General features: G+C 34.7%; 6 protein-coding genes and 2 long non-coding RNA genes across 9 annotated transcripts; 3 read left to right on the top strand and 5 right to left on the bottom strand.

Annotated features, from left to right (window-relative positions):
• The first annotated feature begins 1,675 nt into the window (after nucleotides 1–1,675).
• LOC133851123 (uncharacterized) lies at nucleotides 1,676–6,596 on the top strand. The gene is made up of 3 exons (XR_009895743.1): nucleotides 1,676–2,059; nucleotides 5,673–5,773; nucleotides 6,343–6,596. It is a non-coding gene; the product is annotated as an uncharacterized LOC133851123 (long non-coding RNA).
• Nucleotides 6,597–8,970: 2,374 nt separating this feature from the next.
• Nucleotides 8,971–13,541, bottom strand: LOC133851394 (uncharacterized). 2 transcript variants are annotated; one of them, XM_062287799.1, is made up of 7 exons: nucleotides 13,130–13,529; nucleotides 12,773–12,849; nucleotides 11,945–12,053; nucleotides 11,471–11,553; nucleotides 11,055–11,213; nucleotides 9,686–9,787; nucleotides 8,971–9,375 (listed from the first exon to the last, which is right to left on the bottom strand). In XM_062287799.1, the coding sequence occupies exons 1-7, from the start codon at nucleotides 13,200–13,202 to the stop codon at nucleotides 9,223–9,225; spliced, it is 756 nt and encodes a 251-aa protein (XP_062143783.1). In that variant the 5' UTR covers nucleotides 13,203–13,529; the 3' UTR covers nucleotides 8,971–9,222. The 2 variants fall into 2 exon arrangements, with proteins under 2 accessions (XP_062143783.1, XP_062143784.1); XM_062287800.1 differs by lacking the exon at nucleotides 8,971–9,375 and adding an exon at nucleotides 9,434–9,586 and having other exon boundaries at nucleotides 13,130–13,541.
• Nucleotides 13,542–28,292: 14,751 nt separating this feature from the next.
• LOC133883077 (transcription factor LRL1-like) lies at nucleotides 28,293–32,318 on the top strand. The gene is made up of 8 exons (XM_062322276.1): nucleotides 28,293–28,430; nucleotides 29,140–29,602; nucleotides 30,003–30,089; nucleotides 30,190–30,345; nucleotides 30,536–30,601; nucleotides 31,571–31,636; nucleotides 31,736–31,795; nucleotides 31,964–32,318. Exons 2-8 carry the CDS (start codon nucleotides 29,198–29,200, stop codon nucleotides 32,126–32,128), a joined length of 1,005 nt encoding a protein of 334 aa, XP_062178260.1. The 5' UTR covers nucleotides 28,293–28,430; nucleotides 29,140–29,197; the 3' UTR covers nucleotides 32,129–32,318.
• Nucleotides 32,319–34,384: 2,066 nt separating this feature from the next.
• LOC133852448 (uncharacterized) lies at nucleotides 34,385–43,736 on the bottom strand. Its single transcript, XM_062289208.1, has 9 exons — nucleotides 43,317–43,736; nucleotides 42,837–42,898; nucleotides 42,554–42,608; nucleotides 41,961–42,059; nucleotides 41,570–41,656; nucleotides 40,066–40,182; nucleotides 36,161–36,253; nucleotides 35,175–35,205; nucleotides 34,385–34,803 (listed from the first exon to the last, which is right to left on the bottom strand). The coding sequence occupies exons 1-9, from the start codon at nucleotides 43,422–43,424 to the stop codon at nucleotides 34,607–34,609; spliced, it is 849 nt and encodes a 282-aa protein (XP_062145192.1). The 5' UTR covers nucleotides 43,425–43,736; the 3' UTR covers nucleotides 34,385–34,606.
• Nucleotides 43,737–61,208: 17,472 nt separating this feature from the next.
• Nucleotides 61,209–62,521, top strand: LOC133852048 (adenylate isopentenyltransferase 3, chloroplastic). The gene is made up of 2 exons (XM_062288719.1): nucleotides 61,209–61,288; nucleotides 61,398–62,521. The coding sequence occupies exon 2, from the start codon at nucleotides 61,413–61,415 to the stop codon at nucleotides 62,400–62,402; it is 990 nt and encodes a 329-aa protein (XP_062144703.1). The 5' UTR covers nucleotides 61,209–61,288; nucleotides 61,398–61,412; the 3' UTR covers nucleotides 62,403–62,521.
• Nucleotides 62,522–70,165: 7,644 nt separating this feature from the next.
• Nucleotides 70,166–72,696, bottom strand: LOC133851429 (uncharacterized). The gene is made up of 2 exons (XM_062287857.1): nucleotides 72,564–72,696; nucleotides 70,166–71,229 (listed from the first exon to the last, which is right to left on the bottom strand). Exon 2 carries the CDS (start codon nucleotides 70,814–70,816, stop codon nucleotides 70,358–70,360), a length of 459 nt encoding a protein of 152 aa, XP_062143841.1. The 5' UTR covers nucleotides 70,817–71,229; nucleotides 72,564–72,696; the 3' UTR covers nucleotides 70,166–70,357.
• An 82-nt stretch (nucleotides 72,697–72,778) lies between these two features.
• On the bottom strand, nucleotides 72,779–74,564 carry LOC133851428 (protein WHAT'S THIS FACTOR 1 homolog, chloroplastic). Its single transcript, XM_062287856.1, has one exon. It carries the CDS (start codon nucleotides 74,337–74,339, stop codon nucleotides 73,113–73,115), a length of 1,227 nt encoding a protein of 408 aa, XP_062143840.1. The 5' UTR covers nucleotides 74,340–74,564; the 3' UTR covers nucleotides 72,779–73,112.
• Nucleotides 74,565–97,680: 23,116 nt separating this feature from the next.
• LOC133851119 (uncharacterized) lies at nucleotides 97,681–98,327 on the bottom strand. The gene is made up of 3 exons (XR_009895741.1): nucleotides 98,061–98,327; nucleotides 97,905–97,972; nucleotides 97,681–97,765 (listed from the first exon to the last, which is right to left on the bottom strand). It is a non-coding gene; the product is annotated as an uncharacterized LOC133851119 (long non-coding RNA).
• Nucleotides 98,328–105,292: the final 6,965 nt, after the last annotated feature.

Here is a 105,292-nt window from a genome sequence, read left to right as displayed (position 1 = left end):
ACCTGAGTTGGGATTGGTAGAGGCTGTAATAGCCCTGCTGGATGAATGTTTTCCACCTTATTCCTTTGGCATATATCACATTCTCGGATGAAAGTGCGAATATCAGTCTTCATTCCAGGCCAGTAAAACTCCCTTTTTATCTTTGAGTATGTCTTTTGATTTCCCATGTGACCTGCTAACGGGCTGCTGTGGAACTGATGTAGGATTTGCTGCTGGATTGCTGTCAAATTACCCAGGTGCAGTCGACCTTTGTTGAATATGAGTCCATTTTGGAAGTTGAACTTGGTGGTGTTGAGAGTACCCTCCTGAAACTGCTGAGTTAATGCCTTGAGCAAGGGATCCTCCAGATAAGTTTTCTTCAACTCTTCAACCCAATTTGCTCTGATTGTGCTTACTGCCTGCAATTGGATTTGTTGTACATCTTCTTCTGACACTGACCCACTCTCAGTTATGTCTTCTATATTTGCATCTGTATCACCTGCATTGGCATTTGTTTGGGATTCTGATTCCTTATCTCCTGCTTCTGCTTCAATTACTGCACCTGGAGTTGTTTCTTCTTCATTGATCAGCACCCTTGAAAGAGCATCTGCAACCCTGTTCTCTCGTCCTCTTTTGTACTCAACAGAAAAATCATAACCCAGCAACTTAGAGATCCATTTTTGTTGTGCAGGTGTACCTATTTTTTGCTCCAATAAATATTTTAAGGCTTGTTGATCAGTCCTAATCACAAATGTATGCCCTAATAAATAATGTCTCCACTTCATCACAGCCATCACAAGAGCTAAGAGTTCCTTTTCATAGGTAGATAGGTATAGGCTTTTACCTTTTAGCCCTTGGCTAAGGTAAGCTAGAGGTCTTCCTTCTTGCATTAACACTGCTCCTATGCCTGCCCCTATAAGTTCAACTCAACTCATTCGGCTCGAATTGTTAGCTTGCTCGCGTGTGTGTATATATATATATATTGTAAAGACCAAGAAATTAAATGGGGAATTTAACAATTCATAAATTGTGTTTATTAAATAGATGGGACAAATAATTATATTCAATGTGGTAATATTTATACTATGGAGATATAATATAATGGAGCTAAAATAGAATAATAATAACAATGGGTTTATATGGATTAAATATAAAATAAGTTTTTTTAGTGTGAGAAACTAAAACAAAATGTTTTATTTTTATTTTATGAACTTGTAAATGGTAGCTATAAAAAGAAAATGTATGAGAATATTTTAAGTCTAAAGAAAAAAAAAATTATAAAAAATAAGATAGAAAAGAATAAAAAAAAAAAAAAAAAAAAAAAAAAAAAAAAAGGTAAATAATATATATGTGGGGCGACTTGCGCCCCATGTGAGAAACAAATCAAGGGCCAAATGGCCTTTCAATTTAAAAAAAATAAATAAATAAAGAAAGAAAAAAAAATGAATAACACAAGGCGCCGTGCACCTTGTTGAAAAAAAAAAAAAAAAAAAAAAAAAAAAAGAAGAAGAAAATGAACAAAGAAAAAAAGGTGCCAATGACCTTTTCTTTCTTTTTCTCCCGAAGAGGCCAGGCAGTCGCCTCTTGTTTTATTATTTTTGGAAAAATTTTACAAAAAGGTATCAAATTATCGCGTTTTTTCAATTAAAGGTATTAATGTAGCAAAATGATCGATTGAGTGTATGCATTTATCAAAACCGTTCAATATCAGATATTCTGTCGGCCTTTGTTGTAAATTGATGATGAAACCCCAAAACGTGTTTCACGTGATTTATTTAAGCATTTCTTCCTTTTATGCCCCTCAGAACGTTCAAAAACACTAAAAACAAAAACCATGCCACCTTCGACCTCTTAACTTGTATTAGAGGACATCAATCTTCGAGGACTCCAACCCCATCAGATTTGCCCACCGGCATAGTCAGCCCAGTTAAAGATCAAGACCAATGTGGATCTTGCTGGACATTCAGCACCACTGGAGATCTTTTGGCTGCCTACTCTCAGGCATTTGGGAAGGGAATCTCTCTCTCATAGCAGCAGCTTGTGGACTGTGCTAGAGCTTTCAATAACTTTTGCTGCAGAGGTTAATCCTCTAATAACTTGGACCTGCTCCATCACGTCGACGTCATCCTTTGACTTTGTTGTATCCAAATTAGCATTGTGTTTTCTGATTATTAATTGTTTCAGCACAAATTTCATCAACATACACATATTAATGCTCTTTGCCTCAATTCCATGCATTTTATTTCTATATTGTTTGACATATATATCTACTGAAATGCTTTTTCTTGTTAAACAGTCACTAAGAAATTAATAAGAAGATAGTCTTACATCACTGCAAAAACTTTTAAGTAGTAATAAAAGAATAAATGACAAATAAAAGAGGCTAGCTGGTCAAATTCTCTGCACCAGTTTGGTCGGCACTGGCATTCTTATTTTGCTCAGCATCTACGCTACTCAGCTTCAAGTGCTTTTCTCTAGCCTCATTCTCCTTGTTTTGCCTCCAATTCTCAAAAGTTTCTGCAATCTGTCTTTCAACCTCGTCATAGCCAAGCCGCCTAGATTCGGCCATTACTATCCATTGGCTCAGTTCGCTTAGTGGAACGCCAGTTTCACTTCACCCAGAAAGGAACAAAAAGTTTACACACACATCTAGAAAAAGTTTCAAATAGCAAGTATGAAGGACTTACACTATGTTAGTATTCTCGTTTGCTGATCAGCTTTTGGTGGGAAATAATTGCGGTAAAGGTCTTCTACAGCCAATTGGTAATCTTCCATATCCAAATCATGAACGTCCATTTTTTAAGCCAAAACCTAACGGTGCTTTTCTACAGCCAAATCAAGAAGATGCTTTTGTATAGCCTCACCCTCATTCCCTTTTTCCTTTCGCAACTCGAACAGTCTTTGCAGCTCCCCATACTCACTCCTCTGTTGACTTTGTTTACAACCCAATATAATCTCCGACAGTCGCGTTCTCGCTTTCTCTTTCTGGATGGAAGAGGCCGCCGGGTCCGCGGGATTCCAGATCAGCAACGCCTGCGCGCGCTGGCATTGTTGGATTATTGCCTCGTAGCGTGAAGGAATGTCATCGGTGTCACATTGGGAAAAGGCAGCCTCTACTAGTTCAACGGCTTTGTTGTAGTCCCCATCGAGGAGGGCGTGATAGTATTCTTGGGCGATCATGAGAGAAGAATCGGGCGGTGGGGGATTGGTAGAGCGCGAGGGCGAAGGTACAGGGGGTGGAGAAGCAGAGGATGCAGATTTGTTGTGGTCCATTGATTTTTTCTAAAATATTGTTTTATGTCACTGCTTGCAATCCACAGAGCAGCAGCTTTGTATTAATATTTAATAACGTGTAGAAGATGATGATTTTCAGTTTGTGTTGAAATCATGTTTTGTTAGGAAATCCTTATGGCTCTATTCACCTCTGTTTTAGTCACCTTTGTTTTTAGAACATGAAAACAGAGGTGAACAGAGGAGCTTCTCCTTGGAGGCATTTTCCTTCACGTCCGTATTTGAGAACCAAACCGGGAAAGCCATGATGAACACTGCTAATATTAGAAATTTACTTATGTACGTATATAGTACCATGACACATGAAGATTGAAGAGAGGAACAAAAAGTTAGGCCTACATGCGTATTTTGCTTTAACGTGAAGACAGAAGGCCTGTGGAAGAGCTTATGAGAGGGAAGACCATGGATCATGCTGTTGGTTGTGTCTGATGGAGCAGTTTGAGTTTGCAATCAAGAAACAGGATAGTTTTCCTATATGTCGTGGTCTGGTTTCGTTGTGAGTCAGGTACATAAACAAAGGAGGAGAGAGAAAACGAAGGGAAGAAGACGACGACGACGTAGAGTGTGATTTTTTATTCAAACGGGGCATTTTGAAGGTGGCATGGTTTTTGTTTTTAGTTTTTTTGAGAGCTCTGATGGGCATAAAGGGAAGAAATGCTTAAGCAAATCACGTGAAAGGCACGTGTTTTGGGTTTCATCATCGATTTACAACGGAGGCTGACGGAATACCCGACATTGAAGGATTCTGATAAATGCATACACTCAATCGAACGCTTTGCTACATTAGTACCCTAAATTGAAAAAGCACGATAGTTTGATACCCTTTTGTGAAGTTTTCCCTCTCTTTTTTTTCTTAAGGTTTTTCATAGAAAAACTTTGATCTACGAAGATCTAACCGTCCAAACTTAAATCCGACTTTGGAAACGTGATCTAAGAAGCTCGATCTATGTTCCTACCGATTAGTTTGAGGTAAATCGTTAAACTTGTATTTTTGAGATTTTTAGTTAAATCTTGTAAAATATGAGTTTAATCTTGATTATTCTTTACGCTTTGTGTTATGTGGGGCTTGCAAAGATTCCCCAAACACCGGGTATTATTTGGGTAAATTTTTGGGTAAGTTCCTTTAATTCCTAATTTATGGATATTTAATTTAATTGATATTTTGTGGATTTAACCTGAAGATTTTCTTATGGGTTAATGTTATTTTAAAAATGTTAGTGTTTATGTTTGGGAGTTAATGTTATGGTGGCTTGATAACATTATTATGTTATGGGTTAGTGGGAAGTGTTTTATGCTAGGGGTATATGTTAGAATGTGATTTTTGTAGAGAACCCATGTGTGTCCACACTTAAGAAAAAGAGAGTGATTTTGATGGGATAATTATGTTAGTTTATGTTTATTTATTAAGGGTTAAGTTTATTTAGGTTCTAGAGTTGATGTTAACTGAATTGGAGATGAATTTTGAGGGTTTGGTGTGGAAATACCGAATTGGTATTCTTGGAGTTTGGTTTTAGGCTTTTAATAATTGTTGATGTCTTGGCCATTGATTGAGGTTGGTTTTAGAACTCTTGTATGTGGTGGCCTTGTAAGTGAGTTGAAATAAGAGATGTGTGGTGTTGTGTTTATGGGCTTAATATGGTGGTGGACTAATAGTAAATTGAGCCTAATTATAATGCTTGGCTTTGAGGTTTATGTATATACCTCAAGCTTTAATAAATAAATAGGCAAAGTATAATAAAGGAATGTATATTACAATATGTGATTATAAGTTAGTTTAACAAGAGTTATTAGATTAATATGTTATATAAGATTAAGGTCCTATAGTTTAAATTACCTAGATGGTTAGTAGTTAATAAAGATTAAGTACTAAGTATATTAGTAGTTGTAAATCTAGAGCCTAAGGTTAATATCAAAGGGAGACAACAATCTAATAAGCATGTCAAACAGTTATAGATTACCCAAATAACCCTAAGTTGGTAAAAATAAGTTAGTAGGCTTATAAAAACACCTAAATGTAATGAATCCATTATGTGATAACCTAATAGTTAATTCACCTATCCATGTGCACATAGTGTTTTAGTGTATCATAGATTAGGTTTAAGTGTTGTATGTATGTGTGTGTGTCTATATATATATTGTTGACTTAGTAAATGAATGACAAACTATAAAAAGGGTTAACGATAATAATGTGATACAACAATAATGTATAAGCTAATGAAAATAATAAATACATCATTGTATTAATAAACAAGATATAATACAAACCTAAACCTCAATATTAACCTAATAATAGCATAAGTATTTAGCGAGCTTTAGGTGATGCGACGTGCGAGCACGTGGGTAGTTTATGTGTCATGGAGTGTAGGTTCAATAGCGTAGTCTAATGTTATCAATGTTTACAGGAATGTATCATTATTGGAGGCTTCCATTGACTCTCCAATATTGAGTTCAAGTAACTAGAACACAGGAGAAGTATTCGAGTCATGAGTCTTATACAGCCAAGGTGAGTATTCTACTCACTGAGAAACTACTATTTTCATATATTATAGAATTGCAAAATATATATGTTTTATAAATCCGAACCGACTGTATGTTGACAATATGTTTTGGATATTTTAAGTAATTTCAATGGTGTTGAAGTATCAATGATGTTTATGAGAAATGATGTGTGACTGAAAAGTGTGATTTGAACAAATTTGAATGATTTGATTGTGAGATGTTGTTGGGATTTAAATTATGGAAATATTGATTGAAGAATTGATGTGTTAAATTGTTTATGGATTTATATTGAAAGCATGTGTTAAAGGAATAATTCAAGAAATGAAATGTATTGTTTCAAGGCATGGGGCATAAGCATATGAACACTAAATGTGCATCGAAGTGAGGTTTATAGCCCATAGGAAACTATACTTGGGGTTAGTCCCATGAGTTCTTGGATTAATTTCCATGAAGTACTTAGGTTAAATCCCATGAGGCTTGGATTAATTTCCATGAGGTACTTGAGTTAAATCCCATGAAGCTTGGATTAATTTCTATGAGGAAACTTGCATGAGCATGTTCCTTTGGCTGCAGGTACTCTAGTTGTAGATGATGGTGTTGTAGAGGTGCGCTTGGGATATTATGACCGAAGCTCACCGCGACGGTCGTAATTGCGGGACCATGGTCGTCCTCTGTTTTATGGGTTTTGTATATAGCTTGTAACGCCTGTGTCACTTGTTATTATATAAAGTCATTTATGTTATGTATTTAATTCGAAGAAAAGCTTAAATAGATAGATGTAATATTGGCTCTTGATTATGATTAATTTATGATAGATGTTTAAGATATGATTTTCGCTATTAGGTTTATGTTTTTCGCTACATAGTAGATAGATGTTATACTCTGATTAGTTGGCTTTGCGACACATCGTCATACCACTATGAAGATCCGTTTATATTTTAAGAGATTAATGTTTATACAAATGTTCTGTATAAAAAAATAAAAAACGGGTCGTCATATATATATATATATATAAATATAAGATTCTATAATTATAGTGTATAAATATTAACCTTGTAAACATAATTTACGTAATACTATAAACGTTTCATTTAGAATGTGAAATATAGATCAAAGTTAAAATCTCGAACTCGATTGGAGGCTCGGCTTATTAAGCTAGCCTTGAACTCGGCTAGGCTCTTAACAAGCCAAATTCGAACAACCCATTCAAACTAGGCTCGAGCTCAAGCCCCTATTCTATGTATTAGATCAAAATCCCGCAGCTTCAAGCTTGATTCAGCTCGACTCGACTCGAATATAACCCTAACTACTTCCATAGTGTATAGCTTTAGTTTTAGTTTGTGTGTAGTTTAAAAAAATTAGTGATTTAATAATGTTGTTAATAAAAATACAATTTAGCTTTTAAAACTATTCATTATTAAAAATGCACCTTCTTATTTGTAATTTAAAAAAATTGTCACTTTTTTTTAAAAATAAAAAATAAAAAAATACACTCTCAAACGGAATAATTTTTACAATTCTGTTTAAAAACATGTTTGGCTTGCAACATTACATGGCCAAAGGAACTCTTAGTGCACTAAAATGAAAAATGAAAAATATCAAAATTGCTTTTTATGCATTAATTCGTTATCTAAAAGTTTATTATGTTTCTAATTTTATCAAAGAGATTTTGCAATTTGAGCCTTACAAAATAAATTATTCCATCTAATTTTGTGATTTTTTTTTTTAACAAAATGTTTATGAAATACCAATCATACTCTCGAAAAATATCAAAAGTTTGATGTTGTTTTAGAAAAGTTTGATGTTATTTTAAAAAGTTGCAATTGAATTTCGTTCACATCAAAACTTTAAGTTTTAAACCTTTCCCACATTTAGAGATCAAGGATTCAAACGACAAGATATTATTTTAGAAACTTAAAATCGAATTCTATTCATATCAGAAACGACAATATATGTGTTTTTTTTTTTCCCTAAGCCAAAGGTGAAGGATTTAAAAGAAGAAATATTCAACCATTTGAATAATTAAAAAAAGAAAAAAAAAAGTTACTAAATCTCTTCTTCTCGATATTCTTTTTTTCTTTCAAATAAAAAGGCAGTTACCGGAACGGTAGCAGCTACGAATAGATAATGATGATCTATCAAAAATAATTGGTCTTAGCAATAAGGATCATCTCAAAGCAGGAAGGTCGATTGTTTGTCAACTTAAAGTAATGAATCTATTATTCAATATTCCAAATTATGACAAAGAAGAATTAGTGTGTGGAATAATTAATGATGCTTGAGCAATTGCTGAAAATCAGCTATTTTTAGTTTGCATTTATGTTTAATTTTTTTTTTTAATTAAAAACCGGTGCTATACCATTTTTGGATGGTTAAGACGTTTGGTGAGTTATAAGTGATTTTGTGATTTTTTTTTAAAAAAAATTATTGAATATTATGAGACAATTTGGTGATGTGCATTAACAGCAACTTTATTTTAATTGAGATGATTTTCCTTCATTATTATGACACATTCCTACAAAATGATGTCAAATTAGTTGATGTGATTTTCGTAAAAAAATGATGGTGAAAAAATTATGATTATGTGCTTTTCATTTTTTATTTTCATACATCATTTTGTAGTGTAATTGTTTATTAAAAAAAAAAAGTCATAGTATAACTGTTTATATTTCAAAAATAAAGAAAAAATATCCTTAGAAATGTAAATTGTATTTGTAGTATAAAGGTGTTTTAGAATATTTGATTACAATATGATTTTATTCAGTATTATACTATACCAAATAAATGAATACAAATTCAATTTTCTATTTCAACGTCACAACCAAACCAAGAAATATGAATAGCTATTCTATTTCACATTCTATTTTCAACAATAGCTATTTCTTTTTTTAATGAAATGGCATTTCCATGAACCAAACTATACCTAAGTATGACATCTAATCTAATATTGGCTTAGTCTTTTTCTTTTTTCTTTTTTTATGGGATACATTATTGGCTTAGAGTCGGCTCAAGTATTGTTTCAAAGGGAAATTTGATTAGAAATTAATAGCAAAGGCATCCACAAATAACACGAGAAATCCAAACGGACACTTTTCACGATTTTGTTTAAAAACGTATGAGATAATAGGTCATTATATAAATCTATTTACAAGAAACCACTGAATTAAAATTTCCAACTACCCAATAAAAACAATATCTTCTAAAAAAAAATAACATTGAAAAGTAAATTTGTCCTTATTGATCCCTAAACACCTAGCTACAATAATCAACTTATTTTGTTGATTGATGGAAATGAAACAAACATTCACACACTAGCTTTTTCAAATCTACATGTAAATTAACTACTTTTGCAGATAATTAGGGGCTTGAATATGATACATTCACGTACACAAAGCTAAACCATGCACGCTTTTATTATATTGACATGAATCTGAGCTGCCCCGCCCAATGGAATCACCAAACTCCTTCCTTGGACATCCTCAGAAAATGTGTCATGGTGATATTTGGGAGCTCAGCAGCTCCCTTCTTCTTCTTCGTTATCCTAGTCATCTTCGCCGCCTTTGCATCCTTCGACTCTGTAACCGTCACCGAGACCAAGTTGTAGAACTGTTCAAGGACAGAACTCGCATATATGAGATGCTAAGAACCTCCATCACAAATCATAGTTTCAACAAATCTTTTAAGGGAGATTGATGATGTTCGTTTTAAATATAATGTTGTCTGAACTCAAACTAATTGACTTGATCTTAGATGTTCTTTCACACAAATTATTATTCCTTGATGTTGTAGACAAAAGATACGGGTACCCAGTTAGGATCTGTTTGACATATTTTGTCAGAAGTAAGTACAGCTCCCAAACTCCAACATTAATCAAAGCATCATAAAATCCAGAATAATATAGAATTTGGAAAAGTACCTCACAGACTCCATGTAGCAACAATCTATGAAAAGGGTCATGAACGCGAAGCACAAGAACATCCCCGTCTCCACTGTCTGTGATGAAGGCTCGTATGCACTCCTAGAAAAGAAAAGAAAATAAATTAGTTATCAATAACAACAAACAATCTTAGCTAATTGGCAAAGGATTAAGTGACAGATACTTCAATATGTAACCTGGCACCGAAACATATAAAAATGCAGTTAATCCTGCTGTGAAAAAAGCTATTATTGCAAAAGTCGGTGAATACAACCATCATTTTACTTTAGAATTTCTTCTTTGGACCAAAAACAGGCAATGGGTGGAAAGACAAGGATCCTTTCTATTTCAAGTAAAATAGAGATGAGTCATTTCATGATTAAAATTTTATTTTATTGCATCTAACGGTATAGATGATACCACGTCATTTAAAACTTTAAATGATGTGACAACACATTCAGCACGTGGCATCATGTACACCCTTAGATCTGTGAAATAAAATCTTGACCATAAAATGGCTCCTCTCCTATTTCGGGGTGGAATACCACAAAGGGAAAGTACACCTAATAAAAAAGCACTTTTTTGTAAAAGGCACATGTTTTTGTTTGAGATGTGATAAGATTAAATAGCTCAGACAAAGAAGGAAAACAAGCATGGGACCATTAATATCTAATAAAAGGATAAGAGAAGCAACTTGTGGGACTTATGGAAAGAAAACTGAACCGCTAAAGCCTATCTCAAGAGCCTAGTGGGGCATGATGGGGCAGAAAGAGGGTGGGCGGAAAAGGAGGGGGTGGGGGCTAGCGAGCTGCTCCAAAATCAGCCCCTTTGTTTTTCTTTTAAACAAAATATTGTCGTACGTAAATTGCAATTATTTTGTTTAAAAGAAAAACAAGCAAAAAACTCTTTTCCCACCTGATAAACAAGTTTATTCTACACTCTCAAAGTTTAGGTAGATGAGCTGGCAAAAACTTAAAAAGTTTCAAATGGAAAGCTCTCAGTCTATGCCTTCTTAGTATACATACTCTAGTATCATAAAGAACCACAAAATACACAAAGTCAAGCAACCCAGCCCTCTCGCTACCTAATATGAAGGTCTGAATCTAGGCTTAGTGACAGCATGGAGATTGGGCTGTCTTATTACAGCACAGGCAGGCAGCGCAGCCCGAGCCAATCCTACTTTCCCATTTAAGAAAAAAGAAAAAATTGGTATAAAACAAAATATTTCTTTATAGATAAGAGGCAAACATCCAAAGAGTAGACACTGACGACATTAGTCTTTCCTTTAAAAACACACCAGGCAAGGATATTTATACAAGAAATCATACTATTATAAAAAGGAGGTTTGCATTTCATTAGTAAGATATACCTCATAGCCCTCAATAAGTTCCAAAAGAAAGCTACGGCGAAGTGCCTCCCTTGTTCGACAATTAACTCTGTGCCATGCATTCAAGACAGCCATCTTATCAGCATCAACACGACCAGTCCTTTTTGAGGCTGATGCTTTTGAGGCGTCAATAATATTAGCCTACCAAGGAAAAGAAAAGAAAAAAGCTGGAGTTGAAGCATGTTGTCACATTTTACATTATCAAAAGCGTTTTAAACAGTCATTTGAACAAAGCAATAACATGCAAAGCATTATGGTTTCCAGGGTGCAGCTCAAAATCCATATGTAATATTAGCAATAACTTGATGAAATATGGGAATTATAAAGAACGACTATATTTCACAGAAAATTCTCAAAACATTGAAATGTGCATTGGTGAACAAGAGAAGCAAAAAGACCTCTTTATCCATGTCTATATTCCTAAATTTGTCCCACTCTCCATTATTAGTCATGCAAAATGGTGACAGCGGTACGTCATCACCTGTAAAATGAATTCCAGATCAATACTAGTATGAGACTTGATAATACAGTAATGGCCATAAAGACAGCACTGCAAAGTGGGTGTTCATGAGTTCAATCCCACTTGAGAGTACCAAAGCCTTAAGTGGTTTACCAATAAAATTACAAGATTCGATACTTCGATTGGTAAGTTAATAAAGTAGTTTTCCATCTAGTACTTCCTATGCTAATTAACGATATTTCTAGCTTGCTTCTTACCTTAGGGAAAATTTTAGAAGATACAAAATATAAACGCATAATAGCGTCATGGTCAGAACATGATGAGGCTTAATCATTTATCTCACGATCGCACAGATTGAACATAACATTAAAGAATAGTTAGATGAGGTGATGTCTTTCAGATATATAATTACCCCAAGGTGGGGGTGCAAACAAGCCTTTAATTTCTTCTGCATTTAAACGAGGAACAAGCTCCATAAGAAGACGATCATTTAACCATCTGCGAGACCGTCGGTTGCGAACCTGCAATAAGTAAAGAAAAAAAAAAAAAGCAACATCGTGATTTGCAAACTTCCAACGGAATCAGAGAACAATTTTCCAAGCATTATCAACAACATGATACTCCAGAATTTTTATTTTTTTTATTTTTTTGTAAGTGATACTGCAGAAGTTTTTAGTAGTTAGAGAATGGTGTTAAATTTCATTTCAGCAATTCTCAAAAGAACGAAAACAAAGAAATCCAAATTTAAAATGAATAAAGCCAAATAAGATATGGATTAAGGGAACAAGCAGTTGGAACAGTTGGAGAAGTTCCAGCAAGCAGCACAAACCCTTTATTCTCAATGAATTTAAAGAAACAAGATACGTTTCCAGAACTTCTTAACCTACATCATTACTCAAGTAGCCATTTTGATCTGTAACATTAAAGAACTGTAATATAAACTGTGGGATACACGCAATGCCTCGATTGGGATGTGCATAAGCTAATGAAAGTAAAATAACAATTGCACCATCCACAAGTAAACCAATCAAGAAGACTAATTTCATCTAATCGTGAGATTCCATGTTGGAAGAGAGCCTACAAATTTTGACACATAATGGTATTAGACAATCATTCCTATCATAAGGAAAGGCAGAAATCTTTATTTGAACGAACTAGAACAAGTTATAGCGCAATCCAAAATCATTTCCGACAAAAATTTGGTAAAAAAAAAAAAAAAAAAAGGACTCTAGAAAATTACCGTTCCAGTCAAGCTCTCGAGAAACTCGATCTTCTTCTCAATTGACATCCCATGGGACTTTGCACTATCTCCTGCCCCTAAAAAACCAATAAAATATTAAAATTTCTAAAAGGAAATCCAAATAATTTAGAAACAAATCAATAAAAGTAACAGTAAAGATCTGGGTACTAAACAAACTACGAAAAACAAGCATATCGAACACATACAACGAAACCCAAAGCTCCCCAGACAGCAATTCATAAGTCACAGCACACCCAAAAGGCAAAATTGTACAACTTTACACATCCTATCCTGTACAATCAGCTACATTTCAACTGCATATACAATAAACACAGATAGAGAAACAGAGAGAGGTACCTTTTCGGGGGTCAAAGAGAGGGGATGAACGGAGAAGGTCATCTTCTCGCTGAAGAACCTGAGGGGCCGCCATGATTGATTGCTTATGAAACAGATCCGGGAGCTCTGGGTTACTGGGTGTTCCTTTGGATTCTGGGTGTTTCTTGGTTTTCTAATAGGTGGACGTTTGTGTTGGTTTGGGTGGTTGAGAAGCAAAGGACAAGAGAACAAGGCAACAAAAGGTTGAAACTTGCAAGTCTTGAGCACCAAACAGAGCCTTGGATTATGTATAAAGGAGGAACACAGAGGAATATATATTGAATATGCTTTATGTCTGATGATTATACCAGTCTATGTATATATTGTATTCGTGTTGGAAGGGCTCTACGTCTACGCAACGCGGTTGTCCAACATGTGTACCTTACCGATTTCTTTTGGGGGTGACAGGTGAGTGGTGAGGACTGGCAAACCCTTCTGGTGGATAACTAGGACCAAAATTGTTCATGCTGCAAAGAAGCAAGCGGCCCAACCCAATGGCCAGCATAGATCACAAACAGTAGCACAGTGATCAACGTTCTAGAAAAATGTTAGACCTATAACTAATGGTGTAAACGAGTTGGGCTACTCGTGAGCTTACTCGAAATCGGCTTAAATAAACTTGACTCATGCTCGAATTGATTATTAAATGAGCTACTCGTGAACATAAAATTAGGCTCGATTATTAAACGATGAAAACTAATATAAACTCAGGTCGACTCAATTAAAGCTCGTAAACCCGCTTGTATAAAGATCGACTCATTTATTAAAGCTCTACTCATATATATATATAAAATAAAAATAATTTATATATTAATTTGTTAATATATAACTTATTTTTATAATATAGTATATTAATAAACAATATACTATATGTAAGCATAAATTAAGTAACAAATTACGATGGTCATTAGTCAATATATATTAATTGGTTATAATTTATTGGTTATATGTATATAAAATAGTAAAAGTAAATAATATCAATACTTCATTATTAGTCATATGATATAATAACAATCCAGATACTTAATCATATAATTCATGCAATATAATAAGATTATAGGACTATATAATCATATAATAATATAACATTGTAGCATATGACATGTACACATGCAAATTAAGTACAAGTATAAATTATAGTCACATAATGCCATATAAGTATAAAAATTCTTTTGTCCTACAAGCTCCTAGAGCTTTGGAGATTTTGTCCCTCCCTGGCTTTACCAGTGGAGGATGGCTTTTCTTCCTACCACTAGGGTAAGGAGCTTTAGTCCTCCCGGACCAGATCTGGTGGTGGTTTTTGTCTCATAACTCTTTGGGGTTGTGGAGTTTTTTATTGTGTTTTTCTTTGGTTTCTTCTTTGTTTTTTCCGGCAGGAAATTTCTAATGAATTTGTTGGCTTGGATCTGGTTGTTTCCTTGAGTCCTCGATGTTTATCATCTCCTTTGGCAGTGCATGTAAAATCTTTATTTGAGAGCCATATTTGTGCGTTTTCACCAAAGATCTCCTATCACGCGCCCCCTAGTTGCTTTCAATGTTGTCTTCCAGTCCGACCGTCTCAAGCTATGGTCACATCGTTATTCCCTGACCGGCGCGTGGCCTACACGCACCGGGGAACTAGTTTCCCCGATCGGCGCATGAGGGCTACGCATTTTTACTCAGGCCTGGTTTGTGGCAGTTAGTGGTGGTTCGTGGTGGTTGGGTGCTACTAGGGGTCTTGGGAGATGGCACGTGCCTTGCACGTGCCGACTCAGACAATGGCCGGCTCTTTTCCAGCGTGGGCAGTGGATGTATTTTTTCTGTTTGGATTTGAATATTCTTGTCTTTTCACAGTGCATCTTTGCAACAGGCTGATATTATATGGGCTTTTAGGTGGCTTTTAACTAGACCAGGCATCTTATCATTAGTTGGGTTGTGCTTTATTGTATTGAGATGCCAAAATGTATGTTCATGTAATGTTAGTCTGTTATATTTGATAACTGCTTTAAGTCAAGTTTTATCCTGACTTAGCGGATGGAGATTCTTTATCTCTGGTCACTGCGTTGGCCTACGGGCAAAGCTTTCGCCTTCGGGCGGTAGAATCGCCTTCTATTTTACTCTTGTAATTGTGTTGACCTGTGGTCACTTGTAATCCCCTTTTGGAGCTCTTATTAGTAATGAAGGTGATGTTCAAAAAAAAAAAGTATAAAAACTTTTACTAATACAATTATTAAGTATCTAGATGCTTAGAAATAATAGTTAAGTATGATTTAAGATTCTAAGTATTTAACAATTTTTAATCATACTTAGATACAATCATTAGATATATATATTACATAGGTAAGTATGAATTCACATTAATCATATGTTATAATAAAAATTTCAAAAATTAATCATATTCATATACATTGACAATGTGACCCATATAATCTCAAATTAAGTGATTATGATTGAGATCACCAATGTGTTAATTATAATCACAAATTAAATATTATCATTAGAATTTAGATCATATGATCAAACGATCTAACATTGTGTCATATAATCATTATATCATATAATCTAAGTATTATCATTAGACACATAGGACCATACGATTATATAATAATAATTATTATTAATGTTATTAACTTAATATATGTTAGTTAATATTTATATTAAATATTATTACAATTTTTTTATCATTAAATACTTAGAAATTGTTAAATCAAATGATTTAAGATTAAAAATAAAATAAAATCAAATGATAAAACTTTTTTGTTCGAAATCATATGATACTATCATTAAATCTATATTAAGTGTATATATATATTAAGTATCTAAATATATAGATTATGGATTTTTGTATCATAATTCATAAATACATAATTAGAGAAAAAGTTATAAATAATCACATTAAATAAGTATGTATTCACATAATTACAAAATAAGCTATGAATATTAAACAATTAATTATGTGTTCAAATCAACATAATCAAATACAGCTCAGCCAATTGGATCACCTGGAAAGGAAAATAAATATTAATATAAATGTATTTTAGAACTAATAGTCTAAGTTCATAAAAGGATCATATACAAATTGAATGTATTATTGATTCAAAATATTATTTGATATTAAATCAAAAATTAGAATTATAACTGATCTTGGCAAATGCAGATATGGAAATGAGATTAATCAAATCTATCTAATAAACTAAAGATTTACTTCTTTCAAATAAAATTTCAAAATTTTAATTAAAGGTTTTATAATCATTTCCTTAATTATCCGAAATAGTTTTTTTTTTTGTAAATTCAATTTATCCAAGTTATGTGATCTCCCTCATATTTTTTAAATCTCTCTCAAAATTCCCTATAATAGGCTAGTATTTAGTTTTGCAAAAATCTTCTCTCCAAAAGTCACGGGAATAGGATCCTCTCCATTTCAAGTGAAATGGATACTATCAATTTTATGGTCAGGATTTAAAGTTGATACATTTAGTGGTGTACATGATTTCATATTATTTAAAATTTTAAAAGACATGTCAATGTTGACTTCATATACACCATTAAATGTATCAACTTTAAATCCCGACCTTTCATTTAAAATGGATAGTATTCATTTCATTAAATGAAATGGAGATGATCATATTCCCAATTTCTTTCTTTCTTTTAAAAATTTCCAAAAAATTTCCAAAACTTATTCTCAATTTCTTTTAAAAATCACATTAATTAAATACCTAAACCTAAAAACTCTATTATTTAATTGCATTCATCACATTCCCTTAAAATCGCATTTACCAAAATAAAAGTACAATTTTATTGTATTATTGATTTCAAAAATATTATTTGATATTAAATTTGAATCTTATAATTATAAAGTAAAGTATCTTGGCAAATGCAAATATAGGATAGATTGACCAAATCAACAAATCAACCTAATAAACTAAGACTTCCATCTTTCAAATAAAACTTGAAATTTTTAATTAAAGATTTTACAATCAAACTTTCATTAATCATCCTAAAGAGATTTTTTAAAAAAATAAATAAAAATATTTCTCCTAATTACATGATCTCTCTTACTCTTGAATTTTTTAAATCTCAAGACAAAACCAAAAGGGTTCCTTTAATAAAACAATTAAAGATTAATTTTCAAAATTTAAACTTTATATTAAATTTCACTCAAATCTCTATCAAATTTTCAACATTATCTCTAATTTCTATAAAATATCGCATTAATGACCTAAACATAAAACCCTATTATTTAATTGCACTAAATCCATCCCCTAAAATCGCATTAACCTAAGTAAATACAAATTGAATGTATTTTTTTATTTCAAATATTATTTGATATTAAATTAAAATCTTAGAATTATAAAAAAAAAATGCAAATATACTAAAATTTAATACTTTCAAATAAAATTTGAATTTGTAATTGAAGATTCTAACTTTCCTTAATTATCCTGTCGTAATAGTTGCTTTAATTAACTTAATTTATCATTCTTTTTGTTAAAGAATAATTAATGACCGTTGGTTTCTTCATGATAGTTATATAGTGTTTCGCATTTCCATGAGCTCATGATCATTGAAAAGATCCAAAGACTTGCATTTAATCATCGAATGGTGTTTCACATTGCCATGAGCTCACTCTCAGAAATCTGATCTAAGGAATTGAATTACATAGTCAAACAAGTAATTGTAATTAACGGCTAGGATTATACATGGGGCCGATTTCATCTACACATGTGTAGAGGGGAAAAAATTTCAAATCTCTTCTTTTAAAATCCTTTGTAAATAAATACAAATAAAATAAATAAATAAAAACTTCCTATCTCGATTTATTCGATGCATGTTCTCATTTTCTTATGTATCTTCTCAAATTCTCCCTCTTTCTACCACCATCACCCCTAATCATCTCACCCCACCAAATCAGACCACATATGACCAGATCGAACCAGACTCCATTTAGATGGCCAATGGTTCATTTGTCTCTATCTCCTGCTTCTTCTTCTCTAAAGGTGCTTCTTTTGCATCTTGAAGCTTTTTTCTACTTGGTATTGCAGTAAGTGTAAGTTTATACACTAGTTACAATCAACTCAAGATGCTATCATGGTCCCCTTTTTTCCCTGCTCTTTCGTTTATTTGATTGTATTTGTATCAATTTTATTTGTAATAGTATTTCATTTATATTTGTTTAAATTTGATTATATTTGGTAAAATTACCATTAATAAAATTTGTTGAATTTGTTTATTTTTTATTTTTTAACTTAATCATTAAATTTAATAAACATACTCGAGCTAAGTACTCGAGCTCAAACTCGGCCAATATGTGCGAGCTCGAGCTCGAGCACAAAAATGGGACTAGTCATGAGCTTGAGCTCGAGCTCAATCAAATCTCAAACGAGCCGAGCTCGAGCAAGCACTACTCGCCCAATATGTACGAGCTCGAGCTCGGCTCGTTTACACCCCTACCTATAACTCGTTTAAAACATATTAACACATGTCAACATATAATTTGAAAATGTTAAAAAAAAAAAAAAAAAAAAAAAAAAAAAAAAAATAGTGACTGATATGGCTCCAATCACATGCTATCATCAATAAATTGTAAAAGAATTGTAGAGGATGATTTACTATGGGCCTATGGCATTTTTCTGGGTGATAATATGCCTTTATAATCTAACATGCTTCCTACCCATTTTTCCACTCAATCAAATGACCTTTGGTATAAAATCAAAGCAGTTAACTCATAAATTCATTTTGCTCATTTTTTGGATTTTTTGAATTTTATATCATTTTTTTTTTCTTGAATTGAAGCTTTTAATATTGTGAGAATATTAATTAAATTATTAAATTCATCATTTTCTATCATTCAATTTTTTAGATAATTGGTGATTTAATATTATATAAAAACCGTGCTTTTGAATTCGAACCTTTTCTCAATAATTTTCATCCCATTTCGATGAAAAATTGTTAAAATTCACATTACATCAAGAGGGTTCAAATTTAGGGCTTGTTTTGAAAGCATTTAAGAATTAAATGTTTTGTTCAAACATTTGCCCCAAACAAACTCTGAATAAGTGAGTGAACTTCTTTAGACTTAAAAAACTTCCTCTTGACGAAAGCTCCGTTCTCTCTCCTCTCTGTAAGTCGCCATGGGAGGGAAGCCAAAAGCTTCCCCCCACCCCACTCTCCCTGTAACACCCCTCTTCTCCCCACTTCCTCCTATTTCCGTCCAAACAACCAATTACCAACAAAAAACTTGAGAGTTTTCTCTTGAACCAACCAACCAACAAGCTTTCTGCTCCAGCTAGAGGTTTCTCTAGCTTAAGAGAATCTATCCACCAGGTACATCACCGGTGACGGCTTCTCTCTTGTCGGATCGGTTTCTCCCTCCTCCTCTTGCTCTTAGCCATGGTTCTTCCGGTATCTTGAAGTTTTTAGATCTAAGTTTTTCTAATTCAGATCTACTAACTTCAAGAGGCCTTTCCATCCAAACCTTTACTCTACTAGGTTCCATGGTCCTCCAGATTTGATCCACCGGCAGGGGCTTCATCATCGGACCTTCCTTCGCTGGAGCGTGCTCCTCACGCGTCAATGCTAGGTCACGTTGTTGCTGCTTTTGCTGCTCTCCACCAACCTCCTCTGCTTTTACCGATCTCCAACTGAGGTTTGGCTACCATCGATGGTGTATTTTGGATTTATTTTCTGCTTCTTTGTCTTTTATTTATGTGTTTATTTTTTAGCTTTTCTGTTACATCTTCTCTTTGTTTTCTCATGTTTTGGTGTTTGGGTCATTGGGACTCAATATATATCACATATCACCTTCACTAGTGACCTCGATTTTGTGGCATCCGTGCCTCAAACCATTGGGTCCGCATCTCCAGAAGCATTGCCCCCGCGTACTTTCATTCTTAGTTTTAATTTTGGGTTGCTCAGCCCTTGTTGTGTATTTTCTTTCCTGTTGTAATTTTTGTTCATGTATCAATAAAAAAAATTAATTTAAAAAAAAAAAAAAAAAAAACTTTGAATAATTCATGGGAACAATTGAGCTAGACAACTCTTGATTAGGGTTGTATACCACTCCTTATAGGCAGAGAACAGCCCCAAACTACCACCAAAATCGCTCCCAATGGAGGGAGGTTTTAAACAACCATCCTCTCGTCTAGTGGCGTCTTCTCGAAACCAGTTGTCTCGCCCAACAATCAATGTCAACTTGTTTCTCGATGTGACTTTATACTGCCCGATACACATGCTTTCACTTTCCCAAGCTTCTCTGGAATCAAACCTTGCACTTTTTGTAACACCCCAGTCTCATATTCGGAAGAAATACATAGAGTAAGTGGTTTATAAGAGATAGTCATGAATGTTAAGTCTCACTTTACCATGAATGTTAAGTCTCACTTTACCTAGTTACTAGGTGAAACTGTGCTTTATAAGGGATTCTAAGAAAACTTAAAATTGACTAGTCCTTTTAGGTGATAGCGCAGATCTGGCTTAGCGGTTTTTCCTGGGTCGTTACAAATGGTATCAAAGCCACCTAGTAACCTCAGGTCATGTGGTACTGGAGCACCGCATGACGTGGCATTGACGAGGACTTTAAGGGTTTAAGGGGGGAGTTTGTAACACCTTAGTCTCATATTGGGAAGAGATGAATAGCTCACATAAAGTGAGTGATGTATAAAGATACTCATGGGTGTTAAGTCACATATTTCCTAGTTACTAGGTAAAACTATGCTTTATAAGAGATTCTAGGAAAGCTCCAAATTGATTAGTCTTTTTAGGGTAATAGCGCAGATCTGGCTAGCGCTTTTTCCTGAGTCGTTACAAATGATATCAAAGCCATCTAGTAATGTTAGATCATGTGGTACTAGAGCACCGCATGACGATGTCGTCAGGGGTTTAAGGAAGGGAGTTTGTAACACCCTAGTCCCATATTGAGAAGAGATATATAGAGTGAGTGGATTATAAGAGATAATCATGAGTGCTAAGTCCCACATTGCATAGTTACTAGGTGAAACTGGGCTTTATAAAGGATTCTAAGGAAACTCCAAATTGACTAATCCTTTTGGGGTGATAGCGCAGATCTGGCCAGGGCTTTTCCCTGGGTCGTTACACTTTCACTTTCCTAAGCTCCTCTGGAATCAAACCCTGCAATGCCTCCTTCACGCCTTTGCTTTCAATGGATCCTTTTTTAAATAATTCTGATTTCCTCTTCCTCATACCTATGCCACTACCCCATTCGTTTAGAACACCTTGCCCATAAGGTGTGAGTAGGTAAACTTCAGACGATGAAAACCCTCCCATGATGCTTCCTTCTTTTTTCTGGCCATTCCATTGAACAAGGACTTCAACAATGGTGCAGTTGTTCACCTTGTGGGAACGTAGATCTAAAATGTCTTCCGATTCCGGTTGCACAACACCATGGACATCTACTGAAGGTAGATGGGAAATGGCGGTGGACGTGCGACCCAACTTCTGTTTCAACTGAGAAACATGAAAAACAAGGTGGATGAGGGATCTCTTTGGTAAATCGAGTTTGCACGCGACCTCTCCGATTTTTTGTGAAATCCGAAAAGGGCCATAAAAACGAGGAGAGAGCTTAAGATTTCTTCTAAAAGCCATCGATAGCTGTCAGTAAGGTTGTAAGCGTAAGTAAACCCAAGCCCCTTCTTCAAAACTTCTTTCAATATGTTTTAGATCTGTGTATTTTTTTCGTTCTATTATTACTTCTTTGTAGGTTCTCTCTTAATAGCTTTAACACTTCATTTATGTGCTTCAACTGATCTTCCACAGCTGCTATTTGAGCAATCCCCGGCATGTAAGTAAGTATCCAAACATTGCTTCAAAATTAGTCACTTTGGTAGAGTGATGAAATGATGTATTATAGCAATATTCTGCTAGAGGTAGCCAATGAACCTACTCTTTAGGTTTGTCACCTATCATGCAACTAAGACAGTTTTGCACATACTTATTCACTGCTTCTGATTGGTCGTCTGTTTGAGGGTGATATGACATGCTGAATGCCAAAAACTACTTGTGCTTTAAAAATTTATGTCCAGAATTTACTTGTGAATGTTGAATCTCTATCTGATATGATAGATGTAAGCATGCAAGAAGTTTGAATAATTGACTAATGAATAGCTAAGCCAATTTTTCTGTTGTATATGGATGCTTCAAAGGTAAAAAGTGTGCATATTTTGTTAATCTGTCTACCACCACCCAAATGACACTGTATCCTGAACAAAATGGCAAGCCTTCTATAATTAAAGTCCATAGAAATGCTTAGCCATGGTCTAGCTAAAATGGGTAAGGGTTGTAGCAACCCTGCTAGAGATACATTTTCATATTTCACCCTCAGACAAGTATCACATTCCCGAATGAATTGCTTAATGTTTGATTTCATCCTTGGTCAAAAGAAATATTTTCTAACTCTATTGATGGTTTTATCTTAACCTGCATGGCCTGCTACAGAACTAGCATGCACAAAGTGCAATACTTTTTCTTAAGGGTCGTACCTATGTACAGTCTTTGTTTGTACAATAGGATGTCATCCCTTAAGGTAAATTTTTTGTTTTGGAGACTACCATCTCGAGCTCTCTTAAATATTTCTTGCATATGAGGGTCAGACATGTAATTGTTCTTCAATTTTGTCAACCATTCTAAAGTCGGGTAAGATATTATTGATAGTGTTATCTCCTGCCCTCTTCTTCATTTCTTCTTGAATGTACTCCACCAAAAAATTATAGCCAAGTAATTTAGAAACCCACATCTACTGCATAGGTGTTCATATCTTCTGTTCCAAAAGAAACTTCAGACTTTGATGGTCATTTTTTATTTTAAAGGGGTGACCTAGTAGATAAGGTCGCTACTTCTTCACAGCTGACACTAAAGCCACAAGTTCCTTTTCAAATGTTGACATTAAAAAAAACCTCCCCTTTAAGGCTTGGCTAAAAAAAACAATATGTCTCTACTTTTGCATCAATATTGCTCCAATTTCTCTTCCTGAAGCATCGTACTCAATGATGAATGGATGAGAGAAATCCAATAAGATTAAAACTGGCAGATTGGTGATTGCTTTCTTCAACTCTTCAACAACTCTCTCAACTTTTTCACTCCAAGGAAAAGAATGTTTCTTTAATAGTTGAATTAGGAGTGCTACAATGTTGTCATAACCTCTCACAAACTTCCTATAATAGCATATTAGCCCTAGGAACCCCCTTAAGGCCTTTAATGATTTAGGTTTAGGCCATTTCACTATGACTTTCAATTTTTTTGAATCTGTTTTCACTCCTGCTGAAATTATATGGCCTAAGTAATCAGTTTCAGAGCACCTAAATCTGCACTTGCTCTTCTTAGCATAAAGTTGATTATGCCTTAAGATCTACAAAGTCAACCTTAGGTGTTGCTAATAGTCTTCTACAGTTTGACTATAAACTAGAATGTCATCAGGGAACACTAATATGAATTTTCTTAAGTAATGTCGAAAAATATCATTGATCAAACTCTGGATAGTTGTTGGAGCATTAATCAATCCAAAGGGCATGACTAGAAACTCATAATGTCATTCGTGGGTCCTAAATGCAATTTTAGGTACATCTTTTGGTTTAACACGAACTTGATTGTATCCCGACCTCAAATCTAGCTAAGAGAAAATTTTAGAGCCATGTAACTCATCCAAAAGCTCATCTATAACCAGTATTGAGAATTTGTCTTTGATTGTTTCATTATTCAATGCTTTATAGTCCATACAGATCCTCCACAACCCATCAGCTTTCCAGACCAACAACACAGGAGATGAGAAGGGGCTTTGAGAAGGTTTAATGATTCTTGTCTCCAGTAACTCCCTAACAATCTTCTTTATCTCTTCTTTTTTAAAATACGGATACTGATAGGGTCTAATACATATTGGTTTTGCATCTTGTTTGAGCAAAATGGCATGATCATGGGATCTACTAGGTGGTAAACCTGTTGATTCCTGAAAAACATCCCTAAAATCTCTCACTACTTTTGTTATAGTCGTGACTTCCTCATGCCTCAAGGAATCTTCAACATTTTCTAATAACTGCAAGAAAACTCATTTTTTGTCCTCATTACTCCCTGAAAAAATTTATGTTTCCACCAAGAGATTAGGTAAGGCGAGCCCTTGTAAAAGAATAGTTTTCTTAGCAATAGTAAACTCCATAGTCAAATCTCTAAAATTCCATATAATAGAACCTAGAGTGACTAACCATTGAATGCCAAGAGTCATGTCACATTCTGATAAAACAATGACAAAAGCTTCAGTAATAAACAAAATTCCTGCATTTTAACCCTCACACCAGCGCACATGCCTTTATTGAGCAATTGTTTACCATTAGCTACTTGCACTTTAACTCTTGTCTCTTTATGTAGCAGCAACTAAGTATTCTTCACAATGGATGAATCCAACAAATTGTGAGTACTTCCACTATCAATTAGAATCACTACTCTTTGATTTTCCACCTTACCAACAATTCTCATAATTTAGGATGATTGCTTCCCATTATAGCATGTAATGAAATTTTCAAATTGACATCATTGTAGGTAAATTCCATTAAATTAGTCTCTTGGTTTATAGTTTCCAGTAACTGGCCAGTATTCTCTTCCTCCCAAATTTCTACACTTTTAATTGCAAAAACCCTAGGATTTGGACATTTATGCCCAACATGCCACTTAAAATCACAATTGTAGCATAACAATTTTTTTCTTCTTTCCTCCATTTGGGCATGAGAGATTTTCTTAACAAGAACAGTGACTTTTAAGGCTCCCCTAGTCATCTGGTTGGCACTTGAAATTCCCATTTTTTATACACCCGGGTTTGGAACATTCCAATTAGAGTATCTATAACTCATCCTTCCATTCAAAACATGTTCTTCCTGTATTTTTGCTATACTATAAGTAGATAACAATGTTTTTTGGGGGTGAATTAGACTACTTAGGAAAAAACTTATGGCACGTTTAGGTGTTCGTTTTTTTAAATTTGAATTCAACTATTCTTTGGTGCGCAAATTCCGAGGCAAACAAAAATGTTTGAGTGATTGATAGAGTTTAAATTGTATTTGAAATTATGTTTGAGTGATAGTTGTATGAGAGTATTTTTATCACAAAAAACAATGGTAGGAAATAATTGGAGGTATGAAAAGTTGTATAAAATGATTGAAGTTATGAAAATTAGTGTGGAATAATGATTGAAATAATTATTGTTTAATATAAATAAATATGAATGTATTATAAATAAATAAATATGTTTTTTTAATCTAAGAAAAATGCGGATTTTTTTTAAATCCAAGAAAAATCGAACACCAACACCAACTTCCAGCATGTTCTCCAAGCTTCACTCTCTCGCTCTCTCCCATATCTCTCTCTCTCTCTCTCTACATTTTCTCTTTCACACACTCAACCTTACCTGAGTTGAGCGACAATGGAGGAAGCATAGGAGCTGGCGAGTGCGAAGGACACAAAGGAGCAGATGGCGAGTGTCGAGCGTCTACACGAGGTGTTGGAGGGCTCGCGGAAGAGCCTGAGCGTGGCGGAGACGACGTTGCTGGTGGATTACTGTTTGGATCTCCTCAAGGACAATAACTTCAGGGTCTCGCAGGGGGCTCTTCGGTGACCACCTCAAGCTCCATTTCAACACACTCGTCCCCGCCGTCGTCGACCGCCTTGGAGACATCAAGTAGCCCATCCGCGTGAGGGGAATAGCGGTGATGTGATTGTCCCACACACGCTCGGTGACCTGACGGATGGGTTGCTTTCTCAGCTCGTCTGCCACCGAGGACTACCATAGCCAAAACCTCGCCAGAAACCACACCTACCGTCACCTGAGCTCTGAGCATCCTGTTTGCGACGACTTAGAAGTCTTAATAGCGAGGGAGGAGGCCTTGGACAAAACAAAACGAGTCTGACGCCTTGGAATTGAAGAAGTCACTGGCTGACTTGCGTTGGAATTGAAGAAGTGACTTGGAATTTGGGGTGAATTCGGGTTAAATTGGATTGTATTATATATCCGACCTTATATGCAAAACCCAAAAATTCTATTTGCATCAAAACATGCCATTAGTTTGTAGTTTTTAGACAAATTTCTCAATCTATTGGATAATACTTCAAACTTACACTTACGCTCCTCCACACTAGATTGTTGTTTCAATCTAGTTAAAGCTTCCATTGGGTCATCATAATCACTAGGGTAAAATATATCTAATAATGCTTAAGTTAATATCTCTCAATTAGGTAAAGAACCTAATTTGTTCATATCATGGAACCACACTAAGGCTTTTCCTTCCATATGAAAAGAAGCAAATCAATTCTTGTAGTCACATAGAGTTTAATGGACAAAGAAATACTGGTTTGCATTATATATCTAATCGGAAGGTTCAATACCCTCAAATTTAGGAAAGTTCATTTTAACTAACCTTGGAAAGATGCTATTGTGATCTTCTTGTTGGTAATGCCTTGTATTTCTATCATTAAAATTATGCATCCTTGCATTTCCTTCTCCCTGATGATGTATCCATGTACTGCTATCTTCTTGGTGATGCCTCATCCATTGTTGACTTCTTGATACTGTTGTTCTGCATACTTGTTTTCTTGATTGTACCTCTATACATATTGTCTTCTTGATGGAATATTCTAGCATCATGATTATCTATATGTTGGAATTCAATTTCTTTATGTTTGGAATTACTCCCTTCACCCTACTGACATCTTCCTTTGTTATACCCTGATTGTTCCCCCCTTTGATGGATTTTCTCTACATCTTTGTTGATATGAATAGGCTCTATTGGAGTTGGACTTCTCTCTTTGAATACAACAAGATTTTGCATCTGAGCCAATATTATATCAAACTTCTTGTCCAATCGAAAATCCAATGCATCCAAGTCCTGATTATGCTGAGCAGTCACTGCAACAAATTTTGCTCATGTGGTTCTGCTGTTTTCTCCAAGGTGGCCAAACTTTTTGCCAAGTGATTCAGTCTGGTGCCGCTTGCCATAAAAGCTCCAATATGATACTCTGATACCATTTGTAACAAGTCCGTTACTTTTCTCTTAATTTTTGAACTATAAACGTATGAATTTGTACAGATGATGATAACAATTTGGTAATCTAGATCGTGGATTGTGAATGATGAAAGATTGTATTATATTTGAGAACAGATTGGATTACAATGAAAGGATCAATTTGAGGTTGATCAGCCTCCTTCTACATATCTATGCCACGACTACAAGCGGGCACATACTATAGGTGGGCCCGTTTTTAACTGGATTCTCCCTCCAAAACCATAACACAATTTTGACCTATATTAACAATAGAATAAAATGTTACACGGTTTGTAATCCAATCGATATCAAAATTTAGTTGAATCAATTTAACTTAATACAATTACTGCAAATAAGATAATAATTTAGTGGGGAAACTACACTTATCTTTTTTAACTATCAATTAATTTGCAATGTTGTACGAAACTTTTAAAAGTCGCAAGAGCCATTTTAGACTATCAAACACTTTTATTTGCCTTTTTCATCAGCATTTTCTCTTAACTTGGATGAAAAATTTATTGTGTGGCCGACATGTTATGTAAAAATGTCCATTATACACCCTATTATATGCGTTAAAATAGAATTATATCCTTGGGTTAAAAAAAAAAAAAAAAAAACTATGGATACTCACTCCTCCCCATGGAATGTTTTTTTTTTCTTTCTTTTATATGGTGAAAGGGGTCTAATGGACATTTTGAGTCACGTGTATCGCACGACATTTTCCATCGGATTTAACAAAAATTCTAAACGGGGGATGTTAAGTGAAAGAGCTAGGTAGTTAAAGGAGGTCTATTACAACTTCATAAAGTTTAGAGAAATATTACAATTTAGGTAGAAGGTGAAAGATAGTAAGTGTAGTTTCTTCTAATTTAATTTATTTATTAATAAATAAAACAACAATTTTATCAATTAATAATTTGCTTTACCGTGTACATAACATAAGTATACATCTTAATTGTTCAAAAAAGTATACATCTTAATTGGAGAATATTTTATTTATGCTTTATGTTGCTGGTCCATTCATTCTCCGACAGCTATAAGGGTAAAATTGGTTTTTTCTGACATCCTCTGTCTCTCCCTCGACCAGCCCATTGACATGGTACGTACCAGTAGTACAGCAACAGAGGAAGCGTGATCAAAAAGGCAGGGGCGCACTTCACCGCCATTTTCTTTTCTTCCCATTACATTTTGGTTTCTTCTTTCTCTGTTTCATACACAAACAGCCTCAAAGCTCACACACAGGCCACATCTTCAGGCTGAGTAGTACCCACTAGGTATTTCTCTTTTACACTACTCAAAGTACTCAAATCTTAATCAAAGTTTTCTTTTTTCCTTAAATAACCGAAGGAAATCCTTCATAATCTTTGTTTTTTGAACGATTTGTTGCTATTATTATGGAAGATTTGGTTCTGTTTATCTGTTATGATTGCATTGTGGGTGAGCATGACTCGTTTGCACTTGTTAGTTATGATGCCATGAAGCTTTTGGATGGAGTATGGCCATTGGTAGGTTCTTTGTTTTTTTTAATGAGTGAGTTCTTGACCCAGTAAAGAAATGGACCAAACTAATGGGGTTTCTTACAAATACTTGTATTACAGCTTTGTTGGTATTATTTGTTGGGTAAACTTTGCATTTTAGTGGGTTAGAAGTAGCACAAAGATGGGTAGTCTGTGTTATCTTTTCTTTTCTCAAACCCATTAATAAGTAAATGAAAAGGCCCAGGCTCTACCACTAGACTAGGTGGCATCTTTTGTTCATGACTAGTTACAAAATAGTGTTTTTTTTTTTTTTTTCTATGAACTTTTAGCTTTGAATTGTTGTAGCACAATTGTTGAATTGTTGTGCAAGTATTATTAACATAAAAAGGAGAACCATGCCACTATCGTTGGTTGTTTGTTGATGGATATGGTATTCAGAAGCTTATTATTCTTAATTTGCACTTGGCGTGGCCATTTTATGATGATTTGACTATTTGGATCGTAGTTCATGCCATTTCCTTGCTAGTAAAGGCTCAAGAAATCTATGCCCTGAGAAGAGAAATATGGAAGAACAAAGTGGCAATGACAACCTTCTGCATTTGATGTCTATGAACTTTGGTGGAAAAGCCAATGAAGTCTCTCATCTACCTGAAGATGTTCCAGCCCACCACTTGGCTTTTGCGGATGGAAAAAGTGGGGGACAGATTAATGCTCTGCCTTTACCTTATGAGTGGATTCAGACCCCGAAATTGTCTCACAATTATGTCGAGTATCTCGCCGAAAGTTCTACATTTCTCCCAAAGGTCACTACTGAAGATATGTTAGAGAGCACTCCTTCCAATGTTGGTGGAATACATACTGTTGTTGGTGGGGTCTCTGAAATTCAAGGTGACATATCATACAACAGCTTGGGAAAGGCTCCTGCTTCTAAACCTGCTGGTTCTTTCTTTGGCATGGATGCCTCTAAGGTAAAGCCATATCTATCTTCAACTTTCAGTATTTTCTTGTTGTGGTCTTTAGTGAAAGAAAACATAAGGATATGGTAATCAAATCTTACCATACTTATCTACCCCAATTCTCTTATAAATAGGAGTCTCTTGTATTGTAACATAATCAAGTGAATAAGAGCAAAATGTAGCCTTAGCGCTTTATCTTATGAATGTAGGTCATATACCTAACCATGTAAAATCTTTGTATCTATTTTATTATTCTGCTGTTTTTCCTTTAATTTCCATAGCGTTATGTTTTCTTTCATAGAAGATAATAAATTGGTTAAGAAGTTCTGCCCCTAGAATTGAGTTTTGCTGCACAGATAGTCATCTTCAAGATATAGTTTTCTTTACTGAATTCCTTCTCTAATGATTCCAGATTCAACAGGTATGGTTTCCTAGGCAACATAATGAAGGAGAACCTGTGAACAAATCCACTATTCCACAATATCCCATCCATGCTGAGGTGTACCTACTTACCTTCTTTCTTTACTTTCACTTTCAATTCCACAATTTCATTTTAAGGATTCTTCACTTCTTAATAGTTTAGCACCATAATATTACAGAGTTCTCGCAAGAATCATAATTCATGGACACAAGATTTGATTGGAGAAAATTATAATGTTTCTCAACTTGATCATGGAATAACAGTTGCTGCACCTGGCTTCCTGTCCAAAGCACGTCAGAGTGCATCAAGAAAGAGATCTCTGACAACTGATCGTGTAAGCAAAAGATCTCTACTATACCAACCACTTGATGTACTAATTGCTTTGCTTAAGACCTTAATTGGCTCTCAGTTCAAAGTGAATCTGCAATCATTATTTATCATCTTCATCTTGATTAATGTTTTTGAATATTACATATATTTCTTGGATTTTTGTAGCTTTTCTGATTCAGTGTTTCTTAATTCAGGATCGCAGGATACGAATTGGGGAGAGGGTCAATGCATTGCGAGAACTGCTTCCACAATCTGGAGAGGTAATCTATTTGTGTATGCTAGAACATGCAGACAATTCTGCATGTGTGATTGCTTCCTGAACAGTTTTTTTCAAATGACTTGTATTCTAACAACCTCTAGTTTATATTGAAATAGGCATTTTCACATCATCTTCTCTTTGCACCATCTTGCTCTGATGCTTTTCATCTGTAATTAATTTCCATAAGCCACATTTAGAACTAGCGTATATGGTGAATTAATGTATACTTGTGCCCCCATCAAATGTGACTGGCTGTCAAGAAGAGAAGCTACCTGAATTTCTGTACTGCAGGCCATATAAAATAGAAAATACTTTTACCATTTGGTGATTCCAAATATAGAGCATTCCAATTATCATTTTCTCAATTTAGATTGGGTCATTTTTTTTTTAAATAGGCATTCTGTTATGCTACCCAGCGTTCTCACTTTTAAGAGAGCTGAACATGGGCCAAATGCATCACATTCAGGGTGCGTTTGGCATTAGGATTTTATAGACAAAATGCGATTTTAAACCAAATTACAGATAATGGATCGTTTGGAATTGCGTTTTTAAAAAATTGCAATTTAAAATGTTTATATCACACTTTTTGAAATTTCAAACCCAAGCATATCCTCGTTAGTAAGATCTGCTTAATGATGCAAAATACTTGGAATGAACAGTATGTAAGAAGACTCCACTGCACCCACTTTTACAATGCGCGATGTTGGAATGCCTTTTCCTGTTGGGATTTCAATCTTAATTTTGAAGGTCCTGAATTTCATGATACTAATTCTGCTAAATATAACTAGCATTAGTGTCATTCATTTTAACATGATACTCTACAGAACTGGGACTACATAATATGTATGCTGCCTCAAAATTTGTATTTTTTTCCTTTTGTGTGTGTAGGCATAATGTAATTTTATGGCCTATTAATTACTTTTAAAAATGTTATCAGAACTACATCAATGATGTTAATTATGGTTTCTAGGGTGATCAACCTTCTGTACTGGATGATATCATTGACTATATCAAGTATTTGCAGCTTCAAATAAAGGTAGTTTCCCGCCCCCCCTCCATTTTTTAGAACCAAAAGCGCAGGTACATATATTTGGATGTATGAGACTACTGATCACTGGGAAACTTTTATGTGCAGGATTTGAGTCAAAACAGATTGGGAGGTGAATCAAGTACTGAACCTTTCATTTTCCTTGAGGTATTAGTCGTCTAAGCTTAATCGAATAAAATTTTATCCAAAATTGTCTTGAAAACATAGGAAAAACACAGGACTGAGCCAGATTAAACCCCCATGCAAATTAAATCTTTCATATTTGTGTCTCAAATTATGTGTGGAATTTTCACACATTTTTATGATTACCTGCAGGGATATGGCCACTTCATTAGCCAGCAGATGCTGAATGAACCTCTCGAAGAAATGATGGGAAAATTGCTGGAGGAAAACCCATCAGCAGCAGCCTCGCTTTTGGAAAGTAAGGGTCTTTTCGTGATGCCAATGGATTTGGCTGAAGGAGTACGCCAAGCCATATAGAGAATATACACTTTGCATGCTCATATATGCATGAGACTTACACTTTTGTTTATGTTACTCTCTTTCCCTTCCTTTTCGTAGTTCTGATCCAGATAATTGCTTAAACAAAAATGTTCTTTTACTCTCAGTGTTCTTGTCATTCCTCTGCATAACAAGACTCAAAAAGTGGGAGAAATTTAACCGTATTAGTTGTGTAATTCCCAGTTAATGCCCTGTGGTTTTCAAAAGATGAATGCTATCATGGTTCCATATTACTCACTTTTTTACATGAACAAGTGAGTGAGCATTTGGCTTTCCCTCCTGTTAAACTTCTTAAGCTCCACAAGAAGATATTATTCCACTCTGGTTGTTTCTCAAGGAAGATAGTCTCACACTAGCACATTATTGAAATTTTGTTTACAACTATATAGAAAGAGTGAAGTCGTTTGTTTGTGGTGCAATAGGCTGTGCAGTTATTTTCTAATCCTTAAAAAGTTGTAAGAGATAATATTTATAGTTGGAGGCTTTTGTTGTCTTTTCATGGTTATTATTATTATTATTATTTTTTATTTTTTATTTTTTGCAATTATATTTACCCTTAAAAGAGAAATGGGAATAAAATGTTGTACTCTATATTTACCCTTAGATGTGGCCTCCACTACTAACACACTTTTCAAAACAAAGTATCGAATTTTTCTCAAAACTCAAAACACTTTTAAAAAATAAAACACAATAAAAATAGTATTTTTTTAAAAAAATAAAAATAAAAAATCTGTAGTACAAATTTAAAATAGTACGGTGGTGCTGTTGTTCCAGGTCACCATAGGCCGACCCTTGTTTGGTGGCCACCACAATGGCATTCTCCTTTTTACAGATTTTTTTTATTATTATTATTTTTTTACAATTTTTTCTATTATTTTTTTAAAAAATTTACCCTTTTTTGTTTACGAACTACACTCCAAAATTTTACAAAACAACTTTTCTGTTGAGGACCCTACATGCAACTCATTTTTCAAACGTCAGCATCACCAAATCAATTTTTAATTTTTACACTCTGTCAAAACTTAAAACACTTTTTAAAACTTCAAAACTTTACCAAAAACACTTTTTGAAGTTTTTGGGAGGAACGTTGGTAGTTATTTTTGTACCCAAATTCCTCCTTCCCTACCTTCCCAAATTCATTCACTAGCTATTACATGCATTAAAGTTTGGTGGTAAAGTATTACTTAAATATCGAATCATTTTCTAATAGTTTATATGAAAAAATGTCTTATCAGTTTATTTGGTTGGTCTAATTTACAAATTGTTTTCTAAAGTCAAATTTCGCTAAAAAATTTGACAAATTCAATTAGATGCCATGTCAGCACCAATAAGATAGTGACACGTGTCACTCTTAATAAATAAATATAAATATAAATATATAAAACTAAAAATATTATTTAAAAAAATTACAAAAAAAAAAATGGGTGGATGGCGGTTGGGCAGTCACCCCTTTGGGGAGTGGCCGCGCGCCTCCCCCAGGGGTGGTCGGTGGTGGCTCGCGGCCACCCCCAACCTACAGCCATCCCTTTCCTTTTTTTTATTTTTTTTTAAAACAAAATTAATATTTATATTTTTTATTAAAAGTGACACATGTCACTATCTTATTGGCGTTGACGTGGCATCTAATAAAATCTGACAAGTTTTTGAATGAAATTTGATCCAATGAGTGATTTGTAAATTAAGTTAACCACAAAGACCATTGAATTTACTTTAATACCACAAAGAGCTATTTGTAAATTAGGCCAACCACAGGACTGATGATGCATTTTTTCCTAATTTATATTTTTAATATATCTTTGACTTAACATTATATCATAGCAGACTTGACTATACAATTTACCCATATCAGGTAAATATTTCATACAAAGAAGAGTAGTTCAATTGACTGAACCATCGGTGCAATCATCTATTGACAGTTAATTATGTGCTTGAAATATTATTAAACCACTCGGTTGTCTGTTGCTAATTGCTTCAATTATTTTGCTTTCGTTGTTTCTTGCACTAGAACACAACCATCAGAACATATTCTGAATTCTCTGTTTGTGTGAGTAAACTCCTACTAAAATTTCATTGGAGATATTTGTCTTCAAAATAGTATTTGCATGAAAATTAGGTGTCAAAGGCCCTGACCTAGATATCACTAGTAAACGAAAAATATATTGAGAAAATGTTTTCTTTATAATGGGGAGAGAGAAAGAGAGAGAGAGAGAGAGAGAGAGAGAGAGAGTCAATATGTGCTAAAATTCAAAGTACATTTCTGAAAATGATTATTTCTCTGTAATAATTAAAATGTGACAGTGAAGAGCTACAAATTTGGTGTGGGGGGGGGAGAGAAGGGAGAGTACTGAGTTCTATACATGAACTATAACGGCATAAGCTTTCTTCTTTTTCTGTTCCTTGATATTCTTCATTCCTAACAAGTCACATCTAACCAATTAATGAAGGAAAGAATTTACATTAAACAAGCATTTGTTTCTCATCATCCTCTCTCAATGAGTCTATCTTTATTATGAGAGGCTTCTGGATATCCAGGGGTGATTCTGCTACGATAGGTAGCATTGGTGAGGTCCAGATGCCCTCTATTTCAGCATTTTCGGCCAGTGCTTTGTCCAGAGAAGCCTTGGCAACTTTAGTGATGCAAATCAACAGAATCACTGAGCACAAGCAAGAAAAAGTTTCAGTAAATCTTTAAATACTATCATAATTTGAAGTAATTTTTCTGAATCTTCAACCTTATGCCTAGGTTTAATGTAATCAGTCTTAATTCTTAAAGCGCTTGTTGAAGCTAAAAATGTGGAGTTCAAAACAAACAGTCTCACTCAAATGTGACTTAAGTAAGGTATCAAGTTTATTAAAATATAACTATGTCCTCAGATTTCTTTCTCAACTTCTGGGAGTTTATTATAAGATTTCTCATTCTTCTTCTTCCACCCTTTTTTTTGACGCATGCACCAAATGATAGAACAAATCTTCTTTGAGCTTAGAAAAGAAAAGAAAAGAGAAACAAAAGAGAGAACAAACTCACCAGATATACCAAATCCAAGAACCATAAGTACCTGCATCCACAAACTAATATAAGTATAAAAGAAGAAGAAGAAGAAGGAGGAGGTAAGGACGATATGCAACAATCAACATCCTACTGGAATTTGAAAGTGATGCATGCTTTACGATCTAAACATAACTAATACCATCCTTCTATGAAATCTATAGCAGATAAAACAGAAGCAATAGAGTACATGAAACAATACATGAGATCCTATCAAATTAAGAGGCATGAAGTAAAGAAGGCACGTGTTTTGGTCTCTTTCAAAAAAAAAAAAATGATGAAAAGGGTACTCTCCACCTAGGGAGGATGTAGGAGGAAAAAAAAAAGCACCTACTAGAAAATATGGAAATTGCTAATGAAACAATACATAAAAAGTAGAAAGAGTTTTGTACACTCAAATGTGAATGGAATCCTACCAGTAATGACAAAGAAATTATTTCCTATTAAGTTTGATAAGCCTCTGAGGATTAGGTCGGGGAAAGGAAAGGAAAAAAAAAAAGAAAAAGAAAAAAAAAGAGAGGCATAAATCCAGTAATGACACCAAGGAGTCAGAATCTGCAAGATACAAATGTAGTTCCTGATCAAACTAAATTAATAACACTACCTGCATCCCTAAAATATCTCTCTCTTCTCAAACGTGATAGAAAAGAACTAAATATGGCAACCATATCATCAAGACTTGATAAATGGCAAAATGAGTTAAAAAGAATGCGCTACTTGTGCTAGCAATCAACATTGGCTTGAACGCGTGAAGGTAAAACAATCAGCATCTGGCAATGGTCAATGATAACATCAAGCAAAGGGATTGCACGCATAAATAGAGTAAGGCCTCCCATCTGCCTGAAAGACTACATGTATTTCGGTCAACATAATGTGGAATTTGAGAATTCCAAACTCAAGGGATATTTCATATTGTAACTAAGCACAATAGAGCTAAACAAAATAAAAGGCGGCATAGCACTTACCCAACGAGCTGTTGAAACCTCATGCCATCCATGTGTAACATCAGAAAGATCCTTCAACGTTGTTCCAACATATACTAGAGCAAATGTGATTGGCTGTAATAAGAAGCAAAGAAGGAGCTTGGTATCATAACAAACCACATCATTTAAGAAAGTAGAAAGAGACAGCCAACCCTGACTAATCAAGTGAGGAGTTTAAATTCTATCTAGTTAAATGGTTGACCATTCGCTCCCGTGCAATATGGTGGTTTGGGTGTAAGAAATTTGATTTAAGTTTAATCAAGCATTGTTGGATAAATGGTTCTGGCATTATGCTGCAGAGAGGGAGGTGTTATGGCGGTTGGTTGTGGAAGCAAAATATGATAGTCTGAGTGGTGGGTGGTGTTCTAAGGAAGTAACGGGGCATTTTGGTGTTGGATTGTGAAAACATATTAGGAGGGGGTGGGGCGTTTTCTCGAGATATATTAGATATGAATTGGGCGATGGATCTCAAATTCGTTTCTGGCATGATGCTTGGTGTGGGGATCAGCCATTGAAGGAAGCTTTTTCGAAGTTGCTTGGTATTGCTCGTTGTAAGAAGGCGTGGGTTGTGGACAACATGATGTCTTCCAATGGAGTTATTCAGTGGAATGTGTCTTTTGTTAGATCTGTACAAGATTGAGAGGTAGATTTGGTGCTTGCATTTTTTGGTGTGTTATATTCACTCAAATGGAGACAATGTAGTGACGATTGTATTCGGTGGATTTCTTCAAAGAGGAAGAAATTTGATATGAGGTTGTTTTTTCATGAGTTACCTACTTTTGGGGATTCTTTTCCTTGGAGGAGTATTTGAAAAGTGAAAGTCCCTTTAAAGGTGAGCTTTTTTGTGGACAACAACATGTGGGAAGATTTTGACATTGGATAATCTGAGAAAGAGAAGAGTCATAGTAGTGGAATGGTGTTTGCATGTGTAGGAGCGGAGAATCTATTGATCATCTTTTACTACATTGCGAAATGGAAAGAGAATTATGGAGAGTGTGATCTTTACCCTATTCGGAGTCCATTTGGTTATGCCTGCAAGGGTGGTACAGGTGTTAGAATGTTGGTGAGGTCAAGGGGGTAGACGCTCATTTCTAGATGTGTGGAGAGTAGCCAAGTTGTGCTTTATGTGGAGTATATGGACAGAGCGGAATGCTAGATGTTTTGAAGATCGGGAGAAGACAAGATAAGGGCTCAAGAACACCCTGATCAAATTGCTTTTTAGTTGGACTGTGGCGTATAATATCTCTCAATTTTCTAACTTTTCTGAATTTGTGAATTTTTGTTCTTATTTTAGCATATGGGGACTTTCTTTGTATACATCCTGTATACTAGGGTTACACCCTTCTATGCTCAACAATGAAATGAGTCATTTATCAAAAAAATAGAAAGAGATATTCTTATTAGAAGAAAAATAATTTGATGATTGCCAATTACTAAATAATTTTGTTGACAAAGAACTTTGGTGAGGGATATGTAGATTATTTAAAATACAAGTAAATATAGATCAATAATATTGATGATTGAAAAATAATTGAAGAAATAAAATACCAATGCAGGCTTTAGGCTTGGCATTTGGTGGACAAGATACTCTGTGATCAAGTAGTAGAGGCTCAACTTCCAAGTCAACTTACCATTGGAATTTAAACTGTAATAGCCATTAGTGCTGTCCATCAGTTTTTAACATGCCCTGCCCTAGTATCTCTCATTAATCACATTTAGGGGCACATATTGTGTATGTGCATTTCCAATTCATTCTCATCTTTCTACTCTTTCTGATCATCAGTCTCAACTAACACATTTATTGTAGATTAGATGATCTTAAAAACATGCTAACATAGTTGCGCAACAATATTCTTCTCAGGTGGTAGCTGTTGTCAAATGCTTTCAGTCAGGCACAACAAACATGTTATATTATATTGTAAAGTATGAAATTAACCTTCAGGTAAAAGACATTAAGACTTTGCATCGTCAAGAGTTAGGGCTGCTAAAGTAGACATTTAATACAAGATTTCTACTCATTCTAACAGTAAAAATGGACAAGGAATACGTAAGAGAAATCAATATGACATGATAACAAAATATAGACCAAAATGAGAATAGTAAAGTTGAACAGCATAGATAAAAATGTGAAGAGCTCGCAAAGAGATTTGATTACATGGGCTTGCCAGTAACAAGAGTGAGTTGTTGAAACAAATAGTTGGGATCAACAGTAAAGATAATTAATAGGGGAAACTTCACTTAACCCCCATAAACTTCCATCACATTTGCAATTACCCACTAACCTTCAAAAACTTTCAATTTAGTGGTTGTGGTGTTATGCGCACGAGAGAGAGGCTTTGTGGAGATCAATTGCGGATGCAAAGTATAGTTCTTCGTGGGCTGGTTGGTGTTCCTTAGACCCCCATGGGTCTCACGGAGTGGGGTTATGGAAGAACATTTGGAAGGGGTGGAGTCTATTTAGTAGCCATACCAAATTTATTTTGGGAAATAGATCCAAGATCAGATTCTGGGATGATGTGTGGTGCGAAGAGATGCCCCTCAAGGAAGCTTTCCCAAGTTTGTATGACATAGCTTGCGACAAGAATTCGTTCGTGGCAGCTCATTTGATTCTGGAGAACGGATCTTTTCAGTGGGATGTCAGATTTATTCGAGCGGCACACGATTGGGAGGTGGACGTCTTGACTTCTTTCTTTACCTTATTGTATTCCATTAGTCTAGATCGTGATGGGTAAGATTAACTTTGGTGGTCTCCTTCTCGTAAAGGGAAGTTTGATGTTAGATCTTTCTATAAGACTCTTGCCTATAAGGAGACAATTCATTTCCCCTGGAAAAGTATTTGGCGTACCAAGGTTCCCTTGAAAGTGTCCTTTTTCGCTTGGGCGGCAGCGCTAGGGAAGATCCTTAGTTTGGACAATCTCAGAATGAGGCGTGTCATTTTGATTGATAGATATAGTATGTGCAAAAAGAATGGGGAGTCTGTGAATCATCTTCTTCTCCATTGTGATGTCGCTTGCATTCTATGGAATGTCATCTTTAGCCGCTTCAGTCTATCTTGGGTTATGCCTCGTCGGGTGGTTGATCTTTTCGCTTGCTGGTGGACAGGTGGTCGCTCTTGGAGTGCGGTTGTGCGGAAGATGGTTCCTTATTGCCTTTTATGGTGCTTGTGGAGGGAACGCAACGATAGACTGTTCAAGGACAAAGAAAGAACCATTGAGGAGCTCATTTCTTTTTTCTTTGATTTTTTGTACTCTTAGACGGCTACGTTCCTTGCCCCTTTAGTGATTAGCTTTAATGATTTTCTTGTACTGTTTTCTTCTTCTTCTTAGTTGCCGTTATTGTATACTACATGTGTACTTGATCGCTTTTTGCGCTTTTAATGAAATTTCTTACTTATCAAAAAAAAAATTTCAATTTCACCATTCCTTTAGGATTTTCTGTTATACCCTAACGGAGGGGTGTCAATTTCCAAAATACCCCTCCTTTTTTTTTAGGAAAAAAAAAAATTGCAAGGATTTATGCGTTGATCAGGATTTAACGAAATTTGCCAAAATACGGACATTAAAAAAAGGGTATTTTTGGAATTTTGACAAGATTTAACAAAAAATCTTAACGGAGAGATGAAATTAAAAAAAATTGAAAGATAAATACACTAAATTGAGAATTTTTTAAGTTTATGGGAGGTAATTGCAAAAGATACGACAATTCAGGGGGGTTAAGTGAAGTTTCTCCTAATTAATATTTTTATGTATAATTTGTATTTTCTGATAAGTCTGTATAATTTGTATAATTTGTACAATTTGTACTTTACTTTGCAAATTATGATCAATGCATCAAAATGATCTTCATAGCCAATCAATAAAACAAGGATAGCTAGAAGGAGTGATTACCATCATTCCCAACCAAGTTGCCAGCATATATTCCCCAATGTGTACAGGAGTGACGGACAGGAGATAATTCAAGATGTTGAATGGAAGTAGAGGAACAAACCGAAGAAGCAGAACTATCTGTTGAAAACACCAAAAAGAAAGAAATTAGGAATAATTGGTAAAGAGGTGCCTATAAAGTACAATAAAGCAAAAGAAGAGTAACTAGAGCAGTGAGTCCTTGAAGAATAATTTCAGATTCATGATATACAAATCCAGAGTTGGAGTATAAGATCAGATAAATATTTGGGATGCTTTTAAATATAGAAAGATAATCTTAGTTACAAGAATCATTTAAATTAAGTCATGCATCAACCTTGAAACTGCAGATCTGCCAATCCCCATATTCAAGCCAATGAAACTAACTATTTTGTATATTCAGATTTGTGATTATCATAACTGGACCCTGATCTCACCAAAGAGGAATTTAAACTTTCAAACTGAAACCCCATTAGTTACTCAAACATTGGCAAGACTTTGAGGTAAAGGTAGTGCTATATTGTGAAACTCCAAATCTTATCTTATATAAAAGTTAACTATCTCATATAAGACACAAAAAGGCTATAATAGTTTCTAATGTACAAAAAGAAATACAAAAATGAAAAATGGGTCCTGATATAAAATAAATAAATGTGTATGTGCTTTCTCCCCAGTTACAGGTGTCCAGAAAGAGCTGTCAACTACATAACATTATTGCAAAATATTCACTTCTCAAAATTCTTCATCATCTCTATCTCAAAAGCTCATAGACATGCTTTATGGGCTACCTAGACCCAAGAGCACCCTAATTCTCATTTTTTATTCCCTAAAATTGCTACTAGATTGATGAGCTTTCCGGTTCAACTCTAAAATCCAACCTAAGATCCAATCCTAACCCAACCCCTCCCAGCTCTTTTGCCTATGGTTAAATAATGTCTTTAAACAAACCAGACACCACTACCATCTGCATTATCTTTAGCCAATCCCATTATGGGAAAACACCGCTTCTTAAAACGACTACTGTAAAGTTATCTATGCAGTGATTTTTCGAGAATTTTTCATCCTTGATGATACCAAAAGTGCAATAGAAGAAAGACATGTCTTTGACGATCTACCTCAACCTAATAAAGTTAATAAGTTTGCAAAAGAGAACCAAATATTCAAGTTCTCACTCAGTAAAACATTTGGTAATTTTATCATGCATTCTATCAATAAATGTTCAGTAATGCTACACACACTTTCACTATCACACTCCCTGGGTAGCTTTTAAAATCACCATTGGTTTGTGATTGATTATTATTAGATTTTGATCTAATGGTAATTTTAAAAGTCATGTCAAGGAGTGTGGGAGTAGGAGGTGCGTGTAGCATTACTCATAAATGTTTTGTGAAAGAAAATAAATATAAATATAACCAAGATCGATATGGTTGATAACTATTTGACCAAATGGGAAATTACACAGGTATAGAAAGAGCAGAAAAACTTATGCCTTAAATCCAGATCTCTGAATTGCAATAGCAACAGCCTGAAACTTCGGATAATTCTTTAGCTTTGAAATAACATATGATCTTCCAATCTGCAAAAAGTAGCAATACTAAGATATGTAATACAAAAAGAAAATACGTATAAGATCCACAAGAAACTGCACAAAGCGAAGTATCTAATTTGCTCAAAAACTAACAAGTTCAAACAATTTCTTTTTCTTTTCTTTGATAAGTAAACAAGATAAGGAGAAGTTCAAACAAAAATATATTCATCCATCCATGTTCGAATATCTCTTTAAGGAAAAAAAAAATTATTAGGTTTAAGAGGAAGAAAGCATGCATGTCTGCACACCCATGCAAAAGAAACCATAGAATCACAGTGTTTAGGCGACTCACTGTTCTACCAAGAATGAATGCTGCTGTTGCACCTATTGTAGCACCAATAGAGTCGGCTACAAATCCCACAGGCAGCCCAAAGAGATAACCACCACCAAGCTGGAAAAGGAAGGGGGGGAAAAAGTAAAAATCTCACATTCAATCCATGGAAATCAGTTGCCAGAGAAAAAGTGTAACTCATCCAGAATACTACATCCAGAACTTTTAGTGTCTTTCCAGTCACAGATGGGGGCGTCGGGTGGGGGAATTCTTTGGAAGTTCCAAGTATCATAACCAAATAAGCTCTAGAAAATTTTTTCCAGCAACCCCATATCATATCCAAATTTGCAGGGACCAAAACTTCAAAAGGAATTAAGTAAATAGAAATCGAGAACACGATTTTGAAGTATCAGATGTAAATTAGTTAAAATATAATCTTGATTGTGAAGTACATACAAGTAAGAATTGATAACCTTATAGTTATAGTTCAGTATAAGTAGCTTCATTAATGCCATGAAGCACAGCCAATAACTACAAGTTTACTGCTTTGCAAACAACTTAAATGCACAACATTCCCATGAAAAAAATAAAATAAATTTAGTGCGAAAGCGTACCGAAAGTACTGAAGCTGGCACCGCGAGGACTGTAAGAGGAATGTATGCAATGGCCCTGCAAATCCCCAGAAAGATGAGTCAACGCTTTGAACGTGAACAAAATTCAGGCAACCAACTGCAATGCTATAATCATACACAACATAATAAAAACCCCTTCGTCAGTTAAGAAGGCATTATTCATCCAAAAAAAAGTTAATAAGGCATCCTCACATTTAGACTACAAAACATAACAAAGCAACATGAACATCATTATCAGAACTTTGGCCAATAGCGAATGACTTACAAAACAAGAGGGCCCCAAGGTCCAAGGTCCTGCTTTACCCATAACAAGAAATCCTTCAATATCTGCAAAATGCAAAGCCTTTTAGAACACAAGGATTCAGATAAGGAATTAGGAAAAACAAAAACAAACAAATATGATTAACACAGAGTGAAAATTCAGGTTGCAACTAGACCCATTTGAAGCCTCATCAACAAACCCAAGTGCAATCTACCAACGTATGTATAAAAAATAAAAAATAAAAAAATCCAACCCAGACTTAATATGTAACAGTACCGAAACTGTTTAAGGAAATTTGTAATGGAAATGGAAGAATATGATGATTTGATGAAAGAAATGGAAGATCTGTAGAAACCAAAAAAGAAGCGAATTTCCCAAAAGCAGCATTAACCCGCCAACATACATATCAAGAAATGCCATTTCCAACACATATAAACATGTATGCATTCAAAGATGTATACACAGAGAGAGGTAGGGTTGAACCTTTTCAACGGGGAGAGAAATGCAGGCGGTGGCAATGGCGGCGAGGAGGAGGAGAAAGAGGGCGATCCTAAAGGCGGAGGCGCACGTGACGTTGAGCTTGAGCGCCATGAGCAATCTGCGGCGCCACGTGACCCTGAATGCGTCGTCTTCCTCGTCTCCCTCGCCGCCCCTCCCGCTCCCACCTTGCCTCCCCGACGATCTCGCCCTCAACCCCTCTATCTTTGCCAGATTTAATTTATCCCCCTCCCAATTTTAGGCAATTCAAATGCGAAAATTCTAAATTTAGATTTTTATTTTTATTTCCATTTTTTTGTTTAATAAAAATGGTGCTGACAGCTGACTGCTGAGGTTTCCGGCGAGTTTAACGCTGTCGTACAAGTCTCAATAGATCTGTTTTCGCGAGTATCAGTTTCACTGGTTTTCCGAGGTTGAACTTTGTGGGTCTTCAAACCAATGAGTATGCGCCACGTTCGAAGCGAGACTTCCCACTATGAATCCCGCGGGATGTGCTTGGATAAAAAAATAAATAAACAAATAAATAAAAGAAGAAGAAGAATTAAATCGTGGATAATCCCTTCAAAAAAAAAAAAAAAAAAATCCTGTTAAAAATGAGTAATTTTAAATATTCAATCACACCATTGTGTCCGTTTGAGTTTGCAATTTTAAATGTGTAATTTGAAAATGTAATTTTTAAAAACGTAAGTAAGTTAGACATTAAAATTCTACTTTTTCAAAAAAATACAGTCACTTTATTGCCTGCGATTTGAAAAAGTATAAATTTTTTAAAAAAATAAAACAATTCTCAAACGGTTCATTTTCTGCGATTTAGTTTAAAATTGCACTTTTTGTCTACGAAATCGCAATCTCAAACACACCTTTATTTAATTGGGATGATATAGCACGTCATTAATTTTTTTTTTTTTTTTTAATAAAGACCGATTTAAGGATTGTTGAGGACTACCACATGATTCACATCTGCCCAATAATATAAAAAAGGAAAAATTTTGTTTGCCACCTCTAATCTTTCATCGTTTTTGCAATTATACCCATAAATTTTAAAATGTATCAATTTAATATATTCATCATTCATTCTTTTTTTTTTTTTAATTTCACCTATTTATTAGGATTTAACAAAAAATTCTAACTGATGAGTGTAAAAATTCCTAATACCTCTATTTTTTTTAGGAAAAAAAATCAATGATTTAAGCGTTGGTCAGGATTTAACGAAATTTGTAAAAATATTCATGCTTGAATCTTTGGAAAAAAAAAATTGTATTTTGAGAATTTTGACCGAACTAACAAAAATTCCTAACGAATTGGTGAAATGAACAAAATTGAAAGATAAATACACTAAATTGACACTTTTTAAAATTTAAATGTATGATTGCAAAAATAATAATAAAAAAAAAAAAAAATCAATGGTAGTAAGTGAAATTTTGTCTAAAAATAAAATAAGAGCTCAGAATGTAGCATTATTCATTAAAATGTACAAAAATCACATGTTTTAAAAATAAATATCAATTTAAAAGATAATATATATATATATATATATATATATATATATATATATATATATATATATATATATAAAACCAAATTCATTTGCTCCGGAGTCATGGAGTGCATCAAATAATTTCAGCAAAGGCTGTTCTTGTAATTTTGTGTTTATTGTTAAGGCGTTTTTGGGCTTGCTTATTGGGCTTGGGTTGAAAGTTATTACACAATGGAAAATAAGATGCACGCAAGGAGAGTAGTACTGGGGACTGATCATAGCCCAATTCAATTTGCCCAAGCTGTGTAGCTCATTTATTGAAAGGTTTGGGGGACCTTATCTAGTACATTGTCATCTTATTTAAAGGTAGCAATTTATGTTTGTGGGTCGGGTTCAGATTGTGTTGAGGTCTAGGCATGAGACTATATAGATCAATTATAACCCGACCCATTTAATTAAATGAAAAATACTCATCAACCCTAACTAGTTAATTTCGTGTTGGGTCCGTATCAGATTCGTTGGTCGTATAAAAAATTACCAGCCCTTATATCACGTGTTGGATTCAATTCGTGTCGAGGTACGAGTATAAGACAATATAGGTCAATCTTAACCCAAGCCATTTAATTAAACGAATTCGATCTTTCAACTATAACCGATAATTTTGTGTTGAGTTCGTGTCGAGTTCATAAATAATGTCAAAAATTGTTAGCCTTAATTCCACTCACATCTTGCTGGACTGATGTGATAGTGTTTATCCATCTTTAGATCAAAATATGTTTGGTAATTCGCTTCACCTAATAGTTCATGTCGTTGGATGTTGTAACATGGTATGACCTATAAGGTTTCTAATTTGTTTTGTCTTTTATTTTGACTTGGGCAATCTGTCATGGTTTTTAATTTCTATTGTCACTACAAAAAATTGGCTTTTTTGAGCTGTTTTTGTTAGAGCCATTTTAACAAAACAACTCTAATTGAAGCTGTTTTTAACTAAAACGGCTCCAATTAGAGCCATTTTAACAAAAAGGGCTCTAATACGGCTCCAAATAATTTAGAGCCGTTTTAGTTAAAACGGCTCTAATTGGAGCCGTTTTTAATAAAAATGGCTCTAATTAGAGCCACTTTTCTAAACCGGCTCTAATTGGAGTCGTTTAAAGAAAGAAAAAAAAAAAAAAAAAAAAAAAAAAAAAAAAAAAAAAAAAAAAAAAAAAACTGACTCCATTTATAATAACTCTAACCCTATATATATATATATATATATATATATATATATATATATATATATATATATATATAGTACTACATAAGTTGTATTTAGGGTTGTAATTAAGACGAGACGAGCTTTAAGATATCAAGACTGGCTCATTTATGATTTAAGCTTAATTAAATAATTGATCTTGAACTAGAGCCGATCATAACAGGATCATAGGATCAATAGAAGATGTGATACGAATGTTTAATCAATCAAACTTGACACAGCGAATGTTCAATTTAACGTGCGATTGATCCTATTTAATCGATCCAAGTGTATTACTCTGATCGATTGAACATTTAATCAATCTTAGTGCATTAGTCTGATCAATCCTAAGTACTAGTCAGATCTATCATGATAGGATCAGATGATCAATAGAAGATCTGATCGATCCAAGTGTATTACTTTGATCGATTGAACATCCAATCAATCCTAGTGCATTAGTCTGATCGATCATGATAGAATTCGATCAATCAAACTTGATACAGTGAATGTTCAATCTAAGTGTATTACTCTGATCGATCAATCAAACCTGACATAGTAAATGTTCAATCTAATTGTATTACTCTACAAGATCATAGGATTGATAAAAGATCTGATCGATCCAAGTGTATTACTAATTTGATCGATCAATCATCCGATCGAATCTATTGCATTAGTCTAATTAATCATGATAGGGTTCGATCGATCCTGGTGTAGTAGTCTGATCGATCATGATAGAATAATATGATCGATTGACCATTCAATCGTTCCTAGTGCATTAGTCTGATCAATCGTGATTAAGTTCAATCAATCAAACTAGACACAGTTAATATTCGATCTAACGTGCGATTGATCCTAAGTACTAGTCCGATCGATCATGACATGATCATAGGATCGATAGAAGATCCGATCTATCAAAGTGTATTACTCTAATCGATCAATCATCCGATCGAATCTATTGCATTAGTCTAATTAATAATGATAGAGTTCGATCAATCAGACTTGACAAGGTGAAGTTTCGATCGATCTTAGTGTAGTAGTCTGATTGATCATGATAGAATAATATGATCGATTGACCATCCGATCAATCCTAGTGCATTAGTTTGATCGATCGAACATCCAATCAATCATAGTGCATTAATCTGATCGATCCTAAGTACTAGTCCGATCGATCATGATAGGATCATAGGATCGCTAGACGATTTAATCGATCCAAGTGTATTACTCTGATCGATCGAACATCCAATCAATCCTAGTGCATTAGTTCGATCGATAGAACATCCAATCAATCCTAGTGCATTAGTCTGATCGATCCTAAGTACAAGTCTAATCGATCATGATAGGATCATAGGATCCCTAGACGATTTGATCGATCCAAGTGTATGACTCTTATCGATCGAACATACAATCAATCCTAGTGCATCAGTCTGATCGATCATGATAGGGTTCTATCAATCTAACTTGACACAGTGAAAGTTCGATCTAACGTGCGATTGATCTTAAATACTAGTCTGATCGATCACGATAGGATCATACGATCGATAGAAGATCTATGAAATATGTGTTCAAGCTCGGCTTGTTTACTTAGTATATGTTAATTAACTAAATAATATATTAGTTTATGAGCTAAGTAGTTTTTTGTTTTTTTTTGTTTTTTATGATTCAGAGCTAAGTAGTTGGTATATATGTTAACTAATACACACACTTATAAAATATTAAGTAACACATGTAACATATATTAATAAATTGAGTAGAAAATGTATTAATGAATTTATTAAAAATAAAAAAAACTATTAGAGCTGTATACTATATTTAATTAGTTAGTATACTATAAGCTTATTTAGTGTGTGTGTGTGTGTGTGTGTGTGTGTATATATATATATATATATATATATATATATATATATATATATTCGGTAGTTCGGAGAATCGGAGCTTTGGGAGATTTGGAAATGGCGGTTTTACGCCTAAACATGCGTGGGCTGGATTTATGCCTGAAATCTCAAGCCTTTCTGCTGTAATATCTTTTGGTTATTTTGGGCTTAAATAGCCTTTTGTAAAACTTGTTTTGGATTCATTGAGAGTTTTAGCCTTTTCTGTTCTCTGTGACTTTGCTGTTTGGTTGCAGGATGTGGTCTTTTGGTGAGTGTTTTTGCTGTTTGTTGTCTCTATGCCAGTTTGGTGTTGCTATGTTTTGTGTTTTTTCGGGCTGTATTTGATGTTGGCCTTGTAGCTTTGTTCATGTTGACCTCTGCTACATTTACATTGAGGTTGCAGTTGTTTTAGGCTTATATTTCTAGCCTCTAAGTTGGCTTTCTTTGTCTTTGAGATTGTGTTCCAGTCTGATTTTCATTATGGAGTGATGGAGTTTTGGTAATGGCAGAATGCCCGGATCACGATGCAATGGTAGGGGGTCCATTTTAGCTGAATAGCTGGATGTTCTTTTGTTTTGTAAAGGTTTTGGTGGAGTTTACTCTAGTTTAGGGTTTGATTGGATCGTTTTAGTTCGATAGCGTTTTAGATTTTTTTTGTTAATCTTGCTATATATATATATATATTATTTAGAGTCTTTTTAGAGTTTCTAAAACGACTCAAAAAAATGTTTATTATTATTATTATATAATTTAGAGTCATTTTAGGGACCCTAAAACGGCTCTAAAAACATAATGGTTTTTTTTTTTTTTTTTTTTGAAATAATAATAATAATTTAGAGCAATTTTAAGGTCCTTAAAACGGTTTCAATTAGTTAAAGCTGTTTTGGTCCAAAACGACTCTAATCGGTTTGAACCAGTTTTACTGAAGCGGCTCAAATCGGTCTTAGCCGTTTTTTCCAAAACGACTCCAACCGATTTGAGCTAATTTTACTAAAATTGCTCAAACCGGTTTGAACCGTTTTGCTAAAACGGCTCAAAATTCAAACCGGTTGGAACTGTTTTTATTAAAACGGCTAAAATTATAGCCGTTTTGAACTAAAATGGCTCAAACCGAGACTTTAATATTGGATATGTGGAGCCGTTTTGAAAACGGCTAAAAAAAAACGTCTCAAACCGTTTTGAGCCATTTTAAGGCCTTAAAACGGCTCCAATAAAATGGCTCAAAACACCTATTTTTTTGTAGTGTGTTAAGGAAAAGTTAGTTTCAGTTTGCCTTAACGATTTAAATAAAATTGTTAAAAATGTGTTACTAAAAAATTTGGGTTTAAAAACTTTGAAAAATCTGTATTTTCAAATTGCTGACATTTAAAAGCGTACTAGTTTAAAGACTAAATCATAATTTTAAAGGTCAAATTGCGATTTTACCAATTATTTAACTGTATTTTCAAATTGTATTTTTTAAAATCACTATTTTTTAAATTGTACATTTTTAAACTGCAAATCTAAACAGAACGAAGTCTATATCAATTTAATGTATGCTTAATATTATATGAGTATATGTACTTATTGGGTTGCTTCACCTAATAAGGGTGTGTTTGGAATTGTAATTTTGTAAACAAAAAGTGTGTTTTTAAACCAAATCACAGAAAATAAACTATTTGGGAATTATGTTCTTAAAAAATTGCGATTTGAAAACACAAAAAACTGCTTTTTCAAATCGCAGGCAATTAGGTGTTTGTTTTTTAAAATGCAGAATTTTAAAGGCTAACCTGCAATTTTCCTAAACGCTTAATTGCGTTTTTAAAAATCACTTTTTCAAACTGCACATTTTAAAATTGCACTTTTTTAAATCGCAAACCTAAATGGATCATAAATTAAGCTTTTTAAGTTGAATTTTCTAGCAATAATGATTCAAAATCTACACCCTTCCTGTGATGCAAAAAGTTGAATTTTCTAGTAATAATGATTAAAAATCTAGATTTATCTTCCTTTCAAAGTTAGAACACTTTGAAAGTGTCTAGATGTGCCAAGTATCGTGCACATGTTTTAGCTAAATGGATCATGTTAAATTATCACTTATCTCAAAAGTTTAAATTAATAGAAAGAGATAAATTTAATCATTTAATATACTTTAACAAACCGCTCATTATCTTATTTTTAAAAGCATTTTCATAAATCTTCTCATTTCTATCTTCCATTCGAATTAGGGAGTGGAAAATATCCTCCTTTTGACCCTTTTTTCCCTATTCAATTAAAGAAAAAAACTTGTCTTTCCTGTTCAATTAAAGAAAAAAACAAAGTTCATTGGGTAGAAATAACAACGGTGGGTTTTTCATCATGAGATTAAGACCCAAAAGGTGTTACATTTTCTGCCTTACAAAGTTGATACCAATCTAATTTAACTTTAATCCAATTACTTACCTGTCAAGTCGATGCACAAAGCTAAAAAGAGACGCCTTCTTCTTGTTATGAGCGACAGTCAGCAGTTTAGTCCTAATTAACACTGAATTGACCCTTACAACAATGATGGCCTCATCAATACTTTGACTTCTACTTTCTTTCATTTTTTTTTTTGAATTACTTTTTTTTGTCCTAAGTGATTTAAAAACTTATTTTCTACTCATTCAGTTTATTTTTTTTTTTTTTTTTTTTTTTTTTTTATGTGATACTTGTGGTATAAAAAAAGACAGAAATAGTATCTCCGTCAATTTTTCCATCCAAAACTAACGAATTTTTACGTTAGCAACACGTGAGACCATTAAAATTGCGACACATAGCTGCACAATTTTTTTTAAAATAAAAAATAAAAATTGTAGGGGTGGCTCAAGGCTATATATATAAAACTAATTTTATAATATAGTATATTAATAAATAATATATTATATGTAAGCATAAATTAAGTAACAAATAACAATAGTTATTAGTTAGTATGTATTAATTGGATATAATTTATTGGTTATATGTATATAAAATAGTAAAAGTGAATAATATCAATAATTAATTATTAGTCATATGATATAATGACAATCTAGATACTTAATCATATTATTCATGTAATATAATAGGATTATACGATTATACGATCATATAATAATATAACATTGTGCCATATAACATGTAAATATAAAATATGCAATCACTTTATTATATGTTATGAGAATTATCATTAAATATTTAATAATCATTACATCACGTGATCTAAAATCTAAGAATCGGCTTGTTTACACCCCTATTCACAACATATTTAATAATCCTTACATCACGTGATCTAAGATCAAGACATGAAGACTTAAGGTAATGTATGATTTATTATTTAATGATTTATGCACATTAACTTGTGATATTATTTAACCACTCTTGATAATTTTACCAAGTATATAGAATTTGTGTAAGTAATGCAATAGAGTTAAACTTAACTTTTTTTAGTGTGTTGCAATCTACATATTTTATTTAGGAGCAGATTTAAGGTAATGTATGATTTTCTATTTAATGATTTATGCACATTAACTTGTGTTATTATTTAGCCTCTCTTGACATTTTTACCAAGTACATAGAACTTGTGTAACTAATGCAAGAGAGTTAAAATTAACTTAATTTTTTTTAGTGTGTTACAACAAATTTTATTTTGGAGCATACAAAGGAATTAGACATTATTATTATACATTTCCAATCACACTTGTCTTAAGAATTGTAACTGTAATTGTAATTATAATTTCTTTTATTTCTGTTTGTATTTGTTTAAATGTAATTTTATTTTATTTCTTTAGTTGTAAACTTGTAATTGTAATTTCCTATGATTTGGTTTAAAGTCGTATTTTTTGTCTACAAAATCGCAATCTCAAACACACATTTATTTGATTGGGATGATATAGCACGTCATTAATTTGTTTTTTTTTTATATATTTTTTTAATAAAAACCGATTTAAGGATTGTTGAGCACTATCACATGATTCACATAAGCCCAATTATATAAAAATAAGGGAAAAATTTGTTTACCACCCCTAATCTTTTATTGTTTTTGCAATCATACTTATAAATTTTAAAATGTGTAAATTTAGTATATCCAGCATTCATTCTTTTCTTCTTTTTTTTTTTAATTTCACCCATCCGTTAGGATTTAACGAAAAATTCTAACGGATGAGTGTAAAAATTCCTAATACCCCTATTTTTTTTAGGAAAAAAAAATCAATGATTTAAAAGTTGGTCAGGATTTAATGGAATTTGTAAAAATACCTATGCCTGAATCTTTTAAAAAAATTAACATTTTTTTAAAGTTTAAGAATATAATTACAAAAATAATAAAAAAAGTCAAAAGTAGTAAATTAAGTTTTCTCTAAAAATAAAATAAGAGCCTAGTATGTATGTGGCATTATTCATTAAAATGTACAAAAATCACATGGTTTAAAAATAAATATCAATTTAAGAGATAATATATATATATATATATATATATATATATATATATATATATATATATATATATATATATATATATATATATATAAAACCAAATTCATTTGCTTTGGAGTCATGTGTTTGTTGTTGAGGCGCTTTGGACTTATTTATTGGGCTTGGGTTGAAAAGTTATTACATAATGGAAAAGAAGATGCACGCAAGGAGAGTAGTACTTGGGACTGATCATAGCCCAATTCAATTTGCCCAAGTTGCGTAGCTCATTTATAGGAAGATTTTTTTTTTTTTTTGATGAAATTTATAGGAAGATTCGGGCGACCTTATCTACTACATACTCATCTTATTTAGAGGTAACAATTTATGTTTGTGGGTCTGGTTTAGTTTGTGTCGAGGCCTAAGTATGAGACTATGTAGATTAACCATAATCTGATCCATTTAATCAAACAAAAAATACTCATCAACCTAACTAGTTAATTTCATATTGAGTTCGTATCGTGTTTGCGAGTCGTATAAAAAATTGTTAGCCCTTATATCACGTGTCAAATTCCAATCGTGTCGAGGCATCAGTAAGACAATAGAGGTTAATCTTAATCCAACCTATTTAATTAAACGAATCAGATCTTTCAACCATAACCGTTAATTTTGTGTTGAGTTCGTATCGAGTTCTTAAGTTGTGTAAAAAATTGTTAGCCTTAATCTCACCCACATTGTGCTGGACTGATATAATAGTGTTTATCCATCCTTATACCGAAATATCTTTGGTAATTCGCTTCACCTAATAGTTCAAGTCGTTGGATGTTGTAACATGGTATGACTTATGAGGCTTCTAATTTGTTTTGTCTTTATTTTGACTTGGGCAATCTGTCGTGGTTTTTGATTTCTATTGTCAAGGAAAAGTTGGTTTGGTTTCGGTTTGCCTTCTATTTAAACAAGATTGCGAAAAATGTGTTATTAAAAAATTCGGGTTTAAAAATATAGAAAAATTCGTATTTTCAAATCGTTCACATTTAAAAACGCACTAGTTTAAAAACTAAATCATAATTTTAAATGTCAAATTGTGATTTTACCAATCATTTAATTGTGTTTTCAAATTGTACGTTTTAAAATCACTATTTTTTAAATCATAAATTTTAAAACTGCAAATCTAAACCAACCGAAGTCTATATCAATTTAATGTATGCTTAATATTATATGAGTATATGTACTTGTTGTCTTCAAAGGGTAACTCAATCGGCTGGGGACTACGCCTTATGAAGTAGAGGTCACTAGTTCAAATCCCCCTCTTGTGTGGACATGTCAAAAAAAAAAAAAAGAGTATATGTACTTGTTGCGTTGGTTCATCTAATAATGATGCGTTTGAGATTGGGATTTCGTAGACAAAAAATGCGATTTTAAACCAAATCGCAAAAAATAAACTGTTTGGAAATTGCGTTTTGAAAACGCAAAAAGCTGTTTTTTCAATTCGCAGGTAATTGGGTGCTTTTTTTAAAACGCATAATTTTAAAGGCTAACCTGCGATTTTGTCAAATGCTTAACTGCGTTTTTAAATTACTTTTTAAAATTGCAAACCCAAACGGATTATAAATTAAACTTTTTAAGTTCAATTTTCTAGCAATAATGATTCAAAATCTACACCCTTCCTGTGATTCAAAAAGTTGAATTTTCTAGTAATAATGATTCAAAATTTAGATTTATCTTCCTTTCAAAGTTAGAACACTTTGAAAGTGTTTCAATGTGTCAAGTATTGTGCATATGTTTTAGCTAAATGGATCGTATTAAATTACCACTTATCCCAAATATTTAAACTAATAAAAAGAGATAGATTTAATTATTTAATATACTTTAACAAACCACTCATTATCTTATTTTTAAAAGCATTTCCATAAATCTTCTCATTCTATCTTCCATTCGGATTGATGGTGGAAAATATCCTCCTTTTAACTTTTTTTCCCTATTCAATTAAAGAAAACAACTTGTCTTTCCTGTTTAATTAAAGAAAAAACAAAGTTCATTGGGTAGAAATAACAACGGTGGGTTTTTCATCATGAGATTAAGACCCGAAAGGTGTTACAATTTCTGCCTTACAAGGTTGATACCAATCTAATTTAACTTTAATCCAATTACTTACCTGTCAAGTCGATGCACGAAGCTAAAAAGAGACGCCTTCTTATTGTTATGAGACGACAGTCAGCAGTTTAGTCCTAATTAACACTGAATTGACCCTTACAACATGATGGCCTCATCAATACTTTGACTTCTACTTTCTTTCATTTTTTTTTTTGAATTACTTTTTTTTTTTTGTCTTATGTGATTTAAAAACTTATTTTCTGCTCATTTCGTTTTCAATTTTTTTTTTTTTTTTTTTATAGGTGATACTTATAGTATAAGAAAATACAGGAATGGTATCTCCGTCAATTTTTTCGTCTAAAACTAACGGATTTTTACGTTAACAACATGTAAGACCATTAAAATTGTGACACGTAGCTGCACAAATTTTTTTTTTTTAAATAAAAAATAAAAATTGTAGGGGTGGCTCAAGGCTACACGGGGGTGACCGAACCACCCTTATGACCCTTGGGGGTGCCCAAGGGCAAAAACCTTTTTTTTTTTTTTTTTTTTACTTTGGCCCTTATGGGTGGTCGAACCACAACATGACCTGTCAAGGGGTGGCTGAACCACCTCCATGCCAAATGGAGGTGGTTTCGACCACCCCTAAAACTAAGCCACCCCCTTGGCCAAAATGGTGGTAGCCGGCCATCCCTACAAATTTTTTATTTTTTATTTTTTAAAAAAATATAAAAAAATATATGGGGGCAACGTGTCACAATTTTAATGATGACACGTGTCATTGACATGGAAATCCGTCAGTTTTAAATGGAAAAATAGACGAAAGTACCATTTCTGTCTTTTTCCATAGCACAAATACCACTTATGAAAAAAATGAAAACTGAGGGAGCAAAAAATAAAATTTTTAAACCACCGGGGGTGTAAGGTATTTAACCCTTTTTTTTTTAATAAAAATAAACTCTTATTAATAATGTAAAATACGCTGAGGTCAACACAAATTAGGTACAGAAGACTCCCTAAACAGACCTTGAGGTCAAAAAATTAGGGACAGAAGACTCCCTAAACACAATATTAGAGACATTAGGTAAAGTTTTCTCCAAGAATCCATTACATGAATCACGGCCGCTTTAGCTAAAACATGAGCAGCTGAATTTGAAGCTAATTGTACAAACCAGTTTGTAACTAATTTTTGTCCCTCTATAAAAGTTATTCTCATTACAATATATATATATATGCATACCAGTAGAAGTGAAAATGCGGATGGTTAATAACAGCCCGCATCCGCTATATATATATATATATATATATATATATATATATATATATATATATATATATATATATATAATTCACTAAACACGTCATTTTGGATTTGGTAAGTGTAGGATCTTTAAGTTATGTTAAGTTTTTTTTCACTATTATCTTAAAGTCATACCTCATTGCATTTATTTTTTATTTTTTTGGTAATCCAAATCTCAATTACGAGACAATAACCCTCTATGACTAATAATCGTGAATTGTGTAATAAGTGAAATCTTAATTTATTTAAGCTTGCATTTAGTAATAACTGCATTATTTAATCTTGTATAAAGATATAGATTTATATAGTAATTCAAGAAAAAATAGATTTAAGATATGCTCCATCCTCCTCTCACTATCTCTTTCTACTACCCGCTTCTACACTCCTCATCCCATTCTGGTTTTTTATTTTGTTTGTATGTGTTCTCTGACTAGATCAGTAATTTTGGCCTCTCCGCTATGCATCTGTCCATCTACTTCCGTGTTGTGCCGCTCATCTCCTCCCTGGTCGCTGCTACTGTTTGCTGGTTGTGTTTTTGCTTTGAATAAGAGTTTTATTATCTTTAGATCTGTCCTCATGGGCGATCCATGGGATGGAGGTTAATCAAGTGCGATGGGTTATCTCTTACAGCCGGTTTAAATAAATTTTTAAAATATTTGGCTACCTTTGTCTTAGATTAAGTCTACTCAGAACAAATCTGCTCTTTAACTATTTTTGTATATGGATTAGCGGAAGATAAAATTCATAAATAGTATTTTATTATAAGAATTTTGTTTGTATCTATGATTATATAACCTTATAGTATGTGGCTATAATTTTACAAATCTTTATACTTTGTGATGTAAAAACTTTTTGCTTGTGATGTTTGATCAATAAAATATTTTGATTTTTCGTTAAAAAAACAATCAAAGGATAAGATTGGAAGATTGAATATATATATATATATATATATAATGATTTAGGTATTACGTCGAAATCGGGATTGGACGATGTAGTCATTGAATATGTCGCATCAATCACATTTTTTTAAGTGATTGATGGCAACGCGTGCTACTAAGTTGTGCTTAAATAGGAAAACTTTTTTGGGTCCGTGAGATGTGATGATTGAATTCTGACCTTTTTGGGTTGCATTCATGATTCATGGCCAATACAAAAAAGTTAGGCATATATCTCATAATTAGTCGTTGATGACAATTCCCATTGATATGATGCTGTAATGCTGTAATGGAAAGCCCCTTGATTTGATCCCACTTATTTTTTTTTTTTTAGTTTTTAACTGAATATCTCTTCATTAATAATAATCTCAAATCATTCCAGCATAACATTGAGATAAGAAGATAGGGATTGGAACTTCCCTATTTAAAAAAATATCGCAAATGAATAGAAGAATTTTTTTCACTTGAACAAAATTTATGACATGATTGACCACTTCTCTAACAAGTCAATGAGCAGCTAAGTTAGCATCCCTCTTCACATGAACCTCTTGATAAGATTGAAAGGATTGCAAAATAAATTTAATGCTCACTACAAATAATTCAATTTCCTCTTGCACACGTCTAACCAATAGCTCTTGATTCAAATTCCTCTTCACATGGAACCACTATATTCAAAAATCCACTTGTTTTGAATATTGCTTGTTGGTATTCCGGAGGAGTGAATATTGCTTGCTTCTTCATCAAAAGATAACACTTCTGTTGCCTTGTGAAGAAACCGAAAATCCCATTGATTGATTCCTAGCGTTAGCAAATCTCCTTCCCTAATCTCACTATCACCTATTACTCCTGGAGCCTGCGAAATCATAGCTCCAATAGTCCCATGATTTTCGGCACAATTGACGGTCGTTCCATTCGTTACAAACGTTTCTGTTTCAAGATTCCACAAATCCCTCTGTTAGTTGCCCGGAGGAGAAGAGGCGGCTCTGTCACCCTCAGCGTCGGTACCATCTCCTTCATCCTTATGGTCTCCACCTGACTGGTGGTTTGCATCCAACGGCGCCAAGGATTTTGTTGTGGATGAGAATGGGTTTTGACCTCCACCTGGTTCAAACCGCCGTGAAAGAGTGCTAACTCGAACCTAGATAACTGCGTAATTAGATTTCATTTCGGTTCGAGGAGTAAATCCGTCAGATCCTACTAGCAATATCAAAAAATACCTCAAACTCCCAACCCTCAGATTGGTTAGAGACTAAACACTTTCACTTAAAGTAGCTCCCGCATTTGAACCTTGCAGACACCTACACCTCTGCCCGGCTGCCGAGGAGGAGGGGGTGCACCTCCTCCCCCCCCCCCCCCCCCCCCCCCCCCCTTAATCCCCTCCTCTTCCTTTCCCCTCCCTTTCTCACCCTTCTGGGGCTCCACCAGCTTGGATCTGCCATTTTCAAGGAATTTTTCCGGTTCTAATTTTCAAATTTCAACATCAAATCTGTCCCCAAACATAGCCAGAGCCTGGGGCTACTTCCTTTTCTTCTCTCTTGGCTTCACCCATTGAAACCAAGAGGTGAAAGTGTTCAGTCTCTAACCAATCTGAGGGTTGGGAGTTTGAGATTTTTTTTGGTATTGCTAGCAGATTCCGATGGATTTACTCCTCCAACCCAAATGAAATTTCATTAAGCAGTTATCTGGGTTCGAGTCAGCACTCATTCACTATGGTTTTTTCAGGGAATTTTTCTAGTTCTAATTTTCAACATCAGATCTATCCCCAAACATAGCCAGAGCCTTGATCTGCTTCCTTTTCTTCTCTCTCGATTTGATCCCACTTATTACTCACACCTTTTACACAAATTTTTGATTCATTTCATTTCATTTCAGCGACATACGTAACACATTTGCAGCCATGCATTGAAAATTTGCAATGAAATAAATAAGGAGGAAACTCGATATAGGAGGTGAATCATGTTCCAATAGGATAGAATTCATTTTATGGTCGTGATTTAAAGTTTGTATATCTAACAGTATATATGAAAGTCAATGGTGACAATTTTTTTTTTTTAAAGAAATTAAATAATGAGAATTTTATACACCGTTAAATACATTAACTTTAAATTCCGACCGTAAAATAATTATTATTCATTTATTTTAAAATGGAGAGGATCCTTGTCCGTGTTAAAGTATTGATTAAGTAATTAAATTTACATTTTTCTATAAGTTTAATCTTTTAGGATGAATGGTGATTTAACATATATGGTATCAAAGCCAAAGGTCTTGAGTTAGAACTTTGACTCCGTTATTTATCCATATTTTAATTAAATATTCCACGTGTTGGGCCTCACCTATTAAAAATGTAGTTTGAACTCACACGTGACACGTGAGGGAGAGTGTTAAAGTATTAATTAAGTAATTAAATTTACCTCTTTCTATTAACTTAAGCTTTTGGAATAAGTGATCATCATTTTAACCTCGTTCTAACCTTTGTATAGCTTTTTTCTCCTTTCTAATGATCCAGTCATTTACTTCTCATCATTACAATTGCTTTAAAACATCGATCTCTCTAAACTTTTAAAGCAATTGTAATGATGAGGTTCAGCTTTTAAAGTAGCACTTTTTTGTCTTAAAGATACTTGCGATACTTGGAATTAAGCTTCATTATGAACATAACTTGTTAAGGATACAAGAAATTAATGATAAGGTACTAAATCTTTTACTAAGAGATTGATATTAAAATGATGTGGTATTTAACGTTTATTTTGATAATCTCCACTGAATAAGCTCTACGTTATTTTAATATCCATTTCTTGGTAAAATATTTGATACCCCTATCATTTCTGTAAGGATATTGGATAAAGATATAGTGTAATAATTTTATTGCACTTGCTCATGTGAGTTCTATTTGTTCATATATATATATTCGAGCAATTCGAATAGGTAAGGCTGAAACTGTCTAAGATACTTGTCCGAACAGGTAGAAGCTGCTCATGCACTCACATAGATATATTTTTTAAATCCTAAAAGGCAAAAGGCAAAGGATCATTTTTTTTTTTTTTTTTTTTTTGTGTAAAGAACTTGTAGTGGCAATGAAATAAAAAATTGTAATTATTCTATGAATTGTGAAACTGATAAATATTAAATAGCAATGAAATAAAAATGTTTGGAAATGAATCTTGGTACTATTTTTTTTAGACTCATCTCGATACAATTTCTAACAATTGTTTTTGAGAAATATTAGAGTTCATTTTAATGTTTTTTTGGATGATATGCATTTAATTAAAAAAAGAAAATTATCTCAAAAAGTAACCTACGAAAAATAATTTTTTAAGCAAAAGAGTTAAATCCACGTCACCTAAAAAAAAAAATTTAAAAATACTAAAAAGAGTTCTAACATTTCACATTAGTTTATAGTCGGCAAACACGGAGAATCAAGATAATGAAATGTCCGATGGATTTGGATGCCAAAACTATACTCAAAGTACTTGATTTTGTCAATTCCACTTGGACGAGGGAATCGGACATTTGGTAGAAAAAGTTGGCGCCTTTTATTGCTGAGTGCAACTAAAAATTCGGCTTTCAATTTCGTTATAAGAATATTTATATTCTTTTTTCTTCTTTTTAAGGCTGTAGTACGGAATTTACAATCATCAGGGTACGATTAATACTGGTTTTAAAAATTATTTTTAATTGGGTTTTGATTTGAAAAAAATGTTTTAATGTAATGTAAAAGTTTTTTTTTTTTTTTTTTGTTTTTAACTCCTATACATATAACTGCCATATAATTAAATAATGTGATAGTAAAAATTAATTTTTAAACTAATTTTAATATCACATCAATTATACAAGAGTCTATTATATAAATAGAATTACTCTTCATTGATACAGGACAAGCTTGAACTTAGTACAATATATCCAATTTGTATTTATATTTGTGTTCACCTCTAGCTACTATATATATATATATATAATAATTAAAAAAAAAAGTTTCGCTTGTTAAGACTTTTTCCTTCTTCCTTTTTTTTTTTTTTTTTTGTTTTCTGTTTTTGTAAAAAAACTTTAATAAACAATCTAAAATACAAAACACTTAAAATTGTTTCCATTTTATATCATATAGAACATTTTTTTTAAAAATCAAAAAAACACATTAACAAACATATATAGTTGTTTAATTTAAAAAACTCCCTATACTAATTTTTATCTTATCTTGAGCAATAGCCTGCGTGGCAAGGCATCTCACCACTGAGGATGCCAAAAAATATTATGGACGAAAGACAAAATTTTGAAGGCAAATGGATATACTAAATTAAGAGAAAGAAACCAATATTCTTGTGCAATTTGCATGTACAAACATCAAACGTACCCACTAAAGAAAAAGAACTTTTTTGCCCATTGCTTTCATGTTTTAATTTTCCCTACCCTCCTTGTTTTTGGAGAGTCAATATAAATTCTTAAAAACACTATTTAACTATACTAGAGAAAAAAAAAAAAAAAGAAAAAAAAAGAGTGGAATTTATTATCAAGACGACCTATCATTTTCTTTGCTCCCCATCTATAAATTTGAACATTCTTCCATTGCCTTTGTCATGCTACATTCTCTGTTCCTATCCTTGATCCTAGTTTTCATGGATAAGCTTTAATTCAAGCTTCCCCGTCTGTCTCGTATACTTAGAAGGTGATGTTTTTGTGATCGGCTCGTTCGGTGTTCAAAACAATTTGTTATTTGTTTATGGTTTTTTCATGTTTGGTAAAATTATTTATTAATTTTGATTTTCTTGTAATAGGTTGGTTTGTTCATCATGGGATTTTCCATGCTCATGTGCATGAAGACACAAGTGCCATTGCTAGATTTTCCATCCGGTAAGCTGAACATGAATAATGTTGTCTTCAATCCACGTAGACACAAAGAAAAGGTTGTCATTTTAATGGGGGCAACAGGAACCGGGAAGTCAAGGCTGTCCATTGATCTGGCCGCCAGTTTTCCGGCAGAAATCATAAACTCCGACAAAATGCAAGCGTACGAGGGACTTCCCATAGTCACCAACAAAGTCACCGAGGAAGAGCAACGCGGCGTGCCGCACCATTTGCTCGGGATACTAAATCCAAATGCAGATTTCACGGCGACGAACTTCTGCGACGCGGCGTTGCTTGCCGTCGAGTCAATCATCGGACGAGACCGCCTCCCGCTCATCGTCGGCGGCTCCAATTCGTACATTGAGGCCTTGATCGACGACGACGATTACATGTTCCGGTCGAAGTATGAATGTTGCTTTATTTGGGTGGACGTATCAATGCCTGTGCTCCGCTCATTTGTGTCGAACCGGGTCGATCAAATGGTTGAAAATGGGTTGGTGGAGGAGGTGAGAAAAACGTTCGATCCTGACGCCGATTATTCACGGGGGATCAGAAGAGCAATTGGGGTTCCAGAATTCGATAAATACTTCCGACAGGAACCATATTTAGACAAACATCAACGTTTGATTCTTCTCCACGAAGCAATAGCTCAGATGAAGGAAAATACATGCAAATTAGCAAGACGGCAGCTGGGGAAAATTCTCCGGCTTAGAAATAAAAAGGGGTGGAATATGCACCGGCTTGACGCCACCGAAGTGTTTCTAAAGCACGGCAGCAAAGAAGCCGACGAGGCATGGAAGGAGCTTGTCGCCAGAACGAGCACAAGAATCGTCGACCAATTTCCGTACAATTTTGCCTCCAAAATCCCTGCAAAAGTAGCAGCTGGGATTAAGGTGAGGAGGGTAGGAACTGCAATTGCAGCCGGAACTTTCTAGAAATAATTAATCTCGCTAATAAATAAATAAATTACCTATATTTTGTAAACATCATATTCTGATTGTAATTCCAACAAATATTTGAAATATTATTTGAATTAATGAATTATAAGTATTAATTTGGCTAATTAATTCTGGGATATGAAAAATAAATAATCATTGAGCTTCAGGGTAACGTATATTCCTGCCCCCACTTGATCATCCAAGTGTATATAATTGTCTAGTCATCCAGCTGGTGATCAAAATAATGTAGAAACACCTTTACATCCCATCATGCATACCTTTCAAATTGGACAAAATCCAATCAATACAAAAGAAAAAGGAATGCCTAACTTTGACATGCAGAAATTGTTGATGATGAATACCTAATTGGACAATTTTTTCCAATATAATATTGGACGGGCCGGAGTAAATTCTTCAATTCAGTTTATTAAATTGATATCTGTTATTTAGAGTATGTGATTCTCGCTCACGTGTATTTTAAAAATGCATGTGAGAATTACGTATTTTAAGAATAGATGTCAACCTAATAGTTTGGGTATCCCTCCGATGAGAAAAACTTAATTTGTTCGATCTTCTTAATTTATGAAAAGAAATTTCCTCAAAACAATGATTTCAATTTAGTCTCTAAGAGTGTTATGTACCCTTAGTATGACGATTTTAAGGACTGAATTTGAAAAATTTATCTAACTTAGTGAAGGAAATTCCTCCAAATTAAATTTATATTATTAACTAGGAGTCTGGATTAGTTTCGGGAAAAAGAAGCTTAGCATTAAAGCAGCTCATAGGAACCACTTATTCTTTAGCTTTCATCCAATCTAATTAATCATGGTGTGGATCCGTCAAATCAAATAAAAAATAATTATCGAAGATTATCCGATATATGGTTGGTTGAGTAAGCAGTTATTTTGTAACGACCGAAGAAAAAATACTAGTCACATTTGCGCTATCAACCTTAAAAAGACTAGCCAATTTAGAACTTTCTTAGAATCCTTTATAAAGTACGGTTTTACTTAGTAACTAGGTAATGCTGGACTTAGTACCCATGAGTATCTTTATAAATCATTCACTCTATGTGAGCTATTCATCTCTTCCCAATATGGGATCATCGGGGTGTTACAAACTCCCCCCTTAAACCCCTGACGTCATTGTCAGGACTACGTCATGCAGTATTCTAGTACCACATGACCTGGCGTTACTAGGTGGCTCTGATGCCATTTGTAACAACCCAAGGAAAAGCGCTAGCCACATCTGCGCTATCACCCCAAAAGGATTAGTCAATTTGAAACTTTTGTAGAACCCATTAGTAACTAGGTAATGTGGAACTTAGCACCCATGAGTATTTTTATAAACCACTAACTTTATGTGATCTATTTATTTCTTCTCAATATGAGACCGATGTGTTACATATTTAGTCCTAATGTCTTATGATGCATTAAACAATTCTTTGATGGACCACGTTCGCAAGTGAAAGTCCGAATTTTACCTGACCCACATGGAATGAATGCTTTAAACAATATCCTGAATATCTAGTCGGGGCAAAGATACTCTCGGTTATTTTAAAAAAATAATAATAAAAAAAAATAAAAAAAAATTTATTTATCTTTATTTCACTTAAAATACATAGGGAAGATTCTGCTTTTTTTAAAAAAAAAAATAAAAAAAAAAAAAAAAAAAGCTGGGTCAGGACAAAAGGGTGGCTTTTGATAGAGTAGGAAAGCAACTGGCAAAGATGCATGGTGGCGGCGATAATCTACCGCACGCATGCGCATCTTCCGTACGCTGAGTCAGAGTGTATTGACTTCCGTAGTATAGGCATTTATTTTCAACCTTGCTTTTCTTTTCAGCAAAGACTAATTTTATTTATTTATTTATTTTTATTTATTTATTATTTTTTAGCTTTATAAGGGCAATCGTTGTCTGAGTGAGAGGTCTGCACATCGACAACCGCTTTCTTTTCACCAAGATTATCATGAGGCTATTCCATCTCTATTGATGTAGAGTTTTGCATTCATGCATATATCAATTCATTCATATATTAGTTGATTTTCCTTAATTACTTAATAGTTCAATCATTTACCACTATCATAAATCACTTATTTGGTTAAGGGCAATAGCTGCTCTCACTATATGCGATACAAGCAAATTCATTGCACTTCATTCCCTTTCAAAATATGGTTTTGAAAATCCTTTCATACAGTTAAAGTGGTGCCTTTATGCGCTAGTTATACGAACACAATATTTTTTAACGTAGAGGGGCGTACGCCCACATAGGCGGCCGGCGAGTACTTTTCTCTGCATATTTTGAGGAAAACATGCGTTCAAACCAGACCTAACCGCCTTGCTTGTAAGTTTATTTTACTTTCGTTTGCTAGATTTTATGCCGGTTTGATTGATTGTTTTCAGGATTAACTATATAGCCTTCTCATTGGTTGGGTTGAGATATCAAAAGATACATAACTCTTTCTCAATGTTTTATTTAGTTTTCTTAGACTTAGATTTTGTGAATTTTACTCCAGAAATTTTTGGTAGCGTATTCGATCCACCACCATGAGAAAGAAAAAATTCACTGGACAATCACGTAGAACAATACTTGATCGCAGTGTAAGTGAGGTACGTACTGTCCTATTCCACTGTGCATATTACAATTATTTAACAAATACGATATTGAAATTTCTAAAATCGAGTTGTACCTAAGTACCAAAATTTATTTTGTTTATGCTTCAATTGAGAGGTCACTTACATATATGGGCATAGAATTTGTTGAATGTTGTAGTGAATGTCTAGTGGGTCATAGAGCTTCCTCTTCCTTTGCTAAAACAATGAAAAGAATGGTATATATTCCTGATCAGTTTAATTGGTTTCTTTTTTCTTTTCTTTTTTAGATGTTTAATTGGTTTCTTGATCATATGATAATATTAATATGAGATATGCTAAAATAACTTTCGGCAGTTCAAAAAATAAAAATAAAAAAATAAATAAAATAATGATGGAATCTATTCCAAAATATGGAAAAGAGACTGAGGATACGAATATTAATATATTGGTTTGTCCCACTTTCGGAAAGCGTTGTCGTTTTGAAGCCCAATTATTTTAATTACAATATTTTAATAAAATATCCCCCCTTGTTACATAAACTGCCCAATGGGAATTCTTGTGGATCCACAAGATTAAAAGGCCAAATCAAATTTTCTACACTTTCGAATGCCTTTTTAGTCAAATGATTATCTTGCACGCGCACCCTTAATTTATTCAAAAAACAATATGTTTATCAATGATTTTCAAATTTTTATTTTATTTTCTTTTAATCAATTTACGCTTGTTAGTATAGTTTTTGGTATGATATTGATAATACGTTCTTCGATGTTCTTCACGTCTCCTCCTGATCGTTGCGAAACAAACAATACTAAGAGAACACATTGGGGATGACCGACATTCTTTTCTTCGATGTCTAAATTAGTACTTTAGTAAAAAGTACGTTTAAGCACAATAACTAAGTCTTTTTTTCTTTTTTCTTTTTTTACCTGAGGTATAAGCCTATTTATAAGTTGAATGATGAGAACCCTTACTGCATTAGGGTTTCATATTCTTTCTATTGTGATCTAGAAGTGCCGTCAGAGTTTTTTCTTGATCCAAAATTATTTACCTACTAGATCAAGATTCTTTATTTCTTTAACGATCTCAAAGTGAGGCTGGAAACTTCTAAAATGGACCGGGCGAAGCGGAATTATCCCTGACAATGCTTTTTATAAGGAAATATCTTTTTTGGGTTTTTTTTTTTTTTTTTTTTTTTTCTTCTTTTTTGCTATGAAATTGTTATTATAATTATTATTATAATCTTATACTAGAAGACAAGAAAGTTAGGAGCGGTGAGTTGGAATGAATTTGTAGCGACTTGACACCGAATAATAGTATAAGTTTATAGCCAAGTTGTATTTTTTTATAGATAAAATTAGTCAATCAATACTGTTTCTTCTCTGCATATAAAAGTTGGTATCGAATAATCCAAAATCTGACACAAATTACTTCTTATCTTTAACTTTCGAACATATATATATATATTTGGGAATGCTACTTGCATTTGCATGGGGAGAGTTTCACGAAGTATCTTGTGCGTTGATTTGTGACCCTTGCAAAAGGTTTCTATGTAGGTGGAGACCGGAGTGCGAATATTGGTGCGGTGGTCACAAAAAGCAATTAAGACGGGGAAGGATGTATACGCGGATGCAGTTATTTATAATATTTATATTTGTAACATGTAAATATTAATTTTAGATATTCGAATTAGATTTTTATAAACTGCATCTGTGTAATTATTGTAGTTAATATCCGTTTTTTTTTTTTGGGGGAGGGGGTGCTACTTGCATTTGCATGGGGAGAGTCCCATGAGGAATCTTGTATGTTGATTTGTGACCCTTGCAAAAGGTTTCTCTGTAGGTGGAGATTGAAGTGCGAATAATGGTGTGGTGGTCACAAAAAGCAACGAAGTTGGGGGAAGGATGTATACGCGGATGCAATTATTTATAATATTTGTATTTGTAAAATGCAATTAATAGTTTTAGATATTCGAATTAAATTTTTGTTAATTGCATCCGCGTGGTTATTGTAGTTAATATCCGTTATCTGCATATTAGATAATGAGTCTTTTATATATATTGTTGACAACTTAAGTGTGTAAACCCAAGTGCAGGTTGTCTCGAAGTAATAAATTTTAGATAAATACGAGGTCGATCCACAGAGAATGGTAGATATTTAGTAAAATTCCTATTATTGTACAGAAAAGTAAATTGAGTCGTTTTTCCACTAAAAAGTGGAGCAAGAACGAGATTATAAACTAAAATTAAATCAACTAAACTAAATTAATAAAAAGTAAATAGGAGAAAATTAATGAAAACACTAAGGTTCAGAGATCCACCTAGTTTTATATTACGTATTCCTGAGACAAATTTTTAATTCAACTTGATAAAAAATCAACTCTCCTAATCGAGAAATAAAATAATTAAGCACAAAGTAAATATAAAATAAATTAAACATGGATTGATTGAGAATTTGATTTCAAAAACATGTTACAATAAATTAAGCATTCAATATATTTTCGAATCATAACAAATCAAACAAAGTAAGTATTTGATATAAACAAAAATCATAATGAATCAAAATAAACTTGTCTCATTAAATTACTTTCAAATAAAAATCATTCCCAACATTTAATCATTAATCTATGAAGAACAAATAAAATAGTCTCAAGAACACATAATAAAAATACTAAGTTTCACCCCTAACTTTAGCTAGAGATTTAAGTACTAAAAATCATAAATAGAAAATAAATAGAAAGAACGGCTGCCGAAAATTCTTCTCTTGTGTCGTGCATCGTTTTTTCTATATTTTTTCAGCTTTTTTGTTTGTTGTCGTGTTGCTTCTCTTATAGAGATATGAGTCATTCCTCTTTTGGAATTTGTACAAGTATAAGAATCCAAGTCTTCTATTTGTTCCATGTCTCTCTCTTACACTTGAAATAAAAACTCTGCTTCTTTTTATAAAAGCCGAAGACATCTTTTTCTTCTTGGTTTTGTCATGTAGTAGTATTAGAATGTTTCTCCAATTCGTGAGTCCAGCAGTTTGGTTTCACCTCTTCTTGTATTACACATTGGACTCTATCTTGGGCATAAGATAGACTTCTTCTTTTGACCTACCTCTTGGCTTTTACTCTTTGATTTCTTTTGTAATTCCTACATAACATAATTTCTTGCATTAATATATCATTTAATCTTAATATTAATATTTGATCAATATTCCACAATTAAATATAAAATGCAATAATTAAATTATAATAAAGTATGATAATACTTATTTTAATAGGAAAAATAAGCACTTTTAAGCTATTATCATATAAATATATATATTTTTTGAGGGGTGGGGGGGCACTACTTGCATTTGCATGGGGAGCGTCCCATGAGGAATCTTGTGTGTTGATTTGTGACCCTTGCAAAAGGTTTCTCTATAGGTAGAAATTGGAGTGCGAATACTGGTGTGGTGGTCACAAAAAGCAATCAAGTCGGGGGAAGGATGTATACGCAGATGTAGTTATTTATAATATTTGTATTTGTAAAATGTAGATATTCCTTTTAGATATTCGCATTATATTTTTATTAACTTCATCCGCGTGGTTATTGTTGTTAATATCTGTTATCTGCATATTAAATAATAAGTCTTATATATATATTTGTTTGGGGGGGGGGGTGGTGCTACTTGCATTTGCATGGGGAGAGTCCCATGAGGAATCTTGTGTGTTGATTTGTGACCCTTGCAAAAGGTTTCTCTTTAGGTGGAGATTGGAGTGCGAATACTGGTGTGGTGGTCACAAAAAAAATCAAGTCGGAGGGAGGTTGTATACGCAGATGCAGTTATTTATAATATTTGTATTTGTAAAATGTAGATATTAGTTTTAGATATTCGTATTAGATTTAATTAACTGCATCCGCGTGGTTATTCTGGTTAATATCTGTTATCTGCATATTAGATAATGAGTCTTTTATATATATATATATATATATATATATATATATATATATATTGGGGGGGGTGGGGGTGTGCTACTTGCATTTGCTTGGGGAGAGTCCCATGAGGAATCTTGTGTGTTGATTTGTGACCCTTGCAAATGGTTTCTCTATAGGTGGAAATTGGAGTGCAAACACCGGTGTGGTGGTCACAGAAAGCAATCAAGTCGGGGGAAGGATGTATACGCAGATGTAGTTATTTATAATATTTGTATTTGTAAAATGTAGATATTAGTTTTAGATTTTTATTAACTGCATCCGCATGATTATTCTGGTTAATATCCGTTATCTGCATATTAGATAATGAGTCTTTTATTTATTTATATATATATATATATATATATTTTTTTTTTTTTTTGGGGGGCGGGAGGGTGCTACTTGCATTTGCATGGAGAGAGTCCCATGAGGAATCTTGTGTGTTGATTTGTGACCCTTGCAAAAGGTTTCTCTGTAGGTGGAGATTGGAGTGCGAATACTGGTGTGGTGGTCACAAAAAGCAATCCAGTCTGGGAATGATGTATACGCAGATGCAGTTATTTATAATATTTGGATTTGTAAAATGTAGATATTAGTTTTAGATATTCGCATTAGATTTTTATTAATTGCATCCGCGTGGTTATTGTGATTAATATCCGTTATCTGCATAATAGATAATGAGTCTTTTGAGCTTATTTTAGTCTTTTGAGTCTTTATTAGGAAATATTTTAAATGATTCTGAAAATAATTTAGGCCGATTTTTAATGTTTTTGACTTTTTTTTTTCTAAAGCCCTAACATTTTGAAAATATATTGATTTCTCATTGTTTTTGCCTTTTTGCTTTAAGTGTTACATGAGAAAGCAACATATCCGACCAAACCAAGGTAAATATAACCTATATCTAATCCAAAAATACGACATCTTGGTGAATCATATATATATATATATGATTCATCGTATTTGTATACTTTAAAATCGCTATACGCATCCATATATGCGGATAATGGTTTTTACGAACTGCATCCACATGCGTGGATAGTTGCGGATGACGGATGTTGGCGGTTATATCCGCCCACATGTACACCCCTAGTAATTCCCATGGAAAAATAACACCCATTTCTTTTTTTCTTACTCAAGAAAAGAATGCTTCAAAGAAAATAAGAACTCTCAAGGCATGAACACTGCTGAAGATGGATAGGAAGTAGAAGATTTGAGTATATTAATCCCATGGAAACAACTTCAATTTATTATCAATGCCAAAATTACAAGTACAGACAGAAAACAGCTAAATAATTAAACTTGTATGAAGAGTAAGACTAAGTAGAAGAAGCAGATTACTTTTTTTTTTAAAAAAAGTATAATTTAAACCAACACAACAAACATAGTAGACCAATATATTGCATCACAATGTAAATGCATTGCTCAAGCTCTTAGAATTGTGCCCCCGCATGTGTAGGTAACGTTGCAAGCGTCACTGATTTCGAGGGAGATCTGGTGCACGGGCCTCATGAGGAAGTTTGCGAAGCTGGGCAAGAGATATAGCACCTCACAGATACACTGGCTGTCCACCTGGCTCGCCCAACGGCAGCAGTTGTCTTCCTCAGGTGTGTCGTGGTGCCTATGCCGGCGCTTGTGCCCATGTTGCCTGTGATGGTGCCCCTCTCCTTCGTCGTCGGGAGGGGAAGGAGGAGAGGGTGGTGCAGGAGGAGGTACAGGCCTCAAGGGGAGCCGTGCGCATGCATAGTTGGCGAGCGAAAATTGTGAAGCACAAAGCGGGCGGGGTGGCAGTACTGGTGCTCCCCTTAGCTGGCAATCCGACCTGGGCACCAGTAACACGAGTGCTGCAAAGAGTGTTAATGTAACAATCTTGACTTTCTCCATCGAGCTATCTCAGCCTGTCTTTACTATTACATAAGGAGGAAAAGGGAAGAGAATGGTTTCAGGTGCTTCAGACTGGTCCTTGCCTCTGTTATATACTTGTGCATTCATGGGGCTGCTTCTCTGGTGGGATAACAGTAAAGAATAGGATTACCAAGAGAATGAGGCTTTTGTTTGCTGGTTAGGTTCTGAATGGTTTGAGTATGCCTCATTCATTTTGTGTGATGATTTGTTAGGTGACATACAAGCATGCTATAATAGGTATTTGCACCACCTACGCTCTTTCTACCTCAAGAATATTGAACTTTTCATAAACTATTCCTATGGAGGAAGGCAACGATATAAACCATTTTCTCTCCTAAAATGATCCTAACCTCATCAAGAATCACAACTTGCCAAGAGCTGAAACTCTAGACCTGCAAATTAAGGCAAAATAAATATCATTACTGAAATAGCTCAAAAATAATCATCTTGAAATAGAATTGGAGAACACAGACCAAATTATCAGTGCTCTAAAGAAGAGACATTTTACTGCAACAATTTGAAGATCTACTCCAGGGTACCACCACATTCAGCTCAATTACACAATAGTTTCAGTTGCTACTATGAGCAAAATGAAATTTCATTAAGAATACCATTTACCATCTATCTAAGCAATCAAAACATTTTTCCTTTCACCTTAACATATGCTATGTCGCTAAAATGCATTTTGTGTGCCGCTTCACTTCTAAACATTACAAAAAAAATCCAACTCCTACAGAATTCACAAAGGATTTCACATAAATCAAAAGGCATGAATAGAAAATGTCTCATGGGATTCTTTATTATTAAAAATTTCATTAGAAACCTATGAGACAGGCATAGGACTAGAAAGAGTGACATGCTTTGGGCCTTCTCAAATTGTGCATGAGATCAACACCTGAAAGAGATGGCTGCAAATGCGTTTATAGAATTAAAAATTTATGATTATTGCAAATCCTGCACTTCTGGCATTGGGATCTCATAATTATTAAAGCAATAAACATACAGATCAAAGTTTTACAAGGTAACGTAACGGTGATTCAACCAATACCTTTAACTAACATGCCTAACCAGACCAACCTTCCTTGAAAGTTGACTTTGGAAATGAAAAGACCAAGAAAATCCTTGCCCCCCCCACCACCCCCGCCCCCCCCAAAAAAAAAAAGGAAAAGAAAGTATTTGATCTATCCATTCCAAAATGTTCTCTTATTCAGGTCCTTTAAAATTGCTTCATAGAAAACAATCACAGTAAAATGTCAGAACTTATCTCAATCTGAGAGTATGGAAAATGTCAATTTCATCTCTCATCACACCTTCCTAAGCATGGCAAACACAAGCAAGGCTTCCATATTTCTTTACAAATGTAAAGTGGTGTATTTAATGTAATGCATCAAAACTTTCTAAGTTTCTTAATATTATGATATTATTCTCTGCAGAAACCTGGCAAATTCAAGACATTAGAAATCGGAAAGTTCTTATACAGAATGTCAGAACATGATAAGAAGATAAAGATAAAAGTTGAAACTCACACCTAAGTTGATTTGCAACAGCATTAGTTGCAAAGCAATTTCATTATAATGTTGTAACTCACTATTCAGTCCAGCTAGTTAATCTAAAACAAGTTCCGAAGCTGAAATACATAATGAGAAAGCTAGGTAAATATAGTGGTTTCACTTTCATGTGAACTTTCCCCCATAAAAACAAAAATGGATAAAAGTAGAAAAAGAACCTGCAATAGCCATTACTTTTATGATGCTTGGTCGTGCAATCCATGATTGTACCAACACAACAAACATTTGTCCACTCTTGAAGTGCATTCTGTTTTGCATGAAATCTGCAACATACATACAACTAACAATCTCCGATAAATGTAAAATTACAACTCCACAGATATGTTAGGAGGTCAGTTGAAACAAATTTTGACATCCGTGCCTGAGTAAAAAGTTTGGTAGAATTCCTTTGTTGCTGAGAAACTATAAAGCATTACTAAATGCTGTTAATAGGTATCCTGTGGAAAGCAACTCTCTACCACAATATTTGAGAGAAGAACACAACTCCACCCCCATCCATAAATTCAGTGACATGGACAATCTCCAATTAACTTGGATGAAAATTTGGCTTTTACACATGCAGGATACTACAATTCCTCACAATTGTGCAATTTCTCAACAGAATATGCAGTTTAATCTCAACAATCATCCTAATATTGCATCAAGTCCCCTTTACCTGCAATTGCCGATCTCGTTACCATCAGAGAAATTCTCCAAGCCTGACTTATTCATTCATCACACGCATGCCCATCATACTCCCCACTCCTTGTTGCCATCATTTCCACGTCCTTCTTAACTACTTCCCTTTGCAAACTCAACTGCTCTGCTCTCTCTCCCCATCCCTCCTCCAACAAAGCAACAAATTTATCTCTGATCTCGAGCAGAGGATCCCGATCAATCAGTGCATCACCCTTATATGCTTCTCTCAGCATTGCCGTCTTTATCCCTCCTTTCAACGACATATAGAATATCCCCGAATGCCTTGTGAACGCACTCGAGAACGCATTTGAGAACCTATACTCATCACTAAACTTCCCCAATGTTGGTACTGGAACCCTCTTATGTAATGAAAGTGAAAGCAACTCGTGCAGAACTCCCACCGTCCTCTTCTCCATTTCCCTCGACGCCTGATCCAAATGCAACACATCCTCATACGGGGACACATAATTGAGCTCCATCCAATCCCTAATCCACTCCCTCATTTCCTTCCTCAGGAAAAACCCCGGCGGAAGCTTAACATTAAAATTGGGCCTAACCCCAATCCCCGTCAACTTCGACTCTTCCTCCGCCCTTCTCTCAATAACCGATTCTGCAAACTCGTTGTTCCACGAAACCAGTTCCAAAAACGATTTCCCTTCGCCGGGACACCCGGATAGCCTAAAGTACTGTGGATACTTGGGCACCAAGTTAACCAGAAAATCATTCGGAAACCCAAATTCCCTCTTCCCATGTACTAATTTCTCCACACTAAGAACCTTATCCTTAGACATCATCAACAGTTTACACAATTTCGATACTATCCAAGGTTCATGTTCAACATGAATCCTTCTCTCTTCTTCGAGAAACTCTTTGAGCCGGTCCGAAACTCGGAGGAACGGGACCGGTTGGGTTTTGGGTTTGATTCGGTCATAATAAGCGTCGAATAGACCCGGGTTTCTGGCGAGGAAAGTTTTGATATTGACATTGAGCCGCATTCGCTCGCGGCGTTTCTGGAGGTAACGGAGTGGGATCACTTGGCCCGGCTCGTTAAGGACCTCTTTGACGACTCGGGAACAGATCTTGTAACGCTTGTCGTTGTCTATGGCTCGGTCCAGTTCCCTGTCTTTCCGCCACACTACTTTGAGGCTTGAAATGGGTTTGATTTGGAGGTCGATAAAAGGGTTTGTGTGGGATGTGAATGAGGGTTTGAGGGTGTGATTTAAGTAGAAAGAGATGGTTTGAGCTTTCGAGAGCATACCTGCGAATTGAAGGACCAAGCAAAGCCACGCACAGAGTGAGCCACTGAGGAAGTTTCAGAGAAGAAAACGAAAGAGAGTGAAAATCGGGCTCAATCTGTATCTCCCTCTCTCTCTATCTCTCTCTCTCTCTCTCTGTGGGTGTGTCGGCGAGGGGTGGACGGCACTGGCGCGGTGGGGCTCCGTTGGTGGTGTGGCTTTCAGAGAGAGAGAGAGAGAGAGGGACATGGAGATTGGAAGAGGGTTTTGTGTGGAGGGTGACTAGCCAAAAGACATCTGTGCCGTTGATCTTAAAATCTGACCATTTCATTTAAGGGCAATTTTGTAAAAGAGACTAATTTTAGTCCAACAACTAACAAAAATACCATTCATTTGGCCAAAGGACTTCTTGGTCTTTTTTTTTTTTTTTTGAATTTATAAGAATATTTATATCTTATTAAAAAAAAAAGTTATAACCGTTTTTATCTTTTCATTAGCCTCACGAGACATTATCAATAAAATGATAGTTTAAAAAAAAAGTGTCATTTTCTAAAAAAAATTCATGAAATACCTTCTTCATATTCTCGAATTAATGATAACCATAATCCTTGTTCATTTTTAAGAAAGTATTCTTAACCCAATTATCAATTTATTAAAGAAACGGGATATACATCTTTTCCTAATTTTTCTCTCATTTTCTTACGTTTCGGGACACATGAACCCCGCAGATTCAATGATAATTTTAAAATAAATGTGATGATAATAAAAAAATATAGAAAAAAATGAATCATTTCTCTTTATTAAAATCAAAACATCTACTTTGAAATTTGTAAATTAAAACATTCGTTAGTAGTTTCTATCAAATAGATAACATAAACAAAATAAAACTAAAAATTATACCCATCTAATAAAAAAAAAAGAAAAAAAAAAAAGAAAAAAAAAGCGTGATTGTGGCCATGGTCGGATCATCATCCAACCATGTAGCCAAGGATTGGGTGACTGGACCCAGCCATGGCTTGTTAGGAAACCCAATATTTCTTAACATTTCGCATTTACGTCTTGATTTTATTATGATATTACTACACTCACTATTGGCATAATATTTTGATATTATTTTCATTAATAACATAATGTTTCATTATCATAAAAAGTACGTTTTAGTCCTTTCTATTTAAGCTTGCAAATGTCGTATGACCAATTCAAAAGGAATTTAAAACTTGATTCCCTCATACGCGATTATTTTTCTATCTTCTCTTTTAATTTCTAATTTTCAAGTGATTTGACACTCGGATACCTATCATGGTCGTGGTTGGGTCATTACCCAGCCACATGACCATGGCCTGAGTGGAAACTGTAACGGTCCATTAGTGGCTGGATGGACTTAATTGCAACAGTGGGCTGAATGGGCTTAGGTTAGTAGTTATTAGTAAAGCCCATAGAAATTGCTAAGAGTTTAGATTGGAGGCTATATAAGGATTAGAAGTCTAATTGGAGAGGGCATCTGATTAGTAAATTGTTTACTTTAGTAAACTTGGAGGCCGAGCACCTCGAATGCTCTGGAGATTAGCCCTCTCGAATGTGGCCATTTGCATTGTAAATTCCGTTCAATCAATTTAGTGTTCTTCTTCCTAGTTCTTTCAATTCTTCCATTTTAATTCATCAATTCTGTCATTTCTACCGATTCCATTACAAAATCCCTAAATCAAAACCCTAGAATTTCAGTACCAATTTTGGTACTGTTACAAGTGGTATCAGAGCCTAGATCCACTGATTTTCTATTTTGTTCATTTCCAAACCCTAGATCTATGGATCTTCACCATTTTGATGGAAAAAACCTCTCGGTTTGGATGTTCCAGCTTCAGCAAAATTTCCTCTACTACAATACCCCTAACGATCTTCACAAATATATGATGGCCTCGTATTACATGAAAGGTGAGGCTCTCGATTGGTTGGTAACAATGGAACGGGGTGGAGTTTTTACAATGGATGCTGATTGGGAGAATTTTGTGCGACTCATTCACCTTCGATTTGGACAAGAATCGGAGGACCAACAATGTCAGCAACTCAGTGATTTCATGGCAAACTGTGAGCAAGTCCAGAAAGGAGAAGAGGAGAAAAGCGAAAACGGAGCCACAGAATCGGTTGGAGAAATTGTTGAGGCTATTCTAGAACGATTTTCGGTTCCTGCGGAAGTAGAAAACCAAGAGGAATTCAAGAAAGAAGAAGAGGAGAAAAGAGATGAAGAACCAACTGATTCGATCGAAGTTTCCTACCACCTGTTTGATGAAATTTCCCAACCAAAGATTTCAGAATCTCTAGTGGAGAAGCAATTTCCAGATTCAGTTCCTAAGGAGGTAGAAAACCAAGAGGAATTTACGACCGAACGGTTTCCGATGGAGGAACATTTGGCCGTGGACGGGAGTGAAATGCTTGAAGCGACGGAAGCAGTTCCTCTAGCGATTGACTCCTTCGCGGTTGTAGAGCAGTTTTCAGCTCCTGAAAAGGTAGAAAACCTAGACCTCATTCACATTCCAGATCCGGTTGAAGACGTTGACACCACACAACCAATTCCAGAATCTGAAATAGCTCTGGTTGGAGATACCTATCACCAGCTCACTGAAATTCCTCGACTGAAAAATTTAGAATCTCCCGTGGAGAAGCCATTTTCAGATCCGGCAGTGCCTAATGTGATCATACTAGAGGCCATAAATCACACTGTGAGTTCTTTTTTGTCTCCATATTTGACTGAGATTGCAGTGGTTCTTGTGGTTTTGAAACACCGATGGCGTTGGAAAGAAGAAGAGGATGCGCCAAGCCGGTGCTTGACCAGAGAGTTTCGAGTCGAGCGGGCATGGGCTCACTGGGCTAGACTGGGACGGACCAAGCTGATCATCGCTCCGATGGTGGACAACTCGGAGCTGCCTTTCGAATGCCTTGCCGTAAGTACGGTGCCGAGACCGCGTACACGCCCATGTTGCACTCTTTCAATTTTTCTGGAAATGAGAAGCACCGTAATCAGGAATTTAACACTTGCCCAGTGGATTGCCATTATTTGTCCAACTTTTGTGCGAATGGTCCAGAAATTTTGTTGGAAGCTGCACAGAGAGCTGAACCTTTTTGTTTTAGGAGTGGACATGACCAAGAAGGAAGAAGAACGAAGGAAGAAGAAGAGAAGAATCTGGAATCTAGTGTATACACAAAACGGTGCGTTGAGAGGGAAATTGCTTGTGTAGAAGGGGAGTTTCGGGAATTGGGTCGATTGGCTTTCATTTTTCTCTCACGCGTGGAAGATAGCTGGCTTATCTTTGTGCTTCTAGAAGTTTGTGGATTAAACAATGGGCTGGATCCTGCTGCATGGACCACCTGCATAGGGAAACAGTTTTGGGCTTCTAACATTTGGAGGCTATATTTTTGTTCACAAAGGGATGACAGCAACCAGCTTTTGAAGTGGAGACTAGCTGGCTTACTCTTAAGTATTCTAGAATTTTGTGGGTCACGGTGTGCAACAAATGCATGGCAGGATGGCTTTCTCACGCGTGTCATTTTGCATGTCATGGACAGTAATGTAGGGGCTTGCGCAATACTGAGAAGTACTATACTATAGTCCCGGGAATTATACTTGCTAGATACAATAAAACTGGGGATTGGTCCTGAAGGCAAAAAGGATGGAAAATAAAGTAATTTTGAAGCTGCCCGTGTCTTTGTTGAAGAGACTGGGTTTTTGTTCGGCCTTCACCTTGTGGGCAAGGTGCTTTTAAGGGGTGGGTAATGTAACGGTCCATTAGTGGCTGGATGGGCTTAATTGCAATAGTGGGCTGAATGGGCTTAGGTTAGTAGTTATTAGTAAAGCCCATAGAAATTGCTAAGAGTTTAGATTGGAGGCTGTATAAGGATTAGAAGTCTAATTGGAGAGGGCATCTGATTAGTAAATTGTTTACTTTAGTAAACTTGGAGGCCGAGCACCTCGAATGCTCTGGAGATTAGCCCTCTCGAATGTGGCCATTTGCATTGTAAATTCCGTTCAATCAATTTAGTGTTCTTCTTCCTAGTTCTTTCAATTCTTCCATTTTAATTCATCAATTCTGTCATTTCTACCAATTCCATTACAAAATCCCTAAATCCAAACCCTAGAATTTCAGTGCCAATTTTGGTACTGTTACAGAAACCCAACCACACGGTCATGGCTACCGAGGAAAATGAAGTTCCTACTTTAAAAGACAATTGAGAATTGAAGTTAGTGCCTTGAATAATGAAGAAGATGTGTTACCCATGCGAGAATGAGAAGATGTGTTGACAGCAACCATTACACAAATGTTTTGTATCCTTCACTGTTACACATATTTGCATGCAGCTCATAACTTCAGCTCTTGTAACGTCAGCAGCTGGTGTACGTGTGTGTGAGCCATAACGTGCTGCAGCTTATTGGACAGCTGACAACCATGCAAATTTATTTTTGCATCTTTGCATCTTCATCTTCCATAACTGATGCTTTGTAAACATTCTATAAATACAACTAGATACCCATGAACTAAGTGGGTTGTTTTTATCACAACTATACTGTATTTTTATAATGGCCTAGGTGATTCAGGTGAAGACCCAACCCCAACCACTTTTTTTTTTTTTTTTCCTCATTTGAGGAGCATAATTATATATATATTTTTTTAATTTTTTTGTCTATTTGATTAAAGATACAAACTGCTGTGAAAGTTTTCCGGTAGGTGAAAGAACAGATCCTACAAAAGAGAAAGTGATTACCCAAATGAGCTTGTCGAAGCAGGCTGATAGGGGATAGCTTCGTTGCCTAAGTCAATTATCATTTTGAAGGTGGATAATGACAAAATCACGAGAGTTTTTTTAGAGTAAGAGAGTTCGAAGGAATCCCCTTACCTTTATTGGGTGTGGTTTATATAATAGCTTGGTGCTGAGTGTGGTGTGGGAGGCTGATCCCCGTAACCCCCAAATTCGAGGATTGAGGGTAAGGCACTGCCATGGCCGAGCGCTTTATGTGTCAGTGGAAAGGTTGTTTTTGTTAGGGGTGTAAATTTGGTTTCGGTTCCCGGTTATTGACCAAAACCGGAAACCGAAACGGGATCCTGGTTATTGGATTTTCAATAACCTAGTCCGGATTTGGGTAGCCCTGTTAACCGGGGGTTACCCGGGGTAAACCAGGTATCCGAACCGGGTATTACTTTTTTTTACAAAAAATATATTTTTTTTTGGGCCTAATTTTAGTATTTTAGGCATTGGGAATTTGGGCCTATTTTTTTTTGGACTTCATTGGGCTTTATATATTCGGTTATAAAATTCTAGCCCAATTGTAATGAAATGCTGTTATATTCGGTTATTAAATCCACATAAAAGCCTAATAAGTTAATAACATCAGCAGTTGCACGCATAAAACCACAAGATTATCCTTATTACCCTTGCAATATTTGGAAGAGAAATAACAAAACAAAGAAAGAAGACGGCTTCTAACCAAACTCTCAATACAATAAAAAGGGGAGAGTACACTTTACCCCCCCTGATGTATCCACCTATTGGCAATTTGACGCCAAATGTTTAAAAAATGGTAGATGACCCCCCTAATATAACCAACTTTGACACTTAAAACCTTCCGTCTACTTAATCTGTCCAAAGAGACGGAAAAGAGGTCACATGTGTTGCACGTGGCCACTTAAAAGCTAAAGTTCCAAAATTATCCCTTCTTCAAAACGGTGAGTTTGGCCAAGAAGCACCATTTAAATTAAAAATCTATTTCTCTCTCTTGCAACTATATTTCTCTCTCTCGCTCTCTCTCAGAACACCATCGCGGTGCAAGGCGAGGCTGACCCAAAAGCCCTTGGCCTATAGAAAACATCAAAAGCCCTTGTCCCTCACAGACCCAAGTCATTTTGCAAGCAGCAACAGCGAGAAGATGAAGCTTTCGTTTCTCGCAAGGTTGCTGCTCTTCCTCTCTTTTCACCATTTGGGTTTTCCCATCTCTTGCTACAATACTAACCAGAGTGCCAACCTCAACGCGTTGATTTATAAGAATGTCGTAGATGGTTCTGTTGCCTTCGTATGAAATGCATTGGATTATTCGCCAATTTTCACTCACAAATTTGAGATCAAAACGGAACCTCATGGCTCCCTTTCTGGATGTGGGCCGCCCCGCTTCAAGCTTAGCATCCAATAACACAAGAGCTATACTTATCTGGGCATCGAAGAAATCATCAAACAGTTATATGTTTTTTTCTCAAAAGATCTTGTTTTGCTATCTATCCAGCATTGGACATTGTGTTCCCATAACCCATTCCTTGTTAAAACGCATCCTCTATTCGCACACTATAAAACAGGGGAGAACAGAGGGTTTTCTAGCTCTATATCAAAACAAACCCCAGAACTTTGGTGTAGAAATTTATGGACTCTTTCACAATTCTGTAGTCTTGATACGTGATTTAAGGCCATTAGAGGAAGTGGGTGGTGGTTATTCTCCTTCCCTTTTCCTTCTTCTTTCTCTCTGCTAATTTTCTCACTGCTTCTCACTATTACTCTGTTAGCCTCATCTTTCTTTTCCATTAGTTGTTACAATATTCTCAATACTATTATTTTCTTTTGAAATGAAGAGAGTCTGCTTGGATGCTGAATAGAGGACCATTTCTCAGCTTCTAACTACCCACTATTTCCATAACTGTCAGCCAATTCTACCTTTCCATAATTGCCATTATAGGAGAAAAAGATATGTAAAGTAGTGATTATCTCTTTTGCAGATAATAATAAGTTGCAATAAAGAAAAGGAGATAACCAAAATGGCGGCATTTTGTGGACACCATCCCTAGCTCGAGCAACACTACCCACAGCAGACTATGGCGCGAGGCCTAACCAAAACCACCACGTCAACCTTCATATCCATGTCCGTCCCCAAAACAACATTCATGCCTAAGAAAAATACCACACGACTTTTATTGTAACCCAGCAACCCCTGACACTCCATGTAACCCAGTTGGTTTGTTGCATTTAATTTGCTGTGACAACATCTTTTTTACATTTCTTTGTTTCTTTGCTCATTCTTCTGGTGCCAGAGTGTTGAGAAACTTGTTAATTTGTACTTGATACAACTTGGCCAATTATATATATATATATATATATGATTATCTGTAGTCGCCAAGTCTCACTAATGTGTTTCACTGTAAGGCGTCCCCTTTGAGTATGGTGGACTCGGCGGCTTTCACCAAGCTTGCGGCGCATAATGATCTGTCCTCACACTTGCCGAAGTTCTGCGCCTCCGCGCTGACGACATGAACGTTCCCAACCTCTGGTTCACTTTCTACTCTGACGATTCCAATGGCCATGCCCACACGTTCTCGGCCTACAACAAGAACGCCAACGCCGGTGACCAGAGATTCAGCAGCTATGTGAAGAACGTCAATGATTCTTGTTGTCATGTATATATAATATGACAAGGACCACGTAATAAAATATTTGTAGTTTATTTCTCTTGTTATATATATTTTTTCTACTTCTCTCAGTTTTAATTGGTTATTACTGTGACCATCCCTCTATATATAATTGCTCTTAAATATGGAAGGCTTCACCTGAATATATAAATAAAGTAAATAAAAGTCTGAACATAAATAATAAGGATGCAGTCGTTTGCATGTTTGGGTTTTGTGTCCACGTCTAAATAATAAGGATGTACGTAGGTAGTGTGTTGATTTCTTGTTTCTTTTTCTACTTAATTGCTTCTCTCTCACTCTCTTAACTATGATTGTCCCTATATATAGTTTCTCTCCATTAAAAGATAAAAGACGAAAAGAAATCATAAGTAGCAAGTGTTTGCAAACTAAGTTACATAAAAAGATGGAGTTCGCATGCAGGTGGTCCTGATCGAAGACAAAAGTACCTTAAGTCGATTTGTTTTTCACTGTGTTCTGGCCAATGTGGCCATTGGAGGTGAAGGATACAGGGCTTGTTGAAACGGTGTGTATTGGCTATTAAATGAAACAGTGTGTTTTGAATAGAAGCAGGGGTGATTTTGGAAAGTTAGGCTTTAAAAGGTCATGTGCGTGTCATGTGACCTCTTTTCCGTCACTTTTGACAGATTAAGTGGACGGAAGGTTTTAAGTGCCAAAGTTGGTTATATTAGGGGAGTCATCTACCAATTTTTAAACATTGGACGTCAAATTGCCAATGGGTGGATACATCAGGGGGGTAAAGTGTACTTTACCCCAATAAAAAATAATATCGCCACATGTCTCAGTCAAGCTTCACCTCTCAATAAACATACTTCCTGTATACACATTAACATTTACCTATTTAAATATCATAATTGGAGGAATTAGATACCACAAATCATGAAAATGCCATATGCCCAAACAATCCAACAACAGAAGATAACAAACATTACTTTGGACCCCATCTTTTAAAAGCCTGCACCTCTTAGACAACTCTTAGACAATTGACAGATCAAACAAAGTAACAAACCAACAAGTCTACTAAAATTCAACTACCATTTTTAAACAAACCAGCAACCAAAAGTTCATAAACATTAAAAATATTAAAAATTAAAAAATTTCAAACCCAAAAGTTCATAAACATTGAACATATCCAAGCATGATCTGTGGCTTTTTGCAGCTCTGCTTTCAATCATCTATAACTATAATAGAAGAAAAAAAAAATGAGAATGCTTTAAATGAATAAATAACAAAAATGAATTAATAATAATGAAAAATAAAATGAATTTATTTATAACCATTTACCATGTTCATCAAATATTTCAATAATCTTCTCATACTCCAAGTCTTGATTGCTCTTTAACAAGTCTTGAGTGCAAATCAAGGCCTCAATTGTCATCGGAGATAATGAACTCCTAAAAGAATCTAATATACATCCTCCGTTGCTGAATGCGGACTCGGATGCAACTGTGAAAATAGGAATGACCAATATATCACGGGCTATCTCTGCTAGGATAGGATATTTGGGTGCGTTAACATTCCACCAAAATAAGATGTCAAAATCTTTTGTTGTTGCTTCACACCCATCCAAAAAATAACGATCCACCTCCAATATACACTCCAAGTTGTTCTCTTTTTCAAGGTGTTGAAATAAGTCATTCATATAATATTTCGTCTCTGCAAGTGTATCATCAGTGTTATCACTACTAACATTTATAGAAGTAACAGTTGAACTTTCCAAACCCGCATCAAATTTGGACAAACGCCCCCCCATATAACTTATTGTATTGCTCCCACAAACAGTTCAAGAGGTTTTTCACATTTGTCTGGATTTCTTCCACCCACTCAGGGCCACTGTATTCTACCAAGGAATATTGTAACGCCTTAAACTTGATACGCGGGTGAAGAACATGAACGACATACAACAATAAGTTAATCTTATCCATAGTCCCCCAATACTTTTCATACTTCCTTTTCATATCCCAACTCACTACACTAAGGATAGGATTAGAACTCATACATCCACCAAACAATGTTTTTTTAATAATACAAAGTTGAATGAAATATGAGTTGGAGGTGACATGAGTTGAACTAGAAAACTTCAATGTTGCTTCATAAATAGGTTTTAAAAACTTCACAAATTCCCTAGCATTTTTCCACTCATCATAGCTAGGAACAGCAAAAGGATTACCATCTTCCTCCCCAAGTCGAGAAAAAACTTTTTGGTACTTCTCAGCCAAACTCAACATCAAGTACGTAGAATTCCATCTTGTTTGAACATCTAGAGACACCGTCTTCATACATTGAATTTTTTCACACTTTATGCATTCTTTAAACCTTGTCATTCTCTGCGGTGAAGACCTTACAAAGTTCATTGCATTCCTAATCACCCAATCTTTTCAAGCCTTCATTTATAACAAGATTTAATATATGAGCGGCACACTGCATGCGAAGGAATTCACCTTCCAAAATAGTAGCCCTCTTGTCCTTAAACTTCATCCTCATATAATTAATCGCCACATCATTGACTATAGCATTGTTAGCTGTAATAGTGAACACTGATTCAATCTCCCATTCTATCAATGTATTCTCCAATATTCTTTCAATATTTTCATTCTTATGACTTGAAATTAAGTTAAACTTGATTATTTTCTTATGCATTCTCCAATCAGAATCTATGAAGTTAGCAGTAACAACCATATAGTTCAAATTTTGAAGAGATGTCCATGTATTAGTAGTAATACAAATCCTTTTTCCCCTCATAAAAGCCTTCAAATTAAGTTTTTTTTTCCTCATATAGTTTCATGCAATCCTTTTGTAAGAGTAATGCAACATGGTAAATTGAACCTTGGTTTAATTCCATTCATCAATTCTCTAAACCCATCACTCTCCATATGCCTAAAAGGCAACTCCTCCTTGATGAAATATTGAACAATCAACTTCCTTACTTTAATTGGATCATACTTCACAAATCCCAGTTGGTTGGTATTACTATTGCTACTAGCGCCTTCTGACATTTTATTAAATGACTGTTGCAATAGAGTTTGACCTTTGGGTATATCCGATTTTCTAAATGGAGAGATTGGACAGTTGAAAAGGTGTACCCTCACAGTTGAAGTGTCATTTCTCCAATGACACCCTAAGATCCTATTGCAATAATTGCATGATGCCTTAGGATTTTCCTGGTCAATTTGTTCCACTTTTGTAAAGTGCAATCATACTTCCGACTTATTCACACATTTTTTTTTTGAGGTACCCGTACCCAATTGTGTTTGCGAGGAAGACAAGGGAGTTCCAACATTTGTAAATGGTGTTCTAGGATTGTCATGTGACTCAGTAACATTTTTCATAATAGGACAAGTTGTAGGAGTCTCACTAACGGTATTCTCCATCTGTTAAGTGTTAAGATTGTTATTTCTTATTAATCTATTAAGAAAATTTCACCAAATGGAAGAATAGGATATTTAAGAAACAAAATATAAATCATAGATTCATAGTCTAGAATTCAGATTTAATAAACCGAAATATAAACATATCCATTTTTTTACATGTTTATGATTAACCCAATGCCAATTTAAACCAAACAACATCAAGTAAACTGAAAATTCATTGCAGAAAATTCTAGCTAGTTTGTCTTTGCATTAGCATCTAATCTTCAAGTCTAAAATGAAACTACTCCAAATATCACAACAGAATAGTACCGCAATTCATAGAGTTCATGCGCCAAAATAAAAATATAATCACATAAATGATATTCCAAAACAACGAACAAAATAATATATTATATTCAATATTTATAGCAAATAAAAATATTCCAGTATTTTTTTTTTAGACGAATAAACTCTATATTGAACCAAGCTCAACAAAACACAATGTCACTCTAGTGAAAACTGGATACACCTCCCAAAACAGGAAAAAAACACACTGCAAAACAAGCAGAAACTTTCTGCACAAAGCAGTAACTACAAACACCAAATAAACTACACTACATTCTGAAACAGAATACAACAAAGCAAACTCTAATTCTAGATTACAATATTCCAATATTTATCACAATAGAATAATAATAGGAATATTTATAGCAGATCATTCACTTAGTTTTTACCACATTCTCCCACACATTTAATAGGAACTCTGATAGTTTGCTTTATTGTAAACAAGCCATTGACAAGTTGCCGATCCTCCCAAGTTTATAAAACATCATTATCAGCTCTATATAATTCATAAAACATAAAGTTTTCTCTTTCTTTTTCCCCATATTTTTTATGTTGCCATTCAGATATTTAACTTGAACCTCTCCATCCATTTCAGTGGTTTTATATAGCACTTTCTTCACACAGATTGAACACTACCAAAATCACAAAAATCAAACAAAATCACCAAAATCTAGTGCAGATCAGAAGTTCAAATGCAAAATTAAACCAGATCTAAAAAAAATGATTCAGATCACTACAAAAAATTGAGGATTTAATAATGTGCAAATTTTCGTGAGTTACTAACATTAATAACATGATAACAATTTGCAGGTTACTAAAAACTTTATTAGCCTGCTAATTTTAGCAAGTTACTAATTAGTAATGTGCAAAAATCTGCACGTTACTATTTAGTAACTTGTAAAAATTTGCATGTTACTAAATTTCGCACTTTACTAAAGTAGTAACCCTAAAATTTTGCTCGTTACTACATTAATTAGTAATGTGCAAAATTTAGCACGTTACTATTCAGTAACCCTAAAAATTTGTAGGTTACTAAATATTATGTCAATATAATTTTAAATAATTAGTAACCTAACTAATTCTTGCACGTTACTAAGTTGGTATGATTTTTAAAAATAATAATTTAAAAATTTAAATTATTAATGACGTATCAAATTTAACACATCACTAAATAATAAGTTGATATAATTTTTTAAAAAATAATTTGAATTTTAAATTATTAATGACGTGTCAATCATGATAGAATAATATGATCGATAGACCATCTTATCGATCCTAGTGCATTAGTCCAATTGATCGTGAACGAGTTCGATCAATCATACTTAAGACAGTGAACGTTCGATCTAGCTAATGTGCGATTGATCCTATTGCATTAATTAGTCCAATCGATAGTGATAGAGTTTGATCGACCAAACTTGACATAATGAAAGTTCGATCGATCATGATCGATCGGATGATCTATCGATCCTATTGATCTATCATGATTGATCGGATCTTCTACCATGATTGATCAAATGATGTATCGATCCTATTGATCTATCAGATTGATCGGATGATATATCAATCATATTGCTCTATCATGATCGATTGGATGATCTATCGATCCTATTGATCTATCATGATTGATCGGATGATATATTGATCATATTGATCTATTATGATCGATCGGATTATCTATTGATCCTATTAATATATCATGATCGATTAGTTGATCTATCATGATCGATCGGATTATCTACCATGATTGATCGGATGATCTATCGATTCTATTGATCTATCATGATCGATCGGATGATCTATCGATCCTATTAATCTATCATGATTGATCGGATGATCTATTGATCGTGATAGAGATTGATCGACCAGACTTGACACAGTGAAGGTTTGATCGAACGTCCGATCGATCCTAGTGTAGTAGACTGATCGATCATGATAGAACAATATGATTGATAGACCATCCGATCAATCATAGTGCATTAGTTAGTCCGATCGATCGTGATAGAGTTAGATCAATTACACTGGACATATATAAAAATAAATTGAAATTAAATTCTTTAGTGACGTGCGAATTAAGTTAATTAATAATATAATTATAGTAATGTGCCAAAATTTGCCAAGTTATTTTTTAAAAACAAATTAAAAAATTAAAGAAAAACGAGAAAAAAATGAAAATTAAAAAAAGAAAAAGAAAAGATTTTTCTTTAAAACCCTAAAAAACTAAAAATTATGAAAACAAAATTTTTTTTTTTAAAAAGAAAAAAAACTGTAAATTAAGAATATATATATATATATATATATATATATATATATAATTATTATTATTTAGTAACTTGGTGACAATTTCTGGTGGGTCAGCTGCCGCTGGGGAGGATGCCGACGCTAGCAACTTCGAAGAGGGATTTTTTCGGCGTTTTCCTGGAGCTCAAACAGCGGGGATCCAATTTTTGGTTAAGTAGCTTATCAAATTTTGAGTTTCGGTTGATGGGTACTGAATTTTTGGGTAGAAAATATCTGAGAAAACCATATGGGTACGGGAAAATTTTCTGGGTTCTTGAGGGTTTTTCGGTAAAAAAATTTTTGGGGTTATTTGGGGAGAGGATCGAATGGGCTTTGAGTTTATTTTTTTATTTTTATTTTTTTCCCTTTTTTCTCCTAGCAGATTGAGCATGCTCAACATTTGGCACTTGGGTCAGATGCCCTATTTGGACAACAAGGGATTGTTGCTTCAATTCAGGTTTGATGTTCTCTTTGTCCGGTTGGAAGTATTAGTAGCACTATTATGGTACAAAATGTTATGCAAGGGCACACACCATTGGAAGGGCTTCTTGTGGTTACATCCAACAAATGGTCTTTAACTACAGCGGGACAGGGAAACCAGATCCATCCATTGATGGAAAATATTTAAACTTCTTGAAAAGAAAATGCAAATGGGTATCGGATTTGGTTGACCTTGATGAGCGATTTCCAGTTTGGAGGAGCGATTTCCAGTTTGGAGGAGCGATTTCTGGCGAGTAATGTGACTGTCGTCGATGTCTCTCTCTGGCTATGAGCAGCTCTTTTTTTCTTTTTCTTTTTTTACATAATTTTAGTAATGTGTGAACACACATTACTAAAAACAATATAATTTTTTTATAAAAAAATTTACATTAGTAACGTGATTTTTTTTTTAATTTTAATTTTTTTAATTTAGTAACGTGCAAAAGTGTTTATCACGTTACTAATTGTAGTAACGTGCAAAAAATGACAAGTTACTATTTAGTAACTTGGTGACAATTTCCATGTTACTAAAATTATTTTAGTAACTGAAGGTTTAGTAACCTAAGCATCATGTTACTAAAGTAAGGTTACCACACATTAATAACCTGCAAAAGAGTTTTGCACGTTACTAAAGTAACGTTACTAAAACCTAAATTTTTTGTTGTCTAGATCTAACATTTGCTCCGTTTGCTTTAGAAATTACGAGATCTGTAGAGAAACAAAGACGAAGTCAGTTAGTTTTGTTCTTCATGTCCAACAACCCAGTACAAACAAAAGAAGAAATGAAAAGATTCAAAAGAAGGCAGGCGTGAAAAAAAGAAAAACCCACCTTAAAGAAGAACTGAAGAAGAAATGAAAAGAAGAACTGAAGAAGAGGACGAAGGCAGGCATGATAAGTGATTCATTGAGCCGTGAAGACAAGAAGAACTAAACCCTAAGCCGTGAAGAGTGAAGACAAGAAGAAATGAAGGCCAGCAGCGTAGAGGAAAAAAAGAGAGGAAAGAAATGAGATACAGGCCGTGTATCTTAGGGTAAAAGGGTAGGGGTATTTTTTTATTTATTTTTAATAAATTAATAGACCTAGTTCCGGGTACCCGGGTATAACCGGGTTTTTCAAAATCAATACCTGGAACAGGGTCTGGGTACCCCGGTTACCCGGTTATAAATAATCGGGTACCGACCAATTTTCTGGTTTCCCGGATCCAGTACCGGACTGGTTATAACCAGTCCAGATTTACACCTATTTTTTGTACCCTAAAATCATGGGATAGGGCATATGTTTGAGTGTGACTCAAATTAATGTGATCTTTGTACCCCCCAAATCGTGGTATTCAAGGTACAATGAGGAGATTGCTTTGACTTCCGAGCGCAGCGAGCTGGTGGCAGGATACAGGGTTTTGTAGAAAGCGGGATCGAATCCCAGATATATTGTGATGACATATTATAATTAAATGTTGGGTGATCGAGATTTGAGCGATTGGATTGCAGCGCAAACCCGGGTTGACTATAGACTTTGGGAGGTGAAACTTAATAGTGGGCTCCGGTCGTTTTTAACAATAGTGGGTTGGGCCTTGACCACTAGCTCAATTCCCAACACTAACTGAGGTCTTAATATATAAATGTTTGAAGTACATGTCTCAATTTCATTCAATTGAAAATTGAGGTTTTAATATTAAAAAGTGTGAAAGCACAAAAGGGTCGTGACAAAATTTTTCTTTTTTCGATTCTCGAAAATTGGTTTTTATGTTGTTTAGTTAGTTTTCATGACCTAGCTTATGGTTTTGTATCTCTAGTTAGTTTTTGGTTTTAATACTATATTAGTGTTTGATTAGTATTTCTTTTATAAGATTTGACGTACCAAGTTCTGCATGAAGGTGTTATTGAGGCTTACGACATTGTTAGGGATCATGTTAAGACTTTAAGACTTGCTTAGATATGGCTTTGTGGCTTTTAGGTTCAAAAATGAGATTCTTCCCCATCACCGAACATTCAACTATTTTGTCCGAATGTTCGACTAATGAGCAGAAAATATATTTTGAGCTTGTTTAGGATTTATGACTTGTTTAGATTGGGTTTAGGACTGTGATAGGTCTTTTTCAGATTTTGAGGTTGTGGAACCTCAAAAGGACTTTAAAGTAGAGCTTTACGATACAAGTGAGTAAAAACTCATACGGATGCTTGTTACTATATTTTTTCCGCATATCATATGATTATTTTGTATACCAAACCTACATGTTTACAACTCATATGAAATATACTTTTAAATATTGTGAACTATATTTTGTGAAAATGAATGATTAACGACAAGATAATGAAAATGATGAGTTTATAAAAAAACATGCATGTAACAGATGGTAAAAATTAAATTGCATCATATGACATGATACACCGATACATGCAGGATAACGGTCACGAGCTTAATATACAGGTTAACCCTATGGTCAAAATGTTTATTTTTGTGTTTGGCCTTAGATCAAATGGTTTTCGTGACCTACGAAACTATGCTTGAGTGGTGGTCACTATAGACGGACATCATTAGTAGCGTGGGTCACCCAAAGTCAGACTCAGTCGTGCTGCTAATGATGGACAGTAGCGTACAATATGCGGGGCATCGATATTGTATTACAGGTCACTCGGGACAGCGCTAACCCTATCGAGAATGGGTTAATATCCTAGGTAGACCATATAGTGTTGAGCGATTACATGATTCTTTTATTACAACATATATTATATATATACTACATCCATGCTGGCATTGTAAAATTATAAACTGTAACATTGCATTGCTGCATGTGATTTATAAATAAATGAGTTCACAACATGATAACCTGTCATCATATGTATTATTACTCACTAAGTCATTGATTTACGCTTGTATCTTTTTCACCTATGAAACATGTGTTGTTTATAGTTAAACCACCTTTAGACGTTAGACTTGAGATGGACCTTGAGGCTGATACGATTGTTTGGCGTAGTGATACCGATCATGTTATGCTTGAGGACTGATTGTAGGATTTTGAAGATCGCTCATGGTAATTAGTACTTTTGGGTGATGTTGTAGGCTTAGCATTTGAGGTTCAACTGTGTATTAAGATTTAAATTTGGATCTTTTATATCGATGATTCGTATAATGTGATCTCAGTCATGTAATGACTCTTGGTAGATGTTGTAATTGTAATAAATGTCGATAGAATATTTTATGTTTTCGCTGAGTAATATTCTCTTTTTGAAGATTAGAGATTTCTGAGTCTTGTTCATTGTGGAATGGGACTGTAAGGCGAATCGTGAATTTAATTTCCAATTAATTAATTTCTCGAGTCATTACAGAATGTTCGGTGTACCTTCTGACACAAAGCATGCCGCCAGAAGAGTGACATATGTCATAAGATCGAACGTTTGTGATGTATGCTTTGAACGTTCGGTGTACTATTTTATCGAACGTTCGACATCCATTGCCGAACGTTCGGCTAGGACAGAAAATCAATTTTTCTTCCTTAACCAACCCTAATACTTTATTATCATTAATTAAGGCTTTCTCATTCCCTATTAATGGTCAAGGTATTACAGTTTCAAACGGATATTTGTTTATTATACGATTTATAATAATTAAGCATATGGTGTTGATCTTCAGATATGGATGGTGGGCACATATATGGGGTTGATCCTATGGTCAAAGAGATTTACTTTTATTTTTAGTCTTATATCTAATGGTTTTATAGGTGACTAGTGCACCATGTATGGATGAGGTCACAACTACGACATCATTAGTGGTGTGGATCACCCAGGGTTTAAATCCAGTCGAGCCCTTAATGACGACAATACACGAAAATATCTGTTGCACCTGTATTGTAATACAAGTTCGTCAAGATAATGCCAACCCTATCGAGAATGAGTTAAGGGCTCGAATAGACCATACATAGGATAGCTATGACTGTTAAATATAATCTACTTACTATACATATTTTTCTCCATTAAAATATAAGTGACTTGTTACCTCGATTATTCTCACCTTACTTTTAAACAAAACCAATTTTCATATTGCCATAATAACGGTTGCACTAATCCATTTTGTAAAACCCATAAAATTGTTGGTTACTAAAGTTTAAGAAATGTGATTTGTTACCAAAGGCTCGTTGCATAATAATTTACTTACAAAAGTCGTAGACTTACGCAGTTACTTTTTCACCTCTGAAATACCTCAATGCCTCGCATATTAGCAGGTTGTCAGGCTGTAGAGTGAGCATTTTGATGGGTTGAAAATTCCAAGTGAATGGCTTGCATTGTAAGGTTTGCATAGATAAATGGTAGTTGTTATGTTGTAGTAATATTCATTTGGAAGCTCTGAGTTTGTGTTGATGATGAATAATGATGTTTAAAGATATTTTAGTTTGTATCAGATAATTTCTTTCCACTTTTTGTTATAGTATATTATGATAGATTAGTGTGGTATGGTGATTCCAGTTAAATTACCAGTTAGTTAGTAAAGAAGTGCTACGAGTAAAACCCCGAATTAATTAATTTTAGGGGTGTTACACCATCATAGGATTATAATTATAAATTATGACTGTATTTGGATAATAGAACAATATACCGTGGTGTGGATCTTCATATACAAATGGCAAGCATCAATACGATATATACACTTTACTTTATTGTCTAGTCGACTTTAGTTCAAACTCGCACTAATACCAATGGTTTATAGTATGACTGGTACAACTATATTTAAAATAATTATTGTTTAAAGGTTATTGAAACTTATAACCGCACCGCATAATTGCTTTTAAAAATAGGCCTATTTTGATGTTCTAAGCCTTCCTTGAGCCTCTTTTAGGGTATACTTTAGATGGTTTTGAGCATTTTTTAAATAAGTAGAAGGCTTCAAAATATAATAAAGATAAAATATTATTATTATTATTATGAATAAAGATCAATTTTATTAAACTAGAAACGAAAACCCTATATCAAATACACAAAATGAGGTCGTTATGTCTATTATTATTATTATATTAATATAGTTTACAATATATATAAGGGTAGGCAGTTAGCGATTATTAACCGCCTACTTCTAAAACCACTAACTGCCCTGCCCTAGGCAGTTAGCCCTTTTTTTCAACCGCTTACAAAGCGGTTATTGAGTAGTTAATCACCGTCCGCTTGTACACTCCTATCGTAAGGTGAGTGTAATGCGTTGACTTTTGTTGTTTGTCGTTTCATCGTTTTTATCCATAGGCCATAATCTTTAATAGATGTTTCTTGTGTGTTTTGATCATTATTTAATTATTTTTTATGTTATTTAGGTTGTTTAGAAATCGTAGTAAGATTGTTTATGCTTAGTTATGATGTTTGAGACCATAGATGTTGTTTAGGTTCAACCCTTAGGAGTCTTCCCATGGTTTGGTTGGGTCGTTTTAGGGTTTAGGAGTATTCTGGACGAGTCGGGAAACGTTTATGCCAGTCCAGGATAAATCTTCTTCAAACCAGAATCGATCCCAGGTTGTCACAATCGATCTTGACCAGCTCAGGATCGATTTGAGCCCTTCCAAGATCGATCCTCACTTGTTCCAGCACCCTGTTTTATAAGTTTTTAGGTCTTATGTTAGAGTTTTTGGTCCGAGAGAGTTGTCTAATTTTTCAGAGGATCATATTGGTGAGTTCGAGGCGGATTTGAAGACTTTTTCTACGACTTAGGTGAGTGAACCTCTCATAGATACTTTTATCTTGATGCATTCTTTGGCATATTATCTTGATGTATATGAAAAAAAAATGTGTTAGTATTTTGGCCTCATTCTGTGTTTGGACAAAATCACTTATGTGTAAAGATGCTGTAAAAAGGGATTCCACTTGTCAGAGCATTTTCAGAAAACTCTGCACTGCGAAAAAGATAGAAGATTTCAGATTCCCTGTCAGCCGTCCGGACGCCCATCTGTCCATTGTTCCATCCGTCCGGACAACGTGTTCATCCCGACCGGATGCCAGACAGACCAGCATCATCCGTCCGGACGACGTATCTTTTCTGTCCGGACCCTACACTGTATCGAGAAGCTTCTGTTCCAGCTTGCATCCGTCCGGACATCTTAGCAGCCCGTCCGGACAATGTGGTATCCCGTTCGGATGCGCGTCTCCTGAAGGCAAGAATCGCAATTCAAATATCACCGTCCGGACGTCAGTCAGCCTTGGTCCTGACGCGCGCTCATCAGTTAAGGAAATTGCCGATTCGACTTCAACCGTCCGGACGTCTGCCTCTCTTGGTCCGGACGCACGCATAGCAGATATGGAAATTGGGTGTTGAATAATTGCCATCCAGATGAGCTAAGCCTTATATGGAAATTACTTGCAGCGGATGTGCGACCGTCCGGACGTCAGTGTCTCACCGTCCGGATGCGGCTCTTAAACAGGAAAGATTTTCAGCGAAATTTTCGAAAAATCCTATCTCATAGTTTTCCATCCGGACGGCGTCCGTATATATTACAGCAGTCGCCCATTCTACACCTCAGCCTATAAATAGAGGCCCCTAGGCATTGAGAATTGCAAGAATTCGGTATTGAATTCCACAAGAACTCAGAGAAGTTCAAGATCCCTCTGAAGCCATTTCAAGTGTGCGGCACTCCAACAGAAGTCTATCTTAAAGGTCGGCTCTAAGGTAAGGAATTCCATTGAGGACCCTTTCAGGTAGGAGACCTGGTTGGGAAGCATTCGTGTTGGATTACACGTCAGAGAGCAAGGTATGACCACTGCATCGGTACATGTGAGTGTTACTATCTTGTATCTAGCTTCGTCTTCTGAATAGTGGAATTCCTAGGTTTGGCTGCCCCGGAGTGGTTTTTCTCTTGATTGAATTTCTACTTCGTCAACAAAAACTATGTGTCTTTTATTTTCCGCTGTGCTTGATTTTTGTTGACACTTGATTGCACACACTTTATTTTTAGAAGTCAATTTCGATTTTCAATTGGTATCAGAACTTGGTACACTCTAAGAAGATTAATTTCTTGAGTGTTATTTATTTTTGACTTCTTTTTGATCATAATGTCTCAAACTCTTAATTCTATTCCTACCTTTGATGGTACGAACTACGGCTATAGGAAAGCACGTATGCGTTTCTTTCTGAAATCTATTGACTGTTGGAGTATTGTTGAAACTGGTTGGACTAAACCAGAGGAAACAACACTTGAACTAGTCCCTCAGAAGAACGCACGCCTTTCCAATGATAAAGCCCTCCATGCTCTATGCCAAGCACTTTCTCCTTCTGAATTCGCTAAAATTTCAAACTGCGAATCAGCCCAAGAAGCATGACAAATCTTGGAAACAACATATGAAGGCACGAAACTTGTTAAATCTGCCAAACTTCAAATGTTGATTTTGAGATTTGAAGAAATTAAGATGTTGGAAGAAGAGACCTTTGAAGAGTTTTACTCCAAGATGAGTGACCCGAGGAACTCCATGGTGAGTCTTGGGAAACCTATCTCGGATGTAAAACTCATCTGAAAGATTCTAAGATCTTTGCCTGAGCGTTTCAGAATCAAGGTGACCACCATTGAAGAAAGCAAGGATCTAGAGGAGATGAAGATTGAAGAGCTGGTGGGATCTCTTCAAACATATGAGCTATCTCTGCCCCTGGTCAAGAAGTTGAAGACCATTGCTCTAAAGGCTTCCAAGAAGAAGGTAGAAGCATCATCTGAAGATGACTCTGAGGATGAGGAAAAGGCTGTAGCTATGTTAGCAAAAAATTTCAGAAGACTGATGAAAGATGATCGGTTCAAGAAGAAGTTTTCTGAAAGAGTTAAGAAATCTCCCAGAGAAGCTGAACCTGAGGAAGAAGATAAGAAAGATCCCAGAGGACCCCGATGTTTTGAATGCTCAGGCTTTGGGCATATCCGGGCTGATTAGGGCTGTGCAGCAGTTTGGAAGGCGGTTAAGTCAGTTCGGTTAACCGACATGGTCGGTTAAGTCGGTTAATTCGCCGACATTTAATCGACAAGGATTTATTTCGAAGTTATCGGTTAAAGCGGTTAACGCGGTTGGTAGGCAATCGATAGGCGGTCGGTTAAGGAGTCGGTTAACTATCGGTAAAGGCGGTCGGTTAATCGGTTTTGGTTAAAATTAATCCTTAAAAAATTAAAATGGGCCTTTTGGGCCTCATTTTTTAATGGGTCAAAAAGATTCAAAATAATTTTAAGGCCTTTACAGTTTATGCTTAATTGCTTTATTAGTTTATTTTTTAGGATTTGGGCCATTTGGCAAATTGGCAGCAGGCCCACTGGCCTAGGCTGCCCTGCGGCCCCTGCCTGCCCAGTCGACAGCCAGCACTCAGCAGGGCCACTGCGGTCTGGGGTCTGGGCTGTTATTTTCTTCATTTCTTGTATCTACTACCTTGTCAACCTTGAGTCCTTTTTAGTTTTTTACAAATTTTTTTTTTTTTTTAAAAAAAAAAACGATAATACATAAAAACAGAAAATACTGGAAAAGTGGTCCAGTACTCACTGTACTCCTACTCCAGTGGCAGTGAAAATTGGAAAACATAACATAATTACATAAAAAATTAAAAATGAAAAATCCAATTCAGTGAATTCTCATCTCTCAATTCATGGACCACGGGTCCACAGTGACTGCAAATGTCAAATGTGAAACACTGAATGACTGAAATGTGCATTATGTGCAAATTGCAATTGTGCTTTCACAGTTTCACTGCTTTGTACAAAACTCCAAAGTCCAAATTGCAAAATGAGTCAAAATGTTAAATGCACTATACTCAAATGACTCAAATGCACTGTACGCACATTATGCACTCTGACTCAGCACTTATCACATGATTTAGTTGATTCTCATTCACTTATGCACTTAGACACTCTGACTCACTCAGTGAGTCAGTGCTGACTGCTGAGTGCAAACAACAGTCCACAAATCCACAATCATAGATTCTAACATTCATAATAAATTACAAAATTACTCCACTTTTCTTCAATAATACATTAATACAATAATACTTGAATTAGTTGAATAATAGTTGCATGTCTGCACCCTGCAGGGAAAAAAATTGAAAAAGCAAGAAAAAAAAAAAGTAGGAAAACATATGTTCTAAAGACTAAAAAAGCAAGGAAAAAAAAGCAGCAGGAAAAAAATAGTAATATCTGTATGATTGTATCATCCTAAAAAATGCAACAAAAAAAAATTAAAAATGCATGTAACATTGAAACTGATGAAAGACAATCAGCATCCATTTGCTCAGAAATCCTTTGCATATTTTGGTAAATCAGAATATCAAATTCAGGATTCATCATAGCACACATCAAACAAAAAGAATATCTTCTATCTCTATCTCAATACAAACTCACAATAATAAGTATAAACTTATCAGTTATCAAGTTTCCTAAACATTATCAGTTCCAAAAGCTCTAGAATTTCAAACAAAAGTTACAAAACCATAATTTAATAGTAACAAGCTAGAAATTACAACTCCAAGTCTCCAACAAAAACTCCAAAAGAGAAGAGAAATAAAAACTTCCTCCAACAAACATGTGATGACTTTCAATTTGCTTCCTTGATCCTTCAATGATCAAACAAATCAAAAAACACAAGTTATAAATATAGACTATATAGTGATCAATAAAAAAGAGTAAGAGACCATTAGATCACAAACAAGTAAATGTCAAGAAAATAATAAGATGAAAAAACATACCACTTACTTTCAACGTGACAAAGTACATCATCCTTCAAGCCTCATTGTCAAATGTAATGGAGTCAGACATAATTTCTACCACAAGAAAATTTTAAAGGAATTAGTAAAAATCAATTCAATCGAATAATTGGAACAATGAACAAATATGATTAACAAATATTACCCGAGTCAAGCTTATAGCTATCTTCATCTTCAAAAGAAGGAAGATGTAACTCATCATTCTCACTGACACAAGAAGATCTCAACCAATTCTGAGTACATATAAGAGCCTCCACTGTTTTCGGAGCAAAAGAACTCCGAAAAGGATCTATGACGCGACCCCCAGTGCTAAATGTGGACTCGGAAGCAACAGTGGTGATCGGAATTGCCAAGACATCTCGTGCAACATCAACTAGAACCGGAAACTTTGATGAATTTATCTTCCACCACGTCAAAGCATCAAAACTTTTACTTGGTGGCTCAACATCTTCCGCAAAATATCTTTCTATCTCTGTCCAACACAATGCCAAATTTTTGGATGCCCGAAATGAATGGAAGTCTGTTAAAGCATTTTTTTTACTTCTAGAAGTAGTAGAAGTACCCGCACCCACTGAGGCTGAATTTCCGCAACTCTGCTCTTCATTTGACTTGTCCCCACTTCCTCCAACGTTCGTTACATTCTTAGCATAGTGATTATACAACTGCTCCAATGTATTCTTCAATTTGGTGATAATCCTCTCTGCTTTTTCTTCACCTACATTACTTCTGAACCAAAATTCTAAAATAATTATCTTGTAACGCGGATCAAGCACAGCAGCAACAAACAACAATGGGTTAATTTTCTCAAAGTCTCCCCAATACTTGTTGTATTTTATTTTCATCCTAATCGTCATAGAACTCAACAAATCATCATCACTCTCACAATACTCAATCAAAGCATTATAAACATTTTGGAGTACATTGAAATAATTGTTAGAAGTCGAGTATGAGGAACCAGATATCTCAATTGTCACCTCATAAAACACTTGCAAAAATTTAGCAAAGTTTCTAACATTTTGCCAATCTTCATCAAGCGGAACCCCCAACCCCCTTCTCCCTCCACCATCCTCACACAAGTAGTTCCCAAAACTAACATCTTCATCTAACATTAGTTCAAATTCACTTTCATACTTTTCTGCCACATCCAACATCATATAAGTGGAGTTCCATCGAGTTGGAACATCAAGAACCAATGAAGCATGATACCCAACTGTCTTCCTTTCTGCACAAGACTTGAAGATGGCCAATCTTTGAGGGGATCCCTTTACATATTTCACCATATTTCGGATCTTTATGATTGAATCATCTACATCTTTCAATCCTTCATGCACAATTAAATTGATAATATGTGCACAACACCTTACATGAATAAACTCATGGCGACAAATAACTCCATTATTGGCCATAGTTCGCTTTTTAAAACAATCAACCGCAGTATCATTTGCACTTGCATTGTCAAGTGATATTGTCAATAACCCTGGAATCCCCCATTCCTCCAAACATTGCTCCAATTCTTTCGCAATCGTTAACCCCTTGTAATCCGACACTTGGCGAAATGCCAATATTCTTTTTTGATATTTCCAACTAGGATCAATGAAATGTCCAGTGATGCACATGTAATTCATATTTTGAATCGAAGTCTATGTGTCAGTGGTCAAACAAACCCTTTGACTAGTTTTCAAAAACTTGGTCTTCATTGTTTCCTTAGTCCGCATATACAACTTGATACAATCCCTCATCAATGTATAGCGAGAAGGAAGCCTAAATCGCGGCTCAAGAACCTTGAACAATTTCTTAAACCCCATCTTATCCACAGTTGAAAAAGGCATTTCATCCACAATAATCATCTCATAAAGCGTCTCCCTAATGATTTTTTCAGAGTACTTCGCAATCATTAGGTTCTTACAACTACTAGTACCACCATCACCCTCACTTGGCACAGACTCAAAAGTGAACTTAGATTGAGATACATCTTGATTAGCTAATAATGCTTTGTACTATTGGCATGCTTTGACATGGTACAACATGTTAGAGGTGCCATTGCTCTTTCCGTGACATTTATACTCAGCCCCACAATAATTACAACGTGCCACAAGTTTATCTGTAGGACTTTCTAGATCCTTAGTAAAATGTTGCCACGCTATGGATGTTTTCATAACATTTCTTTTTCTTTTGTTCTTAGGGAGTGGTGGTCGTCCACCACGACCAGCACATCTAATCCCTTGTGTATCCGCCTCCAACTCTTCAGAATCACTTTCAACATCAATGCTTTCTTCAATACCTATTGAACTATCAATAGGAGGAGACGGATAACAAGATGCAGCTACTGATGATGCAGGTGCAGGTGCAGGTGCAGGTGCAGGTGCAGGTGCAGGTGTAGGTGTAGGTGTAGATGTGACGACCCATTTTTTTTTTTTTGTATAAAATATTTATAAAACATAAAAGGGTCATCACAATGGCACAACTACGTGTCGCTCAGCCAACATACATACATGCTCCATATCATGTACCTGATATTCAGAGTAATGTCTAACAGCGGAATAATCATAACGTTACATCTCATAACGGAAAGCACATCTAGATATACATGTGGTCCATACAAAAGAGCCATATATCTGTCTAACTGTTTAAGGCTTACAATTCCACTAATACAAAAGAATGGCTACACAAAAGAATATGTGACACCTACGTCACTAGCCATATACAAAATACCCCAAAAGAGTGAACTCCATAGTCCAACTCAATACGACAGTCGCGGTGTGCTTCAATCGTAATATCCCAAATACGCAGCTACGGGGTCCTCCTCTAAGTCATGTGTACCTGCAGTCAAATGGACATCATCTATACGGTTGTGGGGGTTTGCCACATCCGTATAGGTGAAATGATGAGTTCACCACCTCAGTGATATTAAACTAACTGAGTTTTCACAAAGAACCAATTATTCTTTTTAGTCTCACGTACACTATAACAGCTACCAATTTATAACATTTTGTTTGAAAACCCCCATAGCTGATATAGCAAACACCGACTATCAGAAAATATTTAAAACATACTATGTAGTTGGACCCATACATAGAAGTTCCATTGGCATGGAAGCAACCACGTATAAACCCACCTACAATAATACTTTTATGTTGGTAGCTCAAATGCACATAGGTTTAACGTTATTAACTGTGATAACACTGTGCCTCAGGGCATTACAACTTCATGTCAAAGCACATAGTTGTCCATGCGGTTACTAGAGTAAGACTCTGATAACCAAGCACTTCTTGCTGATGTGCAACGACAATCTATCTACCTACTCCCAAGCCACACTGATATTGCAACCAATAGCGTCAAAACCAAGCACACTAAGCTTAAAACATGCCATTTCGCTCTTTAGTACAAGCTTACTATCATTTTCCGAACATGGTTAACACAGAATCCTAGGGCATTACAACTTCATGTCGAGCACGTAGTTATCCATGCAGTTACTAGAGTAAAACTCGGGTATCCAAGCACTTCCTACTGACGTGCCATGACAATTCATCTACCTACTCCTAGGACACTGTATTACTCATACCGAACCATGACAATATTCTTGTTCATCCAAGCTCAATGTTATAAAATTATGCAACTAGACGATAACAGTATACATAAGCTCTTTTGCCATTAAAACTCTTAGGCATACTAATACGTCTAGTATAAAAACTACAATATTCTATATCATGAAAACATTATACAATTTAACAATGATATGCATGCTCATGATTGTCCTTCCATTCCTTATGTCAATCTTTTCATTCCTTGTGCTTTGTCCTTTCATTCCTTTCGTTCTTTGTACTTTGTCCTTTCATTCCTTTTATGCTCATGCTTTATGCTTTACAATTCAAACTTTATTCTCCTATTCTTTACAAATCATGCTTTCTTCAAATACAATAAACCAATTAACATGTAATTTTATCATTTTACTTTCCATAATTTAAATCTCAACCGCAGCTCACATCCAAATACTTTAAAAATAATTCTACACATTTCATCCATACATCATATCATAACATCATTGATATTATTTGAACATAATTGAAACTACTCAAATCAACCAAAACAGATAATCAACATACAGTTGGTTCGAATTTATAAAACACATATATTTTGTTATTCTAATAAACATAACAATAATAGTTTCTCAGTGAGTAAAATATCACCTGACTGCTTGCACACCGATACTAACCAGTCCTAGGCTCAATCCACAAAGTGCTGCTGTACATAACATATTGCATCTATTTAGTTTCCATCCAATAATTACACTAATTTTTACTTTGAATCGCTCAATGACTATTTTACCCGTCAATTGCCTAAGCTCATACCTAATAATATTCCTAGGCTCATAAATAAAATCCTCAATTTATACAAATTACTAACATTAAAACCTAACCCCACAAATATTTATTTATTTATTTATTTTATAAAACTCATGGTTAATTTAGGGTTAATCATCACTACCACATCAATTAGCCCATAAATTAACAATCTAATTTTAAATAATTACAAACCTCAAATTAATTTCATCCATTAAATTAAGATTTTCCCAAACTTAACCCCAATAACAATATTTATTAACACAATGACATTTACAAAATGTTAATTTCCTAAAATCCTACAAATATCAAATACCCAAAAATTAAGGCTCGAGGAAAACTTACCCAAATTCACCAAACTTCAACCCAAAGTTTGGGTAGCCTCTAGTAAGCTCCAATAAGCTCAAATACCTAAAGAATATAAAGGATTAAACTCATATTTAGGATTTTACCCAAAAATCACGAAATTATGAGTTTAGTGTTTTACCTTAAAAACAATCGGTAAGAACGTAGATCCGAGTGTAAGGATCACGTTTCCGAAAACAGATTGAAGATCCAACTGTTGGATCTTTGTAGATCTAGACTTTTGTATGAAAATCTTTAAGAAAGTCTCCCTCCTATTCCCTTTTCTCTTTGCTGGGCAGAAGGGAATGAGGCACTGCCTCATTCCCGTTTTCACTTAAGTGAGGCGCATGTGCGCCTCACGTTTTCTTTTTCTTTTTCTTTTTTTTCTTTTTTTTTTAAACTGAAGGGCCGAATTCCCTTCAGTTCATGAAATGGCCATTCGACCATTTCATGCAATTGGCCGTACGACCTTTCAAATGAAAGGCCATGCGGCCCACTATATATATATATATATATATATATATATATATATATATATATATATATATATAATTAATTATTTCACTTCTTTTCTTTTATTTTCTTTCATTTCTTATTTCTTTGTAATCCCTAATTCTTTTTAGACTTTTAAAACGTTCTCTTGCATTTTATTTTATTGACTACAAATTTCAAATCGGTAGAATCATTTTGTTTTATTTAATACACCATATAGATTTATTTTTATTTTTATCCTAATAAATCCATTAAATATTTTCTAGAACATTACAGTAGAGGTACCAATAACCATAGGTGTAGGTGTAGGTGCATCCATCTGACCATCTGAATTATGAAAAAAAAAAAATAATGATCAAAATTTTCATACTACCATGAAAATCTCAAAAGCATTCCAAAGATTGTTAAGAGAACTTAGAGGCTTATCAAAATTTCTTAGTGAAAGGATCACATCAACAAATTACATATGTATACAATTTTTTATTGAAAGGATCACATCTAAAATTTCTTAGAGGCTATCTATGTGAACTGTGAAGATAGTTGAATTTGAAAATGTGATTAATACAAGGAACTATTTATAGCTAAAATAAATCATAAATGTCATTTCTTAGATAATTGCCTAATTGGTGTCCGGTGTTCATACTTCATAGTGATGCGGCTGATGCCTTTTGGTTTTATTTTTTGTTTTTTGTCAAATTTAATATAAAGTAAAAGGTTCCAAAAATTGAAAATAAATAACCCAGTTAATAACAAAATAAGCAAAATTCATTAGTTTTGAACTAAATAGAACATACAGATACTGTTAAAATAAAATGTGTAGTACATTCATACATTTTGATATATCGCAGGGTTAGAAATATTTTTGAGTTTACATTCATTGATTCATACATTGAATCATTGATTGTGAATTTTAATTTGCTAAAAGCCTAAAACGAGTTGCACATAGATCCTAAAAGTTTTAAGAAATAATATACCTAAAAAATTATTCTTGTAATCTTGTTCAATGTTCAGTACTTCAGTTCCTAACTTGGCAACTTGCTCTGAATTGGCCGACTGGCTATTTTAAAAAAAATTAAAAATGATACATCAAAAACAATTAAAAATGATAGTATGATTATGATACATCAAAAAAAATTAAGATTTAAGACTAAGAGAAGAGAGAGAGAGCTACCGGAGAGAGAGCTGGGCCCGCTGGGGAGAAGAGCCGAAGAGGGCAGTCGGCAGACTCGGCACGACGGCACTGAGCACTGTTGCACTGAGCAGTCGGCGACTCGGAACTAGGCAGGTCACCGACTCATAGGTGGCCAGGTGGGGTCCTGGGGACTCGGGGAGGCACCGCAGGCCCGCAGCAGCCGGCACTCGGCAAGCGGTAGCAAAGAAAATGCCAAATGGCCCAAATCCAAATGACCAAAGTCACCAAATGGAGATGGAATGGCTGAACCGCTGAATGCCTAAATCACTGAATTCTCATTCACTGGAGTCACTGGACTGACTGGAGAGTGGAGAGGGGAATCAGGGGATCCGGGACCAGGAATTGCCGAATCCGGATAGGTCAAGACTCAAGCCAAAGCCCGAAAGCCGTCAGGACTCAGGCGTCGACGCCGTGAAGGTTACTAGGTTAGGTGACTTAGGTCAAGCCGTCAAGGCCTCAAGGTTCAGTGGTTCACGAAACTGAAGAGTGAAGAGGTCTGATGAAGAAAGAATGCGATGACTATATAGTCAGCCCAAAACGACGTCGTTTCATCTGTAACAAAACGACGCCGTTTTGAATATTTTTTTTTAAAAATGAATTGAAACAAATACGACGTCGTTTCTTTATCATTAAAACGACGTCGTTTTGGCTTAGGCGGTCGGTTAACCGGTCGATCAAAATTCGGTCAAAATTCGATTCGGGCCGGGTTGGAAAGTCGGTTAACCGCTTAACCGACCGCCTATCGAACCGACCAGTTTTTGGTAAAAAAATTCTCTTCCGACTACCGAACCGAATTTTGTCGGTTAAGTCGGTAGGCGGTCAATTTCGGTTCGGTCGCGGCTCGGTAGGTGGTCGGTAGGCGGTAATCTGTTAATCTGCACACCCCTAGGGCTGATTGCGGGAATCTTAAAAAGGGCAAAAGGAAAGCGTACAATGTGACTCTCAGTGATGAGTCAGAAGAAGAAGCTCCAGAGTCTGAAAAATTTCTGGCCTTTGTAGCCCTACATG

This window comes from Alnus glutinosa, chromosome 12 (assembly GCF_958979055.1).
Source record: "Alnus glutinosa chromosome 12, dhAlnGlut1.1, whole genome shotgun sequence".
NCBI lineage: Eukaryota > Viridiplantae > Streptophyta > Magnoliopsida > Fagales > Betulaceae > Alnus > Alnus glutinosa.
This window is presented reverse-complemented; position numbering and strand designations above follow the sequence as displayed.

Excerpts from the sequence above, each read along its gene's own strand:
- LOC133851394 (XM_062287799.1), bottom strand. The coding sequence starts at position 13,202 with ATGGCGGCCCCTCAGGTTCTTCAGCGAGAAGATGACCTTCTCCGTTCA. Across the intron at positions 12,850-13,129 it reads TCTCTTTGACCCCCGAAAAG|GGGCAGGAGATAGTGCAAAG; the intron begins GTACCTCTCTCT and ends TTGGTTTTTTAG. Across the intron at positions 11,554-11,944 it reads GTTTGCACCCCCACCTTGGG|GTGATGACGTACCGCTGTCA; the intron begins GTAATTATATAT and ends TTCATTTTACAG.
- LOC133883077 (XM_062322276.1), top strand. The coding sequence starts at position 29,198 with ATGGAAGAACAAAGTGGCAATGACAACCTTCTGCATTTGATGTCTATG. Across the intron at positions 30,602-31,570 it reads TGCTTCCACAATCTGGAGAG|GGTGATCAACCTTCTGTACT; the intron begins GTAATCTATTTG and ends TATGGTTTCTAG. Across the intron at positions 31,796-31,963 it reads AACCTTTCATTTTCCTTGAG|GGATATGGCCACTTCATTAG; the intron begins GTATTAGTCGTC and ends GATTACCTGCAG.
- LOC133852448 (XM_062289208.1), bottom strand. The coding sequence starts at position 43,424 with ATGGCGCTCAAGCTCAACGTCACGTGCGCCTCCGCCTTTAGGATCGCC. Across the intron at positions 42,609-42,836 it reads CCTTGGGGCCCTCTTGTTTT|GGCCATTGCATACATTCCTC; the intron begins GTAAGTCATTCG and ends GGGGATTTGCAG. Across the intron at positions 42,060-42,553 it reads TGCCAGCTTCAGTACTTTCG|CTTGGTGGTGGTTATCTCTT; the intron begins GTACGCTTTCGC and ends TTCCTTTTCCAG.
- LOC133852048 (XM_062288719.1), top strand. The coding sequence starts at position 61,413 with ATGGGATTTTCCATGCTCATGTGCATGAAGACACAAGTGCCATTGCTA.
- LOC133851429 (XM_062287857.1), bottom strand. The coding sequence starts at position 70,816 with ATGGAGAAAGTCAAGATTGTTACATTAACACTCTTTGCAGCACTCGTG.
- LOC133851428 (XM_062287856.1), bottom strand. The coding sequence starts at position 74,339 with ATGCTCTCGAAAGCTCAAACCATCTCTTTCTACTTAAATCACACCCTC.